Here is a 107,030-nt window from a genome sequence, read left to right as displayed (position 1 = left end):
TAACGCAATAGCAAGAGACTTACGGAGGAATATGAAATGGATAAAATTCCTTCCGAGCTAATGAAAAAAGCAGGAGAGAATACTTTAACCCAGTTCCAAAAGACCATCGGCAGAAATTACTCAACGGAAGAGATAGAACGTGATAATTAGAATGAAATCATTATTCTTATTCCCAAAAAGAAGAAAGCAAAGCAAAGTGAATACTTTAGAGCTTCAGAGCCATTGTACACGGATTTTTCCTCAAAAGTTGATTCTCTTTAGCAGAGCAATATCGTTAGCACTAACGACAATAAGGAAGTATTTAATTGAAATTGTATGCATAACATTAAGCTTGAAATCGATGATGACCAAAGGCCATCTCAAATTTTCCCCTCCCGAATCAATCCATTCGCTATCTTTTCGCGATTCGCCCCCTTCCACAGGAAGAGTCTGAGCGCATGTCGACACTTGAGGTCCTTCGCCTTTGCTTGCCTTGGAAAGTTCCGTTGATATCTTGCAAGAGTCGGAAATGAGAAGCAGCCTTCGGAAAATATCATCGAATTCGAATGTTATCGAGACGCTCCCTGTTTACCGATCATGAGGACCTTGGCGAGATGGCCTTGTCCGAAGTGAGTTGGGTTAGCGACCGGAGGACCCACCAAAGAAATTCCTCGTGGTGCGATTTTCAGAGGGCCACCACTTTACTGATTATCACAGTTGACCTACGGAAAGTTATATAACAAGTGTATTTATTCATTTTAAATATCTACATCATATTAAGACGTGTGCTTGGCCATTAATAATGGAGCCGAAAGTTTGTATCAAACATCAAGAATACTCTTCGAGGTGACTGGTCTTAATTTTTTACGCAGATGCTGCGATAGAAAACTTTTTCTAATTTAGTTCGCTGATAAAAATCTCCTTTTTCAGAGGTTGCGCCGTATTTAAAAAATTAATAATTCAGTATCATAACTCTAGGTCAACTTTTCGATCTTTTTTAATTCCATCACCAAGGCAATAATAATATGATAAACGGGCTCTGGGCAGATATTTATTCCCAAATGTATTATAATTTTTCAAATCATTATGAAAGTAAATTGCACGAATGGAAGGTTTTACGTTTACCTTATTTATCTTCCGAAATTTTTTATATATACTTCATATAACCGCATAATTAACTAATTACACACTTTCACTTTAATAAGTTCAAATTTTGATATCTTAGTCAAAATGAAATAAACAGTATCCCTACCTACACACCACGCAATGAAAAAATAAACTTAAAAAACATAACAATAAAAATATACCATTGGAGCACCGTACATAAGTCCAGCCATTTTTTTTCCAAAAGAATTGAAATATGCAAAATCCATATTTGCTCAGAGAGGCCTCCTCAGAATAGATGACACTGCGAAAAAATATTTTTTCTCAAAAGGGGAAATACTTTTTCTTATATTTCCCATGTTTATTCACGCCTTGGGATTTATTCGGTCGATTTTTCACCATGTGAGCCCACCGGAATGCTCCCATTAAACTTTATCTAACTTCTCCACTATCATCAATTTCCGAACAATTATTTCTTAAGAACGCTTTAAAAATAACTTGTCGATGCGATTATGTTTTTCCTGCTTCCACGGCGTTTTTTATAAAAAAAGGCGTGTTATCAACGGCAATCAAAGTTTCATCGGTAATTCCGTCAGCATCTTTAGCTCATAGGTGGAGTTTGATGCAGAATGTGCACGAATTTATTTTTCACAGTGGTGGCAATTGCGGTCGTTTTTTTAGTCAGGTTTTCGATCAATAAACGCTCACAGTTGCTAGCGATGATTTCAATTTCACCGTATCGTTCCTCTTCGTTATACCCGCCCTCGAAGCAATCCAGCATGCACAAGCATTCCTATACGGAATCAAATCAAATCAACGACCAAATAAGCCTTGGCTCCCTCATCCCAGCAGAAGGGTCCTGCCCTTTTCCACTGCTACCAGCATCCATTACTCTGACTCATGGCGAGAGAATATTATGTACGACGAGAGATGAGTGTTAGATTGGGTGCATAAGTCCATTTCAAATGTGTTTTTCCCATGAGACATTCACGTGCGCTATCTTCTATCCTACGACAAATATCGAACCGATGGTACTACTGGAAAGGGTGACTATTTCCCACACCCAGCTAAGCTCAAGGCATACCGACCTTTTTACAGTGAAACATCTTATCCTAGAGAAGATAGTAATGATGAAAAATTAAACATGCTTTAGCCCTCAGAAGAACGTCAGTAATGATCAGATATTTAAACGTAACGATATTGTCATACATCTACTGATTTATTGGCCTAATAATTGAGAGCAAGCATGATAAGATCATCAGAAAGATATTACTGATCCACAAATTATGTATTTATGTTACCAGCGTTACGACTGTCTGGTCATATTGTACATCTGCAGTTAGAAATGCTGATGGTTTCTCACAGAATTGGCACTGTTTTTCCTCTAAGGGACATTACACTTACTTCGCTTTTATTGCTACGAAAATTCCGTGCGAATTAGTTAGCTGATGGATGGTTGCGACGAATAGTCAGCTTCAATGCAATGCAAGGGTGGACCCAGGATCAAAACTAGGGGGAGGGCAAGCCATGGTTAGCATGGCAAAGGTGAATGAAATCAACATTTAAAGGAAAATGTAACAGGTCTTTATTAGTTTTTAAAATTATTTGATCGAAAAAATATTATTTTCTTTAAATACATTTGCGATTTTTGCTTCTAGGGGGGGCAGCTGCCCCATCCTGCCCCTCGCTGGGTACGCCCATGATGCAATGAAAGATGAAAGGACAACACTCGGTGCCTTTATTCCTCCAAATGAAGCCCATGAGTCTACGTCAGTCGCACCATGGTGTTGTTGAGCTAAATCGAAAACTTTCCTCCATAAACATTTCCAAGGTTAGTTATTGGTACAATCGATAGGGCTGGAACTTCTTTTTCAATCCATTATGAGGCACATGGAAAATTTTTTTCTATAGTGAATAAAAATAAAAGTATTTTATTCTGACTATGTTGCTACCAAGTATAGAGTTCAGGAGTAGGAAGATGATAAGCTACATCTTCTCTGATTTAATATTTCCCCTAAAAAAACAGCATTAAGTGAAACTTGACTTCATCACACTCCCTAGAACGCAATAAACTGGAAAGTAAGGGTAGGCATCAGAACAGGAAAAAAAGTTCTCCGTGATATCATAATAAAAAACTACCACCTTTAAGGCTGTTTGGTCACACTGCACATCCTCTTCTACAAATCCGTTGGCTCCGAAAAAAATATGACGATGATTTCGCTCCACGGAACAAAACTAACTATACTTTGGTTAGCACGAAAACTGAAAATTTGTAGAAAATCACAAGTTTCACTGCAGTGAAGGTTAACCTATCATAACCTAATGTTGTTTCCAAGTAGCATAAAAATGCATGCATGTTCAGCTATAGTCAGGAAAGATTTAAAATACTTGTTCTTTTGTGCTGTAAATTTTAATGTTGAAATATATAGCTGCCACAATATGCATGCTAGAGTAGAAAATTTTTCTCTTTTTTAAAGTGAGAAGTCTTGAAATTTAATTTCTCCCAGAAGCAGCTCTGGGTTAGAAAGGGTTAAATGCATGACGGCCGACTTCATAATGCGCATATCTATGTAATAACCTCATTCCTAAAAATCATTATTCAAAACGATAACGTTCGTCAAAAAATACATTCAGAGTGGGGTTCACCGCTTGGAATTTGTAGATGTAGCGGGTGTATTAGCACCGAGCAAACACATAGTCGCGCCCAAAATGTGGAATTGATGAATGGCAGAGATAAATGAAGAAGAGCAGTGACTAGCAGTTTTGCGGCCCACCTCCTCGCCGAAGGTCACCGGGCTGACTTCGCTCCGAAGACGATATGCAGGGAGCGACGATGATACGCAGAGATAAGGGAGGAACGCGAGTGGAGCAAAGGTGGCCGTTGCAATTTGTATACACCAGGACTTCCCCCTACTCACTGCGGACGCGGCATCAACAACCGACTTCTCCCACCTAGAGATCCCGTCGCGCGGATTCAACAATCACCACCCTCTCCTCACATGTCATTTGCCAATAGCTGCCCTTGATTCATCGCGCTGCAGAAATTTGGTCGCAAACTAAATTTCAGTCAGCAGCATTAAGGGTGATTGGCCTTATAGGACGATGTTTTAAGCATAGGATACTGTTAGTGAATACCTACTGAAAAATACTATAATTGACATACTATCAATGCAAATTAAAAATATAACAGTAACCTTAGCATGATTTAAGATGGAGACGAATTGAAATAATTAAAATTCTCGAAGTAATTTTTCCGGTGCGTGGATTAAATACATGACTTAACCATTTAGTTGAATTTCAATGATGAAAATGGAGACTGCTACTGATCACCAAGTTTATTATCTTTTACTCGGTAAAAGGAACAGGTAACAATTGATGGGCAAACTTTTAAATAAATAAACATAATAGTACTAATAACAGTAAAATTGTCCTCTCCTCTAGTGAATGATGCCACGTGAACCTCATTATTTCTTTTCAGTGTCGTATGAGCTGCGTACGGTGCTACTAAACCGGCCGTGATGACATATTCAGCATTTGGCTTCACTCAAACCCGAAACCGCGATTCGTTGACATAATGCCGTAGATGGATGAGAAAGATAAATTATGGTGAAAAAAAAGTCTTCTTCATTCAGCCATTTTCTAATAGCTTGAAAATGAAAAAATGCAAAAGCTGCCGCCGATTGCAGCTTTCATGAGTTAGTGTCGTTATTAAAATTATGCTCCCCTTAACTCATTAAGAGAGAACCAAAAATGACGGCAAGAATAGCTCATTACAGTTTTATTAACGGCGAACCACGTGAGGAAGATGCGCGAGGCTGAGAAGTAGCGGCGAAGACTGGACACCTTCGGCAATAGTCAGTGACGCCATGAATTTTTCAGTGAAAGGGGCATATATGTCGATGTTTCGCCGCCTATTGCTCGAGAAATAGGCGAGGGGTCAAAAACGGAAAATGCGAGTCTATTCATTTTCACTTATAGTGAGTGGTGCGATGTTATGGAACTATAGGCGGCTTGCGAAAAGTACCGCCGTAAATTAATTAATTACAGCCAAACTAAGGCCCATTCAACGGTACCACTTCTAGTTCAGGAATGTGCTCACCATTCCGAAGGCCATAAAAAAATATGGCATTGAAAAAGGCGGAGCAAGGATCGTGGTCTCCCCTTGTTAGTATCGCAATCGACAATAATTTTTTTAATGGTGAACGAGCCCATTTTTTCTGGTTCCCGAAGGTTGCCTTGCTTTTGGCTCATTCACGCAATGCATTTGAGAGAAACTAGTTCATTCTTCACGAAGGAAAGATTTTTTACGGATTAAACCTTTGAATGCGATCCTGCAAGTATTACGACGTATACCATTCATCGTATAGATTAATTTACGTCCTAAAACATCTAGGGATCTCGATTGACGCTAAGAAAAATCCATCGAAATGTGAGATGGCCTAGAGAAAGAAACTGGCCCCTAAGCCTAAAAATGAGTGGTATCACACGCTTGTGGCTTAGTCTGGGGTGAGCTCTACCCTTGCATATCCAAACCAACCTCAGGACTGAATTATTGAGTTGATCATCATCATCATCAGCATTGGTAAACAATCCTAGGATTGGTTTGACGCAGCTCTCCACTCAGTTCTCCCATCAGCTAATCTTTTCACAGCTAAGTATTTCTTTTCTTTCACATCCTTCTTTACTTGTTCCAGGTATTTTGTTCGAGGTCTCAATCATGTCTCAATATATGGCCTATAAGGTTGTTCCGTCTTCTTGTTAAGGTTTTCATGAGGCTTCTCTTCTCTCCTACTCTTCTTAGCACTTCCTCGTTACTAACTCGGTCGATCCATTTGATCTTCATCATTCTTCTGCAGCACCACATTTCGAAGGCCTCTATCCTTGCTTTCTCCGCTGCGGTCATTGTCCATGCCTCACTTCCGTATAGGAGCATACTCCAAATGTTGGTTCTTATAAATTGTTTCTTTCCTTCCATATTTAAGTTTCCCGCTGTAAGCAGGTCTTTCTTTTGATGGAATGCTCTCTTCGCCTGGGCTATTCTGCTGATAATTTCTTTCTTGCTTCTCCCGTCACTAGTTATCTTGCTTCCCAAATAACCGAATTCATCCACCTCTATTAGTTTTTGCTTCCCTATTTTAATGTTAGTCTTGACTTCTTCTCTGCTGCTGCATACTAGTATCTTGGTTTTATTCGCGCTTATTTTCAGTTGATATTTACCCATTACCCTACTCATATTAACCAGAATACTTTTCAAATCCTTCTCTGTTTCTGCTATAACGGCTATTTTATCGGCAAATCTTATCATGCTAATTTTTTCTCCATGGATATTCACCCCCAATGCCTTTTCATTGATTTCATTAATGGCTTTCTCAATGTAAACGTTGAAAATTACGGGTGACAATGCACAGCCTTGTCTCACTTCTTTCCTAATTCTTGCTTCTTCACAGCTGGGCCCTGATTTTATCACCGCTACTTGGTTTTTGTATAAACTATGGATGATTCTTCTGTCATTGTGAAGAACAACAATTTCTTTTAGGATTCCAAGCATTGTGCTCCAATCCACGTTGTCAAATGCCTTCTCTAAGTCCACGAACGCAACGAACGTTGGCTTGTTCTTTTCCATTCTCTTCTCTATGAGCAGTCTAAGGGCCAATATTGCTTCCCTTGTGCCGTTGTTTTTTCTGAATCCAAATTGGTCCTCATCTATTCTTCTATAGATGATCCTTGTCAGTATCTTCAACGCATGTGTAGTGAGCCTTATGGTCCTAAAATCTTCGCACTTCTCCGCTTTTTTCTTCTTAGGAATAGGGATTATAATGTTCCTCTCGAAGTCCTTTGGTATCTCACCTGTCGAATACATTTCACTAATGATTTTGTACAACTGGTTCAACGTCTTCTCTCCTGCATTTTTAATTAGCTCTGCGGGAATATCATCAATGCCAGACGCTTTATTTATCCTAAGGTCTCTTACAGGCGCATCAAATTCTGATCTTAAAATTGGGGCTACCATGTCATCGGTATCCACTTCCCTCTCGTTTTCGATAGCATTCGTTCTTATGCTGCTTCCTTTGTACAAATCTTCCAGATATTCCTTCCATCTCTTACCTTTGTCTTCATTTTCAATCATTTGTTCTCCGTTTAGAAGTTTTGCAGTCCTATGTGCGAAAGTCTAAAAGAAACAGATCAGCGGATAGCTCACTGAGGAGAGATTTTGGACAAATTTGCTCAGGGAGATTGGAAAACGCCAAATCATTCACTCCCACCAGCGTATTCACGGAAGTCCCGAAGATTCCTACAACCTCGCACACAACGTTATAAAATTAATGTAATTAATAGTAGCGGGCATAATTTGGTGGAAAACCATAATCGTAGGAAAAGAGGGAATAATAACTTTGCTTTTTCCACATGGTAATTTATTGAGACCGACCATGGTTTCGCTACAGCGTAACATGACCTTGAAAATGTTACGCTGTAACGAAATCATGGTCGGTCCAATAAATTACCATGTGCAAATAGCAAAGTTATTATTCCTTCTATTCCAACGTTATAAAATTATAGCATTTATCGAAGTAAGTACTCATTTCATAAAATTATCGATTTATGGACAACTTTACCAAAATACAAGTTGGCACTTTCAAGTACTGTACTCCGTTTATTCAAAGCGTAAGTAAACTGTAGTAACCCTGGTGCCTTTCGTTAAGAGCTGTCGCCGAGTTTCTCTTCTCCATCCCCTTCTTCAATAACATAAATGAACTTCTAAGTCGGTCACTTTCTCCAAATTCGCCTTATTTATCTTCGCCTTACTCAACTTTTCCATACATTAGGTGACTTGCGCAATATACATCCTATTCCGAAATGGAGTAACATTATATATAGAAAATTCTTTATATTTTTTATGATTTTTCATGCCATATTTGTTTGCGGCATTTATTAAACGCCCGATATCTACAACAACCAATTCGACTTGCGTGAAAAATATGGGCAATTCAAATGAGTAATGATGAACGGCCTAAGTCTTTCTTTCCATCTACGACAAGTAACAGGTACAAATCCATCAATAAAGATATCCATACTGCGGCACTCAGTATTTTATTTTATTGAAACACATTTTTCGTTCTAAATTACCTCGTTTCATTCGAATTACGACAAACGCTGGAGCCCGTGCACCCATGCCACGACCATGCGATTACAACCGTTAAGTAGTCCGAGTCAGCGGCGTAATTAGTCCTTGAGTTTTGGCAGGGATGGACCGGATTGAACAGCATACCAAACCGGGTAATAATACTCGAAATGTTGCCTTACAACGTGTATTATATAAAAACATGGCTACATTTAGTATTTGCTACATAACGTCTTTTAGTTCATTTTTTTAGTAAAATGAAGGCGAACTATCATATTGGACTGGCGAAACAAGACGTGTCCAGAGGGAAGGCTTCTATCCCTCTCATCTCCCCGATAGTAACGCCATTGGTCTGCGTAAGACGGTTCTGTGAATCGAAAAAAATGCCTGGCAGTGTTTATTTTACTGCACTGGTAGCTTAAATAACTCCTTCTGAGCATCTTCATCATCACCATCGGTCAACAGTTTAAATTGGCTCTCCTCTCAATTCTCCGGTCAGCAAATCTTTTCATGTTAAGAGGATGCATCACGCCCGCTCGAAGAAGGGCACTTTTCTCTTTTGTACAAAATATGCTAGTCTCTCTCACACCAATGGCAAAACAATCGAACCATCCAGCCACATCATAGATGAGATTTTCACGGATGATCAAATGACATCCCAATTGAAAATAATAATTGTGCGAAAAATCCACAGAAGAAAAATCATTCGCCTTGACCGGGATTCGAACCCGGATTGCGGGTGACTCCGTAAAAGTTATCATCGCGGCTAGTCCCGGTACACTTAAATAAATATGAAAATAATAATTTTAGCAGCTCCCGTCAGTATAGGTTTATTATCTATAGCTTCTCAAATGAAAATTTAGAGAAACAGTGTCGACGATTAGCTGCCAAAAGATAAAAGTTCAAAAAGCTTAAGACGGTCAGTTGATATAAGTTTAAAACTTATGATATCATCATGTTCCCCACACAACGCATTCTTAAGAGAAAGAATAACTCCTTCCGATTGGGCTTTTTTCGCGACTTGTTCCTTGATTAAAACATGTGATATCATCTTCAAATATTTAAGTCTTAAAAACAGAACGATTATACCCCAGTGTTTTCTCGGAAGATTGAAAACTAAAGAAGTTTTCACTGTGGCTAATACTGTGATGTCAAACTCAAACAAACTCCCACTCGAGCTGTCTATCATGATTACCTATAATTTGTTTGAAACTTAATAGGACGATTTCCGGGGTATTTAGATGTAGAGCAACGACGTACATAGGTAGAGGTGATGAGATTGAAAAATTGTGCCAAATTGAGCGAAATGCTTTTAATTTAAACACGGTCAAAAAGCTAATATTTAAAATGTAACTTTACTCAATCAAACAGTAAGATACGTCCATTCATGGTAAGTAGCGAGCAACAACTGAAAACGAGCTACCAAATACGTATAGTATTCTTTAGCATTGTTTAAGTTGAAGCACCTAAATGACGAGAATCTTTGTCATCTGTCCGGAACGCTCGGAAAAAATTACGAGAATTCTCGCCATTCATGCGCAACGAGTTAAGCTGTATGTCCCTAAGTGTAAGACCCTATTCAACATTTACAATTGCCTCAAAAACAAAACTTAGACGTCATTATTTTCTCTGATGTGAAATTATTAATATTTTAGATACAAGTAAATAATGAAAAGGGTCAATATGCCACAAAAATACCAAGATGATAGTGATAGTTGTAAAAAGGTAATCAGCATCACTAGTTTACAATCATAACATTGGTTTGACGCAGCTCACCATTCAATTCTCCTATCAGCTAACCTTTTCACTCCTGTGTATCTTTTTCTCTTTCAAATCCTTTAACCATTCCATACATTTCATTCGAGGTCTGCCTTTTCCGTTCTTGCCATCTACTTTTCCCTCGATGATCATCTTCATCAAGTCATCATTACTCAATATATATAACCTGTAAGGGTACTCCGTCTTCCTGTCAAGGTTTTCATGAGACTTTTTTCTCTCCTCTTTTTAGAGCTTCCTCATTACTTACTCGGTCGATCATTTGATCCTCATCAAAAAGTTAATACGGATGAAAAAATACGAAATAATACCGGTATAACGGGATTGTTGCGTCTTTTCCATCGCTACTGCAGAATCTACCGAGAGCATTCTTCCCTCTTCCTTTTGATCCGTCTGCAATCGTATTCAACGAAATGTCTGAATGAACGTACTTCGAATACCTAAGGCTGAACGGTGACCAAATGATTGAGGAAAAGGTACTGCGAAAGCATGTGTGACTAAGGGCTTTCAATTTGATGCATAAGAATTTATAAACACCGAAAGAATCAATGCGCATGAAGCGTGCTCCTTACTGTTGCCCTTGAAACCGCAATGAGTGAACTTCGCAGTTTCCTCGTTATAGATCGATCAAAGTCACATCCTATGTACTTCACCATCATGCGTAGTGCCAGTCGTACATAGATAAGGGGTGAATGCCTATCTAATGTATAGATTAGTAGCTACACCAATCCACTCGACAATGAACTATTCATTCATCCTGGACACTTGACTACGGGAAAAGATATGACGTTAATAGCAACCAGTCTCTTTATTGAGAGAGAAAATCATAGCGAATCACGCGATCGAAACTCCAAATCGTTTAAGCGCAATACTGTGCATTAAGCTCGAGTGGCTTCACGTTTTCAAACGCCATTATTGGTTTGAACAATTTATTTTGAAATTTAAAATATATTTTAAAATAAAGCGTAGTTCCATAGTCCATACGATTCGAACACGATATAACGAGATGATCGATGACATCTTCAAGATATTATTAGCAGAGCTACAATTGCTCGAGAGTTTAGGAGGAGACCAAGGAAGTAGTGTAATGGAGGCATCCAACAGGAAAAGATGGGTTCTTAGAATAGAATAAACAAGCTAACTTAATGAGCTTTAAAAGGTCTCTTTTTGGAAGCGGGCTGCTCATTTCGTGGACATACGGTATTCCTAATTGAGGTTTAGAGGGATTTATTAAAATACGTCCAGTAAACAGAACTGTAAATACGTCATTCGAGAACGCGTGGCTCCATTAGCACGAGAAATTCATTAATTATGCGTAAGCAAAGAAATATCGTGCAATGTATGCATATCAGTTTTACTTTTAGTATAAAGGTGTGGAAGAAGAAATTTCCTCCCAGTGGTGTTGCACCGTAAATTTGTATCACACCGCCAAAATTTATTTAGTAGGCTGGTGTGTGAGTATACTTCTAATACAGAATTTTCCCTAAATTTTGCGAACTGATTTTGAAAACTACTGCGACACTTTCACGTCCTATTACATCATTTTTCTTAGAAATTGGAAGTAATACACATTTTTGGAACCCAAATTCCATTGATATTTTCCGAATGACATGCGTGTCTTTTGCAGTCGTAGGCGGTATCATTTTCAGTTGTCCTGCTCCGAATACCTTCTTTAGCTAAGCGTGAACATTCTCAGTACATGAAGCATTAATGTCTTTCACGTTTTTCGTAGCAAATATGTATTCTTCCAACGGAGTGGAATCTCTACCTACCTTCCTTACGTAAATAATGGTATTCTCCGTTTCCAAGCTTCTTTGAAATTTCAGGATTAACGTTTCCGCCCTAATTAAACATCTGTAAAATCTGTTACATGACATGCATGGAACAGACAATGAAGGATTTACGAACGTAATAATACATTGGTGCTTCTTTTCCGTTGTTCAAACTAATTGATTAATCTTTGAGGCATTAAATTTTGATAAGTCTTTGGGATTTTTAGAATCGTTGCAATGAAAATAAAACATCAAGAGAGCAAAGGCTACGTAGCTCACTTGTAGAAAAATCTGTGTTGAATCTGGGCTAAAACCGGACGGAAACTGGCTTTACCAACTATGTTGAAAATTGAAACACGTATACCAACACAACACAGTCACAACCAGTATAGGTATTTTTTAGTAGATTAAAATATTTATTGGTCCAAAACCTTATTTTACATTTCCTGAATTTATTTTCAGTGAAAAAATGTACGTAAATGTTGAAGAGGTGTAATAACTTGGTTACTTTCTTTTGATCAAGTCTGAACTCCATTTCATAATGTGTGACATGACGTAATACACAGCAGCGTCGGCCATCTATATTTGGTTGGTATATCCTAATTTATGAAGGAAAAGATAATTATTAATAATTTGTGTTACCTTTTTTACTCGTGCATATTTGTAAATATGCCAGCACTAATACAATAATATTAACTTATACTGCAACTCACTCAAAAAAAAATTTATTGAAGTTGGTAACCCCAAAATGTATTTCTGCAAAATTGTAGCTTTGTATTCCCTTTACGAATCTAAAATTTATACGTGATTTTATACGTGTTGATTTGGCAGTAGCGGAAATTTATTAGGTATATATTTGGGGGGGCCAAGATCAATGTAGGGTTAGGATAAATAATTATAAATGAGGTTGACCCATAATATTTTATTTTTAAAAGTAAATGTAAAATAAGAAAGGAATTATGATAGTGCTATAAGGTGGATAGAAAGTACTCCATAGGCTTTTAACGCCTGGCAGCAGATAGTGAAGCGCTAAAAATTTTTAATTTGGCGGAGGGTGCGTGACTCCCGTGGGGTTCACCTCATACACGCTCCTGAATTGTGAAATTAACTATTTATCATTACTGTATGAGAATTGAGAGATCAGCGCCAAACCAATGCCAGGTTGGTTGAATAATGACGATGAAAGATTGTAGCAAGTGGGATCTAAAAAGCCAAGTACTATTGTTTAAAAAGAAAACTCAAAAATATATCTGGTCGTAATTATTTTTCTGAATAAAGCCCTAATGTTCCGAATAAATGATGCAGCATTCAGGATGATTTCATGCAATTGATGAACATAGAAGTACAGTTGGACTGAGGTGAACTTTGATGTAGGCGTCCCATCGCATCGCAAGTTTCACAGAATCTTGGTATTTTCTTCTATCTTCCACCCTCCGAAATAAATCACTCGCCGCTGCCGTTCCGTCGCATGCCTACACAAATAACGTTTCAGTGCGTCCTTGAAGATAAGAACTTCACTTCATGGTTATCTAGTTAGCCAATATTGAGAATATTGCCATAGAATATCCCAAAAGCTTTCCACTAGCTCGCCATTCCATGTACATATCCACAAACAATGCATTTCAGGGCACAGTTATCACTCGTTTCGTCAGACGCAGCAACTAGGGAATCTCAATATGAGTGTTTTATCTTCATATTATTCCATGATTAACAGAAGAGGCTCGTGTCTGAATAACTAACCAAGGTGTCCAGCAGCTGGTAAATTTAAAATTGATATAATTTTTATGTTTTAGGTGATATGTTGATTTTTGTTCTCGCTGATGAGAAGAGAACTCGAAGAGTATGATTATCGGAAGATTAAAGTTAAGGATTGCTATTAAAATTGTATTCTATGGAGGAACTTAACAAATAGCCGGATTATAAAAACTTTGAAAATAGTTTGCGAGAAGATTACGTGACCGTCTACGATTTAAAAATTTGGCAGATTTAAATAATTGTCGGGGTTCTCTGATTTAAATAATTATACGCAGGCGCTTCAGCAATCCGGCGGAAGGTAATACCTCTTTATTAATGACATTGGAATAAAATGATCAACAACTCAAAAAGTTGATGGAATTAATGTTGGGAAACATTTGTAATAATTATTGGGTAACTTTTTTGACCCATATTGCCTGCTTTCGGTGACTACATGCATACAAAATGCGACAATTCATGAAAAAATTTAATTTTCAACGTCTCCTAAATAGGCACTTGTTTCTGTTGCTGTTTTAAATGCTGTAAATGAAAAATTTCAGGATCCATACCATATTTCATGAGTATTTCAAGTGAAAAGAATTTTCCAGGGATTTCTCAATTCCAATTATGTTCATAATTACTGTGGGGCTTCGTGACAGACAACAATATCACTAATTCCTCAATTTTGCATGAATATTCAAGTTTAAATAACAAAACGGATAAAAAAATATAAAAAGATGACATTCGGCCACGTCAGTGGTTACACATTAATTTTGGTTCTATTATAGACTAGTAAAGTGTGCTGCATCAAATATTTCCAACTCGTTGGTGTAAATGCCACTAGCATATATGACCGGCAGTTTGGATATCCGGATTCGAATTCCGGTCAAGTAAATCATTTTTCAAGGAGAGCAAGTTATCTTTCTCCACTTCATACCGTAAGTTCATAAATTCCATTGGGCGCATGCAGGGGGAGTGAACGCTCAAAACGGGAGCTGATCGCTACTCAGCATATTTTCAACCTCCCTGAATGAAAAAAGTTGAGTGAATGAATCATTTATCAACACACCATTGGCAGCTTAGAACTGAACTCTATCTCCCGCCAATCAGCGATGAATGCTCAGGCAAGTAGCGGCCGAAAAGACCACTCCGAGAAATGACTGAGTGCTCACAGTGAAACGAGGACTCAGGGCGGGCTCGCTGAGTTACTCATCCGAGGGCCTGGTCTGGAGTCTTCACTTTTCACCCATGCACCTCGGGAGTGTAAGGACAGAGGAAGGAAAAAGGATAGGAGGCGCCGCCGCGATGAGAGCCCGACGACGCACAGTGGGCTGAAATCCAAAATAGCTGTCCAAAAATCGCTGTAGTCTTAAGTATTGCCAAATCAATGAACATTTTTTGAATTGCATATTGTACAGTTGCAATTAAACTTATTTAGGATGATGTAATCCACAATACTATTTATGAGCGCTCATTCCCCCTGAATACGCTCATTGGCACACAAACTGTTTTGGATACCGCATAAGTGAAACATATCGATAAATAAAAAAAAGAAATTTCACTTATACAGTGTTCATGTGAGAAAAAACGCTGTATTCTCTAGGAATGAAATTTAATTCATGTTAAATATTTTAGGTAAATCTCATGCTACTACAGTCGCGTCCCTAAATTCGTACTTTCAAGAAAGTATTCAAGGTGTTTAGGCCTTTTTACACAGGGCAAGTAATTGCAAAATCTGGCGTACGTTGGAATATGCTTTGGGGGGATGGGATGGCCTAGAGTGGCGACCCTCACCCCCACGCAACGGGAATTTTTTTTAATTAACATTTTTTTATATTTTAAAGAAAGAGAACCACATACAGCATATAGTTGTCATTTTATAGTGGCCAGGTAACAATACATAAATTAGAGGACGAAGACGCAATATAACAAGTAGAAAACAATAATTACATTTACAAAAACAAAAGGACAACAAGAATCTGCAGGTGCAGACTACTTCGGTGACAGATAGGATAGGAAAAGATTTATGAAGGATTGCAATGGAAGTGCTAGGGGGTCGATGTGTGGAGGGAGTGAGTTCAACACAGAAGTAATGCGGTAGAAAAACGAACGTTTAGTAAGTGAAAGTCTAGGAATGGGCATGTGGATTAGGGGATGAGAACGGGTAGGGCGGGGTGGAACTTAAAAATTGATAAAAGAGAGAAATGCAGGGCAGTCGATGGTGGAATTGAGAATCTTATAAATAAGTTTCAAATCAGCTGTGAGCCTATGGGTAGTGAGATTAGGGATGAAGAAGGAGGAGAGAATAGCATAAGTGGACATGTTGCGTAAATGCGGTATTCAATTTTTTACTATTTTGGCAAAGATATTGCTGACACAGTCCAGGGATGAGAGGTTGGTTTGTGAAGAGATAGACCAGATGGGACAAGAGTGGGTAAGAATTGGAAGAATGATAGAGGGAAAAAAAACGTTCGGATTGCTTGGGGGTCCTTAATTTCAGTGAAACGGTACAGGAGGCCTAAGAGGGACATTGCTTTAGACTTGATGGATTGTATGTGTGGAGAAAAATGTAATTTATCGTCAGTGATAATGCCTAGGTCCTTAGATGTTGAAACATGTTTCAGAGAGTGATTAAAAATAGTGTAGTCAAATTGATGTGTGATCTTCTTTAGGGAAATAGTCATCACACTACATTTATCTGCGTTTAATTCAAGTTTCCAGGCAATTCGAAAAATGACGTAAATCATCTTGTAGGTCATGGCAATCGGAAGGTTTTTGAATTTCCTTGAACAGTTTACAATCATCAGCATAAAGGAGAGTTTGAGCTTGGGAAGAAGGTAGCAGAGAGGCACGATCATCAATATACAAGTTAAAGAGGTAAGGACCAAGGACACTCCCCTGAGGAACCCCAGATGTCAGAGGAGACCAAGGAGAAGATAAACCAGAAAGAATAACCTTTTGATTTTGGTTTCTGAGGAAGCTAGTCAGGAAACTTTTGAAATTACCAGAAATATTAAATCGTTCACCTAATTTATGGAGGAGGAGGCTATGATTGATAGAGTCAAAAGCTTTGGAAAAATCCAGGAAAATGGTGTCTAACTGTGATTACTTATTAATGGAGTTTATGGCATTATGCTGAAAAACGGATAAGTTGGTCATGCATGAGCGGTCCGGAAGAAAACCATGTTGATTATCATAGAGGTGAGGGGAGGTGAAGTAGTAGAGTCGATTTAAGATTATTCTTTCACAAACAGAAGAGAGAACTGGAAGTAAGGAGATGGGTCTATTGTTTGATGCAACATTTTTTGCCTATGCCTATAAATTGCTTTTCATGCCTATGCCTATGAATACAAATGCCTATAAATATATTTCACATAATTTTGTCATTAAACGTTTAGCTTTAAGCAGATACAGTTATTTTTGGTCTAAACTAGGCAATAGTTTTTAATATTTTTATTTTTATTTTTGAGGCTTTGGGGGTGATCTATCCTATCATCATATAGTTACGCCACTGACCTGACGTGTGGACGAAGGGGAATGTCAAAATTCCGTTGTGTAAAGCGGTGAATTGAAGGCATGCGAGAATGCATGCACGTGAGGTGGCAAAATAGTCCTTGCTCTAATTTCGTTCGTGCATTCGCGTAATACCACGCCATAATGTGAAATTAATGTTGTTCTAACCAGCGCCATTTCGTGTATAACGACCTTTAAGAGTGGCATCCGAGGTAGTGGCCCCAGTGGATACAGATCCTCATTTTTAGGTAAGAGGACAGGGCCCCTTCCCTTTGAACGAATAAATGAGGAGAATAGATAAAACGAAGAATTTCATCCCACACCGCGGAAATCTCCGGTCTCACATCGGTTAAGGCTAATAGGGTAGTTTCCTTCATCAAAGAAAACGATAGGCATTGATTGCGATTCGTTACCCACCATTAGTGTATTCATAATACACAATTTTTTTGGTTTTAGAAATACCGGTTTAGACGAATGGCAAGGGTCAAATTTTATCCTCATTTGAAAAAGGCCAGATTGGCGCCCATGCGATTCCACTCCGCGTGACGTCACAAGGACCTAGTTTCTACACGAGAGGATAGGAGTTATACATCGTCTGAGGTTACCAATGCATGCATGAGGCACAGAGCTTAGGGAAACATGTCTTAATAATCACCTATTAAAACTGGCTAAGGTCGGAAAGTTTTCTTCGTTTGATAAGGTATTAATAAACCTTTTTTAAGCCAAGCGCTACCATTCAGCAAGGTACTCAGCTATCCGCTAGCATCCTGCGTCCTATCAGCGCTCAGAGCCTCGATCAAGGTCACTTCCCAAGGAGAGAGGGGGAACCAGAAATGCGTCGCACGGACTTTCCTACTAACGCGTCGCGTTTTTGCGCGCTTGAAATTTTTCACTTTTCATTTAATCGCGAAAAATAGATATCGTCATTTAAAAATCTAAAAGCGCGAAATACGTACTCCAGGAGTAATAATCTTTCGATTTAGGCAATAAAAAAATAATAGGAAACCACCCTATTGCAGGGCGTAACCTCGGTGATGAGAGGTGATCGCGGCCGTCAGGACAATTCGTCATATTCATTGAGGAGATTTCGGCGCTCCGGGTTTGCCTCTCTCCATCCCTCGCGCTTACGTTTCTTAGCAATAACTTAGATAATAGATCGATAAAAGAATAGGGGTCCAATATCAATGCAAGGTTAAGTAAATTCATTCTAATCAAGGACTCGCTACGAATTGTATCTTTATACAAGTACGAATAATAATAATATATATGACGGTGTACTGCTGCCTTCTGCGATGCCCTGGTGCGTGATTCATTACACATATTATGATTACGGTACTTGTTATTCATTTTCCTCATTTCAGAAGGATGGGATTAGTCGCGCCCCCGCAGCCATCTGTATATGCTCCCCCCACTCATCTGCGAATGGATAGACCATTTCATTGTCGATCACCCCAACTTTGGAAGGCGGATCATAGGATGGAAAAATACACTCCTGTCGTCTCTTACCCCATCGGAATCGGAAATTTCAAATATTTGGGAAGCGATATCATAGGCTGGCAAGTCACTCGAAGCAACCTCGCCACTTGGTTCTTTCCACTCCACCGTATTCAGGCGACCGCCATACCAGGCTTACTCCGAGAAGTTCATATTTTGCAGGATACTTTTATCTATTGGTTGCCTACTAATAACCTAATTATTGAGATGTGAAGAGGGAAATGAAAAAGAAGAAAGAATTGTTGAGAAACTACATTGGTCAGGCGATGGCACGCAACTTTTATGGAATAATTAATGACTAAATATTTCCGTTTCAACTTATAACGAGAATTCGATACATATATTGAAAGTGTACTGAGGCCTTGCCTGGTGGAAGTCCAATGTACTTATAAACCATATAGCCAATTTTCTACGCTAAGTAAAATAGAGCAATCTATTTTATACAGTTCGTAATTTGCCAATTTTAGACTACTAAAATTCTCTACTTTGACCATACGAACTGTATCTAAACCTATTGCGTTTTTAAACTTTGTGTGAAAAATTTACAGTCTGTTTTATCGTTTCATAAATTGATCTTTCTAAATTTTCACGCGTGCTCGTAAAAAGGGAAATAACGCAAGGGTAATCACAAAAAAAGTCCCTGGCGCCCAGCGCGCTTTGGGAATTTCGGGGGGAAGAAGGAGTGGCTGGAGAAGTGATAATTATTAGGGAGGTCAAAAACTGAAATTTATGCAATGAATAATAAAATATACGAGAAAAAATTCATTAAGGGTAACATGCCATCTGTTTCTGGGAGACGTTTGGTCGTCACATTTGGGGGAAGTAAGCCAGAACCACCAAGAATAACTGATTTAAGATCGTTTAATATGAGATACCATGGAGAGACTTAATTAAAAACTCTCTCTATGAGTGTACTTCATTTATTTCTGGAGATACAGTGTATCAATTCACTCAAATGATAACGTAACGCTAGTTAATACGATCTTTTTTTAAAGTCACTATCTGATGCTAAGATGGCAAAGATAAATTATCCCATATATAATTTTAACTGTGGCAGGTAATGGAATCGCTCGCCAATTTATTTTTTTTACCGTCGAATGCGATGGAGTTTGAAACATAAAGAGCGGTTCCTCACGTGGTTCGTTGGTATTTACAATCTTGTGAGCGACTCATTTCCACATATCGCAAGCGGCGTTGGTTGGGAACCCATGGAGAACACAATAAATTGAGTTTTTTTCTGGGTTTTATTAAAAGCAATGGTCAGTCAGAATTTCAATATGCTTTTTCACGAGGAAACATTTTCCACTTTATTTTTTAATGAACTCGCGATTTGACCGTACATCTATTTAACAACGTTTTCTTGCTGTCTGATAGTACATGCAGAAAGTTCAAAAGTTGAGAAAAAAAGGGGAAATTTAGTCTCTTTGTAAACGGAATGCAAACGGGCATTGTACGGGAATATTAAAAAATTATCTCTCCTAATGGGAAGAAAACCCACCAAACTTTTCAATATAAAAAGTTTAATTTTACAAGGTTTATAGTATATATAGCTAGATGGTACATAAAAGTATTTCAAAATTGACAATCATTCAAATATTTATATTTAAAAAGGTTTAAAGATAATTATTTTAATTTATCAACGATTGACGCATTATTTACAAAATAAATCCTCCAATTCCCAAAAAGATAAATCACTCCGTATAAATAGACGATGCATAATTTTAACTGTGACCGGTAATGGGATTGTTTCTCAGTTTATTTTTCACCGTGGAATTCGGTGGAGTTTGAAAAATAAAGAAACCCATATTCTTCGTTTCGCGATCCGCCGCCTACTCCTCGGAAAATTCGCATATGAGTTGATAGCGTCGTGAGCTCATGCCGCGTGGGTCACCGCTTCTCATCCACTCCTCGGTCTCGCGCTTCGTACGCACGCAGTTCGTTGGTATTTACTCTCTTGTGAGCGATTCATTCCCACAATGAGCGGTTCTCCCTGAATGAGTTAATCTGGAACTGTAATTACGTCACCAACTCATGAAAATTGGGTGGCTACTTTCACTCTTTTTCATTGTGCGAGAGAATATTTGACTTGCGAAGGTATTATTTTCGTAGTGACTTATATTTTTCTTCTATTTATCGGATTCTTTCAAAGAATTACGATTTTAAGTCTGAGTAAACGATCAAATTTTCATAGGAACCAAATACGTGCGAAAATTAAAGTGAAAAATGTGCGCATGAAATAGATGATAAATATAGGAGAGTGTTGCTTAGCTATCGCTAAAGATATCTGCACATCAGTTAATCCCATTCTCAATTAAATAAATTTGTTGGTGAGGTAGGAGAATAATTCATACATAAATTATTTATTTCACGTCTCCTAAATTTTCCATTCAAATTCTCAAAGTTTTATTCGTGCGAAGGTTTCCGCAGAGATGTTCATGATGAGTGCAGTTTTCCGGGCACTACAGCAACAGACAAACTCGGTTGGAGTAATGCATGATAAATGATAACACGGCTGCAAAATCATGGGTATATGATGACAAAAAAGTATTTTTGGGCTCCCTAATTGTGGGGGTTCAGGACATACTGCCTACCGGCTTGAGAGATCCTGTCATTTCTAGTGTGATTTCATACTATTACATTCCTTTATAAAATAATTATGAAAAGAAAATACAAACTCCATGCCAATTAAAATACTGTACACTCAATGACATCTTTCAATAAAAATTATGTGAACAAAATTTGCTGAATATTAATTAATATATTACTTACGTAATATATTTACTTGAGTAAGTAAATAGTGATCTCATTTCTTTCCTATTTTAAATTTATAAGCCACTTTGCACTCAATTTTCAACCGATTTGCTCAAGCCCTTGTACACATAACAGTATAATTGTAGAGATAGCGGTTTTAAAGAATATAGAAATGGTTCATGAGTAACTTGGTGATTTTCTATAGAATTTTACTCCATACCGAATGGCTTCAATTTTATTACCATCACTTATTACAACAGCCAAAATTAGCATCAAAATAAGTTATCATTATAAAATCATGGGAAAAATCACTGACCCATTCTTTCATAGCATACCCTTATTGAATGACTGCCTCTCTTTTTCACCATTGTTTGGAGGAATTTTACTATAGTTACTTAGGCTGTGCAATATATGATTAAAATTCAAACCATTTTTACCCTCCTCCCCAAGAAACATTTCCTAGGTACAGCCTTTGTGTCTGCGGGAGTTTGAGAGGGTGTCATGAGAAAGAGAGGGGAAAATCTCTTAGTTTCTCTTGCATGCTATTTCCTACTTATTCGGTGCACATGAAGAGCCGATATATTAGTTTTCACCTTAAAACGCTGAGGGAGCCGATAATTCACCTCCGCATTTAAGCCAATGTAAAAAATGTTGTCATTACACTTTGAGTTAGTTTCATTTTTATACTGGTGATATTATAAATGTTTATCACTCTTGATGAAATAGTATTTCTTCTACAGTACTCAGAGGTCCATGTGCACAAAATATTTGTCTCTTTTTGTAAACGCCTTACGAGCACTTTAATCTAGCTTCAGCTTTCTGGGAGTGAAAACGGAAATCACCGTGAGAGCGAAAGGTTAGTAATCCGACAGAGGATAAAAGAATGCCCAAGGTGATACAGCATGCTGATGAGGTGACAAGCGTGTTTCAAAAGTATCAAAAAGGCATTAACTGCGACTGCCACAGTGTCCTCATCAAGATGACAGAAAAATGTTATAAAAACGTGACTTTAAACTACGTCGTTGAAAGTGCACAAATAATTCATATGTGAATTCAATAACGCTTACGTTATGAATTATTTTATGTCTCTGAATGAAAGTTGATGCATATAGACTACTATTCCATTATCCAATACTCTGCTCAACAGAAAGCAATCTTTATCATTTTTAGGCCTTCAACAACGCCTAAAAAAACTGAAAACCAAATTTTTTAGAGTAAATCAAATTTTCTCCATCAGGATAAAGAAGGATCAGCTGAAAACACACATTCAATAACTCGCGCGCTTTTGGATTACGTCACTCTTTTTTCAAAATTCCTGCGATATTTCGTTCTTCGCTTTTCTATGACGTCATAAATAAATATTTCTGCCTGCCGCCAGGACAGGCGGCTTTCGTTATTAATGTGTTATCATTTTGAATTTGCGTTGCACCGTACAGTCGTAATCGCCGGTATTATCTCTTGTTGTTCAATTGGCATGTGCGTTTGTTTGCTTAACAAGAATTTATCTGAAGTGTCAAGCTGAAAAGTGTTTAAAACCTAGTGATTTGTGTAAATGCGTTTTTCTGTCGTTAGCGCTCCAATCATTTGTACTAAATGAGCTAATTCCTAATGCTTACGTGAATTATTATCATATTTAAAGATTGAAAGCTTTAAATATGTCCAATTCCTCTTCTTTCCAGAAGGTATGACTGTGAAATTGTCCCCCTTAGTTAATGTTTCCAATACATTACTGAGGAGAAATTAATGTTTGTATTACTATTTTTTCCCGTTAGATGCAAGTTGTAACTGATGAAAAAGTGGTGAAAGAATGTAAGTAATTCATATAAAAGTAAATCCTCTATTTTCCTTTGGATGTAGCTAGTTCTCGCTAATGAGAAGATAACCCTCCACTTTGTTCCAAAACTGGGCTTTATATCAGAGCTCAACGTCCTAACCGTTTTACCCTTCCAAAGTCAATGAATATGCTGTAAGTTAAGTAATTCAAACAAGAAAATTTCACGCTTTATCGCCTCAAGTCCCCACTCGAAAGACCTGCATTTGAGTTATCTCATTCTAAAGCCGAGCGAGGTCGTCACGCCATACATTGTGGACGTGGTTAGTAGATAAATCATTAGAAGTAGCGGATTCGTGCTAACTCCTTAGCTACGTAGAATCAATTTCTATTCTTTTTTATTTCAAGTCATTGATTACGTTACATACCCTGGTAAAGGTATCTATGACCTCATAATTATATGCCTAATTCTGTCTTTATAGGGACGTTTTCTAGTGATTTCCATTTCAAAATGTGTGAGATAGTATTTAATTTGTTGCAAACCTGCGGATTTAGACTTAGGATTCACCCCCATTCCTTGCTGAAACTTTTTCGTAGTTCATATTAGCTTTACCATACAAATGACCAATTCCTTAATATGATTTCTGTATTACCAGTATTTTCTTAGTAGGGGATGGGCCTCTTCCTAGTATTGATATGTTCATATCCTTTTCTTCCATTCCATTCATAATTTTAGTGTAATTGTTTGAGTTATCCTTGCTCCTTATGTAACTAGGGTAGATGAGGTGTACTTTTAGCGATTGTCATGTTCTATTACATTTATCCTGCGGTCGAATTCCTCTCTGTAATTGAGCAAATGCTAATTAAAATGTAATGCTTAAGGTCTTATAAATCCTTTGCTTCAGGCTCAATGAGATTCCTGCGCTACGTAGCTTTTTATGGCTTGGTTATTGTATAAAACACATAATGTTATCTATGTTAATTTATAAGAATAGTATTTTAACAATAAATATATAGATGATGTTATAATACATGCACAGTCAAACCACCTTACAGATATAAATGCATAGACATAGAATTTAACCTGTTTTCGTTTTGGCCATTCATTCTTGAAGGCCGTTTTACACGATACACGGAATTGCGCAGTCTGACGTACGTGTGAAGGCGCAATCAAAATTGCGTCGTGTAAAGCGGTGAATTGCTAGAACACATGCGAGAATGCGTGGATGCGAGGCGGCAAAATAGCCCCTGTTCTAATTTCGTTCATGCATTCGCGCAATTCCACGCCATTTTAGAAATTAATGCAGCTCTAACCTGCGCAATTCCGTGTACCGTGTAAAACGGCCTTGAAAGTTTGCTTCTGTCAAAAACAATTCACACAAATATACATGTACTATTATGATTTAATGTATCACCTGACCACATCTTCACTTTACCTTATTTTATTATTTCTGTTCCTTGCTCAATAGTTCATTGGGTCAGAAGGAGAAGTCATTAAGCTTTGTTTGTGTACTCCTGTTGAGGGCTATTTGAAGTGTAGGTAGCCTACCCTTAATCTGTCTCCCGTGCTCGTGTTATCATGCATGCCTTTCAATGGTAGACTGCTGAATATTTATTTGATTTTATAGCCTTTGCCATAATTTATCCATTTTCTGAATTTCCATTGTGGCTTATCACTTTATCAAGATGTAGTTAAGCCCTTCAGGGGGACAAGACTAGGGGACAGAGGACTTTCAGAGCCACATTCACTGCTGAAGAAGCATCTCATGTTAGCTGTATGTTTTCTGTCATTCATCACTGCCAATAGATACACCTTTCATTTCATGTTGACATAAGCTGTAGCTCCCTAAATGTAGAGCAAATTTGTCGGAGCAGTGTATGCTATAGTCAGCTATGTACAAGTCACTCTATTTTTAACACCATTGGGGTATAATAACTTGATATATGAAAACATCTGGAAATAAAATTTTAATATCTATCCCAGGGTTCCAACATGGAGTAGTATTGCATGTGGCCGAATGGGCCATGAAATTTTTCAGTGCTTGCTTTGAATAAACTGAGGAATTTATATGAATAAAAAATTAAAACAGCAGTTATAATGTACAAAGATAGGTACCTGCTACCAGGGCAGTTTATTCGGGGGGTCAAAGGTCAGTTTGCTATCCCCCCTTCCCAAATCTCCCTACTTCCCCCTCCCCCCCCCATTAAAATGCAATACATCCGTGCAGTGGTACAGCGAGGGGGGGGGGTTTTGGGGGATAAACCCCCCCCCCCCCCCAGAGCTCAGAGAAATTCTTAAGTTTAATTCATTTTACTTATTGGATTAGTATTAACTTATAGAATAGTGTTAGGATTAATCAAATATCTCTCATAAAGCGGTAAAACTAGTCATTTTGAACCATTAATCTTAAAATTTTCTGGAGGAGGGACCCCACAACTCCCACTTACCCTGGCGGGTATGCAATACCCCCACAACCCGAAGTATTAGTTGCACCTAAAACCCCCCCCAGCCTTAATTCCTAGCTGCTCCCCTGCATCCGTGAGCTATGTTTGAGATGTGGTAATTAAAGTTACACACTATGTTTTCTATTTAGAAGTTTCATTGCTATTATTGTTTAATAATTTATAAATTAATAATTATTGTTAAATAATTTAGTTATAACAATTAAATAACTTTTTAAATTATGCCACCTCCTAAAATCTGCCACTCAGGGTATGTGCCCTCTTTGCCCTGCCCTAGTTCCAAGCCTTCCTGCTACTTTGAATAGTGTAGGGAAATATCTATGTACATTTATATGGATAAATGATGATGTCTGTCTGCTATGTGTTTACATACAGCTGCACGGATTGAGATCAAAGTTAGTACGTAAATGCATCTCATGCTCTCAAACCCCCATAGTGCTACTTTTGGTTGCATTCGACATCCTTTGTCCTTTGCATCATTTTCTCATAACCATTTGTTATGTCACACCATTCAAATTCTGTGGTTGGACATCCTGCCGGGTAAGCACACCTCTTGACATGCTCCAAGGGTAAACATAAGTCAAAGGGGTCTACTCTTAATTATTGACCCTGTCAGTGCAAACCTTTTTGCTGGGGTACGGGTTAACAAGACTTTTTTGGTCTAAACATGTATGGACACGCACAGCGATCAATGATGTGGAGCAGGGTATCCCGCGCGTGTTCTACGGAAAAAGTTTTTTCCATTGTTTGCTAATACACATGTATACCATCATCATACCTACTTTGTTCCTTTACCTAAAAATCCAGCCATGTGGCCATGAATTCCATGTTTCCTACTTCCCTGGGTACTATCCTTCCAGCAATTCCGGGTGGCCTTCTTGTGTACTAATAAATAAGACTTAAAATCTTTCCCAAGATAATGCTGTTCTTAAAATAAGTTACTCAGTATGCCTGAGCTTGGAACATCCAGCCTAATGAAGGTGAAAACCTAGAATGGTAATTGATGTAAACAGAATATGTATTCATGATGATTTTCTTATCAAAATTTTACTTTGTGTCCTGTTTATTTTGCATCTATTACATTGAAAAACGAGTTGTTTGGGGTGGAGAAGGATAGGAAAGGGAGAGTAAGGAAGTATTTTGGATAATCCAAATATGAACTGAACAATGGGTATTGGGGGCTTCACTGTAGTTCAGGTAATGCAGGAGAGATCCCTCAGATCTTGGAATCCAGCCATTGATCTCAATAGGCTCCAAGATTGTCTGTTAGGGTGGAGAATATCTTCTATGGGAGGGCCAATATTTATGAATGTGGTACTTTGTTAATGGGAGGTGGGGTATGGAGTATCTCTAACAATGTTGTAGGCATCTTTCATTATAACCTGGTATGCATTGGAACAGGGGCGTAGCTAGGAATTAAGGCTGGGGGGTTTAGTTGCAACTAATACCAGGGTGTGTGGGGGTATGGAATACCCACCAGGATAAGCGGTAGGTGTGAGATTAATAAATCGCAGAATTTTAAGATAAATGGTTCAAAATGGTGAGTTTTACGGCTTTCTGAGGGATATTTTATTCATCCTTACTCTATTCTATTAGTAATATCAATTCAGTTAAGTAAAATGGATTAAACTTAAAAATTTCTCCAAGCTCTGGGGAGGGTTTTAACCCCCAAAACCCCCCCTCGCTGCGCCACTGCATTGGAAGGAATTTTTAAATGACCAGAAATTTCTTTTGATGATCTGGTTATAGCACCGGCTGGTTTTATGTGGTAGATTGGAGAGCTGCCTTAAATGGTTGTATATTATTTTTTTATAAGAGGAATCAACTGCAGATAAGTGTATGATAGTGAAAAATAAATATAAAGAAGTTTGTCGATGTGGTTGTTGACCAACTGAGGTAAAAAGCTTTATTAATAAGGAAGGAGGCATTAAATAAGTAATGGATTAAGACTTGACTTGGTTGGACAATGTTTCTGTAAATGAAGGGAAGATGAAATTCTCTAATTACGACTTTATTTTTAGTATCACCTCATGGTTTTGGCAGACTATGGGCTTATTATGATGATTTGAAGCCCTTACAATGATTTTGTACTTAACCCTTTCCCTGCTTTGAATGTATCTATTATATTCTCTATGCTTTGCCCGTAACAATTTTCTATTTTTATTTACTTGCGCTCAATCAGGGATCAAGTCCCTCATCCAATTTTCAGTAAATTGGCATCCAGATATAAAAATAATAATATCTAATTGGCATGATGGATCAGGTGCAGGAAAAAACTATGGTTGATGTATGGCATATGTATGGACACGGAATAAAATCATCTTATGAGAGTATACAGCATCAAAATATCAAAAAGATTTCTCACCAATTTTTTTGCATAAATGTAAATATTGATAAAATTAAATTCATTTGGAATTTGATGCATATTGGTCCTTCAAGTGCTTGAATACTTGAGTAGTACAACTAAGTGCTTGGAAAAACATAATCCTTTTGACATAATTGATTTTTTTTTCTTTACAGGCTACAAGGCCCAAGCATGAAGGTCCTGGCATATGTTTCGATATTTATCCTTGGTGCCATTTCCTTATTTTTTCATGGCATTGCTTCAAGGACTAAACCTCAGGTTGCTTCTGGAAATGATCCTTCTTTTTTGCGATTTCAAAAATCCTATTTCAAAGTATATTTTTTGGCATTGTTTTCGGACTGGCTTCAAGGGCCTTACCTTTATAAACTTTACAGCCATTATGGGTTTGAGCATTCCCAGATAGCCTTTTTGTATGTGGTAGGTTTTGCAGCCAGTGGTTTATTGGGTACAATAACAGGCTCTATTGCGGATCACTTTGGGCGGAAAAAGACATGTGTTGCATACACTGTTTTATCTTCAGTGTGCTGTTTGACAAAAATGAGTTCCAACTTCTATATCCTTGTTTTTGGACGGGTAATGGGTGGAATCTCAACTTCCATGCTCTTCTCCTGTTTTGAAGCCTGGTAAGTGATTTTTTTGTGAGTTGACCGTAGCTTGTACTTAGCCTCCATTTTTAGTAATAAGCAATCGTGGTAACACCTCAAAGGTTCCACCTCTGCATCAAAATGTAACAAGTTAGTGATTAAAGAGTTCTCTGTTGGTGTATAACCAAGCAAGCGTATTTTTCAAGTGAGCAAGTAGCTGTGGCATACCAAGAGAAGTAATAGGTGTGAAAATTATGTCAGGCCAGGCTCGCAGTACAGGAAATAGCAATATAACACTGAATCTTGGTTGGTGCCCAAGTCAGGGCACCTTCCCTGCATTAAATTTTCCTGCTTCTTATTTGTGCAAGAAAATATGTCAGAATCTTAAGAAATTTAAGGAAATGAGATAGTCATTAGCAGTGATGCGTCAGCTTATGTACAATCATCCCTTTTATTTGGCTAACTTGTTTACTGCCTGTTATGCAAAATTAAGGTCATCAACTGTCATAATTTAGTATGTATAAAGTCCGTGTATTAGTGGGAGCACATAAGCCCTCTGAAGCTATAAAGTCAGTCCCATTATTTGGTCTTTGCATCATTTAAAAACCTCAATTGAGTGCTGGCATGCTATAACTTTAACATTACTAATACTTGCTTTTTCCTTGAATTCATTGTTTTCATGTGATTTTTTTCTCTTACCAGGTACGTCCATGAACATGTAGAAGCAAGAGGTTTCCCATCGGAGTGGGTACCAGTGACACTATCAAAGTCAACATTCTGGGGAGGAGTCTTGGCAATGGTTGCTGGTATTGTTGCCAATGGCACAGCTGAATGGGCTGGCTTGGGGCCCTTATCACCATTTTTACTGGCATTAGCTCCATTAGCAATATCAGGGGCCATGGTTATATTAACTTGGCCGGAAAATGTTGGCCAGTCTAAGATGTTGGGGTCAGAGACCTCATCTGTGATAGAGGTAATTAAATAGGCCATTAATTGCTCGTATTTCTTTGTACAGCATATTAACTGCTAGTTTTATGCCATATTTTGCATAGCCATTTCTAGATACTTCAGGTAATTTTAAGCATATTTTAGGTTGTCACAGTATACCTATCATTTGTGTATAATTAGCACCCTTGAATTTATTTTATATCTTTCCAAAAATTAATATATATCCTCTCATTTCTAAAGCTGATGGTAAATATCATAGCTTGCTGAAAAGATAAAGTGCTTGCCCATCTAACAGCATGGATGTATTAAAAGCTATCGGGTCTCAGGCTGGGTTAAAATATTTGTAGCTGTCTGGAATTTTCAGGTAGACTCATTCTACATCACCTAGGTGACTGATTTGCTCAAATAGAAGGGTAATTTGGCAGTTGTCAATGGGCCAATTTGTAGAAGCTGTCAGACTAAGTGTGGTGCGTAATTATGTATTTAACTTGTGACAGATTTCAGTTGTTTCTTAAGTGAGCTTATCCTGCAAGTTAAGGCAAGGCAAAGGCAATTTTGTATCTCTCCTGTTCATCACCATATCATATTTGGTTAATGCTGCCTGATTCATTAACATTGTTATAGTGTTTCCATGATTTGGAGTCTTTGGTGTGTTACTAGAGTCACAGGGGTGTCTACTTAATGGGTATGACTCTCACATTAAAAATTTAGAAGGCTTTGAATTGATATAATTATGTTTGCTTTGATTCAGGCATTGTTTAGCAAATCATGCATGGAACAATTGACTTACAGTTTACTGGGTATGGCTTGCCATTTTGGCAAGAAGATGGCTCACAGATTGCGTGGGTTTATGACCAGTCCAGGGGCACAACACATGCTGCTGGTCACTTTACGATGACCCAGGGGGTGAGAATAACTGGGGTGTATAAGATTCTTTGACTTTCTGACACAAATTTCCAGAACGTAAGCTGCTTACGGAGCCCTATAGGCTGATAGATTTGTCTTGGGTAAAGCATGATTTACAGCCATCACCAGTTTGTCATGGATTTTGGGCAGGCGCTTGTGTGTAGTCACTTAATTATATTCCTTCAGTATTTGGGAGATCCTTGTGGGCACTGTCCATTATATGCTGTTGCTGGCCAAGACATAATCAGCTCAAGACATGAGGAATATGATGATTTGGGCTACCCAAAAGGGTTCTACGTATCACCCAACATTACATCTCCTGTATCAAGGTTGTAAAATGATTTGGCGTTAAATTGTGTTCCTGATCCTTCAGCTTTGGTATCAGCTCTCAAAGGAATTAGTCTTGAAATTAACTAATGAAATTAGTCTTGAACCAAATAAAATCAGTCAAGATGATGGTTCCCAACTGAGAAATCTGACTTATCTTCTCTATTAGAAATACAGAGATAAGAAAAAATAGTTGAACTGTAATCTGAAGACAATCTCAAATGTGGAGCCTTTCCATTGTCTCCTAATAATTGGCTCCCTATTGACATATACTTAAAACATTCTTTTACTCTCACTGCAATAATATGGAACTTATAAGATCACAAAATATGAGCTTTGAAATTTCTAATCCAGCTGGAAACCTGGGATTTTTTAATGTATTGTAGATAGCTTTTTGTGGAAGCAAAATCCTGATCTACTGAGGTGGTAGTTCAGTCTTATTACTTGCCTTAATTTAGCCTTTTTGTATTTGTTCTCACCCAATTCCACTTTAAAAGCAGGAAGAGCATGTACATAAATTTCCCTATTATTAGCTACCATGTATGTGATCCGGGTAGAGTGTGTATTCTAGTTTTAAATTTCTAGCTTAAGCTGTTCATAGTTGTGTCTTTGTGTGCATATTTAGGCCTAGACTAGAATTTATCATTTAGAATAGTTTATGCTTTTGTGATTGTAAGTTTAGTACTTAGTTATTGTGTATTTGTTAAGTAGGATAGTTTTAGGGAAATCATAGACCTTGGCTTGTGAATTGGTTTTTTCTTTATTAAATGTGAGTTGTCAATGGGAAAAATGAAGTTAATGAAGAACATGAACTGGCTCGAGAAATGCTTTGTCTATGTCTTCCCAATTCTCTCTTAAGATATGTAAAGATTTCCATTCATACTTATCTTGGAGTGTTGCACTCCTAGGAATGTTGATTGATTATATTGAGTGCTAACGGTTCTTAGCAAAAGACTAGTCATTTTAGTTCATAATCAGCAGTGACTGGTATCCTTTTTGGAGACACTGAGCACTACTAGTTTTGTTAGCTTGTCGTTAAAACCCTTCCTATTACAATTATGTGTATGTGTTCTTTTCAAAGAGAATTGACACATGCCTCTGTGAAACCTTTGAGAATAATAGCACCTTATTCCTTGCCAAAGCACTGTCCCTGGTGATTCTGAACTTGGCCTAGTCATTTTTTCCATCCTGCCTTTCAGCTTCCTGCCCTTAGTTGTGAGAACTTATTTTTAAAAATAAGGTAGAATATGGATAGTGCTATCAACTTTTAATAATCCACAGGAATCAATCACTAAGCAGCATTGGGGATATCACTTTTTTCTGACATACAGAATTTCTATGCTATGCAGCATGTGACCAACTTCATCCATTGCATGAAGTCTTGGTTTTGGGGAAATTAAATCATCATGAGTCGTCAACAATCTGAGAAATGGTTTGATGAAGTACTCGACTCAATCCATTTACCAGCTTATCTTTTCCTTTTTACCTAATTCTTCCATTCTATATCATTCCTACCTGCTCCACATATCTGATCCAAAGTCTTCCTCTGTAGTTCTTCCATTCCTCTTTTCCTTTGATAATTGTCTTCATCTCATTATTATGTGGCTAATCAAGTCCTGTTTTAAGGGTTTCAAAAGACTTGCATTTTATCATAGTCTCTTTAAGACTTCTTCGCGATTCACATGATCAATCCATTGAACGCTCATCACTCTTCTAGTATACCACATTTCAATTGCTTCCACCTTTGGCTTTTCTGCTGCTGTCACCATCCACATTTCATCACCACGAAGAAGAACTTAACTGATAAAGACTCTGAATGAATTTCTTTGTTACTTTAATGCTTATATTCCAAATTTTTAATAGATTCTTCTTTTTGAAGAATTTTCTTATCTCCTTTTTGAAGAATTCTCTTATCACCTGGGGCATCCAGCAGTTTGTTTCTATCAGCCTACTGGTTGTAGGACTGCCCATATAGCATTACTCCTTCACCCCACATGTTTGAAAGTTAAAGGTGTTACATTTCTCAATTGTGAACTCCCGAAGGTGCCTGTAGAATCCAAAATCATGATCTTATTTTTCATATGAGAAGTTCATTTATTTGACTTCGGCTGGTGCTTAAGTGCCGCCTAAGCATTCTTTCTTGATTATTTTGTTTTCAAGAATTTGCTGAGTGTGGCTCTGTGATTATGACTTTACAAGACTTGAAATTAATTTTGCTCACTCCATTTCAACCTGGAGGTTGGTTTTAATTAAATTAGTCAATGATCTATTTCTTAGATAAATGGAGAATGTATGTACATTTGGCCCAGTTATGGTGTCATCAATACCTGTTCACAGATGGATTTGGTAATTTTAGGGACACTGTGTTAAAAATATCTTTATGTTGATTCAGTGTCTTGGAGTATAGGTCAAATTGGGGTCATAAGTTCTTCGTATGTTGTTATAAAACCAAGTGGTGAAAAGGGAAGATATATTTGGATCCTAGGTAAAGAATCCTATTTTGCAAGAAGGCATCAGTGAATGCATCTACCATTCACAAATTTTTACTCTGCTTGTGTGGAACATTTCATTCTGCTGGTTTCCTCCCATATTAGAGAGTGATTTGTCCATGTATGTTATTAAATTTTTTCTCCAATTAATTCGTGCATTGGCACCTGTATGACATATCTTGGATTCCCCTTTCTGAAAATATACTTTTTTAAATGTTATTATGCTAATATGATTTTGGTTTTGTGTACCTGATTTTATTAATTTTATGATCATAACTCTGAGAAATTGTTGGAAAAAATGTATCTTATAACATTAGTTTTAAATATTTGAAGAATTATAAATATAGTTTGGGTCTGAATTTGGGTATTTCGCTCAATTGTCAATTGGGGAAATGCCAGAAGGTTGTGATATTTTTCTTAAGTGCATTTTTTTATTCCTGTTATTTGATGTATCTTCTGAGGCAATCAGCTCCTTTTTTAAACAGGTTTTTGGCAGTCTGACCAAATTTTGCATGGAGGGGTTAAGGTGCATCTGGTCTAGAGAAGTCATCTTCCTCCTCGGATTAATCCAGTCCTTATTCGAGTCAGTCATGTATACATTTGTGTTTCTTTGGACGCCTGTTTTAGAGCCAGGACACCCTCCCCTGGGCGTGGTCTTCTCTTGCTTCATGCTGTGCATGATGATTGGATCATCTCTGTATTCTATTCTTATCGCTCGTGGATATTCGTCGCAGGTGAGCACATGAAGACTTATGTCAACCATTATCTTGCTGAGTTTTTCAAAATCCATTTTTTTCTATATCATTCAAAATAAATGTGAGTAACCAGGAAAACTTATGCTGTTGTCCTTACATACTGTATCAGCTTGTGAAACTTTTTCTTGTTATTATGTGAGCACTAGTAAAATTAAACATTTTAATATTCAAATGACAAACATTGTCAGAGAAGCAGAATTATATTTTTGATCGGATGGTCTCAAATATATAAGCTCTTTACAAGAAAATATAAATCAACTAGCTGTGATCAATTGGTCCCATTTAAGGCCTTATCTGCTGATGATGTGATCATACATCTATATAAATACATTGCAATTTAATATTCAATTACTTGCAGTAGGTGGGTTGTCATAAGGGATTATTATGGTCATGTAGTATAGCATTTCCCAACTTATAATTGGAATTTTAATTAGGCATACTTGAATCATTATCAAGTAAATAATTTTTGTTAAAATATTTATTTATACATTGTATATTTCTACTATTAGCAAATACTAGCAGTTGCGGTTGGACTAGCCATGGGTTGTATTACCTGGTGTGTGATAGCATCTGGTCCAAGGAGTTCATTTGCAGCTTTTCTACTGCTCGAGATAGCGGTGGGATTGTATTACCCATCAACTGGGCACCTAAGAAGTCACCTTCTTCCCGAAGAGGTGCGAGCAAATGTGACCAATTGGTTTCGTGTCCCTATGAACTTTTTGACCTGTGGGGGACTTCTATGGCTGTGTGGAGACAATGCATCACCTCAAATAGCCTTTGGCGCAAGTTCTTTCCTGTTACTCTTCTCCTTTGTTCTAAGTGCACGTCTTATACAGAAGTAAGTATCATTAATGTTTAAGGAATTGCACGAGATATTCTCTTAGTATTTACTTTTCGTACTAAGCTTAAGAACTAGATTTACAGACTACCCTGGCTTGATTATATATTTAATAATTGGAATAAATATGCTGCTTGCTCGTAGAGATGGTAAAATATGAATATATAACAGTTTTTCATTTTCTTGAAGTGGTTAATTTCTTAATTTTTGTTTACGGTGAAAAAGGTCTTATTGCTTTATTCTTTCAATTAAAGCTTATCATGATAAACCATTTTACATTCACCTAATGCTAATCATAAGGGAGAAAATAGCTGTTGAGCTTTTATAAGGCTATGATAGGCCTGATAGATGGCTTTTGGAATACCCAATTGGCATCTGGAAGTCACCCATTACATCATTACTATGATATAGTTCCCTTTATTTTTGCACAAAATCACTTGGGGAAATAAAATTCCAGGAACTTTTTAAGCAAAGACGTAAAAAAATAAAAATTTGCGTAATTGCTCAACCTATTTGCTGAGCAATCTTGGTATGTTATGCTTGTTAACAAAGTCTGAGGCCCTAAGGGTCAATTTTTTCTTGAATTCAAATGTAATGACCCCTGTTCATTATTATTACATATTAAGTCTTTTTCTATCTCTCACCAGGAGACATCACGAGAGTGATGTTCAGGATCCGAATGCCGATGTTATTTTCTGAAACTTTATGGGTAATACACATAGAATAAGTGTCACGGCTTTCTTCCGCATAGGCCCAGGCTCGAGAAATATTTGCATGTAAAGATTTGTGCACCAGGACTTTCCTTGAGCAATCGCCCCCTCTCAACTACCGTGTTGGTCGAGTGGTTAAAGGCCCTCATCCAGTGTCCACTGCTTCATTCGAGTCCTGGGGTGGGCTAATTTTTTTCTCTCATATAATTTTAGAAATCATTGTGACAATTCATCTCTGTTCGTCTTATTTAGTAAATTGGCATTTTTTTTTTAAATTTTCATGTTAGTTTATGGGTTTTAAATGGAACTTCGAATTGTGCCTTACCATGCGGATTGGCCAGCAAGAGTGCAAAGTCCTCGTCGGCACCGATTCACACCTCTGCCTCGCTTCAATGAATTGATTGTATACCCATTCATCAATCATTCACAGTTTTTTGAGGTGTATGCCTTGACTTCCAATGTATATCTTCCATTTCTGATGCGCCGGTATTTTTCGACTTCAACATTCTTTTATTCATAATATCATTGGGTTTTCCCTCCATTAGATTTTCTCCACTATGTATCTTCCCAACAAATCTTGCTCCTTCCTCCAGAATATCCTTCCATTCATCTTATCTCCTTTATGACATGCCTTTTAGCATCCTTCAATATCCCTCCCACCACAGCTGACTCTTGCTAATCCCTGAATGAGACATCGAGGCCCAACTGTGAAAATAGAAGTGAAAGAATGACAAAGAATACTTCGACAGCGGCTAGAGCATGCTGGAAGGTAGGGTCATTGCACTTGAAGGACCATAAAGGGTGGGAAGGGATACTGGCTAGGGTCACTAACTGAATGTTATTTATTTGGTGAGAAGAAAGAGTTGCGATTATAAGTATACGAAGAGGCTATGGGAGCAATGGCTGGGGCGAGGATGAGCACATTACCCGGAAATTCACATGTAAGTAATTATATACGTCCTCAAATTTTAGTGGTTAGGCACAATTTGGAGTTCCATTTAAAACCCATAAATTAATATGAAAATAAAAAAATCGCCAAGTCACTAAATTAAACAAATGGGGATGATTGTCACAGTGATTTCTAAATTAAAAAGAGAGAAAAAAATCACCCCACCCCAGGACTCAAAGGTGAGCCGCACTCGGCAAGAGACACTGGATGAGAGCCTTTAACCACTCAACCACCGCGGATGTTGATAGGGAGCAATTATTCAAGGGAAGTGATGGTGCATGAAATCTTTACGTGCGAATATCTGTTGAACCTGGGCCTATGCGGAAGAAAGCTGTGACACTTTTTCTAAATTACATACGTAGTTTTGGAAAATAACATCAACATTCAGATCCAGAACACCACTCTGGCGATGTCTTCTTGTCAGTAATCACTCCTTGTATAGACCTGCACCAGGGGCTTAACTGACTTTAATTGAGACTGTAATTAAAACTCCACTAACAGTCCACTAAAAGTAATTACAAATGCAGTACTTTATTGGCAATGAAATGGTACCAATCATGGGCATACCCAGCGAGGGGCAGGAGGGGGCAGCTGCCCCCCCCCCCCCCCCCCCCCCCAGAAGCAAAAACCGCAAATGTCTCTAAGGAAAATAGTATTTTTCAAGCAAATAATTTTAAAAACTAATAAAGAGCTGTTACAGTTTCCTTAAAATGTTGATTTCATTCACCTTTTCCATGCTTAAATCTTACCTATAACTTGAACAACCATGGCTTGCCCCCCCTAGTTTTTATCCTGGGTACACCCTTGGTATCAATATGCTACTTTGTACTCTAATGTAGTGAATAAATCATTTATGTTGGTGTAAACCTGATGGTAGAGCAAAGTAAGACCTCATTAATTACCTTGTCCTATTTGCAACTCTTGGCTTAAGTGATTAGTGTGTGTTAAAATTATGAATAACTTCATACTTTTGTATACATTATAAATATCTTTTAAAGGTAAGAAGAATCTCAATACCATATTTCTTTAATGAAATCTGCTGTAGTATCTACTTTAAAGCAAATGAATTTATTTCAATCACTTATGGAAGTATGTACATATATCTAGTATTTTATTTGCATCTCACAGTATTTTAATTGAATCTCGCACCTCTGTTATAGTGTTATACATATTTACTACCATAGAGTCTTTACTCTATGATAGTACTTAGGCATGAGTTTATGATTTTTTGATTGTGAAAAGTATGGAAAACCAGGTTTCTGAAACTTTTGTATGTGAATCCATTGTTGAAATTTATTGTCAAAACCTGATTGGTAAGTCATTATACTGATATCATAGAGAGTATGTACTAGATTTTCCTGTGAATCAATATCCAATGAAATAATGCAAACTATTACCCCTCAGTCCTGTTTTCATCTTTAGCTGCTTCAGTGATGAATATTTAGTTACAAGATGATATCTTTGTTTTCTTTTGGCAAGGAGTGGAAGACCCATTCAGGGAGACTAATGTAGGATGTAATAGGCAGATATTCATAAGTTTTTTAATAAAAATCTTTGAAGCTCCTTATGGGTGTAACGTTTGGGCTGTGGTATGCCCACTTTATTGTGGTAATCAATTCCACATTACGGTTAGTGATGTAAATTCTATCATGAGAAAATGATACTTTAATGGATTTGAGGCTGGTTTTATTACACCAGTGCCAATGCATCGTTGACACGTAAAACATTGAATGCTTTTAAATGTTGTATCAACGTAATTTAAACTTGCATAAGATGGAGTAAATTGTGGTAAGAAAATTTAGCATCCATTAAAATTTCTATAGTAAGCGAACCCATCCCTAAAGAAGTCTCTTACTCTCTTTTGTGAAATCCAATGTTCAAAAAGTTATTTAATTACATGTAGCAGTGCTTTTTCAAAGTCCAGATAGATTGAAGTATTTGGCTTGAATTATGGACTGGTACCAGTACTACAGCAAATTGTATTTTCAAAATGATTCATGGCTTCGTAGTGATACGTAATGACTTGAGATTAGAGGATGCACTGCTAAGATTTCTTGAATAGGTTTTCTTCTGTTCCCATTGATGATGGCAGTTTGCTGTATCCCCTGAATCAAAAATCATGGAAGTTTAATTATAGGCTTTATTTATTTTTAGGTGTAACCATAAGAGCTCCATACAAGATACAGCTCTAAGTTCCACATCTGCTGTGTAGTGATAATGGGCAAAACATCATGATGCTTACCACTATTCTTGATTCTATTTGCACCCAATTGTTAAACATGAAAATTTTGTATCCTAGCAATTGCTATTTTATGCTGTTACTTTACCCTTGAAATTTTTGTATCGTAGCTATTGCTATTTTACACTGTTACTTTACCTTTTTTCTTTGGGCTCCTCAGTATTTTGTTTGACGTATATCCGCACATTTCCAGTGAAAGCTCGTTAATTTGAAGGCACTATGTGTATTTCCAGAAAGGAAATAAACACCTATATGAATGAAGTTTGAGTGCCACTTATCCAACTCTTGATTACCCTATTGTGGGATCTTATGAAATCGGAAGATTATAGTGAGATGGAATGGAATTAGTCTATATTGGAATAATTAGGTGAAATTTTCCATGTGGAAAACGGCACCGCATTATTCCAGTATTGTTCAGTGGCGCCGACTCCATGGGGCCTGAGGGGGCCCGAGCCCCCCCAAAAATTCGTTACAGATGTGAGGGAAAAATATGTTAGGCTTGGCAATTTTCCCCGGACTGTCCAGACATCGAGATTCGAGTGATCAGGGTTCTAATGTTGATCATATGACTCTTCTAAAATGCTTAAAAACTTAAAATTCTCTATTTATAAAATCTACCGGGGCAAGGTCCCCGGTTTGGGCCCCCCCAATATTTTTTGTTAGTCGGCACCCCTGGTATTGTTGGATCATCTATCTGTTCCCCAGCCAGCCCACTGCCCTCCTGCTGTACTCTCCCATACCTATCCATATTTTCCCTGCCTTTTTTTTTAGACATTTAATGGGTGATAGGCACTTATGCATTTTTCAAATGGGTGTTTATTCCCAACTAATTCTGCAAGTAATTAATTTAGGCACCAACATTTGATAAATTGTCTTGCAGTGCTGAAACTCCATTTTTCATGAAGGAATTAACGGGATTTTGCTAAACTCACATGGTTTTAAGACACAAAAGTATTATTCCCCTAGACTTTAAGCGTGTCGTTAACGCATGATCTAGTTATTGTTGTTTTATCTATTTTATTGATAAATTTTATAATGTATTTTTGATGATTTTTACTGTGTGACAATAAATTGTTTGAAATAAATTAGAAGTTTTCTTATTTTATCGGTACTTGAGAGCAAGTGAGTGAATTACGTGTAAGATTTCCTAGCTTCCTGTGTACAAAATGCTCACAATGACCTACCTCAAGTATTAATAGCAAGTCACATGGCTCAACGCCTGCCCAATGGAAGAAGCTAAATTCACACCCGGAAGGCAGATGGTACACCCTGGGACAATCTTGCTTTTTTACCCATACCATCCCGTTTTTATCTCCACAATAAATGACACCAATGGACCATCAAATCTATCAACTCCCAGGAAAAACATATTTCATAACACAAGTTATTGCAGAATTCATCATTATCAGTTTTTGGAGGAGGAAGGAAGTTCTTTGGAAATGGACACAACTTGACAGAAATGTTTCCAATTCGGAAGAGCTCCCCTCAAAAAAAAAAGAAATGGCAGTTATTAGAGCTGGGGCTTTGAGTTCAGGTCACAGTAGCATGGGGCAGGCTACATTAGTCCCAGGTCCACACTGTCAACCAGAGGGTTTCCCTATTTCACCCATGCTCATAACAAAGAGGCCCCCTGCCTACCTTCAAGGCACTGTTATCTCTTGGTCCTGTTATCTAGGGTAAAGAGAACCTAATTTGCAGGCCTGTTAGTCAATAGGTGATACTGAGGACACTTGGACATTTTCAGTCTACAGTCAGGTTGTGGCTACAAGTTTGTGAAGTGGTGTGTGATGCAGTGTCTTGTCCACCGGCGGGACCCGATTAAACAAGGGATCAAATTCAAAGTGATGGATATTTTTTTTAACCAGACCATCAAATGCTGTTCCACTACCATTGGCCCATGGAAACAGGTGGTTCACTCCCAAGAACCTACTTCCCAACTGTGATCCACACACTGGCCACTTAGTGGAGAGTCCTTAACACGTTGCGTACCGGGGTATTTTAATTCCTAGGAATTCTGGGTGGAGGTGTTGAGGTTGGAAATATGTGCCTATTAGGGCGCAATGCCTTTGATTTAAGCATGTTTAAAAAGCTAATGTTTAGAATATAACTACCCAATCAAACGTTATGATGCATCAATTCATTATGAATAACAAACAACAACAGAAAACGTACTAACGAATACGTATCGTACGCTTTAAAATTGTTTAGGCACGCCTAAATGACGAAAATCTTCGTCATCTGTCCGGAACAAAAATGACGAGAATTCTCGCCATCCGTATGCAACGTGTTAAGCTACTGACTTGGCCCAATGGTCAGCCACACACTCCATGCTCAATGACTAAGAGGAAAACAGAAAATGCTCCAACATTCCACCTGCCTAGTCTGAAGGACAAAAAAGTAGAGTGAGATTCTAGAAACAAAAGAAAAAGCACAGCAAGGCCACCTGCTATATGCAGGTGGGTTTATGCTCTGCCAGCATAGGCACACAATCAGACCCTTCAGGATTGTGTTTGCCATTTCGATAATCACCATCCAAAGGAATCAATCTTCCTCCAGGTTTGCCTCCATAAGGCAGTTCAACGGCCACTTAGAAGGGATAATGGTCATCATGGTAGATTACAATCTGTCTCACTCTAAATTTTTCTTTGGCTCTAAACATTTAGCGCTCAGTACATTTCAGTAACTTAGGCTGCAAGGTACTGAAATTATTTTACTACTGACTCCAATCCTCAAGATAGGTCTAAGGTTTGACTCATGGGTCATTTCATCTTAAATCAGGCAGATAGTGCAAAATCATGTCAGGTGACCATCACCGATTTCTCTGAAATTTATCTATGTGAAAGCAGTATCCTTATGATGAATAATGATGACTTGATTTCAGCTCAGAACTGAACCGCTATAAAGTTACCATTCTTTGAACATTGCAGATTAAGGCCTGTGACTAAGAGTAAAAAATGAAAAATCACATAAATGCTGATTACTAAGGAACCATGATGAATTTCTAAAAACCACCGCAGTTTGTTCAGAAGAGAATGACATTAGCGTCTCATTTATGCATCCATATGGTCCATCAAATCGTTCCACATGGCCCAAAGTAGAAGACTTATATGAATTGCCATTGAAAAAGACTCCGTGCAAATTGCGACTCATTCACCGTTTCCAGTCAGTAGCAGTAGGTGTTTGCACACATTGGATGCCATGGAAGTAAACAAGATTGAACTTGCTTTCAGTCAATAGATGTAACCAATCATTCAGATATGAACTTCTCACTGTAATAAATGCTAAGTAGAATGAAACTTAATTCCCCCCTTGAAGGTATGCAATGCAATCTTGGTGTACAAGAATCGAAAACATGCCTAATTTTGACATGTCTTAAAACAAAAAGTATAAAAATACCTTTTTTATTTTTTAATTGAAATCAGAACATGAGAACAGAACACTACCGAATGAGAAATTTTAAAGAAAATTAAAGGTGGCCTTTTTTAGTAATAAATTGTTAAATAATGACTAATTTTTATTGTTTAAACAAGTCCTATTAGTTTATTATTGCTTCAAATGACTTGCAAGCCTTGCCAAAATGGGCATAAATGAATTCTCATCAAAATGAAACAATAACTACTGCTTTACGGGCCATGGTTCCTTAGTAATCAGCATTTATGTGATTTTTCATTTTTTACTCTGATCATTCATATTATAAAATAAAGATGGAAATATTTCTTACCTGAGGAACATGATAAAACAGTGCCTGCCAGGAAAATTGTCATCCCTTTCTTTTTTCCTTGTCATTTTATTTTTTTAATTAGCTCATTCAAATTTTCTATTGTTATTGATTGTGATAGAGTTAAGGTCAGCCTTGCTCATCCATCTCATATGGTTTGTCTTCATTAACACTCTGGTGAGGGATTCTTCCCATCAAGGATTGGGTATATTTGAATAAAGTTGATAAGCCATATCTTCAGTGGCATCACTACCTCATGAAAGCTGGTGGCAACTTTCAACATTTTTCATTTTAAAGTTAAGAGAATTGGCTGGATATGGGGAAGGTTTTTTTTCGTCATAACTTATTTTTCTCATTCATCCACCATGTTCACTTGTTGAAGTGCAATTTTGGGTCTGAGTGAACTATCCCATTGCTCAAAAATCACAAACATTGGGAGAGACATCGAGTGATTTTGCACACAATAATTTCCTTCATGTCTTTGCTTTCATGACCAGGTAGTTTCTTCATCCAGTTTATTGAGAAAAGAAATAACAAAATATCAGACACTGTGCTTGATGGACAATACTCTTAACTGATACACATAGTACCACATAAAATAAATCCAAACATCAATTTAAACAAGCCCTCCATTCCTCAATTTTCGACTTCTGATAGTTGACAATTCATAACAACTCACAGTGGTCACGCCCTGTGAATTTAAATACATACATCAATTTGCCAAAACATTACAGCATTTTCAGCATTACAGTTCCAAATAGCCATGAAAATACATGAGCTAAATTCCCTGTCCAAATAAGAATAAAATTAACATTAATTATCACAAGAAATTGAAAAAAAACAATGATCACAATAAAATTTCAAAAAGAGGGAGAGGAATGACAATATTGACACTGAGCCATAATATTACTTGATTTTTGTTGGTATAATTTTCAAAATTTCAATCAAACTGATGATCATTTCATGAATTAGACTTGGAATGATTTCATCAAAAACCCTCCCAACTCTTTTCAAGGACCATGCACACCCAAGAGGAAAATTAAAATATAAATTTAGATCATCCAAACTCAAGGCCAGTTAGTAAGCCATTGGCAGAGATGGTGATTTGCCAGATGGTCAAACTTGGTTTTTGATTGAAAAGAGAGAAAACTACCTAGTCTATTCATTAATTAAATTCATGTTTTGAATCAACTGTGCACAATGTTTTAACATTTTTCATTGATAAATAATAATCTTACTCTTAATGAAAAATATCTATCACCAGGGTTGCCAACAATTTCAATAGAAATTATACGAAAATAAGTCAGATGAAAAGAGTAAGTAAATGATAAATAATGCTGAAAATTCTAAGCCAATGCATGAACAGAAAAAGGGTATCCAACCAACTTACCCTTATCTACCTGTAACACAAAATTATTTTCCAAGAGATCACTCCACCATTTATGCAATGATTCATGTACTATTGATATATAGAATATTTCTATAAAAATTGAAACGTTATGAAAATGTCTCTGATCTTTCACAACAAAATACAGAATTGACATTAACTCATACTTAATTAAAGACAGCAGATAAGTCTTCAGTGAAACTGAACAATTGATCTTCATGAAATATCCCTCCGCGAGGAAACACAAGGCACAGAAACATATGATTGTGGTCCAAATTGACGATGATGGCATTTCATCTTTGACCACAGTGATTGCAATGTTTTAAAAAAATCACCAATCATAGAGGCAATTCATTGAGCCCTTATCATTACATCATGAGTGATACAGCTTTCATGGTAAAACACATTAAGTAAAGATAGTCAGCTCTGAGCATGCAACACAGTGATTACATCTAAACGCAATAAAAAACTAAAGACATCATTGGTAATTCAAAAATAGAATTATGACAGTTTTCATAATAACTTCTATTCAGTCAATTTATTTGTTGTTAATATGCAGGAAAACATAATTATCTTCGATCTCTATAACGACGATCACGATCCCTATCTCTCCTTTCACTTGTCCTTTTCAGGAACTCATCAACTGAACGATCATACTGAAAATATACAAAGAAGAGATTAATCACAGTAATTAACTAAAGGAAACCAAAAAATATTTCTCCAAATATGTAAATACTCATCAACTAAATTGCATTCATGTACTTGAAAAAACCTCTTATCCCTTATATAAAATATATTATGTAAAAAAATAAGAAATCACTATTAATCAATGAACAAATGCACTTCTATAATAATAATATTTATAGCTTGCTGAAAAAACAACATTTAATTTCAAGGTACAGAAATCCCTTTATTTTAAAGGCACACATTCATAAATGATAGTAGAAAAAAGGCAAAAGGTCAACAAATGAAGTAGAGACCAACGACAGAAGATGAGTGCGTAAAACCTGTGATCTGTGCAGAGGTTGAAAGAAACATACCATGACTAAAATCTTAGTAAATGCCATACCATGGTAATCTATATAATACAAACTTAAAGGTATTTTTATCTTTGTTTCCAGATACAGTAAACTCTTGATTTTACGAAGTCAGTGGGACCGGAAAATTGGCACTTCGTAAAATCGAGTTTCGTAAATTCAAACCTTTTTCATAAGTCACGAAAAAAATGTTCGCTTTTGTTTCTTCCGCCGTTTTTTGTCTTTAGTGGTCTTATCTAAATGTTTTCGGTGGTTATTCTCGGTATAATTCATATAAAAGGCTTTTTGCTATCGATTTATGATGTGAAAAATCGTTAAATAATAATACCACCATAAAATTCCCATTTCTCGTTCATACTTCAACATCAACGATCGCTAAAGAAATTCCCGACCAGTTTAGAAAACGTAATCAAATAATGAATTGCAATGTTTATTATAAGAATTTACAGTAATAAATTTGTGGTTAGGAGCCAATATCTACTATTAAGTATGCAAAAGATAGATATTTGTTTCTGACACCCACGGAATTTTAGCGGCAGCCGGCCTAACCGCCATTTATGTCGCCCTCTATCGCTCAGTGACGAGAAAAAAAGAAAAACAAGGGTCTTAGCCCGTTTCCAAAATAACCTTCGTAAGTCAATGTTTCGAGTTACTTCGTATTTTCAGCAGAATGTGCTCTATTTTCACTGAGATTCAATTACGATCATAAATAACGTAGGATGTGATTATCTTCTGGCGAATATTTGAAGTAAATTCTGTTTGAGTTCTCCATCCGACTACTGTGTTCCATCATCTTCGCAGACGTTGCCATAAAAGACTTAATTCTTCATCAGGACTGTATTCTTCATACCAGGTGTGAGGTGACCTGTTCATATAGTATGTTTCTCTCCTTTTATGCCGACAGGAGCAAGGTTCCAACCGGAAAACGACAGGAGAAACATCTTACAGTATCGGAGAAATATAGATAGAAACGTTATTATCCACATTGATTGTTTTCCTACAAGAGACGTTTTATCATTTCTCAACGTGGTTAAGTATTGGTTCACTAGCGTGAATTCCCAAAAAATGACACGCAAAAACCTGTACCGTCACCTCATTTAGTTTTCGTGTTCCTTTCTCCGCCGTATTGAAAGTTATGCAAAGGATCATTGACATAGAGAAAAGATTTTCTTAGTTTTAGCACTAAAAAATAGTCGCGCCATAATCGTAAATAAATATAGTGTGGAAAGAGCAAAGAAAATAATTTCAATTGAAAAGTCAGCTGAGAAGAAGAGAGACAATTATAAGCGCAGCTCCATTTTCCCGATAGTGGAAGATACTTCTTCCGCGTTGCAGGTAAAGATGAACCATGCCCTTCTCCACAATCGGGGAAAGTTCCCAGTGGGTGGGGTGAATAAGAGTGGGATGGGGATTGCCTGAGGGAAGAAGTGTGGTCAGCACAAGGACTGGTGAAGGGGGCAGGTCAAAGAAGGGTGGGGAAATGGCCTTCAGCTCTGCCTCAGTCTACTTTTGGGGGCCGTATTTTTTTGCGACGCACACAAGCTCAGTCACCTTAGGGAGGGAGTGAATGGGAAATGCTGGGGAAGGAGGGGTTTGGGATGCATAAGGTGGGTGTCAGCAAGATCAGCCAAAGGCGGCAGGAGGGAAGGGACAAAGGCTTTGAATGGACAGAACCCCAGCATGGGAGAACGGGGAAGCGCGTGAGAAGAAAGTTCATGGTTAGACTTGGAAGTGCGTCTTCATTACGAGAAGCCTGAAATATAAATTGGCGGTAAATAGAGCCCAATACTTAAGATATTTAAGTTGTCCATTCACAAAGGCCAATATATACACGAAAAGATATTATGGCGCGGATTGCATGTATCAACGTCCATTTCGGGATGTTATTAATTTCTGTTCCCATTTATAAAAGTAGCAAATAGATTTGAAAGAATGATAATCATGAATAAAAATATCTAAATCGATATCCAAACGCACATGAGCAAAATAGATGAATGTATACATACCGATCCATCGCAAGTAATACCGCTCAAGCTTCTTCCGGTACAGGACTTTAAAATCCTGGATAATGCCTTGGTCCAAGGGCTGGGACTTGCTAGTCGAGTTCGGGGGTAAAAAGAGGACTCGAACATTGGCCAATTTTAGATCTTCTACGTATTTATGAACGGTGGCATTATCCATTATTAAAACAATTTTGCTGTTCTCTCCAGCAATTTTTCTCTGTAGACGTATAACCGTTTGCTGGAAAATTTCTCGGGTCATCCAGCTGTTTTTATTTGCATGGTAAAAAACGGGGAGGGCTTCCAATTTTACATGTTTTAAGCACCGTGGCCTTTCAAATTTCCCAATGACAACGGGCTTATTTTGTCCGTGCCCGTTTGGTTGACGCACAGCCCCACAGTAACACGCACTTTAAGCCGTGTCCCAACTCGTTAGCCATTAGGCATCATGTATTTAGCCAGCCAGATTCTGGGCAGCCAACCACAAGGGAGCATGAATTGGGACATCCTTACGCAGGTGCTGCCATCTACTGGGCACTAGGCCAATGCAAAACAAGAGATAGTCGGAATAATTTGAAAAAATGATGAACAAAACCCACCCTAAATTGTTAAAATGTGATGGGTCAAGTGAATTTGAGAATTAGATGTCGGAGAAGAGTATTTAATCATAATTTTAGTATCTTAGACAACCTTTTTGTAATAGTAAAGTAGGGGTATACTTTCAAATTCGTATTTTTAGTTCCATATGGTTTTGTTAAAGAGGTTTTAGCTAAGTTTGTGGCGTAATGTTAGCGTATATTCCTTTTCATTGGTTTGTAATATTTCAATCGTCTCTCAACAAAGTACTTTTTCGAATTCCTTATATTTTAGCAATTTAATTTCTAGTTTTGTATTATTAAGAACAGGTCTATTTAGTCTATTCAAACGGTTACCGTCTGACTTGGGAATTATTTTCAAAATTTATTGAAAGTATGGTTTACGTACATAAATCAGGTTTCGGTATCATCTTATAATCACTATAGATTTTAATTTTTGTTACTTATTCCGATTCCAATTTCGGGACTTTGTCCAATAACATATAATAATAATTGTTTATTCTTACGGGTGTTAACCTAATGTACAAAAAGTTTTAAATAAGAATTTAGACATAGTGTTGCATAATTAAGTATATATTAGAAGCATATAAACATCAATAAGCATTATTTAACACGTTAAAAAAATATACGGTAGCAAAAGATAACATGTGATCGGTATGAAAAGTTATACAATAACATATACATACATAAGAAGCATATAAACATTAATTAGCATTAAAATTAACGCCGCCTTCTCTTTAACTAATTTCTCCGTAATTCTTACACTTCCATTAACGCATTTCATTATTATAAACTAAATAAAAATTAATAATTAATCGAACAAGTCTCAAAATATCAACACTATTTGCAAACAAGTACTATCCCTTGTTGACAGCCATGATGCCCTTTCACCTGAAGACGCTTTGCACGCTTTGAATCATGGGAAAAGTGGGGCGAAGGATGCACTCCTCGATGCCTAAATCTGGCGGCCGCGTTAGCTGCCTAAATTCCCTCCCTTATGCTGGCTAACGAGTTGGGACATCCTTCCAAGATGGCGTCATGGCTAAATCCTTGAATTGGCATAGCCAAATGGCCAATTGGGACACGGCTTTACTCTTTTTCCCCCCATGGCACCTTTGCCCTTTGAAACCCAGGGTTGCGTCAGGTAATGCATTAAAAAATAGCCCAGTTTCAGGGGCCAGCGAGGGTGAGCTCGTCGAGGAAAGGGTCCCGGTTTAGGGACCCTTCGAAGTGCTTCGGCGCAAAGTAGTCAAGTAGTCTTCGAAGTACGTTCACAGCAGTGCAAAGGGTTAATTAGGGGTGTACGAAATACTCCGCGCGATCTTCCTGACATGTTAAACTACGAATTATTGTCGATGCTATGTTTACGAGCAGGTACGTAAATCGGGGCATAATGTCAGCCGCGATATTTTAACTGAACTCCTACTCCCCCTAAATTCTCACAGTGAGGTTTTTGGCGACCCATTTCTCTCCAAAGTTGCATTATCATTTACGATTTCGCACTTTTGATGGACCACAGTTGGAAGCGCTGATTTTTTAGCTACTTACGCCGGCGTAACTAGTTTTGTTGACAAATTTTTCGCCGTAGTTCGTATAAACGAATGCCATTTGCTCCTAGGGACCGGGCCGAGGTTCGTAAATTCAAAAAAAATCGTATAATCGAAACTTCGTATAATCGAATAACGCCATGTATTTAGCATAGGCTTTTCACCGGGACCGCAATATCACTTCGTATAATCGAAAACTTCGTAAAATCCTGCTTCGTAAAATCAAGAGTTTACTGTAATACACTAACATACATATGATACAAACATATAAATTAAATGCACTTCATGGAAATTTAAGTATGCCATTTGTGGAATGAGGGAAGGGCGGAGTGGAACTTGGCATTGGCAATAGCCTCCTCTTAACGAAAGGTGCAAAAGGGACCATGGCTAAACACACAATCCAAAGGACAAAGTGCTGTGCATAAAGAGCCCTCCACAAATCACTTGAACAGTGATTGGGAAGTCTCTGATAAACCTCTGCCCCTACCAAGATCTGAAGCCAGCCCTAATGGGTGGGAAGCCAGCATTATAGCCATCATGCCAACCTGAACCCCACAGATATTCAAGTAAAATTTTGTACCTATCTAGTTTCTTGAGAGCATAAAACGGACAATATAGTTAACGTGCATAATAAAGGTTTCTCTGATATCATTTTTGGTATTCTCAATCTCTCAGATTACCCTTAAACTTCATCACTGAAAAAAACATATAAGTTCTCGTTCCTTGATAAAATGTGGACCACACATTGTGGACAGAGATAGGTTTGGTTTCCGATTCTTTTATCAGGGGAGCAATGACTTAGAAAACTAGGAAAGGGGTGCAGCCACAAAGAAAAATTACAAAGGTAGGGACTGCCATGGGGAGATGTGGTGGAAAATTTCTTCAAGATTAACCATTTGAGCATAATTTCATGTGTAACAGGTTCAATCTAGTTACTTAAATAATGGAAGTCTACAGAAAATTTAATGAATTATAAGAAATTCTATTTTTTCTGCAATCTATCCTCTGTTAAATGAATACATGTGTTTCCTTCTATCCAATGAACCTCTATCCCCTGAAGAAGAGGCAGTGAGAGGAAGGAGTGTTCATTCCACATTTACAGTTCAGTAAAATAAAAACCTCCTTTTACAAGCGAAGGCTGTAGCACAAATTTTTCAAGTAGCACAGAAACCTTTCGAAAGACCCTTGATATCACGAGTGGCAATGACCCACACAAATACTTTGTGTTCTATTTCCGAGAAGTAAAAGTAATTCAACTAAACTAACCATAGCATTACTTTCACTTACAGAGCGTTTATCTTGACGGCTTGAACGTAAAGAATAGTCTGGAGATGGAATTCCATCGTAGTACCGAATAGGAGGGGGGGGATCAAACTGAGGCTGGAAAAATGAGAAAAATAATGACATCAGCAATAGGTTAAGACCACCAAACTGTTTACAACATGATGATACATAAGATAGATACTTACAGATGAATAAAATGGCAAGTGTGATGTTGAATGCCCTCCCCTGGAGTAATTGTAGTAGTTCTGCAGAGAAAGATGAAACGCAAAATAATGCCTAGCAATTTGAAGATTAAGCACTTCATGATATTAAATTTCAAAATATAACATTTTGTTAATACAGCCTGTAAGCAATATGCCATAAATGAACCAAAACAGGAATGTTCATGTAATACTTACTGGGTTATAATGCCTCTCCCTAGATCTTGATAACCTCAATGGCGACCTGTCTCGAACATTTTCCCTGTAAGAATCTGGAGAATGGAATAAGACGACATTAGGAAATATACGCAAAAATTCTAAGCAGGGGCAAAAATATCATTTTGTAATATTACATATACAAATTACCATTGAGACGACTCCTAGGCTCCACAAAGCAATTCTCATCCAAGTGACGCCTCCTTTCCCTATGCAGATGAAAAACATTTTCTTTAAGTAAAAAATTTTAAAATTTAATACCTGAGCCACAAATTCATGAAGTCATAAGATGAAGATGGAAAGTACAGGAATATTGCGATTAAATCATGATTTAAAAAAATACATTTGAAAGGCATACTATGAATCATAATTAATTAGAACACTTTATTTTCTACAGAAACTTAATTAACATAGAAACACCATGGAAACATAACGACAATATTCCAACAAGTAAAGATAAACATGTGGACGTTGAGATAGTACATTTAGTAAATGACTCTCCTGTAGTCAATGAAATTCTTCCTAGAACTGGGCATTAATGTATTTGCAGAATATAAATCAGCTACCACTTACATTCTGAGCAGATATCGACCAAACATAAATTTATTCAAATTCTGGTTCAATAGCTCAATTACCAGTCTTGATGCAAAAACATTTCGTGTATGGTGCTATATCAACAGAAGTAGCATGGTGAAGCATTTTATGGAAATAAAAATATGGAAATAAATGGAATTTAATGAAAATAAAATCTAAGTCAAATAAAGATGTACGCATAATAAATAATTACAAACAAACACATGTCCTCTAACAAAGATAATTGTGTGTGGTGCATACAAGTTCTACCTCAATTTCATTCCATCCTTGACAAACCCATCAAAGTAAAACTGAAACAAAAAAATTTGCTCCCTACATGCTACGGGTGGTGAATAATTAATATATTAGGTACCCTTGGATTCATGCTTGAACAAAAGATGTAAGTAATTTAAAAGATAAAGGTGTAAAGGCATCAAGGCTGCAAAGGCATCATGCCAAACAACTGCCCATTCCAAAAGCATTAAAAATGAATTGTGAATTAAAACAGGGAAAAATATGCTATGAGTGACTGAAGAAAACAAAAGTAAAATGACAATCACATTCTAGAGATGTGATTTAATACAGGCAATTAATGTAGCATTCAGAATATAATTCAGGTAATTAAAAATATAGATAAAATCCATATGCACCAGATAATGAATAAACAAGGGTACACTACCAAAAAAAAACACCGGCATAGAAATAATAAGCATCAGCGTTCTCTGTAGAAGAGGGCAAACTGATATCAAACTTACATGAGAAAATTTTGTGACAGTTAAACAGAGAGCACTCATTCTCATCATGCAGAACATAAAAGTACTAACCACGGTAACATCTAGAGATAAAAACATTGGATATCCTAACATACTCATAAGGACAAAAGTATGGGAAGAAATGTTTGGAACGTACAATTATCAATGGATTAAATGACTTATCTAAACATAATATGACAAATAAGTTCTCAATAATCCTAGATTTTTTAAAACTGAAAAGGGAATGAAGCTGATAGAGGCCATTTTCTCTCCCGAATTTGAGTGACAAGAATTTCAGCACAAGTTTCAAAGATAGACACTTCAAGCTTAGATCAAAAGATTTAGTCATTGTACACTCACCTTTGAACACAGCAATATCCCTGCCTCTATACAAAAGGAAATATTCATGACACTACCATATTTATTTTTTAATTTTTACAACTGAAATTTGCTGGATTAAATGAGGAAAACCTACTGATCTAGCATTTCAAAATACATAAAAGCATATCTAATACAGAAGTCAATAGGAAGAGTGGTATCCATGACTGGGATATTGGAGTAAAAAACTTTGAATGGGATGAAAATTATCCCACAATCAACCCTTGAACATAAGAAAGTATAATAAAACCCCACTTAGTAGCATTGAAATGTTTTTATTTCCTTAACTTTGCATTGCTTTGACAGGTGGATGGAGATCCTACCACAATCTCAATGGGTTAAATTCCGAAGGTCAGGAATACAAGTCCGAGACTTATGCACCCTGAACCACAGGAGGGGGAGAAAATGCGAAGGTAAAAAGAAAATAGACACTACCCTCATATGAGCGTGACAATGCCATTAGGTAGGGATAGGGAAGGAAGGAAGACAAATGAATCTCGCACTGTCATCAAAGCAATGTGAGCTACCACTATCACAACCAAATTTGATGTTCTGGGAGAAAGGGAGAAGGATAATCCAAAGCTTATTCTCTACATGATAGATAGCTTTGATGATGATCACTATTAATGCAAGAGAAAAAAAGATGCATTGGAGTTGACAAAAAAGGTCTAAAACAGATATTTATGTGAAATCTACTGGCAAAAGGAGAAACTTCAAAGCACCAATGGCATCAGGCAGTAGAACCATAGTTCACATTTCCAGGGAACTATGGGAACAGTCAGCCAAGGGGTTGGTAGATAGACAGCGAAATAAGTAACATTTGATCCATAGATGTGTTACTTTTTGTCCCATTTAGCAATGCATAGTATTCTAACTCCTTTCGCTATTTTTGTCGGATGGAGGGAACTCTACAACTTTTCATGTGCCACAGAAAGGCTCATTATTGGAAAATTTGTAACTATAAAATGAAAATGCTTGAAAAATTAAAAAAATAAGCACTCATGACCATGATTATTCTTTTTTTACTTTTGGCCAAAGTTGGTTATTTATCATCATTATAGCACACTCCATTGGTAAAATAGAGGTATCATCATTTCAAGAGTGGAAAATTCAATTTTTTGAGGTTGTTCTAGCTAAATAAAACACCAATAAACATAAAGAATTAACTAGTAAGTTAATTATTTAGGTTTAGGCATGAGAAACCCACAACTGAACCCATTAGAGTCATCCAGTGACCAGGTTAAAGTAAAGAGGGGCAGAAAAACCTATATCCTGGGCATTACCCTTTGGCCACTCAGGACCTCACACATGATCCTTAAGGTTGGCATTTTATGTACATATGTAGCCAACTGAACAAAGTCCCTTTGAGGTTGTGAGATAGACAAGATAGGTTGTGCAACGCCTAATATTCTAAAAGCAATGAATTTTTATCTTGACTGAAACCAGGTTTCAACAGAACCAAGAATTTGGGGGATTCCATTTAGAGCCTGGATCACTGCAAATGATTTTTCCCACTTCAGGCAAATTTTTGGATGATTAAATTGAGGTTTATCAAGAAATTATCAGCGGATGCTTCCAAAAATGAGGTGCCACAATGTGAATAATGTAAACAAGTACTGGCTAACCAAAAAACTTTACTTCTTCGTAGGATTATTTTCTATAGGGGAATTGCATGTTTACTATATGATCATTTGGGTGGATGAACTGGATGGCAAAGATGTAGGTGATTAGTGATAGACTGACTCTTTTTATGCAAATGAGAGCACAGACGCAACTTAATACTATTCAAAGAAAAGCAACAATAAGATCCAAGATGAGGATTGAAGAGAAAAGTCTATATTATTACATGTGTAAATATGTTTTCATGTCTTTCCCAGTCATTATAGCCAATCGTCATTCACCAAACTACCTTTTGGGCGTAGGCATTAGGTGAGTAGAACCAATATCTGAGGAAATTGGTGTCTTGAGGGAAGGGAGGGGATGGGAGAGTGAGGACAGCATTAAACTGCTCTTAATGGAGGGTGCCAAGGGGATCAAAGTTTAATGTCTCATCCAATGGATGCAACATATACGTGCATCCTGTGTAACCATCACACAGAAAAATAGCTTTATGTACCTGTGCACGCATTTTCATGGTTCTGAATGACACTTGCGAGAGATTTGACGCTTCTGGTACATATTCTATACAGCAAAAACAAAAATGGAATTCTGACTGATCAATGAGAGAGGAATAGATTTGCCAACTTGGCCGTAACAAGTAGTTTCACGTCCATAATAATCAAATGGTAGTTTGCAACAGCACATACTACATTATGGTGCATCATCATCATGTGGTTGATGGTGATTCAACCACCTGATGATGACATTATGACGTTGAAAACCGGGTCGTGCTCTAGTTTTTATTAATGTGGTTTAATTAAAGTTTCCTCACCTAATAAAGTTAGCTCTACATTAACTATGAGATAAAATTAAAGAGATACAATGAATGTGTTTGGGTGAGCTAGGGGTTCCCAAGAAAATCACAAAAATTAACATAAAAACTTAATTATATTATTTTGAATGACATTCATGGACTTGAACTGTCCATCTTATCATCATAGGAGAGGGAGAAATGTAGTTATCGGGTTATTAATTAAATATTATCGCAATTGAAGCTCTACCGGTGACATGAGATTCACCAGAAGTTTTATGGGTGCCAGTAAATTATTCATGGAAAAAATGAGGATATAGAATTTTAGGATTATTTTGTACAGCTCTCCTAAAATGACAATGATTAGCATACATGTTGCTTACCTGCTGTACTTAATGAATCAACCAATCAATATATTAACAGTCATTATATGATGCTTTAAAATACCATATATTCTACATTAATGGAAGAATAATTTTATGGTTCCTATGACACAAAACACATGGCATGATTAAATGCACAAAAAATGGATTGCGGTCAACAATGACATGCATGCAAAGTTGGACTGAGTTTAAAGCAACATTCAGGCTTAAATTACTTGGGCTACAAACTTCTTCAAACAAAAAACATAATTAAGATCAGAAAGAATCACAAGAAATTAAAAGAACATTTCAATGAAATAGTACAGTAGGTTAGCATCCTAAGAAAACAAAATTATTAGTTCCCTCAGAATGAAAATTTATGCTAACAAGACTGCAAGAGCGCGTAAATACGAAAATACGGTGTTATCTCCCCTCCCCACTTCAGAAAGTAAGAAATTATAAAACTGTTTCTCTATCCATTGTTAGTGATTTCTTAATGCTCGTTTCAAAATGATCAAACAAGGACATAAATAAAAACCACTACAATCAAATGCAGCAGTGTGATGTCAAAGATATTTAACATTCCAGCAACAGCTAGACAATATACATAATCATAATGGATTGCAGAGCACCCAATATAACCATTAGTTCATGCATTGAGAATTTTAACCTGAATACGAGCATCAGTGAATTGCTTTCACATTTAGCTAGCAGTTCTGTATTTCCTTGCTCTAACAAGAACCAGGATTTGTTGTGACAGCACTCAGAGGTAGGTGGTGATTGCGTGGTGAAGAGCTGCAGCACACTAAATATTTGAAAATCAGATACAAAGGATCCTTTTTTTAACAAATTTGGAGTGATTTATCTGTACTAATCCATTGTTCATGTATGAAGTGTTTAGAATTCCCCACCGGTAGTATGCTGCACACCTTGGCATGTGCTGGGGAGTTCAGAGCCACCAAGAATTTGCAAGGCTTCTCCTCATCCAGTTGAAAACATTAGCATTATGCAGTGCATCATAGTAAACACTGCATTGATAGTAGATATTCCTAGAGCTGGAGGTATTTATCACCACACAAGCAGATAGTACAACCTTCCAGTGGAATACACCAGAATGGCTATGTGCACTGGCAACAGTAACGGATACAGAAAAAACTAAAGGGGGGCACAAAAGATATTTTGAGCTACCTTAACTTTTATCGTAATGAAAAATTACCAAGTCACTTGCTAAATTTAAGATAGTTTTATTAAAAATAATTATACGCATGTACAAGACAAAGCTATCTTATGATATAAAAAAGTTACAATTGTGGCCCTGCAATATTCGGCAACGCGGGCAGCCCTGCAAAGGGGGAGAGTGCCCCCTGTGCCCCCCATGTGTATCCGCCACTGACTGACAATGCTCTCCATTGAGAAGAAGATAGCCCCCACAATGCAACGGCATAAGAACCAATTTTTATCCAATGGGTTTGTAAACTTCAAATTTCCACACATTTCATTGTGGGGTGAGGGTGAGGTGGGGGGAGCATAGGGGAGGTAATGGGAGGGAGGGAGTAGCACATTGTTGTTTTTCTGCACCAGCTGCCACTTATAGCATTACAATAATAAACTTCTCTCATTTATCAACATAGGTAACTAGAGTAACGGCTGGCAACAATCCTTGACAAATGGAAGTGCATGCTTCAAGATGAAAATACATTAACATGGGATATTGACACTTTTTTCCATAACCTTTACCCTCATCAGAGTTCAAATTCCTAGTAAGGTAAGTGTCACATCCATATCAAGGTACAGAAAATCAACATTCAGGCCAGGACTGTCTTAACAGACATAGAGGGTCATGAAACCTCCAGAATGGTGTCATTTACTCAGACCCAAAATAGCAATTCACTAATAGAATTCAGTACATGAAAGGGAAGCATAAGTTACGTCACTAAACATCACCCCTATTCTGCCATTATCTCACAAATAAAACAAAAAATGCGAAAGTTGCTACCCACTTTCCATTAGTTGGTGACATCTTTAGAGTCTTGGTTCATTTACTCGATCAGAAAGTACTTTTCTCAGAGGGAAGGAATAGCTTGCAAGAGTGTAAACAACAATGAACCACTCTATGCCAATGTGCGAGAATGATGAGTAGCAGGGAAGTGGAGTCCAGCTCCGCATGAGTTTGTGATGTAATCGACTAATATGCTGAAGTGCTAAGGCCAACGATTTTTTGACACAAATAGCTCAAGGTGTAGGCATCAGATTGCAAAACTGGAAAATACAGATCTCTTCATTTTTTAAACTTTGCTACAATCAACAATTAAAGAGATTTGGTGGGTGAGCCCAACGAGTTCTGTAAGTGGGTTGACCCCTTTCATGGCACACGCCCAATCACTTTAGGTGATGGCTATCGCTGTACTCAGAGAACATACTAGGGAAGGGGTGGGGTGGGGGAGTGATAGGATTCTTTCTGATTACTATTTGGTTGAGGCAGTTGACAGTTAAAGTCATTTGGGTGCTTGGGAAGGAAAATCACCAAGATTTGAATCTGGGCCTGTGAGATATAAAACCGACACTTAAGTCACCACATTACCCTGATTCCGATTGGTCTAGAAAAGACGATTATGGGGTTCACTTCGAAGAGGTGCAATGACGACTGTACATCAGAAAAATTTGAGGGGGCAGAGGCCCTTGACCCCCTGCTGGCTATGGTTTTGCCAATGGCATATCCAACTATATTATCTTTGGGTTAGGCCTGAGTGAAGATGGAATCAGGCAAATGAAACTATAAAACCACTAAAATTAGGTCTATTAACAAATGCAACATGCTGGAGAGTGAGGGAGGCAGTTTTCGTGGGTAGTCAAGCAAAATCCTAGCATAGAAATAACACCGAGGACCAATGCAAAGGACATAGAAAAGTAGCAAAGAAGAACTTGCACATCACGAAGGAAATTTTATATTAATCCTGAAAGAGCAGCTCCACATGGTTGATGCTGTGGATTAAAGATTCTGGTTTTGGTAAGAGACTGGTACATTGCCACTACGGTTGGATGATTATGGAGAATAAAGGCATGTAGTTCTTAGCAGGGGCATAAGGCAAGGTTCTCATCCATGTTATTTCACTCGTTTGCTTCCACAGATCACACCAGACTTCCTCCCTGGGTGATGGAAAATGTACTACATATTTGTCTCAATTTTGTGGCTGTCGCCATTTAGCTAAATGAGAAGTTAAAGACATAAAACTTGGTGTGACTATACAATACATGTGGTGCAATCCAAAGTGTGATCCACCAGTGGTTTCTGTCACCCTGGACAAATCTTATTTAACTCTCAATGTAAAATGGCCAACCATTCACATCTTGGCCCACCACTTATGGTCTAACATTATCTATCAGTGCGTAATTTTATGTGAAACTCAAACACAACCCCATAACCTGATGTCACTTCAGAACGGATTTTTACAATTAAAATTGAAAAAAATGGTATTGATGCCACCTGGGTGGCACTCCCAGGCAGCTCTGTCTGACACTGGTCTTGGTCTAATGCATAGGTTGCAAAAGCCCAGAAGTTAGCAGCGCTAAGTCTGGCAGTGGGTGTGTGCCACATTGTTGAGGCACTATAGAGGGAGGGCTATAGTGCAGTCCCTAGTGCAATGGGCCCAAAAGGTGGCTGCTGCATGTTCCTACACTTCCCCTCTACCCACCCCCATTGGCTGAAGGCACCCAAATGTAGCACCACCTCAAGGCAGTGATTAGAAGATGAGCTTGCATGTGACCCACTGCAGTTTGAATCTGGGTAGGGGGATTAAGCTCAGCAGCAAATATGTTAATATTCTCCACAGATTTGGCCATACCTTCCTAAAAGTTATGATTCGTTTTTAAGTCAGTCATGACTTAAAAACAAATCATAACTTTTGCTGATCACAACACCCTGTTGGTTGCCACAGTGCGTAAGGCTTTGCTGACATGGTGTACAGCAGCATTTTAACTAACCTAAAATCAACAGTTAATAAGAATGATAAGGTTTTAAATAAAATATGGGTTCATTGATGAAATCATCCATAACTGAATGGCGGGGAATGTGTTAACATTGATGAGATTAAGGTAAGGGATGAGGGGCTGTATATAAGAATAAAACTGGGTGGATTAATGGCCAAGTCTGTAACATTTTCTGACAACAGAGCATTTATTAGACAACCATGAAAGAGACTGCACACTCTTGGGGATAAATAAGCAAAAACAGTAATAGGAATGTAGACTGAATAAAACTGCAGTTGAGGTTTTCTAACCTTATGAAATCAATACTGAGTACACTTATATAGAGGAAAAATTTGAGCAAACAAGACAATTTATTTAATCAGGTGGTACTTTGTATGAACATGGATACAGTGGTGATATTAACATATGGGTGATGAGGAAAATGGAAGTGTAATGAGCATGAATGAAGGCAAATGAGAAAGTGCATAATATCAAGTGCAAGGAAGCTACATGTTGATGAAAGGATAAAGTGGAGCCAAAGAGAGCAGCAGTGGCAATATCTAAGATAAAAGTCAATCTCAAAAACAGCGGAGGAGGGAAGGAATCCATGAAAAAAGTAAGGAAAATGACAGGTGGGGTAGAGAACAGACTTTTTGGGTAGAATGAAGAGAGGAAGGTGGGTCACGGTCCACTTGTTGAGAGGTTGTATGGCTTAAGCATTTGATCGCATGCACAGCATGAGTGCATAGTAAAAAAATCATACACCACCTCCCACAGTGAAATGCATATCCACATAAATCTGACGAGTGTTTAAAGTAGCTGGTGTTGTAGAAAAATGAATAACCAGAGTGCTCGCTGCACACTGAATAGCGTAACCAGGAATAGAGCCAACTCCACCACTGAAATTTAGGTGGCATACTGGCGAGCCCTTCGACTAACTGCCACATAGTCATCGTAGTGGTAGTATATAGCAGCACTGCCACCCTAGAGTATGCCATGATGTTTTTTTTGGGCCAAGCCAATGGTCGACGCATATTCCATGACAGCCATTCGATGGTTAAAGATACGGAAGTTAATCCACATTCCAGGGATCTGTTCTTTGGCATATGTATTTGCTTAGAGCAAACAGCAATGCATTGTGCAAATTCAAAGCAGAACATTAGAAAATCAAAACTATCAAATGGCTCTCATGGAATATGCTGTGACCACTCACTTAGTACAAAGAATGTTACAGTAAAACTTCCAAACCACTGTTGGCGATAGGCTTGCTAGTAATCTACCTAAATTTCCGCGGAAGAACTAGCTTCAACAACATTTACCACGCAGAGAGCAATCTGGTAATTCCTTTCTCTATGCTAATATTTTGTGCACATTTTATTTCAGATTGGTGTCTTTATCATCAGCCGCAGCTTTGTATCTCAAATGGGCGATGGCTAACACTAATGTAAACAATAAAATAAGTGAAACATCCTAGGGAAAAATTTTAGTACAGGCATCCCCCGAGTTACGAAAGAGATGCGTTCCAGCAGACTATGCGTAAGTCGAAATTTACGTAAGTCGAACCTTTGCGTTGGCGCTTCAGAGATTGCTGTATAACAAGTTGTATCGTATAGCAATGACCGCAACCACATACGCCACCACATCCATCGCTAGAACTGCAAATTTTCACGTTGATTGCTGACTTGGGATTTATAAGCGATTTTTCTACAGAAATTAATGAAATTTCCTTCGAGGAATGACAAAAATGGGTCACTTTGTTATTTTTAGCACGTAAAAAACTCTATAACTGTTCGATATTTTTTCTTCCATAGGTTGTACGAGCGAATATCTACTTCTTCGCGCTCGCATTCGAAAATTAATGTAATCATTTGAAATACGGTTATCGCTTACGTAAGTACGGATTTACGTAAGTCGAGACATACGTAACTCGGGGGATGCCTGTACCTCAACTCCCCAATTAATTGGTCTCATAGAAACTTTCCCACCTGTCCTAAAGATGCCACTAATTGCTATCCCTCCCAAATGCACAACCACGTAAAACACTAAATTCACAGATGACCTGAATAGTAACCCAGTGTCAGAGCACTTGGAAAGGCTGGCAATGCAGAGGTATTCATTCCCATTCATTATGAGGCGCATGCACATTATCATGCTTTCAGAAACATACAACTACTATGGAAAAAGATGAAGAACTAGAAAAATATGCCACTCATTACCACTATAGAAAAAAATAGTTACCCATCAACTAAAAATAAGTAAGACTGATTAAAAATATATTTTCATCCTAAAACAGCATTGTACGTGTAAGTGAGAATAACATGTAAGGAGATGAATAAATCTGAGACAAATTAAGCAGAAATGAGACTGAAAATAGACATTGATCTATTAACCTTCAGCTGGAAAGGCCACAAAAATACATTCCAGAGATATTCATATTGATTGCAGCCATGGTTTGAGGGAATAAAAAAAACTCCATACTCAACATGCCAATATGGGCAAGGTCACTCAAAAAGTACTTATCACCAAGGTTATTTGGACCGTAATCCAGTTCATTACACTACAGACCATTCAAAAATACTTAAATATAACAAACATTAAATGTTTTAGAGAGATGAAGTTGGAGCCCTCATTGTATAGCATTCCCATTTGTTCATTGCAAATAACAGAACAAGATGTAGTATCAGTGGCTAGAAATGTTACCAAAATATCTTAGTCCAGTCACAGTTTTAAATACAATGTATGCACTGATAATACAGAAAAGATACTCATTATTTGATCACTATCAATGTCATGAATTGAAAGCTTTCAAACGACCTAATATGTACAATTTTCATTTTGCTTGTAATGTCAATGCTACAGCTCTCATAGGCCTTAATAAACATGGCATATGGGTACAAAAGGCCTATTTGATTTGTGGTGGTGCAATGCCATCAGCCTAAAATTTAAGCTCTCTATCTGATGAGGAGAAAATGCAAACATTAAATATAAGGCTTTTGATGAGCCTGCTGATACTCTTATAAATAAAATATCTCGGATAAATCTTTATGGCAATTTAGCTTTCACCAAAATGTCGCCAGCTATCCTGCTGATGCCCTCAGGTGAAGGATGGCAAGAACCTTGTGGTCATCTCTTACATAAAGAATAATATGAGATAGTATTTATAGAAGAGATGACCACAATCCTCTTGCCACCCTTCACCTAAGGACGTCAGCAGGATAGCTGGTGAATCTGTTGTGGATTATTCAACTACATACGTGGGCCCAGCCGGAATATGTTGACGTTATCACCCCATGTGCTCTGCAAGCTGCAGGCAATGGCATTGTGTTGCTTGGTAATGCCAAAGTTGATCTCAAAATGCAAAGAAACATGAAAACTGATGGAAACTGTTCATTAGCACATTTGATAAAGAACCTAATTTTAAAAATGGGTCTTCAGTTAGAGCTGAAACAAACTCCTCAAAAACCAAAATCATGCCGTTAGATATGACATTATTTGATATGGTCTACACTGAATAGGTTTAACAAATTTTACAACAGCTAGCCACAGGCACGTGGGTTGATAGTGCTCAGAAATACTATCACAATTTTCCAACTGGAGGCATAAATGTTGAATAAAAACTTTTGGGCCATGTCGCCACGTCAATTCCTGGGTGGCCCCAAGTTTCCCGACCGATGCTGGTTGCTTTCTCAAGGGATTCTGAAGAGTTGGGAATTTAAATTCATATACATATATAAATAGGTATCTGTGTCAGGTGGTGGGGGAGGGGAGTGAGAGGTTCGAGGAGTGGGTGGCTGATAGTTGGAGGCATAAAGCTTATTTGATCTGGGGTGGTGCAATACCATCAAGCTAAAATTGTTGCTCATCACCTGATCAGGAGAAATGCAAACACTAAATATTACAAAAATAATTTTGTCAAAGAGGCTGTTCCGCAGCTTTCTGATGCTTCTCAGAAAATGGATACCAATCTATATCAATTCATGTTTAATGCGAATGCAAGAGTAAATAAAAATAGCAATATCAAATGATGAATGGAGAATCAAGACATGGAAGAGAGAAAATTTGAAGATGTCAGATAGAAAAGGAAGTTTGACTCGAGAAAATTTCACAAATAAAAATGAAGACTAAAAATACACACGATCAATTTAACTTATCGGAATAATTATGCAAGAAAAAAGACTTTGCCATGCGGATAAGCTGATGGAAAGCAATGAAATTAAAACAGAAATAGAGAAGAAAAAAAAGAAAAAAGCCTATCATATTAATATGGGTGAGTTATGTAGATACAGAGGCTTGCCACTCACACTAAATATTCAGTATTTTTAATAATGTGCAAATTTTCATCAGCCCAAAAATTCAGCAAAACTTGAGGATCTGTTTGGAATATTGATCTGTGACATATGCAACTGTTGCTACTAAGTCTCATAAATCCTAACACTAGCATTTCCACTCTAAAATAAACCCTCCTAACTCTGATTTCTTACTTTGTCTACATAATAACGCCATCATTGGCAAAATTTTGTCCAATTTCTTTCACCACAATGTGTCAAATTTCTCAGACCAGCAATCAATGAATGCACGGGACTGGTCTGACCACATGAAGAGCACCATGAAATAAATCTGGTTTATCTTCTTGATTAGGAAACTAGCCCCAATACACTGTGACTAAGCCAAAACTCCTGATTTGTTCAAAAATTTAATCTAATACCTCCTAAGTATTTAATAATAGATAAATAAAAACCCTTCCTAAGATTTCCTCTCAACAAAAGTCATACGCTTAAGTTGGCGGCTCTCAATCTATGACGTTCCAGTATTTGCCATTAAAGAAGCTACATCTCATTTGCTGTCCAAGAAAACTAGTAAAATGATAAACTCAATGAAGCAACATACCGCCCCATAATATAAATGGTATTTAATTGAAATTGCTGTAAAATTTTATTTGGAATAATGTTGTGTACAATAGTGGATATGGTTTCGTAACCAAAGCTCCACTTTTTCTATCATTTAGGTCCGCTCTCTTCATCAATATTTCTATGTTTCTGTGTAAAATTAGAAATAAACCAATATTTTAATCATTACATGAATTTTTGTCATTATCATTACTGCCATAATCATGTGAATCCTTCAGTGTAGGCAGCAGTTTACCATATTGAAGAGAAAGTAATCCAGAAACAAAAAGCCAAATGATGATTCCCAAAATTTTAAACAGAGATAGATATTATGGGGACCCAAACAGCACGTAAACAAGGAATGTCTGGATTATATTCAGTCATGACAGCATAACTACCAGTAAAATTTCCACTATAACCAAGCAGGTCCCAAAGCTGAAGAATTAGTTCAAGAACATTATTGTCATCAGGTAATGAAATTGCCATGTTAAAACACAGCTATGGATTTGAAATGATGGCACACCAAGCATGTTTCTTCTGCTTTTGCATACATATAAAACAACCTTGATTCCCAACCATGCTAACTATGAGCTATGTCATGTATTAACTCATACTACTTAAATCTCACCTTCATCAATAAACAAACATCAAATAAAACTCAACTTCATCACCCACTAAGCATGAGACAATCCACATATCGCATGCCAATCTCACAATGGTCCACAAATTCCTAATCAATTCAACTCATTGAGCACCCACAGGACCATGATAGAATGCTACATGAAAGAAGTGACAGAAGCTATCAGGAGATAGACACAACTTAACACTCCAGATGCATACTTTTTCTTGCTTATCCATTTGAAAATAGCATCTAGCTGATTTGGGTATGGTTTAGTTTGGAGGAACACAAACCCAGTACTCCTTGAAAAATTGAATGTAGCTGATATCTAACATGGAAAGGGCACTACATCAACATTAAAGCACTGTGTGGGACATATGGACCAGATAAAAAATGCATGGAATGCGTACAACAAGAATAAAGAAATATCTAGAACACGTCTCACTTGTGGGATGCACAGAAAATGTATGTATGTTGACGATGATAAATTCTAACTGGCATGAATACTCGGGAAGCATACACTTATGTTTGCACATGGAGATATGTATTTTAATTAACAAGCAATATTCACTGGAGTTGCCCATAAAACTGGCACTGAACATTTTGTCACTTACACATCATTTTCAAGTGTGAAAGCAAAAAGAAAGCATCAAAACACTTAAAGTCAATAAATAAAGTTTAGTCGAACTAGAAATTTTTTTTATTTATGATGGATCAGTAACAAAACATCTGACCTGAAACTACCGGTTTCATTTCTTAACTATAGAGTGCCCAAGTGCAAAATTCAGGAAAGAGCAAAAAATATTTTGTGTTTGGGCATACATTTCCTACTTCATGCACAATGAACAGAAAAGCACAAACTCACTGGAAGCAGTATATTTTGGAAATTTTTCCTTCACACAGAATATTATGAAGGAAAATGGTTATAATGTACATTTCATGATCAAAAGAAATCCCCCTTATTTCAGGTTTGTCCAGAGAATGACATGGATAAAGGTTTCTCAGACAACCTCCCGGGTAAGTGGCTCCATCTTCTTCCAATGTTTTGACAAGTGAAATTCTTGTTTTTGTCTTTGAGATCCAAGTATTATACAATCTATATCTTTGGGCACATATTCTATGTATTTCCAGCAGGCATTAACTTTTTACCTGATTGGTTCTATCTTGTCCAATCCTGTTCAAGATTAGTTTCCAAACTTGGCTAAGGTGGAAAATACTATCTTTAGTCCTTCAAGTTTAATTTCAATTCACCATTCTATCCCAGAAACCATTGCCTTGACACAATATTTTCATCTTTTACAAGTAAACCTTGCGGCCATGAAGGTGGCCGAGTTCCATGACAGCTTGCTTGCTTGGTTGTCATATTCATATTCACCTTTCATGTTCTTAAAATAAAGTCTCAATAGTCCTTCCTGTCTCCACAACATACTACCATTCTTTACATATACATGGGATCTGCAAAATCCTGGAGAGTTTCATGCCAAGTGAGTCTTCCACCTTCATAACCTGAATTTATAGACTTGTAAAAGGGATATGGATCGTTTCCTTTCCTAAATTGTTGACATTTATGGACTTCATGCCTTACAGAATTATCTCCTTAGTTTGTGGCCCTGAGAAAGGCCTTATCACCAGGGAATTATCTAAATGCTTGTACTTTTCCCTGCCAGTATAGTCATATTTCTCCATTAGAGCCCTCCTTGGGTGCCAAATTTCATTTGAATGAGTTTCTGCATCCCACATTCACCTATGATGGTGGACCAGAGCTGATAGGACATTTTTCCTCTGGGTTGGTTGGTGACTCCTAGCATGCAAACACAGGCCTATTGCTGCTGGCTTCATGTAATAAGGATGGCCAAGTGTTCCGTAACTTTTTTGATGCATTAAGATATCTAAAAATGGAAGTTGTTCCTTCTTCTCTTTTCCATTATAGACTGGATGTTTGAGTGCTGTGCATTCATATGCGCACTCCCACTGTTTGAGAGCCACGATGCCACATCGTATGTGTGTTGTCTGTGTATCTGTGGAAGATACTTGGCCTCAGTAGAGAACTCTTCAGGGCCTTGTCTTCAAAATGAAGAGGTTGGCTAAAATTGGAGACAATGTTGTTCCCATGGTTTCAGCTTATTTACAGTCTCAGCAGTCACATGATAAGGTTAGTACATGTAGATAGGTAAATCATAGCCTTGTTGAATTGAGACAACATAAGTTTCAACTGGAACTTGTGCAAAAAAAACAGGCTCTTGGTTCACCATGGGATTATTCTCATCATATAATAGACTCGAAAAAGTGCATCAAGACCCTGAAATGTATCTGACTAAAGCCTGGAGGTCTTTGTTAAGCCAGTGGAATAATGGCAAAAAAAAACTTTAAGAGGGTATCATAAGCTTGATTCATTTAAAGGAATCCTGGCATTTAGCTGGTATCACACTTGATAAAAAATACCCTGAATGTTATAAATCCATCAACTGATGATGAGAATATTCTAATCAGTTTCCCCTGTGCAACACAAGTATTCTAAAAATACTTGGTTTGACCCCAGCCACTAAGCAGTTAAGGCGGTTTCCAATAGATCTAAATTACATGAAATCACCAAAATTCATCATCAAACTTTGATCAAAAACTTGCATAATCGTCATTCGACAATGATAATGATAGCGGGGATACTAGCTGCAATTTTGCATACTCTATAAAGTAGAAACTATATTGGATGCAGACACATTTTAATTAACACCAACCATGGCCTTTACACTTTTATGACAGTAGCCAGTACACCTTGATATATAAGTATAAAAACCATGATAGTTGATAATAAATTGTCAGTGTGGAATGAACAATGATAATTTTATTTCCCTATAGCTCTAGTGTAACTTCCTTTTTATACTTGAATTTTCGGGAGTGAGGAAAGTACCTATGTCTCCAGGAGACACAAGACTAGACCTATCCCATGAACTCAGGACAAGAAAGGTAGCTTATGTTATGAGATACAAGCAATGGGGAGGTAATTTTCATGGGAAAGTTTAGGCATGGGCGCAAGATGAAGAAGCATCACCAATTGCTATGGCAACCAACTGCTATCAGACATGTTTTTGATAATATTTCCCTCACACTGCGAACATCTAAGCAACCTCCCAAATATTTAAACTTAACTTGGATAGGCCAGTGGCTAGTTTGTGTCCCTCAACTTTCCCAATTAAATTTAAGCATATAGACGTCCATTCCTTATCCCATTTTGTCAACTATGAATCCCATATAAGCCATACAGAAATTCCTTTAATAGATTGTGGAATGATGATAAGGACCTAATTCATAGAGACGGACAAATTCCTCCATTATACATCAATGCTCCTGTTCCGTCCAAAAATACTGATAAAAGCAAACACAAAATTGGATCTCTAACTCGGGCAGCGTAATCGCATTTTTCTTGGGATCTCGACCAAGTGAGTTGATGAATGACTATGGGCATCCTGGAGTCCAAATCATTTGTCATTATCAGAGTGAAATAGTCTGTGTGGTTAGCACTTTTGGGTGGATTAGGAAGAACAGGGTTACAGTTCAATAATATTTATTTGACAGAGTAACATATTATTTCATTGGTTTTTAATTTCCCTCTAAACATTGGTTAGGCATCATAGCAGGCTAAAATTTTAAAAAATCTTAATAAGCAGCAAGTAATATTTGATGAACATAACTGGGCGAGAGATGAAGGGGGCAGTAAATGCTGCATCAAGAAGACCATCAGTCAGTCGAACACTTCACTCCCAAGGCCATGAGCTACCATTAATGACTTCCAACTAATTACAATTGAAGTTAATTTGATACCAGTGAAAATGCTAAGGTTCAATTTCCCACAAAAAATTGACTTCAACCCACGTCCCAATATTGATGCATCACGTTTGTATAAGCACTGAAACTCTGGTCAAAGTAAATTTTATTAAGGAAAACTGTACCTAATGATGTTGGTAGTAAAATTTCATTCGACTGCTATAAAATCCTATTATATTGATTGATACTCTTCTCTAAGCAGATTCAATGAGTGATTCTTGTTCAATAAAAGCTAATTCAAATGGTCCAGAATAAATCATCACAACTAGCGAGGAAAATGTAAAAGAACCTATCTCAATGAAATAATATATGTGCATTAAATCACACAGCTTACAATGTTTTTCAATGATGACGCAGCGAATAGTATCTATGAGTGACTCAAAAGTTGTTTAATCATGCAAAGATATAGCATACTATGCTAAGAAGAGCAGACTCATGAAATTGGTCACAAAAATTTAATTATATTTCGGTGAAGTTACATCTTATAAATCTGCACTACTAGACAGTGAATTCTGATGAATTACTGATGGTACTTCATGACAAATTATTTGCAATTTTTAACTGATTGTTTTCATTTTCCATTGTAGTTGATAAACATCATAAATGAGCATGAAAGGCATTTCCTAATGCACAGTAGAATGCAAAAGTATTTTTTGCTCATTCACAATAAACCACGGCACTTAATCATACAACAAAGGCCCTGTTTCTCAGACTTAATGTATGATTTTGCAATATGGATCAAAATCTGTTCTGTGGGATTTCAGTTTAACAGGTGAAACATCCTTATACTATTATCACAACCAAGTCCCAATTAGTAAATCACCTGACACGTACTAATTTCAAATTTGTATTTCATTAAAAGAAACATTTAAAATATGAATGTGCTTCTGGTAACTTGGGTCTTGTGCCATAAATTTATAATTGGCATTAACAATGCATTTCAGAAGAAAACTTTGTTGAGATATTATAAAAATAATTTATTTGTTAAATATTTATTGTAATTCATTACACACTACACATTTTTATTTTATTCTCTGTCATTTTGAAAATGCCTCTTAAAAAAAAGGAAATAACGACATATGATTCTTTCCCAGCATATGATACTGGTGAAATCTTCTTGTATTTTCCACCAGGTGAGTTACTCGTAGGCCGACGTTCCGATAGCTACCTTTGCCATCATCCTCAGGGCAGAAATATCAGCCTAAAAGCAACTCACCAAGAGGAAAACCAGAGAAGATTTCACAAAAAAGGACACTTAGAAGAGACTTGCCAGAAATTTTCCCTAAACGTCTGCCTCAGGTTTCTTTTCGTAATGTAAGCTGAAAGTCATACTCATAATCTCATTACAGGCTCTCAAGAAAAGATTAATGAGACTTACTATAAAAATGAACATCTGCTTTACTAAATGGAGACACAAATGATATTACTGAGTGGTAGGGATGTGCAAGTAGTACTTTTTGACCTCGAGTCAAGTATTGAGTCGAGTTGAAAACTACTTGCGAGTATCGCGTCGAGTATGGTCACTCTTGTACTAGGCAATACAGCAAAGCAAGCTCCAACATTCTCATTTTTTTCAATCTCTTTGCAAATTTTCTATTTTGAATGCTTAGCTTGATGTAAAAAGGAAAAAATAACGAGGAACGTTGATGGTAATTGAGTCACAATAAGGAGATGAATGAAAATTAATTTGTCTTGAACAGTTCTACAAGCATAATTGAAATTAACCCTTAACTGGTGACGTGCGGTCTGAGAGACCGCTGCATTTCTAAAACTATGAATATTTTCAAAATTAATATGGCAAAATGTGTATCTATAAATCTCATTAGCTTCATATTTTTGCATAACAAAGATATCCCACTCTTAAAATTTAACGTTATTTTTTAATTTCTGTAAAATTTCCAATTGAATTAGATTAGTGGTCTGTGAGATCGCACGTCACTAAAGTAGAAAAATCAATAAAGGCAATGCTGGTGGAAATGATTCAAAAAGTTGTTAAAAACAATTCGTAGTAATTATTTAAGCATAAGAATAAGTAATTTTTGTTAGGAAGCATCCTTAGTTGTACAAAGTGGATAATTAAACACTTAATTTTTCCACAATTCATTGCATTAGAATAAATGACCATTCAAGTTATTTCTGAAGCCGAATGCAAAACAAATGAAATCCAGTTTTTATTAGAAATATCACCCATTTTGTTCTTTTAAGATGCTAAGATTTTTATAGATGTTATCAATAATTGGAATAAAATAGTGGTGAATTTTATGTACCCCTAGCAGGCAGTACACATATAATATACTTTATAATTTGGAACCAATTGAACCCCGAAATTTCATGCGCCCACGGCTGGAGCGCAACATTCAATTTCGCCTATCTATCAGCAGTTGGTCTCCTCCTAAGTATTTGGGGACATAACATCTTAGAATCGAGTTTTACCGCAAGAAGAAATTAAAAAAAGCCTAGAAAACACCAAGAGTAAAACGTCGAAATGCAAGTGACGTTACATCTACATTTGTCTGAAGCATATTTTTGGCCCCTTTTTTTCAAGCAACCAGAAAACCCTTGAGTGCGTAGTTTCTGAAGCAGTGCGAAAATCTGTCGAAAAATGGCGAAAGATACAACTGATAGTGAAGGAGGGAGCACGGATGATGACAAAAGTGATGTAGTAAAAGATCTCCGCAGGCAAGAACAATTTTTTACAGGAGAAATCGCTATAAGTGGACATCAAATGAGCCAAAGAGGAAAATTTGTACACCCTACCATAACACCGTTACTCAGAAACCTGGTTTGAAAGATTACCTTACATCATTAGGTCGGGATATTGAGCCTCTTGATTATTAGTCTCAGATTTTTGATGAGCAAATTTTGCTATTTACGTTGGTACGATCAAAAAAATAAAAGGGCCTGATGATTTTGCGTCATCCAAAGGGCACATAATGCTCTTCATTTTACGGATTACTCGCAAACAAAACTAATATCCAATGTCCCCAAAATATATATGGCAGTTTGCTTAGTTTCATTTATGCACTACAGGGTGAGTGATATAGAGTCCCGAGAAAGGTAGGATAAATTATTGTATAAATTCTCCATCTACTGTAGGAAGAGGCTGAAGAAGTTGAAAGGTTTGAGATGTGGACAATATGTAGAATTTTACCGCCATACAAAAACATGGAAAACCTCTTTCTTTTTTCCAATGCAAACAGCCTGTGTGTGGTTTTGTGAAAAATTGTAATTTTGATCGCCTGCAAAATGCATCAAAAAAAGGAATAAGTGGGATAAATTTCATGGCTACTTACTACTTAAGTCTTCCAACTTTAACATTTAAGGCCTTACTTTTAAATGTGGCAAAATATTGATACATAAATATGATAATTATAACTCAAGCGTTTTAGGCATCAGTTTTTTGATCCTGCTTCAAAAAGCAATTTTTACTGACAAATTGGTTAGTATTTGAATGTGAAAATTTTAATAGAAGTCTTAGAATAGTTAAGAATTCAAATAAAAACTAAACAAATCAATAAAAATGATGTTGAAAGATTTTATGAATTTTTGATTTATTGCGGTCTCCCAGACCGCACGTCACTGGCTAAGGGATAATTAGCCTCTAGAAATATGCCATCAATATATGCATTCAAATAGCTCAGAAGAACCCTGAATAAAGATATTTGTACAATTGTAACTAAGATTGTAAACGTAAATGCATCATGTAATATTTGATCCATGAGCGTACCCAGCGAGGAGCAGGGGGGTGGGCCCCCTAGAAGCAAAAATAGCAAAAGTCTTGAAGCAAAATCAGTACTGAATTGAAACGAAAGTATTCAACAAATTTTCTTTAAACCCACGAAAAATTATATGTATTAGTATAAGATATGTAACTAAAATAAAACTATTTTTTCAAGGAAATAATCTCATAAACTAATAAAGCACTCTTATAATTTTCTTAAGATATTGGTTTCATTCACCTTTTCCATGCTAAAATATCACAATTTGGCTTGCCCCCCCCCTCCCCTAGACCATGGCTTGCCCCCTCCCCTAGACAATGGATTACACCCCCTAGTTATGATCCTAGGTACGCCCTTGTTTTGATCCTTTCAAATTCTCATGCAGAATAAACAACTGTTCCACATGCTCAGGCAGCAGGTTTTGATGTCTCTTCATTACAGTATTACTGCCTGCAGAAAAATGTCTTCCGCAACACACTTGTGTACATGGACAAGGACTTTCTTTCCAAAGTTACAAGGTTTGGGAACCTTTGGAAATTTATTAAAAGTTATATCAATGATTTATGTGGATCTTGAATTTTCATGGAATTTTAGTGGAATAAGCGAATGAACTAAATAACTTAGCTTTAGATTTGTAGATCAAAAAAAGATGTTTTCTTTAATTTTTACTTCGTCTTATCAACCATAGTCTCTATTTTCTGTTAGTTCAGGAGGGAAACTAACCGCAACAAAGGAATAAACGAAAATTACCATTGGACCTATGTACTTAGTTCTCAAAAAGACTAAGAGATGGCATCACTTGTGACGTCAAACACCGTGAAAAACTGGAATTTTCCGCTGAAACATAGAAGTTGCATTTTCCATGAAACCCTAACAATTTTTACGGATTCCCTCGGCGTTTGAGTGCAGAAAGTAGACAGAAGACGGTTGGAAGGGCTGACAAAAATGTATTCGGTACCCATGGCGACTACTATAGTAGATTGCTACAAATACACAAGCTGAATCTCCTTGGCCATGGGATTAGAATTACTTTATAAACGATATTACTACACAAGTTTAATGATAGTGCCTTCTGTCGGCAGATTTCTGAACTTACTGGCCTAGACAGCCTCGTAACCGAAACTACTCGACTAGACTCGAATTTTCGAGTACTCGCACATCCCTACTGAGTGGTAAATATGACAATCCTGATGCTAAAGAAACAGTCTTCTCAAATCCCTACGCTACAATTCGATAACTCAGGGCTGTGAAAGTCAGCTTCATGCGATGGCAAAGTTAATATTTATGATGAAAGACTAAAACTGACGTGGTGTGGCAAATTTTCAAAAATAGTACTAAACAGAATCAGAATTTTAGCATCCCTCTCATCCCAAGTTATAGCGATCATAATCAAAAATAGCTCCCAATCTTATGCCTGGAAATACTTAGAAAAAGGAGTGTGATACAGGGCCATTTTGTCAATTGAACCTGCCAGCATTTTCAAGGCATTAACATTTGTCTTTGGCAGCACTCTCGACTACCACCGCAAACCTCTGGGAATTCACCATGCTAATACCTAGGACATGCTATTGTCAATCCTCATCCAACGCATGGGCCAAACTTTAAGGTTGCACCCAGAAACCTCCACACTGTTAAAGACACATCATTCATGATGAATATTGGAATTCGGTTATCAGCATGCTATTTATCACTTGGATGGCAGAGTATCCTCCGAGGATATCTAGGCATGAAGTTGACAACACACAACTAGTACTGAATATAACCAGCAACACACTGTGCAGTTACTTGGAGAGTTAAAATTTACACTCAGGATGAAATTTCCCATGAATGGCTAAACCAAATGATTTTTCATGGCAAATTTTTTCCTCGGTGAAAACCCTACTACTTCAACCATTTTCCCTATTTCTACACTAATTGATTCAAAGTATACATTTTTTCCAGGTGATGTCACTATATTTATAATAAAAAGATAGTCGAGAAAAGTCGAAGAGGTAAAAAAATATGACTTGATTATTTCATAGCCTGTCTTTTATCTTAATAAATATGTATGAAAATCATTGAAAACTGGCAGCCTAAAAATACCTTAGTCAAGAAGTCTTCCAATCACTGTGGCCAGCTTCTGAAATGGCGCTGACCATGAAAAGTGCCTTTATCAGATTATTTAATTAAAAAATTGAGAAAGAGGCAAATATGGATAATGAGTTATCCACTACCAACAAAGCCATTCTCCAAGGACACAAAATAACGTCACCTAATCTAGGAAAATTAGGCATGCTATTGACAAATTGAGGTTATAATACCGAAACATAACATGATTAATTTCTCTTTACATAAAAATCTTAGTCTCACTGACTGAATAAAATTGATGATTTCTTTTGTTTTTTTTCAAATTTTCAAAAATTTTGAGCTATGAAATCATAACTAAATATATTAAATGATAGAGAAATATATAACATCAATAACAATTACTAAAGTAAATATTTGGTTTTCTCTCGAGAAGAAAGTGGCAAAAAGAGGTACTTTAAGATTCAACAATTTTTTATGAAAAAAATTCATTAGCAAGGCAGAGAAGACAGGGCAACAGAAGAATTGGGAATAGAGTGACAGTTCATCTTAGAAGAACAAGAGAAAGTTCCACTAATCCACTTGTTCAGGCAGTGACCCAGAAGTCAAAATTATTTAGGAACTTATGCATCAGTAACTCAAGGAAAAACATGATACAGTAGAGCACCGATTATTTGTAATTCTAACTACTGTTTGTTGGATTCTCTGCTGATCATTTCCCTAGACAGTCCTCTCAAACACTCCCTACCTATCACTTCCTTACCCTCCCCCTCCACAAACGGGTATTTCTTAAAACTTATGGTTACGAATTGGTTTTTGTCTTTCCAGTAAAATGGCCTTTAACTTGGCGATAGCCGTACCCATTTTCCTAACATAAATGGTCGCGTGGGGTGTCCCTGACACCCCGAAAGATATTCTTCTGTTTCTTTATGAAATGTTCATTTTTCATAGGTTTTACATCTTGACACATCTTTTGTATCCTTAGGTATTGATATACTCATGATTTAAACCATTTACTTAACTTTTAATTTTTTAAGAAAATATTTTTAAACACCATTATTTCCAGTAGACAATTTGAGTTCCTCCGGGAAAATTACCAAAATTTATTTCTTCATCGTTAAACAATGAATTTAGTTGAAGTATGCTGAGATAAATGCAATAGAAGCAGAAAATATTATACAAGTCTATCACTGTATCTTATCATATACCGTAGTGTTCATTTATTAAGAAAATTTCTACATCAACATCTATTTGCCTCAGGTAAATACTACCTACCTATTTACAATGAATCGATTTCCCAAATTGTATTCTTGAGGAAAAAATTTACAATGATATTATGATTGCTTATTGCTATTGAATTACTCCTTTCACAAATAATATGCAACATAAGAAACTAATAAATTTTGCAGTCTTCAACAACAGTCCAATTTCGTGCGTTAGAAAAGTTTTATTGAATTAGAATTTTGCAGAAAATAATTCAAGCCAATAGTTAATTCTTCTTTTTTCTTCTAAAGCCATCAAAGCAAATTTTCAGCGTAAAGTTCCGAACATTATTTTCTTTCATAGTTCAAAATAATTTTTTTATACCTTCACCTTTAGGACAAGAGACATCATTCAATTTTTTTCCTTGTTTTCTCTTTATAATTTTCCGCAGACTTATTTTGGACATATTCCTCTACTTTTCATTTCAAGTCTCTGGGGATTGTGTTTATTGTTGACCTCCTTTAGATATATGGTTAAGTTAAGAGCCGAGCTACGTCATGAAGACAACTTCTCCTCAATTTTGAATGTGGATTGGTATCCCTAAGAATAACAACTGCATTGATGCCAACAGGGATTATAGCAAAAGAAAGAATATGGTCATGGACCATCTTCTGGTGTATCTGTTATAGTATAAGTTCAGCTTATTTCGCCTATTGTGTCCACACCTCCTTTGATGAAAATATAAAATATTAAAACTTCCAGTTTTCTTCTATTTACTGCGGATTCTTTGATAGGAATAATTTTGTGCATTGTTGACGAAAGAATTACATTCCTTTACTTTTTTTGGGACGTAGGAAACCAGGACTGTATTCTTCTTGGAGTAGAATAAGCTGCTATTTTCTTCTCTCTCACAAATTTACTATTTCCGGTGATAATTTCCTTTTATTTTTGTGCACTGCTTTCACAAGCATCAAATTATTGCTTAGCATTTCACCTGCTGGCACAATAGTATTGAACCATATTTTTAAAATGATGTTCCTTCCGCTTCCACTTATAGGAGAAATCAGTCACTTTACACTTCTTTCAGATTGTTATCTACAAATAATGGACCCTCTGGTGCTGCCCTGAGTGAATATCTAGGGTGAAATTGTAGAATATACTCAAATCTACCAGGAGAAAAATTTTTACGCCGTATTTTGTGGGTTTGGAAGGTAAATATTACCTAAATAAACATCTTCAGCGAAAAGGAACCAATTGCTCATCGCATATTTTTGCATCGTAGTTCTAAAATTTTGGTGTGTATTACCTAAAAATATATCAAATGTATCCCTAATTGATGCAAATTTATAGATCACTATGGTCAGAACTGCAAGAAAAAATGAAAATATAAGGCTGGGGTGCCTGGGTCACCCCACATGACCACTGCCGGGTTGATTGTAGTTTGAGTCTCAGTCAATTACAACAGTAGTCTATTATTATAATGCTCTCAAATCATGGGCGTACCCAGTGGGGGCAGGAGGGGGCAGCTGCCCCCCCCCCCCCCGAGAAGAAAAAGTAAATTTAGTTCAAAACGAAATTTTTTAACAAATTTTCTATAAATAGAAGGAAAGTGATATTAATATAAAACATGTAATTAAAATAAAAGTATTTTTCCGACCAAATCATTTACAAAATAATAAATCACTGTTTTGGTTTCATAACCTTGTCCGTGTTACAACTTAAACGACCAGGGCTCGCCCCCCTCTAGTTTTGATCCTGAGTACGCCCTTGTCTCAAATGGCAATCTTCCTTTCCCAGGAGAGATTACTCAAAAACCACTGCAACATTTGTACTGTTTGCCAAGAAAAATAGCTGCATGTACCTGACCCAATTGCATAAAAAATGATATTATTTGCTACTCTCCTAAGCCATGTTATAAATGGGCTCCATATGATGCTCATTAACCATTACTTGCAGCTAACAGCCACTTTCTACATATTAAAAACAAATTAAGTTTACTCACAATAGAGAAAAAAATTGACCTTTTTTGCAGAATCTCTCCATTGTGCTTAACTGTACCTAAACCACAACTCCATTCATGCAACGTCTCAATAACTATGAACTCATATTACATTCTTTGGACTCATTAAATAGGCCACTGAGGCAACAATATGTCAAGAAGAACGGTCTAATAAGGCATAAATGGAATTAATAAACAGAAAGCAAATATTAAAGATGATGATAAGATGAACTGGACAATTTCATAAAACTGAAAGGTCCATATGGCAAAGATGAAGAAGTGATTCAACTATCACTAATTAATAAGATTTATTGTATAATAAAACTGTGTTAATTACTATCATACGAAATAATGACAGCCATTTTGCTTTCAACACATTCTTCCTTGACCAGTAATTACAGATCTTAATAACCAAGTCATTGAGACATCAATGCTCAATTTATGACTAGAATGAATCTATAAAAAATGCACCACACTTTTGTACCCCTGCACTATATCATTATTTACTTTCAATGAGCACTTCCATTTCAAAATTTGAGGACTTGCAGGAAAATCAGAGCACAAATTACATTTCCCATCCACAATCAACCAGAAGAACATATTGGAACTTCAACTGGTTTAATTTATTCCCTCAGTCAAAGGTAATTTCAACAATTAGAGACTTACCCAATCCTACGAGAACATTAACACAATTGCCCTTTAACCTAATTACTGAGGGAAATGAATTAGGAGTAAAAGGATACTACATAATCTTTAAAATACAAAGTCTCCCTGAGTCTAAGCAAATGACAAACTTGTTTCCTTAGGCTAATCTGTCAATTCCTACTCCATAGATAAGTGTAAAAATATCACAGTAAATAATAATTTGACTAGAATGTACTTACAAGTTAGTCAGCTTAGTTGTAAGCAGACAGAAGGGGTTCAGGTAATGGCTCAGACCTAAATATACTGTACAAAGTAACAATATCAAGTTCGAAAATTCTTGGTTGCAAGCATGAAAATGGAAAAGAAAACATTCTATAGGACAGAAAAAGATCTACAAAATAAGTCATAAATGTGTGCTTGAATTTGGATTCACACTGACCATGCAAAAAGTCAAGACATAAATCCAGAATTTCCAAATTAGGCAATATGTAGTAAGCTGATTGTCTAAAGTGACTAATTTACAAAAAGATTTTTCAGATAGTGAGAAAGCCTTGTGAATCTGAAATAAAAATTCAACGATAGAAAAAAAATAATACTCAATACTTGAGACTTAACAAAAGAAAGCATGGAAAAAAGTAACAGAAGAAAGGCAAAACAGAGATATTAGGAATGACAGCAGATGGAAGGATAAAAATCATGACGAGAAAAAAAGGCACAAAAATCTAAACTAGTATTCTATCTATCAGCAGCACCATACCTAAGCAGATATTTGTACTTTCATGTGATCATCAAAGAAGCAGCTATGTTGAATGCAAAAAAATCATTCACCATTGGTAAAAAAATGATGGCAAATATCAAATAACCTGATTACGGAATAGGATTAAAGTTAAAAATATTTTAAATAACAGATAGTAACCTACCAGGATTTAACGCATTGCTGTGAAGTCTGTGAAATAACCAGAAGTTACGAAAAGCAGGTCTCTTACAACACAGTGAAATCACTATTATCCAATGCACATAAAGAGAAGTGCTGCGTCGACCACACTGGAATGTCTGCTCATTACAGCAGCACATCTCGAGAATTAACACTGCACCACAAGTGGTTTTTACCACAAAACTTTTCCCATAGTGAGTGGCAAAAGAATTTACAGTGTGGTACCTGAGATTATCAAGTCCACCAGTCAAAAAAAAGTATCGAGTTCCAGCACGATTTGTGCTACTATGAAAATTGAATGTTCATAATATTAAATAGAAGTGATAGGAGATGGGAGAGGGAAAGGAATTTATACAAAACTCACATAAAACGAAAGAGCTTAGCGTCATCGCAGGGCTTCAAAGCACTCACGCCACTCACTACGGGTACAAAGTCACACTAAAAATTCAACACTTACGAAGGCACTTCAGCATCATCCCGGAGGTGAACATTTTTCATGCAAGTATCCATGAAAACAAACGGCAAGAAAATATATAACCGCACATCATGCCTGACCACAACGTACTCCGAAGTACAACTGGGGAGTCTGACTAAAGCAAAATATATGAGTCTATTGATAGTCCAGCTACTCAGCTTAAAAAGGGCATCATTGACGAGGAAGAGAGAAGTGCACTGGATAATTCATCCAAGAATCTTCCAGATAATGACTTCATCTTCTCCTTTCTTGTAGCCGTTATATCATAAAATACTAGCAATCACACACTTGATGCACTCCTGCCTAATAGATTCAATGCCACTAAAGAAACTTTATTAACGGGCGAATGACACAATGTGTCAAAATATTGGAAATAACTCCCCGCAGGCCCCAAGAGCAACTTAGTCCTGAATACCTCCCAATTTCACGGCCTCGCCCCTCGAAAAACCGTGGTGCCGGCTGGTTCGTCACCTCATCTCGTCTCCAGGTGTGTCCTGGTCGTAACAACCTAGAAGCCTCTTTTGACTTCCTCAGGATTGGTGTTAAATCAATGCCCTCATCCAATGGGAAGAGCCGACACAATTCCTCTGCAACACGTGGCTCCAATTCCTGAAAATACAGTATGATTATTTTTATTGTTTATTACTACTAATCATCATTGGATAGAAAAGGAAGACCTACTTCTTTTTCCATTTTAAATAATATAGAACAACAGAAATAATAAATTGTTTGAACTAAATTCACTAAACAATTTCTGTGGAAGCGGAAAAAATGTGGTGCAAAAAGACAACATGGCTGGATGGAACTGTTGAATACCAAAATGATCACAATGGAAATTAAAAATGCCCACCGATTGCCATGGAGTGTCCTAAAAGCTGCATTTCGCTTAAGAAAGTCAAGTAAAGGTATCAACTGAATACACACATAATGCAAGTTTTAATAAGGTCAAGGATCTCCATGACATCCTAAGTCATCATTAGAGGCAGAGAACTCTAGATAACTCTGACAATGCAAAGAAGGACCAAAATTTACTTGGTTTCACAAAAATTAGTTTTTCAGCACTTTGTAGTACAAAATGTTGACCTAACCCCAAGAAAAACCTAAAAGTGAATTTCTTGAATTGGTTTTGAAAGAAATACAATCATCCACCATGCAAAATTTAAACACAATAAAAAGTCACTATTACAATCATACGACTAATGTTTTTCTGCAATTTACGTCTTTTATATAACAAGTTACGGAATGGTACATAGCAGAGATGGTATTAACTACCGTATATGTCTGAATATAGTCCCCGCTTTTTTTCCAAAAATGCCTGTGGTAAAAGTAAAGGGGGGAACTATATTAAAACGCATTTTTTTAACTTTTCCTGAAACTGAAGCCTCTAAATTAGGGGGGGGACTATATTCGGAGAAATACGGTATGTACGAAAAACAGTACATTGGCAAAAATACCTTGGGAAAAGCACCTGATGGCCACAGATAGGACGTCCTATGTCTCACCAACTGCTATGTTATTTAGCCCTTTCAATTAGCCAAAGTCCGTACATCGTTGTGCTCAAATGTCTTGTTTTAAAGAAGATAATGCAGTAAAATGTTCTCATAAGCAAAGAAGCAAGACGCAATTCCATGAAATGAGATTTTGTTGATATTGTCATATCGAGAGCAGCCATACTAGTAAATAATTATACAATTTTTATTCAGACCGTGTTAATATATTTTGACATGTGATCTCCACTTATCACTTCCTGCCGTTATGTGCCAGACGTCCGACAGGTTCTGGAGTGCAGTAAAGGAGGGTGGTTCTACTCAGACGCTTCCATATCTACACTTTACAAGTCAAAATGCCCTCCTTGAGGATAAGTACGTCACAGCAACCGCAATCAAGCTGGTAAAAATGGATGGCATACGGAGGAATGGCATTCACCTTTAGTTGTCCATCAGCGCACTCCTTGTCTACCGGATGCAACACATTCCTCCTCCTAGACCTTCTTTGTATCCCCAAGATTTTCATGAATTTTGATAAAACAATGGCGGTATTGACTTTTTCATTGAGCGTCAAACAACGAGAAAAACTTAAAAAAAAAAAAGTTAGAGAGCAAAAAAGAAAAACGTCCACTGAAGAAAAACACAAAAATTTTGAAAACTCCAGACACATAAAGGATCACATATTTTTCAAAAAAAATAAAGTTGAGGCCATTAGCTTGAACATGGCTCAAGTACTTGTTTATTTAAACTTGCAAAGACATTTTACTTTAGAATTTTAATACAGAGACTTCAATTCAGAAATCACTCCTTCCAAAGATGCTTTACAACTTATTGATAAACTTTCTTTTTCAAAATATAATTATAAACTATATTTAAACCCATTTTTAAATGAGAAAATTAAGATTTTCTTAAAACATCTTTGAGTTTATATGACAATATAATAAACTGAAATTGACAGATTTACATAATTGAAGAAATATCAAGACGCTTTCTTTAAAAAGAAACTTTCTTTCTTTCGTAAATCTTTGCCTTTAGACATCATTGTCACAAACAGCTACCAACTGTCTTAGTAAAAATATTCTCTCGTAGAGTAATGGATGTTTTTCTAGCAGTCCACTTTTAGAATTTTCAGAAATCACACTTCAAACCGAGATAAGTCCTGTTTCTTTGATCCTTTGAATTTGCGCTGATGAGTTTTATAATATGCATCGAGACTTATGAAGTATTTTATGCCACTGCAGCTAGATAGAACAAATATCTGATGGCCAGTGAAAATCAAATACAGAAACAATAGGGTAGATGAAATGGTAAAATCACCCCAATGGCTACTATCTTAGCGTTACTGAAAAAATAATCAGCACAAAATCAAACTAAAAAATTTGAATTAAATATCCGAAAAGTAAACCAAAATTTTTAATGTTACTGTCAATAAAACTTAAGGGTTACTATTTTAATGTGACCCTAGACTGGTCATTTAAAGTTACAGCACTATAAATATAAGTGAGACAACTTAAAAGCTATTTCATGCTGGATTTATGTCATCGCAGATACCAAAGTTAGCAGAATAAACTCTCCACCCTATTGGCTCTAACTTGAAAAAATCACATGTATTGTAAGGAGGAAGACTTTACCTGCCCATCCCTGCCAATTTTCACAGGCTTCCCCTCATTCCATGGATTATAAAGATGCTGTGTTTTTGGGAATGGTAATTCTTTCCTGAAATCATAAAGAAATATTTGGCACTTATTGCATATATAACAGCAATATCATTTAATAAACAATATGAAAATAGATTTCAAGCCCTCTTTAATATTTGCATGTACATGCATATATTGTATGCATGCATTATGCATGTATTCACGGCAAAAAAAATATAATCAGATATAGTTAAAAAGATTTAAGACACATCAGAAATTAATAATTTTCACAAATGTAAACGAATATGAGAAACTGAGTACCCCACTTTTAGCATCATTCCATTTCTATTCTTTTTCATCCCTATCTCACCCTTGCGATAGAAGTATGCAGTAATAAACTACTGGTTGTTGTCACCTGAATGGGAATAAGGACAGTGCATGAGAACTGTCATGACACTGTGCTGGAAACAATGTGTTCCTTGCTAACCACCAATATTGGCACATCTACCAGCAATGTACGTTGCATCATGGAGGGAAAGAATGCTGTGTAGGAGTCGTAGCTGATAATAGTCACGAGTTAGCCAATCAACTAACATGATGACAGAAGGATTCCAGAGAGAGAAGAGTAATATGCCCATTAACAGGGGGGGCCCATATCGGAGGTCTTGCCCCGGGAAGAGGTTAAATTCAAAGTGTGTCGCAGCACCGAAACACTACCATGATTCACACTACTTGATTCAGTTGCTTAATCTTATAATTAATTATTTCAACACACATTGTTGAATTTATTTAAAAAGATAACTATCGTCAAACATGGGAAATAAAAATTACCAATATATTTTTGTGATTTCACAAAGCATAATATAACTTAATTATTTTCTTGAATTATTGAGGGGACTCGGGCCCCATGGAGTCGGCGCCACTGCCCATTAAGGGAGTCATTTTCACTCATACATGGAAATAGTTCAATAAAGTGACTAAAGCAGGATTTATGAGCAAAAACTCCTACATGAAATATGATGCTCATGCCAATCAGTTCTCTTGGTTAAGTCACTCATAAGAGCTGACTTCATGACACATTGCCCCTCACTCATTCACAGTGAGAACAACCCATCAATATCCTTCTCATATGAACATCCACACATTTAGTTGATAATCACACCAAAATTATTGCCTTCAATAACTTTTCAAAAATCCACTCTATGGATTTCATTCAGTTTTCCAAGCATCACTATACATGATAACAAAATGGTACCACCAAGAATACAACAAATTGATAGCAGCAAAACATGCACAGAATAATCAAGTTTTGTTCATGAAAAAAATAGGACGAATACAACAAGAGACATTTATCACAACAAATACATCTAAATCGTATGTTAATAGCAAAAAAATTATTACCTGCAAATCCAATCCACTTTAAATACACCACCCAATGCCTTAGCTGAAAGCCCAGGAGGTAGCACCCATGAAATAGGAGGTACATCTCTTCTTGATTCACTGCTCAGTCGTGCTAAGCCTGAAGAAAGCCATATTAAATATGAGCATCCAAGATAACCATCAATATTATTAATCACTCACACCACAAAGTAGAAATAAATACATATTCATCATTTCCATTCCAAGCCACATTCCATTAAAGGATGAGACAGGGAAAAATTCCTCAAAAATTTTAGGGATGGAAATTATGAAAGAAATAAGTTTACTGAAGTGTAAGCTATTATTAGATGTATGATTCCATCAGGTTCGATTCCTCTGAAATGATATATTGTTCTTTCAAGTATCCAAAAACTGTACTTTGGCTTGTTTATTGAACCATCCATGTGAGATGGTTACAATAATGCCAAATTTAGCACTAAAAATCCATTCCGGAGTCCAAACATTACCTCCAGTACTGTCTCACATTACAATATACTAAAGATATGTATGTAATTCTAGTTAATTATAAAATACTTCATAACCTTTTAAAAAGCATAATGTATTTCAGTTCATGATCCTCAAATTATTTGACAAATATCACTATTAACAATATTTACCATCATAAAATTCTCAAAATTAAACTATTTGATATTTATATCAACACAAGACCAAAGTCAGTAAAATACAAACAGTTTGGGCAAATGAAAGATGAATTCCCCACAAAGATGAGGAATCAAGATATATCAAGGACATAAAATAGCTCAAGTTTGGCTTGCATGTGACAAGAAATTGTGGCTAAAATATAAAACTAATAATGCCATCTTAATTTTGAACATATGTGATAAATATTGTCATCCCTTACCAAGAATTTATAGCAAGACATACAAACACCCTCACTCTGGAAGTGGGCTGAACAATCAAGATGGTATTTGATCTCACGACCTTTGGCCTAGTAGGACAACGACATATCACCACGACCACGTAGGCTGGCAAATTAAGTTTATTCTCCCTAACACATCTCTAAAACACATCCTTTACTTCACTGCATATGGTCATCCGAGGGATGATTGTACATTTGAGCCAAGTACACTTTGTGAAATGAACAACTTTGGCCAATCTTTGACCATAAATTCAACGGAAAAATTTCAACCAACAATTCAGAATTTTGATCTGATATTTATTCAGTAACAACAACTTACCTAAACACTACAGCAAAGATTTACAAGGTGATTAAAATGTAAAGAATGTTAATCTTTAGAATTGTAGCAAAAGATTTTTAATATCATAAGGTCGGGATGGGACTCTCAAATAATTGAATCAACGAATACCTCGAATAACTCGATTTTTACACTATCTGATATTCAATCACACAAAGTTATCAATTACTCAAATTTTGATTATACAGCACAGATCATCTGTCATTCTAATTAAATCTGTTGGCAATGGTTAGGTCTTACCAGAAGATTTGCTTAGGTTGGTTCAATTCTTTAATATTTTTATGAAACTAATCATTATAATTAAGCATTGAAACATGCATAGTGCTGATGACTCCTTGAAAACAACATTAAGAAGAATCTATGCATACTTTCAAATGTATGCTAGAGTGCTTTTTCCTTTTATGACACCCTGTTGCAGGACGAAATTTACATTGTACATATTCTAATGTTAAAGTAATTTCCAATTCTTTATTTAATTTTATGGTTGCAATAAACGCAGTATAGCATTACTAATAATATAATCTTCATAATGGATATAATAAAAAACAAAGGAATTGCAGTGCTCGCAATGCACATTAAGTTTGATGTAAATGTGGATGACAGTTGCATTAGGATTTAGGGGTTGTATTGAAGCAGAATGACTCGCAAAGAGTTCAATTTTTTTAAATTTTTATAGCCATTCCTGCTAAAAATTGGTGGAAAAATGCATACTCAGCAATGCATTATTAGAGAGGAATTCAGGAAAAAATTAGGAACTCGTATTTGATACTCACATTTGAAAAAAGTGCTATTCAATGAGGGATGATCTCTATGTCCCACATAAGTATTGAAAACAATGATCGATGAGAACAATAATACATGAAATGTGAAAATAAGCCAAGATAACAATATACAAACCAGCAAATTTGCCACTTTCTTTCACAGAAAAAATCAACAGCACATTTCTTGACTCGCGAAATGCTTGATTCAGCCGAGCTTCATTCTGAGGTGGTGTAGACCACACACCCTTGGCTTTCGATAACGTAACATTTTCAGCATTATTGCTTTTGATGAGGAAAAATCTTGTATCACGGAATAGATAATTTAATTTGGTATTGTAATCTGAAAAGAAAAACAATGGCATCAAAGAGTGAAATTCTATTCAGATTGCTTATTTTACAATTTGATATCAAATAATAATACATCGTGTCAAACAAGACTTGCCATATTTGACTTTCCTAGGTTGCTTCGTTTTTTTGTAGCTGCGAGCTGCAAAGAAAAATGATTTAACTGACTAAGTAAAATGCTTCCAAACACAATCAAGATGAAAAAGTCACCAAATGTATGTAGCCTCACCCTTAGGAGTCCTGGATCTTCGTCTGTGTTTACTGGTTTTCAATGATTTATGAGGAGCCCTATCTGGAAAATATTGAAAGAACAAAATTAGCAGAAGGCATTGGAGTAAGTTCTTACACATGTGATTTGCACAAGTTCTGAAAAACAAATATATTTATTTCCTTAAGCTACATAAAGTGCTTTTAATTAGGCCAGTGAAATCGAGAAATTTTCCAAAATAATTATCTCAGTGACCTTTTATTTTAAGGTTTACAAAAATATTCCTTTTGGGGTAAAACCTTGAGGAAAATATCACTATCTCTTTTATATTGCCAAAAAAACTTTAAATCTCAGAAACTATCAAAAATACAGTGGAAGCCCCTTATAACGACAGCTGTTGGGAACAGAGAAATCTGTCGCTATAGTGAGTTGTCGTTGTTACCGAATGCAATTACATCGTCACAAAAAAATCACTCATCAGGCGTCACCACGGCTGTTTCTGCCGAGAGGCGAAAATTGCAGCATGATAGCCGTTTTAAATCATTATTTTGAACATTTAATTCACTAATGATCATATTCACTTGCAATCTATGATCAAATCATATGTAATAATGCAGGATGCTATATGCCGAGGCATTAAGAAGTCGATTTTAAAAGTCCCAGCTTCAGACTCACTCGTACTGAACTGTGCATTATGAGCTGTTATTATCCTTATTTCTTGGATGCTCCAAATATACATGTCATAACTACCAGTTATGGCTATGCGTCAGACTATTCAATGCTAAAACTTCGGAATCTGTTCAAAATTTCATACCTTCTATCTTTCCGAGTAGTAATGAAAATGATGGGTGGCTGCTGCAATTGGGTGACGAAAGGAGCGTGATAAAATTTTAGGGTTCCACATGAGCATTGCAATTCTATCTTTTTCAGGTTAACGGCGAAATGAAGGTGGAAGTAATCTTCTTATGCTTCAAGTCTGCCTGTATGAATGGTTTACTATCGTGTTTCAAAACAGCCGACTCAAATGCTATCGGAATCATGAAACCGAACAGCATTACGGCATCTAAAAGCATATTAGTCATATCAATTATCTTCGGTGGAAAGGGTGAAAAACTGTTTCAAATAAATAGAAGGACAAATGATAAATGAAGTCCACTCTTTGTCTGTCTAGCAATATTTATGTTTCGTAGAGATTCACGCAATCAGACGCAATATCAGCGGACGTAGAGACCTCTAGCGGCAGTAGCGCACACTTTTTGATAGGAATGCTGACTGGAACTGAAGAACGTGAAGAACGCTTGTAGTGTTAGGCGGCATTAACACAATTTTAACGTTTCTTAGTTCTATTAGTGGGTGGGCTGGGCAATTGTCAATGAATAATAGTACTTTTTTATTCCTTCCACCAATCCTGGCATCAAACGCTCGTAACCACTGCGTGAAGATAGCAGCCGTCATCCAAGCATTTTTATTTGCTTCGTAAGTGCAAGGGAGAGTTTTAACTCCCTTAAAACATCGGGGATGGGCGGATTTCCCCACCATGAACGGTTTTAACTTATCTGAACCATCCATATTGGCGCATAAAAGAACAGTTACGCGGTCTTTACTTTTCTTCCCTCCTTTGCAGGGGTCCGTTCGAGTGGCGAGAGTTTTGCCCGGGAGAAGGTTAAAATATATGCCCGTCTCATCCGCGTTGTAAATATCGCAGGGGCTGTAATTGTCCAAATAGTCTTTAAGGACCGGAGCCCAGCCTTCCACAGCATTAACGTCAACACTTGATGATTCACCGGATAGTTTGACGAGGGATATCCCCTTCCTATTTTTAAATCGTGCAAACCATCCATCCGAGCACTTAAAATTGTCTTCACCAAGCCTCTCACACAAATACTCAGCTTTAGCCTTCATCATTGGGCCGGTGATAGGAATCCCTGCGGCTCTTTGCTGGCAAAACCACGAGAAAAGAGCAGTTTCTAGCTGCGGATGCTCTCCGGGCCGCAGGTGTTTTTTGAGTGCTTGGACGCCCTTCTTCAAGCACTGACGAACGAATTTGTTCTTTTTTCTTTAAAATAGTGAACAATATCGATGTATTAATTCCAAATCGCCTCGCTATTTCACTCTTTGAACACTCTCCACTTTCACAATCTGCAATAATTCTCATTTTGGTTTTTAAATCCAAGGACTTGCGTTTACCAGCCATGGTGCTAGCAGACGGGCGGAATAATTTTTAACCTCACTGCGGAGGCGCGGGAGGGAGATGACAAAAGAGCAATGAAATGTGTACTCGAGAAATTTATTGAGGAAAGAAGAATAGGAGAATACGGAACATGTAGACGTCGACGTTGGCGGAAAAAATGCCGTTTTAAAAGCATTGAATTCCAGAGATGTGGCACGTGGTCAACAAGTCAACCTGTCGTAATTGCGAATGGCGCAAGAGAGGAATCGAGCCATTATCGCTAATACGAATTTATTTTACATTTAAATCATAGGGTTTAAAATGGTTCCTTGGGTAGCTGTCGCTAATTCGAGCTTGTCGCTATATCCCGTACTCGTTATAAGGGGCTTCCACTGTACTCATTTACTACAACTGCATAAAAATAAAGTTTTACATTAAGTTGGCCATGCTTTAGATTTTCCTTTAAAAAGGATATTAGTGTGAATGCTTATTTTTTAAACATATTTATAAAATATTCTTGGTATATAAATAAAGATATTTTCAAAGTGAGTAATTAATGGGCAATCAATTGAGACCTCAAAAACTACACATAAAATGCAGAAAAGCACAAAATTCACAAACGTTGAGCCTGGATACGAATGTATTTGACAAAATAAGACACCTCTTTAAATACCCCAATGCATACAAGCACATGTGTAATTCAAGCGTATAAGCATATTAATAAATAGGATATCTGACATTAGCACAAAAACAGAAACTTGCAAAAATCTGCAGTTGCTTACCAGAACTATACATTGAATTTGAGTAACTGCCACAGGAACTAGATGAAGAATCAGAGTTATCAGAGGAAGATGATGATACCTCACTTCGAGTATCGAAGTCTGGTTGATCAGGTTCTTTGCTGCCATTACTCTCACATGTTCCGCAGGCATCCAAAACTGAGCCTTCTCCCCATATTTTTGATCTAGAATCTTTGAAATAAAATCAAGATATAAGACCCACAATCATAATAGATTTTCAGCATTAAACCGATTCAAGGGATCATTATGGTAAAATTAATGATACAGAATGGTCAAAAGAAATTTAGATCATCAAACACCATGAACTGTTATTATGCTACAAATTTTCCGAAAAGAATAATGTGCTGCTCTTCTTAATATTTCCCTTATCATTCACTTTCCTGGAAATTCCACACAGGTCGCAAAAAGAATTGGAGACTAGTCTGTTAAGGGGGTTATACAAAATATTTCTCTCTTTGCAAATTGCTTAGAATGATCCCATCGACAACAGCATGTCCTTCTTCATGATCACCTGAATTTTTCTTCTTTGCAATTTTGGCTTTCTTCTCTACTTTCGGAGACTCACTGCGCTTACGTTTTGACACAGAAGATGATGCAGTTTTTGTCACTGCTGCACTAACTTTAGGTCCAGATCCAGGCTCTTTATTTGTTTCACTAACAGGAATGTCAATTTCATCTGCAGATATCTGCAAAGGAAATTTTCAAGTTAGATTGAAGTACTGCATCAAGTTATGTACTCAAACAAATTTAAAAAATATTCTACAAACCTTGTCTAAGCTGCTAAGGGATGATTCACCACTTTCTATGGATATTTCATCTGCTGCTGGCTTGTCCTCTATTCTTTCATGTCCATCATCATGTAATTCCAACTTATCCAAATCTTTTGAAGTCTCAGTGCACTAAAGAGGAATGACAAGTAAATTAAAATTGATCAACCTTTTCTACCAAATTGAAAGATGAGACGAAACAATTTAAAGTGAACATCCTAACTTCAGTTTCCCACAAATAAAACTATGGCTAAATACAGTAGACTCTCATTAATACGAACAAGGTTATTACAAAGTTCTCGGTATTACGAAGAAAATCATTGGTCCCGACGAAAAGACCTATTCAATCTATAGTGAAAGAAACGTTATTACGAAATTGCAAACCTCAGCCCATGTCCCGGCAGTTATATCATGAACTTGATAACGAAGTTCCACGAATAAGCAATGGCATTTAGGTGGATATGCACTGTGTCCAAGAGCGTCAATTATGGTTCTTTCTTCACCATACACACAACATCATATAATAAGCTTCATTCCTATGGAATCGTGGTTAACCACTCATAAATCGGATGTGCAGTTAGTCTTCCTCTTATGCACATTCAATTTAAGAACTTTCAGAGATACCAGCATTCAAAAATTTCAAATTTCGAATTTGTTGCCTCACGATTTGGCCGATGATACACGGTGCGGCATATAGGAACTCGCACTTTGAGCATTATTTGAAGAAATTATCATTGAACCTTGAGTGAAGTTAGGAACTGTTCACCATTTCGCCCATTCTTCCTTGCCGTGGAGAGCGATTTTTTTCTGCTCCAGCTGCGTCACACAGCCAGCTAGATCAGTTCATCACAATCGTGAGTTACCGCACAATCGTGATGCAGTGTTGTATTCTGCTGGATAACCATACTCCTCAATGCCTTGCATAGAGTCCAGCTAGCGAGAGTTATCCGATGATGGCACAATAAGAGGGGAGGAAAACCCAGCACCAGCACGGTTTGCAGCCAATCGCTGTCCCCCAAATGCACCTCACACCCTCGCCTAGTCATACGTCACATGCATACGGAGCACCGCAATACGCCTGAACCACCAAAACAAGCCCTTCTTCATATCACCAATACAAGGGATTCTTTCTTTGGGTCCTCCACGCTCATCATCCATTCCGGCTCCTTTCTCCATGGAACCCCTTTGTTTACAAGTGACGTAGGCATTTCACTTTTTTACCCGGCAACCTTGCTCCCTAACCCAAACTAGACGATTCTGCCTGTCATCAGACATCTCTCGGTAGCTGGACTGTAGGCTTATCAACTAACAAACAAGGTCTCGGAATGCATCTAGTTTGTATATCGAGGACTTACTGTACTTGGGAAGATATCAACCCTTGATTGCGTCATGCAGCATTCTTATATTGAGAAATTGAAATGAATTTTCTTGTTTTTATATAGTTGCGCACAATTTAATCGCCTATTTTAGGAATATACTGGTTTTTTTTCAACGGTTCCCAAAAGAAACTTTCATACGAACTTCGTTATTACAATTACCTCCAGTTTTTCGGTCCCGTGAAATTCGTAATAACAAGAGTCTACTGCATGATGTAGCAGGTAAATTTAGTTTTTCCCTTGCAATAAATAAACCAGTTCATGATATATTATCAAGTATTACACATAGGTATCTTTCTACCTTTGGACAAACAAAGAAAAAGAGAAAACACAGAAAATCCACTGTTTGTGATGAAGAGACTATGTTTATAATAAAATAATTTTTTTTCAATCCAGATGTTTTACTTCCAAAATAGAGCTGGACTTTGACACTGATGTGCCATTATCTGGGTAATATTCTCTCAGGTGGCCTGGGATATAAAATGGGAAAGGTGAAAAGGCCAGAATAGAAGTGGGTTGAGGTTGAAGGAATGAGTTTCACAGAAAGCGATTACTTATTCACAGTAAAACCGCCTTAATATGAATTTAACCTGGAAAATGGCGACTGTTATAACGGAGATTGGTAAAATGGGGTGCATTGATGGTTGTGTTGTTACAGGACAAGCAAATAGTTAACCTAGAGACCAGAGATAAGTCACAAATACAGCTGATGCAGTACATTCCAGGATAGAAGTTTATTAAAGAAAGGAGAAATTTTTTGGCAACTGTTTCCATGATTCAATACATCTAACACTCACGGCTGAGTTGTAGCTTATTGTTAGTATGAGCATTAGCTGTCTGAATAACCTTCACTTATGCATTCATTTTTACATAAGTTCCATGAAATTTCCTTTTTTTTTCGACTTTTCCTGGGATGGGAAAATTCTAACCTCCATGTAGCACTACCAGCATTACTCTATAGTTATGAACAAGCAAGTGCATGTCCTCAGTTTCATATTTTTGTTCACAATTCAATAGTAAATCGTCAATAGAGTATGTGCACATTTTTGGGAAGTGATCTTAAAAAAGAATTTACACCTCAATTAGGCTAAATTCCGAGTCTGAGAATAGAGAGGTACTTTTTAAGCGAGATATTAATTATTAAAATTTGCAAAATTAATGATGCGCTGAAACACCAGTCGGCCATATTCTCAAGGCTGTGACGTCATTTTGTTCGACGTGTTCTCAGGCATTCCTTGTTCTTTAGGGTGAGCCCCTCTACAGCGTATACTGAGTTTGGAAAGAAGCCATGGAATGCCTTATGAACTAGATTTAAAGTGTGTACATGCCATCATCTACATCTTTTAATTCATTTGTTTCTCGGTTACGCAGACGACAAGACTCTATCAACTTTTCTACCTCGAACTACCTAATCGTATTTCTTACTCCTCGGTTCTCGCATTTGCGTTCGTTTGCAGATTTATAGTGACATTAAAATTAAGAGACACTTAAACAGTGATGATCCTTGAAAATAGTACGACTTAATTCGTGAAAACTAAGTCACTAATTAGTAACTAACTTAGTAACTGTACCCGTACTACTAACAAAAAAACGGAAAATTAATTTTCGATAAAAAGTGATAGTTTGGGTATTCAAAATGTTTGTAATTTAATTCCAAACACAGTGATGCTAATATTTTCCAAATCGGATGTGAAATAAGCTCATTATTACGTATCACAAGTCGGGACTACTTTTTGGAAATGCACCGCGCGCAGGGATTCCTCGCTTAATGGATAGCCATAACAAGACACTTGTACCTTAAACCAATAAACTTATGCTGTGAAGAAATATAAAATGAACCAATTATTAATTTGTGCTAACAAATGCTTCGAGAAGCATATTGAAACCGAATGAATGAAAAGCAATCGTCTGATCTAACTATCAAACATTTGATTTCCAGCCCGAGAGATTTACGTCATGATCATCCGGACCAAGTTTTCAATAACCAATTTTTAGATATACCTCACAAATGCTATTCATAAACCTCAACCAAGCAAATGTACATCTGACTGACATATCTATGTTAGCGAACTGAAAATAACTTGTAGAAACATTGAGATAATCAGAACTCTGCTTTTGAATACATTAATTCTACGAAAGAACAAATACGTTGACTAAAAGTGCGTTTTTTTTTAAGAAATTAAGATCAGATTACTGCTTAAACTGGAACAAAATGTAACTTCAGTTATTTGTGCTTACGTTTAAAACCTTAAATAGCCCAGAAGAAGAAGAACCCAGCTCAGTAACGGCAATTTAATAATTAACTATGGATATTCATCCAGTCACCACGGGCCATAACTGAATATGAAAAATTATTTTTCGCGAGTCAGTAGGTTAAATAATAATAGAATAGAAAATAGTTAAATAGATAGATTAAATTATGATCGGTATTTGAAATGACAATAATACAAATATCGATAGTTATCTACCTACCGGCACTTTTAGTTCCGTAAACCTTCGAATCGTGCTAACAAACTTTTGGCCAATTACCTACTGTAAACAATCTTACTTAATTCACTTATGTTAGACCTAATTTCCGATGAGGTTTCCCGTCCATTTCTCTTTATTATGAATGAGACAAGACAACAAAAATGCTCCAGTTCAACATTAAAACTTCGTGCCGAGGCATGTAGGTATAGTCCAACATAATCAGCACGGTCAATCATTGAAGCATCCACCTTCGGGATATTATTTGAAGAAATCCTCACGAAACCTGATTCCATGATAAGCACTTAAACGTATTTCCCTTTACACAGATCAGATCCACCAACTTTTTCCAATGCACACGTAGTTTATTGAATCATAAACACGATCATAACACGATAAACACCTTGCACGCTGATGAGATAGACCAGAATGACGTCACATACCGAGGAGCCAATAGATGAGCGTTTTCGTCTGCCTAATATCGTTGCGAAAACAATGCATATTAAATAGTAATTATTAAACAAACTAAGCAACAATTAATGCTGTTAATCGAAAGTAATGGTATTTACGATACACTTCATCGAATAAACTGCATTTCCTTGGTATTCCTCCCGAGTGCACATACTCTATACACATCTCAGGCTATTCCAGAAAGTGTTTATTAAAAAAAAACACAATGAACAATCAAGAAAAGTATGTGAGGCAGTTTTTTTCCAAATAGTTTTGTAAAAGAAGCATTACTACAAGGTTCTCTATTATGAACCTCCAATTTTTGGTTTCGTCAACTACATAATAATGATAGTAGTTACCTGTCATGCCACCTAGGTCTTGTTTCTTCAGGACATGACAACATGGAGCCTCAAATATTTTAGTGGGCACCACACACAGACTTAAAAATAATAAATCAGGCACTGATTCACAGGTCTAGTTAATAGAAATGATAGATATTTTTCATTTTGAAATAGATAATGACAGAATATGTATCCCTTGACAACACTGATGAATTAATGTTCAGCAGTAATATTTTACATATTTATAATTCAACCTTATTAGAAAGAGGTGCATGCATTGTTAATGCATGCCACTAGCAACAGTGAAATTTAATTTCCAAAAACCATTAATTAACATTTAGGAAAACTTTTAGCTCCTCAACAAAAAATATTACAACAAACATTTTACTAATTCATGTGTCACTGAAATTTTGCTACATAGTATTTCCTCTTTATAGGTATCTGAAGTTGGAAACGGGCATAGCTAGAATCACAGTTGAACCTCAATCTATCATTTTTCATGGGGATGGACGAAAAAATGATGAATGGGAGAAAACGATCAATGCGGGAATGTTTTACTAGGTTGCCTATATACCACGAAACGCAGGGTTTGGGCGAGTAATTGTGATATTCATAACAGGAATTAAGCTGATTAAAGGAAAGGAAAGTAACAGAGGGTGGGCTGAGGGCTAATGCGAGGGGGATAGCGGATTTTGGGAAATGTGCAAAGTAGTTACTATCCCACAGCCCTGAGCTTCTCTGCATGGTAGTTCCATCTCTTGGGGAAGATTCAAACTATGTGCCTGTCTTTACTAGTTATTAATGACGCATTGTAAATACTTCTGTCTCATTTTCGTCAAACGATGGATGCAGGAAAATTATACATCGGGACCATGATCTTCAAATGATCAATGTGGAAAAACGATACTTTGGAGAACGATAGATGCTGGAAAAAATAACATTGTCTGTATGGGACTTAACCCTTTCACGCCGGACCTTCGTTGAGGGAAATTCTTCCTCAATGCGAGTCTCTTGAAAGTTTTCTTTACTCCACTGTACGAAGCGTTTTTGCATCGACTGAAGGTAGTGGTTCCTTCCCTAACCATTTTTAAACCCAACTCAGTGGGGCGCTGATCCCTTTCCTCGGCCTCTGTCCCAGGCCCTTGAGGGATTAAAAGCCCCTTCCTAGGACGAGTCCGTGGTCAACTGGCTAAAATATTAATGCAAAATATATGCAAATATTTGTTGTTTGCATCGATTTTTTACATTCAAAATTAATTTTGTGTTTTTTACTGAGCGTGCAGAAATTTTAAACGAAGTTCTAATGTTGATATAGACGGATTTAGTATATTTACTAGTTGGTCTATAACTCCATTGATATTAACGTTAGAATTCTGTTTGAAATTTCCATGTGGTCAGCAGAAAAAGATGAATTCATTTATAGCAATAGATATCAAAAGTAAGCAACAAATATAGTTTGGGAAAACACACTGCAAATAACAGTAGTTGACCGCATGGAGAGGATAAGAAAGGGTCGACCTGAGCGGCCGAAGATGGGACTGGGCTCGCGCTAAGGCGGCTCACGAGGAGCGACCGCGTCCGTGGGTCTATTGTGTCCGCCACGGTCACTTATATCGACCTGTGCCGCACAGGCGTGGCATTCGTTGTTTATGGAAGAAAATCGTCGCAGCACAGGTGTGGCATTCGACGCGAAAGGGTTAATTTGGGAATGGCGAACAATGAATGCGGGAAAACCATCAATTTGGGAAGGATAGATCAATGTTCCAATGTATCATTTTGAAGTTACAGCTGATCATGGCAATTACCTTCAAAATAACTGTAGAAAACCAAACTTCAAATTATATCTATAGAACTCACCATTGGCTCATCTTCCAACTCCTCCTTCACAGGCCCAACAGATTCCTGCAATTCAATCAAGATATGTTCAAACATTGTAGGGTGGAAATAAAATATAATATGCATTAACACTAATCCAAATCACAAACTGATTATTCAGAAGATCACATGAAGGACAATTTCATATTTCACTTATGGAAACGACATGAACTAGTGTGTCAATTTTTCACCTTCATGAGGGTGTAAGCCCAATCAGATGATTGAAAAATAAGGATAACCTGTTCCAAGTTACCGTATAAGCTTGTGTAAGAGGCGCACACGTGTAAGAGGCGCACCCCTATTTTGAGGATCGAAGCTGCAAAGAAAAAAATTTGCGGCATTTTTTTAAATCCTATCATGCGGTGTTGCAGATGTATGCCTGGAATTTCGACAGTAATCGAAATTTCCTCTTTCAGTACTATTTGAAAGAGGAAATTTTGATAACTGCGGCGGTGATAGCGGCATAAGAGGGAGCAGAAAGAGTTCCGATCCTCTCTTCGCATACGCCATCGCTCTACGTTGCTTGTCCTACTCACGAACGATTTTGTTTAAAAGCTCTCGCAGAAGTATTGCAATAGAATTGCAGCCGTAGAAAATTTTAAGGCAAAACACGACAGGCACATAGCATGAACCTTCCCAAGAGATTGGACAACAATCGGGGAAATCTCAGCGCCGTAGGATAATAACCACGTCGTAGATTTAAGGCCCCTTGCACACACACCGATTTTGGACGGCGGGTAAAATATCGGCCGTCCACATTCCAATAGTGAACAATGGGAGAGCATTGGAGCTTGCACACGTACCGACCACGCGCCGGCACCGGCAAAATGCCGGTTAGCTGCCGGCCATTGTCACTGTGGATCGCCGGCGCCGGCTAAAAAACATAGCAACTTATCGTTTGACTGGTAAAAATCTGGCGTGTGTGCAAGCATCGCTTCGCCAGTAAAATATCGGCCGATATTTTACCGGCTTTCCAAAATCGGTGTGCGTGCAAGGGGCCTAACGGAACTACACTCGGCCCTCCCTACCGTTTTTTTCCTTTCCGAGACTCCACAGGAAAATAGGAAAATTTCAAGTTACAAGGGAACAATTGAAACGTGTTTCATCCCTACCCCATCTCACCAACTGACCTTTTTCGGTCTACCAGGTTCAATTTTCCGAGTTTCTGGAGGTCAAATGCTAGGTGAGTCACCTTCTGAGCTCGGAGATATCTCGATATCTTTCAGCAATCGTAAAACACGCACGAGGTTCTAAAAAGAATTTGACCGAACGCGATGTATATCTGACAGCATTTAAGTTTTTTGAGCTCTAATTGATTGACACAAAGATTTATTGCTAAAACAAGGCTACTAAAATTCAACATAGTCCAAACAGCACAATTTCGGAAGAAACAAGCGTAGCATAAGCGCATTCAAACAAGACGAGACGGACTGGAAACTTCAGGCAACGCAAACTGCGTATATCACATTGCTGTGCCTTCGCCCCTTCGCATTAAAGGCAACGACGTCACATGCAAGATCGGACGTGTTCTTCCCTTGCTCCTTCGCTCATAGCCTTGTAGCTTGAAATACGGAGGGGAGGGAGCACGCTCCTTCCCCTCGACCTCGCCTTCAGCGCTCTTCACTTATAAGCATTTCCGATTTCTTCTATCCACCATTTAGTCCAACAATGAACACACTCGTTCGAATTTTTTAAACCGCAGGTTTAGACACCAATATAATTTTCAGTTGCAAAAATCCTCATATTAGCGTCTGAAGATGGTTTTTGAAAAATCAAGTGCTCAACGTAATGGAAATTGCTCGGCAAGACAGATGTTGACTATTAACCAGGTATGTCCTTCAAAACGACGCGTTTCTCTACGTTTGATAACCGATTACTATATGCAGTATAAATGCCGCAGGATGCCCACTCGTGGCAGTAAATTTAGCGCGCGCTCCGGAGCGAATCACCCCGCGCGATCTTTTCAATGTTCACCTCTGGGGTACCGACGTGACGGCGCGATGCTTGCAAGAAATTCAAACAGGAGCATTTTAAGAATACGTCACTAAGGGATAAACTCCCCTGCCTGCCGTTTGATTTTGACCCAGGGTTTCAGATGACTGACTCACGCTGAAAACCAAGGCCACTCAGTTCCCCATGGACTTGCGACCGGTGAAGGGGAGGGGAGGAGATAAGAAGTTTGTGTAAGAAGCGCACCCCCATTTTCGGGTGCAATGTCTGGGAAAAAAGGTGCGCCTCTTACACAAGCTTATACGGTATTTTCATAATACAATGGAAGCTTCATTTAATGAGTGTTCAGAATCCCCTGCATATATGTAACTCTATCAGTCTCGGGTATATCAGACACTCGTAATATTCTAAGGAGAAGAATGAAGCCTCTCACTTCTAATACAGCAGACACCCGATTATCCGGCTGCGGTTTATCCGGTTTGCCGGTTATCGGTGCATTATTTTTCACACTCGCTCAATTTTATCCACGATCTTTACTTTAAAAAATCAGATGCAAAATCATTGGAATTACGCACTAGCTGCATTCACGGAAGCACCGTGTTCCTATTTTCCAAGCTTCGCAGTGCGAGACCGTGCTCCTTGATCACAGATACATATCGCGCAGCAGTTGCAACGCGGGGCAACTTGTGCAAGACGCGACTACGTGGTGTGGTGCCTGACAGTGTAGTTTCCGACGTTGAGCAGTGGTTTTGAAGCATTTGTGCAAATCACTTTTCTGTATCCATGATCACACAGCCACAGATGTGTGGTTTTCGAAACTATGCCTTACATGGAGCATTAATAATACGAGTACGACCATGTTATCGCCGCTAAAAAGATGGCGAACTGGAGAAGAAAGCTCCCAATTAGTCCGGGAAGCACTCTTAAATAACAGAATAACTGCATAAATAATAATTGATGCTTGTTTTGCGTAAATTATGAACATTACAAGACATTTAAGTGAAAGTTTGGATAACGGGCATCCCCCGAGTTATGTATGTCTCGACTTATGTAAATCCGTACTTACGTAAGTGATAACCGTATTTCAAGTGATTACATTAATTTTCGAATGCGAGCACAATGAAGTAGATATTCGCTCGTATACCCAATGCCAGAAAAAATATCGAATAGTTATAGAGTTTTTTACGTGCTAAACAAAACAAAGTGACCCATTTTTATCATTCCTCGAAGGAATTTTCATTAATTTCTGTAGAAAAATCGCTTATAAATCCTAAGTCATGAATCCACGTGAAAATTTGCAGTTCTAGCGATGATATTGGTTGCGCTCACTCCTGTATGATACAGCTTGTTACAGCATACGCACCCGAACGCCAACTTTCAACTATTTAAAAATTGTATCTTTAAGTTTGGACATTTCTATCTGTGGAATTTCGTGAAGAAAATGAAGTTCGAGCAGAAATCTTTATCAACGCCGAGGAAAGAAGACAAGATAAGATTGGAGAATTAAAGAAACCATTGAAGAATCTGAAGAACGAAAAAAAAAAATAAATCAAGGGTTTTTTTCCCGCCGCCAATCGTCGTCTGCATGCTAGAGCAGACTTCTAAGTAGCCTTGAAACATTCCTCATCAAAAAGTAAATAAAATAATTCCCTTTTACGAAGAGGATTCTAACAGAAATAATAAGGCAGCTTTAGGCTTGCATTAAAATGCAAATACCCTGGTGCCTTTGCATCAGCTAAATTTTTTTATAGAGATTGCGGAAAACATCGAAGAAGTGTAAAACTAATACACAGATAAGCTGTGAAACAAATAAACCGTAGCCGGATAATCAGGAGTTTGTTGTATGTGAGCTTCATTGGTTTACTATTTTTAAGCGGCCAGTATATGGACAAAAAATTTCTCAACCTGGTTTGGTGAAAAAAGATCACATCCAATAAAACCTTGAAAAAGACATCTTCATAATGAATGGGACCATTCCAATACCAAGGAGTTCAAATTACCATTGAATTAATGCTTACCATTTCCTCAGTTTTAATTGGCTGAGCCTCATCAGTATTTTTCTGTTCATCTCCTGATTTCTCTGCATCTACTTGTGAGGCAAGTTCCAGAACTGGTTCCTTCTCTGCTTTCACAGTTGGGTCTTTTGAGGGACTGGATACTGTCTCCGCATCATCATCTGTTTTATCAGGTGGAACAACACTATTCTGCCCATCTAAACAAATATAGTAAAAAAAATATATATAAAGACATGAATGATACCTAAAATTTTAAGATTTTTAAATTACTATATAAAACAAGTAATTTTGTAAAACGTCACTTGAACTGATGGCTTAGCCCAAATATTTAATCATGGTAAATTTAACCCTAGGTGTATGTCATGATTTAGTTCAGTCTATCCAAAGAAATTTGGTCAATTTTTCAGTTTGTAGCTGTAACAGACAGTGAGGGATAGGTTTTAAGTTTATTGAAATGAGGATCTGAAGATCAAAGATACTTAAGAAGCTCACATAGCTTTGAAAACCAGATTTTAAAAAATTGATTATCAGAAATACAATAATTTTTGGTGTTCTTTGAAGTATTTCATGTAATTACTCATTCCTCATTATGTTCATGATCTCTACATCCAATTATGTAAAAAAAATTAGTTGAATCGAGTGTATATTCACATGGGCAAATATCTATTATTTGCACTGCATCACATGTGGAGTACTCTCACAGCCATCTTAATAATTCAGGGCGTTTGGAAGAATATCCTGAAATTCCCCACAATTACGCCGAGTTTACTTCTACATTTACTCACATCACTACATTGCTCAACTGTGAGATTGACATATGTTCGTCTACCTTCCACCCATTTTGCACCCTCATGATTTCCGCTTAATAAGAAAAGTAAATCATAAATGTGTGAATTATTTTTTAGGCATAGGCATCAGCTGTAGTATTCATCACGACGTTCATAGTGATTTATGCATACTCCAGTATCCAACTCAAAATTTACAAGATGCAACTTGGTGAATGGCAACGAGGAATTTAACTTCCAGAAATGACAAGCTGAAAATAAAGATGAATGTCCTAGCAGTAAGATGATTGTGTGCGCTTAATGTTCTGAATTTGACTGCTTTAACATAGTGGCTGCCATGCTGAAATAGCTGCTGTTTGTATGGCTCCGACAAGGTTACAGCATTGTGGTAGGCCGGCACTTATAATTTAAAATGGATCCGATTCAAGAACTCATGGTCTCAAAGAGCGCAAATGGGTCAGAAAATGGTGATATTAAAGCCCCAAGTTCGTGCAACAACAGATAGCCGTGCCTGAGGTGCCTAAAGGATCAAAATGCAGTTACTTTGAAAGTTGAGGTTTTTGACCCTATGAAAACATTTTCTCAAGTGAAAATTATACTTTTGAGCCTTTCGAAAAAAATGCATTTTGACACATATCTCAATTCATCAAACATCAATGAATTTCTGCTCTCGATTCATCAAACTTTAATAATGGTCGTAAAAGATTACTTGAGTTCAAATAAAAAGAATAATTTAGCAATGTATATAATAATCAGGAATTGAAACAAACCGGCATTGGTCCCACTAGTTGCAAGCTCTTTAGCCAATTCCTCGAACACATCTGCATTGTCATCCAAGATCTCATCAAGAATGTTCAACTCGGCTTCAACTGCAAAATAATAATGAAGAAAACCACATTAAAATGGAGCATAAATGAATCCAACATGCCACTCCATCAAAGACAATGTAAATATGAAGATAAAATCAGATTGAATTCAAAGAGGATGCCACTTGCACAAAGGTAAAACAGCACAGATTGACGAGGGTTGGAATAATAACTCAGAAGTTATTGATTTTTTTTTCTATTTTTGATGCTTGCATGTCTTTGGTTTTGATGTCAACTTTTTGCAAAAAGGGATGAAAGCATATTGGTGAGCATGGCTGCAACTGCTGATGACAAACCACGCAGAAAGATGGGATTAATAGCAAGCATCAACTTGACAGCAGGGTGATTGTTTCTCTTTTCCTCAAACTTAGCTAGCAGCACTTGAGGCAACTCTCCTAGCAAGAAATTTTGTTGAATAAACACCAGTCAATACAAAACAAATAAATTTATTATTTTAACACTATTAGTGGTAGCCATAGATATGCAATCCCTTACTCCAGCATTGGGAATTTTTCCAAAATTTTAGAATCTTTTTGTAATTTTACAACAGTACATAGAAAGATGAAATAAAACAACCATATTTAAGACTCAACATCTAGTGTATTTTCTATGCACTAATTCATCTATAAAGCAATTCTAGGTATATGCCCGACCATAATATTGTGGCAGAAAAATAAAAGACGATGAAATTCAAACAGACATTATTATGATGCCCGCATTTCCACATAGTTTTGCAAGAACGTAATATTATGCCATTAGAACTCAAAGTGCTGACCCCAAAGATAGAGTATCAACAGCCCCTCCACCCTGAACCCCTCACCTTTCTGCTACCCTGACCTTAGATCATCCTCCCTCATCCGGCAATAGTATCATGCACCAACCGTGCTCCTCAAGACTCCTTACCCTTCCTTCATTTCCTACAAGTACTACTGGTATAAATAGATGGGAGTATAGAGCTGGAATTCACTCTTGAAAATTACACATTAGCATCAAAGCACATTGAGAAATTAATTTTTTTACTTGAATTTGCTTGAGTCTATTTCATTCACAATGTTTGCAGAGAATTTTATTTAAAACCTTTGACCATTTACCATTATATTATATGGACACCATGTTTAAGCCATTTGGCTGCAGGGACAATCCTACACTTGCCTTAATTACCTAGTTATAAGGAATTTTCCCTATGCTTCCCAATTATAAATTTCCAATTATAAGGCTTATCTCCCAACAAGTTATGCAAGATATAAATAAAGTCAACATGAAGTTTCATTTTCATTACTTTTCTTCATAACTCAATCATGTGCTCTATCCTGAATGAAAACTCACTCGCTCTCTTCAGTACCTTCTTATTACAGCTGTAAAATACTTATTACCCCTGATGAGCATTTTTCTCAATAATAGCTATCCAAAACATAAGTTATCAATCACAGGCCTTTCTCTATTTCCACCAATGTGGGTACTGGAATCGAAGTAGCTGGGTTGGTGAGACCTGGTTATCTGGGTTAACAGGTTGAGTTCAAACTTGGGCATGGAGCAATGCATGCATTAAGAACATATGATGTTTGAGGGGTGAGAGGAGCACGACTTTTCTTACTTAAGGAGGGAAAAATAGATGAACTACGACGTTCCATCGAAGATGATAATACAATGGATTTGGAAATTCAAACAAGCCGTATCCAATGTTGAACCCCATGAACCTAACCTAGAGCCATATGTGGCTGTGTATGTGGTAACTACGAACCTGCCTTTCAAAGGAGGAAATTGAAAGATTCAATAGTTGAATACAATTACTTCGCTATCAACATAAAAATAATTGCCACTGCAACCCCACAAAAATGAGCAAACTACTAATTTTCCAAAAAAACGTGAAGATCCTCATAACCCCAACATGCACTCATTTAACTACAATAAAATCTCGAAAGAACAATGTAGTAAGCAATTTTTTGATGGAGATGTATTAGAATTGTGATCGCCCCGGGTATTTAAAGGAAAAAAATTACACCTAATGCTGTAGAGCATAAAAAAGATGCAAACTATAGAATCTCACATTTAACACAGCCGAAATAGTTGATTTACGCCCCCTTGCACGCTTCACGACGTATACAACGCTTTACAAAGTTTAATCTTCACTTTCTACTGTCATCATAAAGACAGATCCCAAAAATGGTGTTATCCGTTGGAAATAAATAAACCCAACAGACTGTAATCTACAAGAAAGGGGCTCAAAGAGAGTTGTGAACTGAGGAATGTGGGGTTCGTTAGGAGTATCGTCATTGTTAGCGAAATACAGTTTATTGCTCAAATAAGCGAGAACCTGTCGATACGAGAGAAAATTCTCAGGGTATAAAATGACAGCAATTACGAGAAACAGGCGATAAATGAATATTATTATTCCGTGGTGAGAAAAAATGCATTGACTTTGTCAATCCAAAAACAAGTACACAGTTGCCTCACAGATATAATGACATGCATCCCTAATCTCGCACAACACACTAAAAACCTAAATGGTAACAGATGCTTAGGTAACAAATGGACCATACGATATATAGATGATATACAAGAGAACATAAAACGGGATATTCAGATTTAAAAGCATTACGAATGACTTAAATTTGACCCGACTGAAGGCAACTTACCTCGAGTACCAACTTCGTCGGTCATATTGTCACAATGGACTGTCGATAATTTACAATAGATATTCCTTAGGAAAATATTTCCAACTCGATGGAGTACTAACAGTTATCCTACATCACTTATTTACAGCAGAACACAATCCTACTCATACACTTGCACTCACAAACGCAATCATAACAAATATTTAACAGGTTTGCATTGGTTGCTCACAGAAATCGCGCAAAAGCAATTGCAATGGCCGCCAGGGGCGCTATCATGCAAAATATCATATGAAGGTAAATCCTAATTAACATGAATACTTTGGCTCTACTTTAGAAAGATGTTAACTGCATCTACTTCAAGTTCAAATATGTGCGTTTTTTTGTGATTAAGACATTACACCCTAATTCTTCTTCATAATATGTCTAGTGAGCGGATATGGTAGACTTTTCCGTGTTGTTCACATAATTCAACAAAGCCCTAAGGAAATTATTCTTGTTGTGCATACTAAACTTTTTTCATTACGTTACATGGATATACCTATCTCAGCAAAGACATTTGCATGTCTTTCATGCTTTCATAGTGTTTTCAAGTTTAATTAAAATTCCCATGGTCTCCATTTTGTGGAAGGCGGGAATCAGGGGAACTACATCCCTACAATTTCTGCTCATGCTGTCAACCAGCGCCCAGGCTCAGGGGCGAGGATGGTGGGAACTTCGACCACGGGCAAAAGATAGCGTACATTGGCGGGTGAACTACTTCGATTTAAAGATGAGGGGATAACTTCAATACCTACCAACGAATTCCATCGCCAGGGACGGGTATTTATGTAACTATGATTACAGATATAATCCGACTGAATTACATTTCGGTGAAATTATCCCCAAAAATTGTACTTTAAATACAAATAACTGTAGATAAATATATTTTCATTACAAATTGCACAATTTATTTTTAAATGCATATTACAAATGCAAAATATAACCTTTCGCTATGTTAGATATTTAAAGCCTTTGAATTTGGTACAAAAGTACGTTTAAATGGAATTACGGACCCCCAGGACCTCCCCCCTCGTTACACCACTGGAATCTTGCTGGACTAGAATCAATGCCTCTTCGCAGTGGCAGATACATATGAGGGTTGCAGGGGGCGCACGCTCTCCCGCTTTCGGGGCCACCCAATTTGCCAAACATTGCTGAACCACAATAGGGTAGTTTCCTTCATCAAATAAAATGAAATGCATTGATTGCGATTCGTTACCCACCATTAGTGTATTCATAATATACAAATTATTTGGTTTTGGAAATCCCAGTTTGGACAAATGGCAATGGTCAATTTTAACTGCATTTGAAAAAGGCCAGATTGGCGCCCATGTAATGCCACTCCACGTGACGTCACAGGGACCTAGTTTCTATACAAGGAGTTTTACTTTGTCTGAGATTACCAATACATGCATGAGGCGCAGAGCTCAGGGGAACATGTCTTAATAATCACCTATTAAAACAGCCTAAGGTCGGAAAGTTTCCTTTGTTTGATAGGGTATTAATAATCCTTATTTAAGCCAAGCACTACCTGCTAACAGGATACTCTGGTACCTGCTAGTATTTATACTTAGCCATCACATTTTTGCGTACTAGAAATTCTTGACTTTTCATTTAATTGCGAAAAATAGATATTGTAATATAAAAATCCAAAAGCATGAAATGCGTACTCCAAGAGTAATAATCTTTCGATTTAGGCAAGAAAAAAGTAATAGGAATCCACCCTATTGTAACTTTTTTATGTCATAAGATGGCATTGTTTTGCGAATGTGTATAATCAGTTTAATTTCAACTTTCTTAAACTTTGCATGTAACTTGATTATTTTTCATTACGATAAAAGTATAGGTAGCACAAAATATCATTTGTGCCCCTCCCTTGAGTTTTTTCTGTATCCGCTACTGCCTCTTCATTGTGGGGGCATAACTAACTGAATGTAGTCTGTAAGCATATCTTCTGTGCCTGTCATAGCTCTTACTTATGTGCAACTAGCAAGATGATGTAAACATTCAATTTTATTCCAATAGCTCTGTCCTCCCTGTGCATTGAACCCTTATCAGAGTA

The 107,030-nt window shown here is 37.0% G+C and overlaps 2 protein-coding genes across 5 annotated transcripts; one reads left to right on the top strand and one right to left on the bottom strand.

Annotated features, from left to right (window-relative positions):
• The first annotated feature begins 22,609 nt into the window (after positions 1-22,609).
• LOC124170724 (molybdate-anion transporter-like) lies at positions 22,610-39,521 on the top strand. Of its 3 annotated transcripts, XM_046549614.1 has the most exons (7): positions 22,610-22,925; positions 23,016-23,052; positions 27,998-28,465; positions 29,129-29,399; positions 33,582-33,830; positions 34,361-34,689; positions 38,503-39,521. In XM_046549614.1, coding segments are annotated over exons 2-7 (1,377 nt in total). In that variant the 5' UTR covers positions 22,610-22,925; positions 23,016-23,050; the 3' UTR covers positions 38,561-39,521. The 3 variants fall into 3 exon arrangements, with proteins under 3 accessions (XP_046405570.1, XP_046405572.1, XP_046405571.1); XM_046549616.1 differs by lacking the exon at positions 27,998-28,465; XM_046549615.1 differs by lacking the exons at positions 22,610-22,925; positions 23,016-23,052 and adding an exon at positions 23,160-23,337.
• Positions 39,522-42,803: 3,282 nt separating this feature from the next.
• LOC124171860 (YTH domain-containing protein 1-like) lies at positions 42,804-105,465 on the bottom strand. Of its 2 annotated transcripts, none has more exons than XM_046551222.1 (18): positions 104,951-105,465; positions 102,219-102,317; positions 100,667-100,860; positions 96,681-96,725; positions 90,191-90,322; positions 89,998-90,109; positions 89,406-89,594; positions 86,475-86,537; positions 86,343-86,387; positions 86,037-86,240; positions 83,905-84,022; positions 82,498-82,582; positions 79,795-79,988; positions 50,723-50,781; positions 50,555-50,628; positions 50,342-50,401; positions 50,160-50,252; positions 42,804-44,348 (listed from the first exon to the last, which is right to left on the bottom strand). In XM_046551222.1, exons 1-18 carry the CDS (start codon positions 104,973-104,975, stop codon positions 44,262-44,264), a joined length of 1,878 nt encoding a protein of 625 aa, XP_046407178.1. In that variant the 5' UTR covers positions 104,976-105,465; the 3' UTR covers positions 42,804-44,261. The 2 variants fall into 2 exon arrangements, with proteins under 2 accessions (XP_046407178.1, XP_046407176.1); XM_046551220.1 differs by having other exon boundaries at positions 89,935-90,109; positions 104,951-105,460.
• Positions 105,466-107,030: the final 1,565 nt, after the last annotated feature.

This window comes from Ischnura elegans, chromosome X (assembly GCF_921293095.1).
Source record: "Ischnura elegans chromosome X, ioIscEleg1.1, whole genome shotgun sequence".
NCBI lineage: Eukaryota > Metazoa > Arthropoda > Insecta > Odonata > Coenagrionidae > Ischnura > Ischnura elegans.
Note: the sequence above shows the minus strand (reverse complement) of the source record. Positions and strands in the feature narration are given on the sequence as shown.

Excerpts from the sequence above, each read along its gene's own strand:
- LOC124170724 (XM_046549614.1), top strand. Across the intron at positions 29,400-33,581 it reads AGACCTCATCTGTGATAGAG|GTTTTTGGCAGTCTGACCAA; the intron begins GTAATTAAATAG and ends TTTTTTAAACAG. Across the intron at positions 34,690-38,502 it reads AGTGCACGTCTTATACAGAA|GTGTAACCATAAGAGCTCCA; the intron begins GTAAGTATCATT and ends ATTTATTTTTAG.
- LOC124171860 (XM_046551220.1), bottom strand. The coding sequence starts at position 104,975 with ATGACCGACGAAGTTGGTACTCGAG. Across the intron at positions 90,110-90,190 it reads CCCTTAGCAGCTTAGACAAG|ATATCTGCAGATGAAATTGA; the intron begins GTTTGTAGAATA and ends TTTCCTTTGCAG. Across the intron at positions 50,629-50,722 it reads GCCTAGGAGTCGTCTCAATG|ATTCTTACAGGGAAAATGTT; the intron begins GTAATTTGTATA and ends TCCATTCTCCAG.